This window comes from Dreissena polymorpha, chromosome 4, assembly GCF_020536995.1.
Source record: "Dreissena polymorpha isolate Duluth1 chromosome 4, UMN_Dpol_1.0, whole genome shotgun sequence".
Taxonomy (NCBI): Eukaryota; Metazoa; Mollusca; class Bivalvia; order Myida; family Dreissenidae; genus Dreissena; species Dreissena polymorpha.
The window spans coordinates 77,618,456-77,743,455 of record NC_068358.1 but is presented as its reverse complement, the minus strand read 5'-3'; the positions used below and the strand labels follow the sequence as shown (position 1 = coordinate 77,743,455).

Sequence of the window (125,000 nt, the reverse complement as noted above, 5' to 3'; positions counted from 1 at the left end):
TCAGAAATAGATAAGAGAAAATATATATTCTTTGACTCTTTTGACCAAATGCCTCATTCGTCGTTCACACATAAAACGTGTCCTGAAAAATTAACAATTACAGACAAAAGCGGGAAGCAGGTTAGCGTTCAGAAAATATTTACATTTGCAATAAAATGTCTGGTAGCGAAAGCATTTAAAACGGCGTTTGTAAACTATCGGAACTCACGAGATGACGTGCTTTGTGTAATAGCGCTTCCGTGTGATTCCTCCAATGTTTTTAAACAGTGCGTGTTTGATGCGGCTATTCAAGCAGGAATGTTAAAAGACCGAATTCGACTTGTATCAAACGAGCAAGCAATTTTAACACTGTGTCAAGAAAAAACAGAAATCGCATTCCGAGAGGTAGAACATGTAATATTTGTTGAAATTAGTCGCCGTCTAACAGCTATTTCTATATTTGAAATCGGAAATAACAGTCAACTAAAACAACAAGCTGAAGTTTGTATGGTTGGTCTTGGAGGAGATTGTGTCAATCGTGAAATTATAACTTTCATGAAGGATATTGTTGGTATAGATGTCTGGAAAACGTTTCAAACTAACAATAGTGAGGACTTCGAGAAACTCCTGTCCGATATCGAGACCATGAAAAGGAACTTTTCAAAACATTCGATGAGATTGCATATTCCAAAAAGTCTCCAGATACTCTATGAACAATTTTCAGGGCTTTCCTTTTCACAAGCATTTATCAAACTACCATTTCAACATAAAATTCGATTCTCCCTCGAGCACAATCGATTGATATTCAGTAAAGCATTTATTGAATCTTTCTTTTTACCGATAGCTTCAGAAATGTTAAACAAACTGAAAACATTCGTATTTCAGTATTTCCACCTTCAGCCAACTGTTGTTATTATCGGAGGTTTTGTAACCAACAAATTCATACAAGAATTGGTCTATGACGATATGAGAGACATACGTGTTTTAATACCTGCCTCTAGCGATACAGTAGTGGTACAAGGAAGCCTGCAGATGGGACGTTTAGGACGCGGCATAGAGGGAAGGATCACACGGTTCTCCTACGGAATTCCAGTGGCAGTACCGTTCATAAATGGTGTCCATCCGATAGAGTTGAAAAAATCATATGATGGGGAAGACTGGTGTGAAAATGCATTCGCCAAACTGATCGAACGAGGCCAAGTCGTAAGAAAGGGAGATGTCTTCACACTTCAGGTATTCACCACCGCGATTGACCCCAGTCTAGCATTGCAGCCTTTGATAACGGAACTAGTTGTGTCTAAACTTCGAAATCCAAGCTACTGTATTAAGGAGGAAGGATGTGCCGTACTGGGAAGAATTAGTCGACATCCGCCGGCGACTGGCTGGCCAAAGTTATGGAGAGGTCAGATTGAACTCGTTGTTGGAGACGAGAATTTTACTTTGAAAGTGTATAACTTTACAACTGGTGATACCTACGGTACACATGTCGACTTTGCATAATCAATTTAATCAATATTCAGCTATTCGTTCACGCGTTTGAAATAATCAGGATTTTATCTGACCCAACTAGTTCACCAGTTTGATCAATATGCTAACAGAGGAAGTTTAATGAAGTCATTGCATTTACTCTTACAATATCAAATTTGAGAGATGAATTAGATGGCTTTAACTATATGATACATCTGAAAATTAAGAGAAAACAATTGATGCTGTGCCATTGATTGAGTTTAATCGAATCTCGCAAAGCGAAGTTGAAAAACTGTTTAAAAGATCAGTTAACAATCTGTGCATTAGACATCCTGCCGACAGTACAGGTGAAAGACAATGTGTCACTTTTATGTCCAGCTATCATAGAAATCATAAAACGATCACTGCTGGCAGGTGAACTTCCAAACGAATGGAAAAGTGCGGTAATACAAAAAAATGTCGAAGAAACCGGGATAGTCCCCAGAAAAACCAAACTATCGACCGGTCTCAAATCTAACATTTTTATTAAAAAATTCTTGGAAAGGTTGCATTAAAGCAAATCACAGATCATATTGAAAGGAACAACTTAATACCATCATATCAAAGTGCTTATCGCAAAAACCACATTGTTGAGACAGCTATGCTTAAAATACATTTTGACCTTCTGAATGCGATTGATCAGCACAAAGTAACATTAGTTGTTTTGATTGATCTTAGTTCCGCCTTCGAAACAATATACATACCGATGGCAATTTCAATCCTTAAAATGATTTTGGAATTGAAGGTACTCCTCTTAATAGGATAGAATCTTATCTGACTAAAATATCGATTCGAGTTCAAGTGAATAACTCTTCTTGAAAGTCTGAACTCATTAAGTACGTTGTTCCCTAGAGCTCCTGTGCCGGTTCAGTAATATTCACCATGTACATCGCTGCACCGAACAAGGTTGTTCACAAATATCCAGCAGGCCTGTATGGTTACACTGACAATCACAAACTTACATTAAAAAAACACCTGGAAATCCTCAAAATGAAGAATCAGTATTACAATATGTCGGTAATTGTTTACAAGACGTCACTGACTGGATGACTCGGTTCAAATTAAAAAATGAGCAATTATCTCACAGTGGTTATTATTTACCGTTACAAACAGCATTGTCAAAAATAAACATCTCCTGCAAAGAAAATGTATTGATGGCTGTGATAATAAATATGTATAGATCATATTCGAAATCTTGGTGAACAAATGAACACCACTTTATGTTTTGATCAGCACATATACATACATTGTCAAATCGCTAGTTTACAACTGAAAATGTAAAAATAATTTGTAGGCACTGATCACAAAAGTCTGCAGAGGTCCTTGTGCACGGCCTTATTCATTCTCATCTAGACTTTGAAAACGGACTTTTCACTGAAATCCCAAAATATCAGGTAGACAAACTGCAGCGAATTCAAAATCGAGAAGCCAGAATTGTCGCGGTTGTCTCGCACGATCAACCATGCAAGGAGATCCTCAGGTCACTGCACTGGCTCCCAATACATGCACGTGTCATCTTCAAGATACTCGTGCTCATGTTTAGAAGTAAATGTGGAACCGCTCCAATTTTCATCAGAGAGCTGTTCACAACTGGCGAAAGATGACTGATAGATGGATAGCAGTTATTGGACCCAGGTGGTGTTGGACGGACCTACCAAAATACTTGAACTGTACTCAAAGCGAATTTCAGTTTGAAATTAAACTTAAAAATCGTTCGTTTTGCGTCTTTATGACAAATAAGCTTGTTTAGAGATAAAACTTTGTAAATCGCAATTAAATATTGTAAAATAAGTTTTGCGCTTCATAAGTGTACATTTCTTTGTATGTGTATTTATTTGCGACGGACATAAATGTGTTTTCTATGGTTAACTAGTGACTAAGACAGAATAAAAAGGCAGCGGTGTAGGGGAGCTTAAAATGGTAAGGCGAAACTGACATAAAAAGATTCGGATGATGAATACACTTTTTAAAATTTTATTTTATTCGTGTGCTTTTTAGACTTAAGCTCTTCTATTTAATCATCCATTCAGCAAATATAAAATGAGTAAGGTTCTTTATAAAAATGATTGGATGATAATACTAAGCAGAAATACAAGTTGGGAGTTGTTTGTATTGACATGAACATTGACACATGAAAAAAGGAAAAAAAAGTATGATGCATATTTTTTATGTTGACATGTGAAAATGGAAAGGCTTCCCCCCTCTGGCACTACGCGTTAGCTTAATTCGTAGGTCGATGTACACTGCTTCCAGGTCCAATAGCATGCCTTAATTCAACGATTTTCGTTTATCATTTCGTTTGTTGTCAATAGGCATTCACGAAACTATACTATTATTTTCCAAAATTATTATTACAGTCGTTATGTCAATCATAAAACTCGACACTCTATACCTAGCATGTCAACTTTCAACACTTGGAATTAAAGTTACTTCCCTCCCAATTTTTACCACAAACTATGAGCTGATTACGTGTTCAAATGTACATGTATGTTATATAAGTACACGTACATCAAAGATAACCTTGCAGAATGTGTTGACTAACGGTTTAAATCTGCTTTCTCTATACAACATTTGTAGAATCATTATCATTTCAAAATACGCAGAACACTTCATAACATTATTGAAAAATACCATTTAAAAAACTAATGCTCGTACGTACGCCCATAACTGCTGCACTACAAAGACTGATGCAATCGTTTTGTTTTACAAACCTTGATTTTGTATTTATTATTTTATTGTTATGTGTTACTTTGATTCTTGTTGTACGCAGCATTTGTCATTGTAAGCTTTCTTGTTGTATACAGTGTTTGTCATTCTGAGCTTTCTATAAACTATGGCAAGGAAACGTAACTAGCCAAGATTAAAATAGAAACATACGTCTACCTTTAAACTGTATGTTCAGTTTTAGCAGTTTGTTTCCAGGGAACGAACCTATCATATTCACATTCTTAAATGTGTATAGACGATTGATGTGTTAGTTTAATAAATAAACGATTATCTGGTAAAAGTGAATATTAAATGGTTGTTTGACACAAATCTATTATTTTTTATTTATGACAATTAAAATATTTATTTATTCACATTCAGCGGGCATAGGACAATCAATATAAGTAGTAAATGTTAATGAATGATATGTACTCTTAGGTTTAGATATACGCAAACGAACATTCCATCAGGAAACTTTAGCGTAGTCAATTTCTCATTTAAGTAGGCCCTTTAAATGAGTTAAAATACAGCTAGAGTATCGACTTAATATCGTTTTGTATTTTTAATATACTTTTTTTGAATCATTTCGTCCATGCACCACGGATAATAAATACATATTTTCAGAAATATGCATAGTTTCAATAATGTCTATATTAAAGAGGAAGTACCGTCGATATGCACCTTTAATGTAAATCGTAAATATTTACATGCGAAATACCAGTTTACAGATATTCAAACTGCCAGCAACGATATTGCAGGTTTTGCTTTCAAGATTTCCGATTTGATATATTTTAACAAATATAAAGAACATGGCAAAAAATTAATACAATTCATTTTATTGGTTGACAATTACACGACATACAAGTGTATTAGACCGTGTGTACATGGGTTAATAGCACTTATTTTACAAATTAACAAGAAATATCTTTAAAAAAGATATACGGCGTTGATAGTTCAATGAATGAGATCAAGGATAGCGAATGTCTTTTTTCTGTGCAGTTCTTAGCTGCATCACACGCAGTACGGGATGTTACGCGGAGTTTTCGCGGCTTATTTGACATTATTACATATTGCTGGTCATAAACCTATCGATACAAAACAGAAAACCAAAAGAAGAATGGAAGTGAAATTAAAACGTATGAGTCACCCGGCCACACGCGAAGTATCCGTATTTATAGGCGCGTTCTTCGAACAAACCTGTTTTATTGGTTTGTCGGGCGTTGCTATTTGATTCGATTATTAACAGTATCGAGAATCATCGCGCTCATGCTTAATACATTGGTCAATATGGTGGAATAATTATTGTTAAATTAATCAAAAATAATATTTATCATTGTATTGTTGAAAACACATTAAGAATCTACATATTTCTGGTCTAAAGAAAATTCCAGGTCACCTAGTTCACGGATAGCGTATTTATTATAACTATTATTTTACTGGCCGCGAACTCCGGTGATGACCTGTATATAAACTCTGACATTCATACACTGGCCGCGAATTGATCCGATACCTCGCGGGTTGAAATGCAATGTATTAAAGTGAGGCCTCGCTTCCACCGCTCTTTATACTTTTACATGTTAACATGTTGACAAGAATATGGAAGTAAGTACTAAATATGAGAACATAGCCTTTAAATATAAACGTGTTGCGCTGGTAATTCTCTGAAAATAAAAGGTACACGCACAAACTGTATTGATGTCGAGAATTGAGTGTAAAACTGTTTTATCTATTAAGCCTTTTCATTAGAAATAAAATTGTTTCATGCAGTAAAACAGTGTTACAAAGACGCGGATATGTTTCCAATGTTCTGGTGGAATACTCAATCAGCCAATGGAATAAATGAAGTGTATTCATTCGTACCTAGCCGCGGGAAATTTTATTTGAATTTTATTGGACACTTACAAAGGTCAGGAGAGGTGAAAGTCTGGCTTAATACAGCTTACGCCGACAAAAGAAAGTATATAAGAAATGCAAGTGATACTAGCATAAGTTTAATTCTTTATCATTCTAACAAGCGAGCTTTGTGAAACACAATGCCCCTGCACCACTTTGAAACCGCACAACTCCTATTTTTGAGAAAAAAAGTCCAAGGCCCGTTACTTCATCCCAAATCAACGGACCGGAAAGACTATCGAACTTTATCTGTCAATCACGTAGGTAGACTCACACAACAAAATTAAGGTCAGTTTCTGAAAGCTTTTTGAAACAATATCCGGAAACAAATGTAATTTTGAAGAAAATTCCTCAATCCAAGACCCTTTACTTCGTCAAAAATCAATGAACCGGAATGAAACTCGAATTTGATCCGTAAGTCTTGTAAGTTAACTCACATATCAGTTCAGTATCTACAAGCGTTATGAAATAGTCCGGAAAATGGTTTAATTCTAGAGCAAAATTGCTAAGTTAAATGGCCGTAACGTAGCCGGATCAGATCGAAACTCAAATTTGATCTGTAAGTCATGCAGCTGGACTCATACACGAACAAGGTACATATCTGCAAACATTTAGAAAAAAAATAGTCCGGAAAACGGTTATTCTAGAAAAAAATCTAAATCCAAGGCCGTAACTTCGCCAAAAAATCAAAGGATCGGAACGGAACACAAACTTGATCTGATATATATGCAGATAGACTCAAACACCAACAATCAAGTAATTATCTTAAATCGGTAAAAAGCCCAGAAAATGTTACTCTGTAGAAAGTTTTTAATTACAACGCCTGTAACTTCGCCAAAAATCAATTGACTGGAACTAAACTCAAATTTGATCTGTATGTAAAGAACGTAGACTCACGTATCTAACAGCAGGTAAATACATTAAAGCTTTTAGGGAAAAAACGCCGGAAACGGAATCCCGGACGGACAGACATACGGATTTACGGACAGACAGTGAGACTGCTAATGCCACCCTACCGGGGGCATAAAAACAACAATAAATGTGATGGTTGTAAAAGGATTTAAACACATACAATATGCGATACACGTGGAAATAAATATCAATCAAACATAAAAGCAACGATTGCTCTAAAGCGCTCTCCTGCGTTCATGGTACAACAATCGTCATATGCTCTATCCAATGAACACACTTTTGACCACTTATGCAAAATATGTAAAGATGGCCTTGACATTTTCAAAATAATGTAATCATTCTGACCATGTTTTATCGAGATTGAGTCGCACATGTTGCTTTTAAAGTGTTAATATGGTTTGTCTAAGATTTGAACTTGTGACCTGTTTTTGGATGCACGTGACCCAGATTGAGCTTATCACTAAATTTCAATATATGTGTAACTCCTGCAAAGCTTATTAAACCATCTTATTGAACATCCTTCCGCACAGGCCACAATTATGCCCCAGACAAACAACCATTGGCATTAAATGACTTTGACCTCTGATGTGAGTCATGTTCAGGACACTTCAATACGACATGAATATCAATTCTGTTAAGTTATTTTGCAATCTATACAGGCTTTACAAAGACGTACTCAATAAAAGGTTTATTTCTTGTATTTTACATTTGACACTAATCTGTTTGTACACAGGTTTATTATGCGCGACTCATTCCGTTATGAACGAGGCGTGTCAGGTCTACCTCGGAAAATCCATTGACGCTGGATAAAGTGATCGTCTACCAAAAGTATTGATGTTTTATATTTAATTATGACAAATTATTTGAAAATTATTATTGCACACACTGCAATAATATTAACATATGTTCAAAATTCAATGGTTATGTTACTGGTTTATCCTATGATTTACACTATGATGTTGATTGTACTTCACGTAATGTTATATATCTGATTACAGGTAAAAAATGCTGTAAACAATATGTGTGATAAACTAATCAAAATGTATCCCTCAGAATGAATAGCCATAGATTTGATATCAAAAACTGTTCAATAAATCCTATTTTACATATTGCTACACATTTTTGAATCTACTCATAATTATTGCACTCTATCTGATTTTTCTTTTGTACCTATTGATGTTGTTGAAAACAATATAGGCCGTTTATGCAAACAAACATGTTGGATACATAAATTAAAAACTATGATTCTTAACGGTCTAAATAATGAACTGCTTTATAACATATAATATATAAGCATAAATCACATGTACATTTGATGTTTGCCTATTACAATGTCTTTATAGAATACTATTAAGTATACTCATGGACTATGTATACTGAAATAAAATCAACATAGTAAGTATTGACCAAGTTATCGTTAAAGTCTTATCATTCGAGATTGTGATTCCTGATATTCTTGCTACGGAGTGGAGTGTACGTATTTACAAGCCGATTCAATTAGTTGCAATGGATTGTTTCCTCATTCTCCAATTGTCAAAGTCTTAACCCCTGTACACAAATCGAGTTGTCAACACCCACTTGGAACGTCTTTAATATGAATTTGTTCGGAATATGCAAGTGGGTGTCTATCCGAGCCTCCACTTTTAAACATGGCACACGTTGCTGAAATTAGAAAACATGGTACACGTTGCTGAAAAGAGAAACCATGGTACACGTTGCTGAAAAGAGAATACATGGTATGAGTTGCTGAAAAGAGAACTAATTACAGTGGCCATTGTACTTATAGTTGGCCTAAAATTTCCTGAAATCTGACATCTGATGCGCATTCAAACAAGCATCCTTGGTCAGATCGATAGCACTTACATCGTGCTGTTCTAAACTTGGTTTGACAGCCACATGATACTAACTGGACACAGGCTGCAGGGACCTTTGGTTTCCTCATCCATACCGGTTTCAATGAATTTTCAGCAAGTTTCCATGCGCCAGTATCAAGAGGATCATCAGGCTGAAAATCCTTATCTGTGACATTTAGCCATATCTTTGCCTGATAATTTGCCATTTTAATGTGAAAGTCAAGCGCATCATTTGTAGGGGGTAACACATCCAAACTCTTTCTTGCTTTCAAAAATTAGCGATACCTACATGTGTCAATGTTTGGTGGGTGGTCCGGACAGCAGCCATACAGCACACACATAAATTGAGAAACTGCTAGAGCATCACCATCTCTACCAACACCCTCCAATGTATCAGGTTGTGCGATATACTTCACCCAGGCGGTTTACTTACTTATTCCATTTAGAGCACACGTGGTGTCGCATCCTGTCAATGCGTGAAACCCCAAAATGTTCCTTCTAACATTGTCGCCTAGTTTTTCAGATATTGTATGCACAGGATAACATTTTCTTTGTTTGCCTGTACCCGATATCATATATACCTCGGCGTCAGCTCCAAGGTGGTATATTAACAAGAGCAGAACGTCAGTGTCTCTACAATATACTCCTAAACGCTTGTAGCCTCTATCAATAGCATCCCTTGTGTGCAGTATCATCCGCGTATCTGCCTCCTCATAATTTACACATAGGTTTGTCGCATCAAAAGTACTCGACTTTGAATCAATATTACCTGGAAATCCATGTCCTACAACTATAGTTGATCCTGCTTGAAGATTTTCTGATTGTTTTAGCAATTAGTTTGAGAGAAATTCAGTCAAGTCTGCTTTATTGTCATCGTTTGTGATATACTGATCCCATATTTGCGGAAGAGGAACGTTTTGACTTGTTATGAGCTTCCGTTCATCTTAACTCTCGTTGCTTCTTTGATATATTTACTTCCAAAGTATCGATCAAAAGTCAACTCGGGTAGTGTTTGCGCTGAAATGCACTTGGAGTATGTTTGATTTATGGGTTTCATGCATTTTCCCACTAGCCTTTGCAAATGATAATGGTATATCAGAAAGTTCATGTTCTAGTACAGATGCTGTTTCTACGGCTCTCCCTGAATTAGCTGCCTTGAAAAGTATCTGCATTAGCTTTCTGTCAGCCTTTACAATCTTTGTCTATATCTGCTTTTCGTTGACTGTCTCCTTATTGAGAAATGCAAATGTTTTGGACTTTTCCTTTTGAATACGAGCATACAATTCAACATTCTACTCGTTCAGACTTTTCTCTGCAAATTCCTTGAATAATGTTTTACCTCGACTTTCACAGTTTACTAAAAATATCTCTGATATCATTTAGGTGCAACGTCCTTAGATGCTATTGAGAACAGTCTGTTCTCCTCTCCATGCACTCCGAATATATCATATAAACCAAAGAGCTGCATCATTTTCTTGATGCACTCTTTCTCTTAAAAAACTCGTGGACGAGTTCCATCTGCTCTATTCTTGAATATTCCATTATCTTCGTCTTCACCATGTTGATTTAACAATTTCATGGTACTGTTGGAAACCTCAGATCTTACTGACCCCGTAATACAAAATCTCTTGCCTGGTCCTGTATTGTTATTCCAATTATACCCCCCTGTCGTTTTATACATTATGCGTATCCACTCAGTAGCTTGATCGACAGGTACTCCGTTGAATGCTTTTTCCTTCAGCCTGACTACAAAGTGACCTTCAATAAACTATTTGAACACTTCAGGTGCTGCATATTCTAAGGCTTTTATGTCTGCTAGATATAAAGGACCCCAACGGGCATAGTTTGTGTGGTCGTACAGCATTAGCCGCGATAGCATCTCGGAAAAGGCTTCAATATGCAACAGCCAATTGCCTATTCTTTGGGCATTAATGAACTTCATAAGGATGTCAACAAAATGTAGGTAGGAATTCCCGAAAGAAAAGTTCTTCACTTCACTTTTCTTTAAGTCGCATTTATTTAGTAATTCACCTATCTTTTTCTCATTGACTGCTACAAGAAGATTATCATTTGCTTCATGAATATCATCTTGGTTCAAGCGACTTTTCATTTCAAAAGCAACCTCTAACTCTCTTACTTCATGTTCAAGTTCTGGGATTTCTTCTTCCTTCAATTCTTACCACTGACAAAAGTATCTCAACTTTAACCTCCAAATCGCCTAATATGCAAGCATATGGCCCCTAACCGCACGATAATATGCCTTTCCATCCATAACCTTAGTAACAGCATTTGGTCCAAATACACCTGCTTCAAGAAATACGTTCTTCAATCCTAAACATTCCATATGTTGACCGATCGCGCGAAGAAAATTGAAGCATACACGACGTCCTCCCATCATGAAAATAACATTTTTGTAACGTTTTTTATTTGCCCATAATATTTCTTTGCCTCTGCTGTATAATGACTAGTCAGCAGTTATAACAGTGTTTTTCTGCCCAACATGCCTACTTAATTATTCCTTATACATGTACACAAATGAGTTTCAGTCTTTTTTAAGCGTACGTTGTACTTCATTATATATAATGGATCCTTATATTTTTTCCTTTTTACTTTATAAATATACTTATAGAGTTAACAAAAATTAGCAAGAACTATTCCATTGTTTAAAAAATACTTTTTGAACATAATATTTTATTCTGTTGATTTTCAATGCCAGTTGCCATGTATAATTTGGCATAAAAGTGCACTAAATGACATTTTGACCTATTAAAGTGAACACTAGAATAGATAAAATTTTAATTAGATCCAAGCAGGTTCATTTTCAGACAATATTTCTGCCTTAAACTTTTCAATTTTGGTTATAAATCACAATGAGATGTATTTCATCTCCTAAACAAATGACAACTGTACCCATTGACCTTTGACCTAATTAAAAGGATGTCAAGCACCTGAGAAGGTGACATCCCCTCTAGATTTTCAGCAGAGGGTATGTAGATACTAAAAAACTTAAAAAGAAGCCATGCCTAAAAAATGCCAACCAACTTTTTTTCCAGGGACATTTCTCAGATTGTTATGTTAACAATTAGAAATGGATAGGCCGATACAATGTTAGAATTTACGAAATTAAACATTCAGTTTTAAACTGAATATAATAGTTAACAAGAGATGTGTTTGTCAGAAAGCCATAAATTTGATCTTTGACCTTGAAGGATGACCTTGACCTTTCACCACTTAAAACGTGCAGCTCCATGAGATACACAAGCATGCCAAATATCAAGTTGCTATGTTCAATATAAAAAAAGTTATGACCAAACCTTAACGAAGGTTAAAGTTTTAGGAAAGAAAAAACAATGATAATTGACCTTTGACCTTGCAGGATGACCTTGACCTTTATTTTTCACCACTCAAAATGTGCAGCTGCATGAGATACACATGCATGCCAAATATGAAGTTGCTATCTTCAATATTGCAAAAGTTATAAAAGTTTAACCAAGGTTAAAGTTTTGTGGCACACACAATGACTGATTGACACAATGACAGACAGACAGGCCAAAAACAATATACCCCCGATCTTTCGATCCGGGGGCATACAAAAAACACGACTTACTAAGTCAAACGGAAGCCGGCTGGTCCTCATGTGCTCTGAGAGTGCCCTTTTAATGCCAGAAAAGTTGTCTGAAAAAAATTGGTTTAAGACTCAATACATGTATCATTGATGAAATTCTAGTATTGCTACAACGCAACCAAACAAATTAATATTAAATTATAAAATTAAACAAACTTACATATGGATGCGACAGCGATAGGACCTTTGGTGTCTACTTGCAAACCAAGACAGTCATCTGGATATACCTTGATGTTGTTGTTTCCTGTAAAACTTATTGCTCCACTATTATTGTACACACATCTTTCTTTTGTGACATTTGTGCAGTCGCTTACTAGATCTACAATTGTCTTAGCTCTTAAATTGTTCGAAGTAGTTGCTGTTATTTTGATTATAGAATCTTCTTCGTATGTAGGGTTATATTCATCAATACTATTTGATTCCGAACAGCTAAATTCTTTGGTAGGTATCGTAGCTGATTCAAGCCTTGCTTGTGTAGCATGGCCGCGCGAGCATTCAGCATTACTTGCAAAATCAGTCTGGCCCTTGTTGGAAAGAATAACACTTTTTATTTGATTTTCAGTTATTATATGTTCAACACAATTATTTGTCTTACATACACAAGCTTTTACCGTAAAATTGCTTTCAATTTTTGCATCTGTTTTAGCTTCAATTTCAGATTTAATCGATTTATACTTTGGAGATTGAGCATTCATTTTTTCTAAATCCATAATTGCATCAACTGTGTCTAGGGTCGAATCGCAATTGGAGGAGCGCATACATAAACATGACATCGTATTGTTTTTTGGAAGGTGTATGTCGTCCAGTTCTTGTGTTGCATGCAATAAGTTTGTTTTAACGGCGCAATTTGCGCCGACATTGGTCAGCATAGAATTAGGATTACACACACCGGTTGATCTTGGAGTGTTTGAATGAACCAATTCCGTATTATGTAAATAAGTTTCCTTATGCAATGTAGAAACATCGGTCTTTTCTGAAATGCAACATTACAATAACTTAAATAATAAGTTTGTATACAATAACATATGAATATTAGAGTTTTAAATTAAATGCCATGATATACAGATGCTGATGACTTGTTTATTGGCAAATACCATTTTTATTGAATCCTGCTACTTGTTCGCATACGTCTCTCACTGTCAGTTCTTGTTTGTCCAAACTCTCATCATAATCCATGCTACATGTACTTAAACCGCCGCTGTGGTTTTCACCAGTTGACTCCATTGATTCTAGTGTGTAGTATCCTGTTGGTAGAACAGATCCTTTTTTCTTTACAAGAATTTTGGCAAACAAAAGTATACCATTGTTTTGGTGTGTGCTTATGACGCACACAGTTTAAAGCTATATATGTCCATAAATGAATAACATGTATTTGTTTATATATAGTCTATTGGTATTTTTATTTTATAAACAAAAATGTACACAACACATTGACCAATAAACATTTGATAAAGTCAGTTGCATGCCAAATAAAAATATGAACCTTCATTTAACTATGAAGAAAACCTAAATGTATTGTTAAGTGCTTAAAGCCTCATCTTACATATACCTCGACCTTATAACACATACATTAAGCCTCAATAATGTCATTTAATGTAGGTCTTGACATAATATAAACGATAGTATACCCTGGTTGCTGCTCGATGTGATTACAAGTTCAGGTATTCTCAATTGATCATTGCATTCAGAGTGGCAATGGATATCAGTGAACCCACCAGTTTCAGCACGTTGGTCGAACGGGTCAATGAAATGCCTTTGGTTCAAATCTCGATAAGACAAATCACTGTTTACAGATTCAAGCGAGCTCATGCTGGAATAACCTTAAATAAAAATAGTAAAACGATGACGGTACGAAATGATCACTTCTTCGATACAACAACCACACCCATAGACATGTCAGCGATATAGTTAATGTAAACTTAATTAAATAACAAAATGTTTACCCTCGTCATGTAAAGTGATTCGCAACAGTATTTGGTTTTTGTCCCCGACTTGTATAAATTGATCTCCACTGTCTGGATTATTGGCTCGGATTTCATTGTTTCTGTCACGTGTGTCAGAATGAACATCGATGTAAAAGTTTTGTTCTGGATACATATCTGGACAGGCATCCGTTTCGGTGTCATCAACTGCGTAAGCTACATTTACATGGTTAAAATCTAAATATGCAAAGTTGTTAATTTCATTTACAAACATACTGGTATGCTTGGTATCGCCTGAAGCAACAACAAAATAATGCTTGAAATACCATTGGTCTTACATATTTACAATACCAATAAAATGCATTACTCATTTGTCATAGTGACCATATTCGTGCATCACAAGATTGAACACGGTACGACGAACCAACATTCGACTGTTGAAGGTGTTCAACGTTTGAAAGCTCGAATAAAAAATCAACATTTAACGCTATTACTTATGCATTTGACAGCGAATCGGTATAGACTACAAACTGTTTCAATGGTTAAACTATGCGTTACCATCAGAAGATCCGCCAATGGTCAGCACCAGCTTGTTATTGTCCCCAATTTGAGTGAACATACCACCACTAAAAGATATGTCGTTCTTTCTGTCATTCTGGCGAAACCTGTCGTTGTTGCCTCCTTCTGAATGCGTACTGGTGGTGTCTGAAGTAGAAACCAAAACAGTGTACAACACAATTGAATATAATGTGTAAGCCATACGATGAATCATGAATGCAAAAAAAGGAGATACATATTCATAGCATTTATTATAAATCATAATTGCGACCTTTAAAGGGATATTTTCACGGTTTGGTAAATTGCCAAATTGAAAAAAGTTGTTTCAGATTCGCAAATTGTCGGTTTAGTTATGATATTTGTGAGGAAACAGTATTACTGAAAATTTGCCATGGTCTAATATAGCCATTATATGCATCTTTTGACGATTTAAAAAACCTAAAAATTATAAAGCGTTGCAACGCGAAACGATTGAATAATTTGGAGAGTTCTGTTGTTGTCGTTTAAATTTGTGAAACTACGAAGATTGCTTATATAACGTATAAAATACGCATTTTATGTATGCTTGGCAGGATAGCTCAGTTGGCTTATGCGTTTTAACTTCAGGATTCCGGGGGCACTGGTTCGAGCCCTGCTACGGGCTACTTTTTTTCCTTTTTTCAATTTTATTTTTGATTTTTTACTGGAGCTTTTAAAATTTAATGTTTACGTTTATCAATATAAAGCATTTAATGACAAACTTCAAAACATGCCAAACTCTGTGAAAAGGCCCCTTTAAGAAAATTTTGATGTATGAGTAAATGGTTCTAAATAAAATGAATCGCCGTTATTTTAAAACTGTTTAACAGATAACACTATAGCAAGGTACCGTAGTAAATCTGATCAGCGGCTGATGTTTTGTAAAACGTTGGTGGTGGAGAGAAGGTAACTATCAGCGTCGGTGAGTTGCTTGATTCGTTTTCCAGGCAAACCACGTGTTGAATGCAATTATTGTCTACCGGACAGTCAGTCTCAACGCCGTCGTCCACATATTCATTCAGTATGGAACTATTGATGTTACATTCGTGCGTCTTAATGTTTACATTATCTGCAAAAACACAGTTTTGTTTATGCAAAGAGCTTTTTTTCGGGTAAATAGTATAGTCCTTCTATGTTATATCATCGGACAACTCAGTTATTAGAAAATAAACATTTTAGTTAATGCGAAATGCTTTATTTTGTGGTTAAACAATTTAGTCCTTCAATGTTATATAATCAAACAGTTGAGTGATAAACACATTTATAATAAAGCACTCATGTAGAAATAATCGTCAAAAAACGCAACTTAATCAAACTCAAGTAGTACCTTCATGTGGTTCAATAAGAAGAACTGGTTCATTCATCGGAGCAGGCCCTCCACTGAAGGGAATTGTGTTATCGCCACACCAAAAGCATTTCAGTGATCGAAATGCTGGCCAACCATTCTTTAAAATCTTAAATCGAACATTTGCTTTTATAATTATATTGATTTAATCAGATAATTTAATTATATTAAAGCATTATGTATTGGGGATACTATACAAAATAGTGCAATTATGAGACACTCAGTTTACTTGATATAAATGGTTGTTGCACAACATACTTGGATGCAATTGTTTTCTAGTTCTTGTTATGAAATCGAATACAATATAAAGACACAACATATTTGTGAAAATATTAAAGAATGTGCCAAGTATCGTTGATTTCCGCAGAAAATGTTGTATCTTACCAATAAGCATGCATCTCTTTCACAGACGTCCGCTACAATCCGATCTATGTAACAAACAATATTGTTTTTAACATGGTCTTCATCCAATGCAAAATAACTGTAGACTCTAACAACGAGACGTTATTCAGTTAAATCGCCACAATAAGAATCGTAAGTCACAATACATATAAATATGAAATAACAAAAGTTTCCAACACCTGTGGACTTAAAAATGTTAAATTACATATATTCTTGCACATTAAGGTCATTGAGCTAAACAGTAAAACTGTTTTAAATAAGTTGTCTGCACGGAAAAAATTGCTTAAAAATATTTTACGTAAAACATAAAACATAGTTTTCCTTCGCTTCTTTGCCATATTCCGATTATTATTTCTTGTTGGGTTTCGTTGATTACACGGCAGAGGATATGCCTCACCATCGATGGGAGATCGGCTTTCAAAACATCTTCCTACAATAATGCGCAGACACATAAATACGTAAATCATTACACATTGCAAAATGGTCTTGTTAGAATATTAACCAAAAAGGATTTTGTTTTTCAAAATAAAGACATTGGCACATTCTAAGAGTTTGTTTCTGGTAAAAAATGCCAGTGTTATTGATCCAACAAGATATGGCTTATCTTAATATATTATACAACGTTATATTTTATGTTCAAAACATCGTTAAATATAAACATCCACGTATCCATGTTCATAATTGTCTTTGGCTATATGGGCTAAAGATATAAGCTATTGCAAATCTTCCGTATTTCTTAGAGGATTTTGGGAGGTTTTAATTATACATATTGTCATCCTTATTAAATTAACACATTACCTATTGAGTTAAGTACATTTTTTTTTAAATTGACAAGTATTTTGTTGTAAAAAACACCCATATATATTTTTAATTGATATTGTACACAAGCGAGTGACGTGTGGGGTAGTAGAATTAGCACATGCACACTGAATTCGAAATTCTTGGTCGATACATTCTTAAGCATAGTTGAAATGTCTTTTTATTAAAGAAGACAATGTCTGACAGAATTTAAGGACTACACATTTAAAGAAAGTTACTCAAACTGCTGTGTGCTGATTAACTTACGAACAGTATATAGTTAACACGTTTTTGTAACGTCTTACTTTCTATGTGTCATTTAATCTTATAATAAATCGCACTTTGAGTTAAATAAAGTATTATATAAATGTCAGTTAACCAGTTAAATGCATGCTTTTACATATAACATAAAGTATGTATTTGTTGATTACTCCTTTACAAAATCGTCCTAAAAGCACTTATGTCTACCTATTTCAGGTTCTCTTTGTTGCACATGCGCAATGTGACGTTAAATCTGTTAAAATTCAACTGGTTAAGACCTGAATATGTTGAACGCAAAATAACATCGTAAGATTCGTACATTTTTATCGGAACCAAAATATATGCATGTATCATCTGGAAAATACTTGTCAACCCACACACGTTTAAGTTACCAAAAACAATTCAACTTAATTCACCTTTGAAAATATGTCAAGGAATAGAACTATTGCTTCCACGTTAAGGTCACATTGTACCGTTACAACGATGCTGCATTCTGGATTCCAAGGAAAAAATTCAGACGACGCCTGTTGCCTTTCCACGGTCCAAAGGGCTATCCACTTAAATGGTATTGAAATGATGTTATGAACAATATACCGAATACATAATATATACCTACATATACGGGTACAGTATTTAATTTTATGTTTAATAAGTTTTTTAAAACATATTGCAGGCATTCCTTTGCATCTTGTACATTCATTGTCCAATTTTATTTTCGTGTATTAAGTAAGCACTTTGGATTGAATGGATGCAATTAAGAAAATTAAATGTATCAAATTCGGACATTTAGTTCAAGTAAGCGCCATAATTCCGCACAGATATCGTGCAAAGGGTGTTAAAATATAAATGTACCTGTCCATTAAGTATCCATGAAAGTGTGAATGCAATACACATGGCTTTCAAATAATATGGTTAATTTAACGATGATGATAAAAATGATAATCTGGTTAAGAAATATTTTTAAACAGAAGTAAGTATTGAAGCCTCAAATGTTAAATTCGGACGACAATAAACGTATCAGTGCCTCGATTCAAGCTCTTCGCTTCATAAATAATAATGCTGTATTAAATCTTTCCAAGTTAAAATACTAGCAATTACGTCAAATATGTGTAAGCATGCTTACCTTTTTTACCAAAGCGATAAAGTTTTGGTCTTCATATGCGATTACAGACTGAAGCTTATCTGAATAGTAATACAAAATGGTAAGTGCATATTGTGGAAGTTTTAGATCAGGAGGGTGAGTAGAATAATGCACCATACGTTTTTAAGCGTTACGAATACACACAAACACGCCTTAATATACGTCTGTTGATAATCAAAGTTTAAGATCTGAAATAATGTTTAAGATAGTACCATTTAATATTTTAAGTGCAAAGATTTGTTAAGGCTTTTTCAGTACAGTCGTCATATAAATAAAGTTTTTAAACGTACCTGCGCAATTGCCACCTTGATTTTCGTCACTATAAGGGCCGTCACTTAAAGAAGTGTCATCAGCACACCGACCAGACACTGCAATCATATATGCAATCTATATCTATATCTATATATATATATATATATATATATATATATATATATATATATATATATATATATATATATATATATATATATATATCTATATCTATATATATATATATATATATATATATATCTATATATATATATATATATATATATATATATATATATACAATATATATATATATATGGATGGTTTATATAACTGATAAGATAGGACATGCTTGAAGGTTGATGTGCTCAGCAAATATACAAATACTAACATCGGGATTTATATGAAATATTTTTGATAATGAGGACAATAAGTAAAAAGGTAGTCTGTTGCAAATATATGTGTGAAGAAATTAAAGTCACAATAAGCAGGGAAACCCGTTATATCAACCCATATTACAACATGACATGCAAATCATACAAAATAAAATGCATGTAGCTTAATGTATTAATTTGTTTTTATTTAGTGTACACATAATTTGATTAAAGAAATATCATTTTTTCAAATGAAATTTAAATAATAAATGTAATATATTTACCTTCGTCGGAGTGCGTACGCGGTAAATACAAAGTATTGTCCTTAAGAATCGCGCTATTACAGCCATCTTTGAGGGAATTGCTTGCTGAACTCTCATTTTCGAAACAACAAGTAGCCGTTTTACCATGGTGTGCTCTTCTTTCTATAACAAGTGCACGGAACATGCTTTACACACATTCTATAGATTTTTATCAGTAAATAGTCCGCAAAAATAAGTTTCGAAATACTATGTTGATTGTCATTATGAATAACGTGAAACCCTTTATAAATTTATATTTCAGGTCACTGTATTGTTTACTCTTAAAAAAACGGAACCATATACGGCTCAAAAGATATATCAAACACAAAAGGAAATATCTCGCCCTGACATTACACAATCGACATAATGTGGATGTCTGCGAATACGGTGTCAAGTTTTCCTCTTTAAATGGAAATTAAGCTTTGTCACTAACCTTCTTGGTTAGCAGTTTCAATTGCATCGTTATACAAAGAACTGTCATCCAGATACGAACTATAAGCCATACTGTCATAACCTGAAGGACATTACATTAGGTCAATTTAATGCTTTTAATTTGATACGATAATGACCACAAAAACATATATTTTTAACATACTTAATATACAAGAATGACGCAAGAGGTACTATTGTATAGACTGCCCAAGTTAAAAAAAATGTTCACAAATATCAAACTTAATTTTTATAATGGTTGTAGTAACGCATAGCACTGCATTAAGAAACGCATCAGCTTCCTTTTCCATACAATATACGTATGATACTGATTCAATTATTACTTAAAAGCCGAATTACCGTCGTCTGTTTGCAAACTGCTGTCGGCTTGATGCAAACCGTCGTGTTCATATTTAGGCATAAATGCCCCTCCCGAGACATTCCGACAAAGTGCCAAAGGTCGTTCTGAAACAGTTCACATAACAAAAAAGCTGATTATGTTTATTTGTGTCAATTAACCATTTCACACTTACGCCAGTAACTGACAGCCATTGCTTATCAATATGCATACACATTTCGTTAAGTATGCTTAAACTGATTGTTTTCAGCTTAAAGTCACAAAGAAATTTGTTAATACAGGTTTAAATGCTTAACAGATATATGTGCAAGAGGATCCTATTGAATAATCTATCCAACGCAACAATGAAGTCATAAACGTTTGTATTAACCTTCAACGGCCTGTGACAGCCAATCGGTTTCAATAATGTCATCGCATGCCAGACATTCCAAGACAAGCCGATTTTGCAAGAACGCGGACTCTGTGTTAGTCTGTAAAAAGTAATACTTACATATTATGTACACTCGTGGTATAAAAATATTATTCATTTTGTAACGCAAATACATGTGTGCAAATATGATTGGTTTAATGTTAAAATGTGTAACATGTAAATCAACTAATTAAACAAGTAAATGAACGACTTACAATCACGCCGTCATAATCTGAGGCAAAAGCACATTCATCACGTGCACTACGTGAAGATTTTGACGTGCCTTGTTCGCAGCGTATTTGTTCCGAGTCCCGTGATAAGACATGGTCGTACCTTCCTGGTATTTCTTCATTGTTCGAAGCATGCCGAACTATTTCCCAGTCATTTTGTACACGTTCAGCAACAGGTACGCACTCGGTCTCGAAGTCTAATTGTGACTCAGAAACCATTTTACATGTTTCAAATTTAACAACACAATCGCGAGGTTTGTGCTCTGGTCCAGCATTGCAAAGAAGAACACGTTCAAGAATCGTATTACTTGTCTGTGAAGGATCCAGCAGATCCTCTCCAGTTGATGCACACTCTGTTGGAATGGTACAACTTCTTTGTGAATCATTTTCGTGTACACAGTGACTATCCACAGTACGCGATGCTCTACTGTCGACATGATTTGATGTTTGGATAGACTCAATGTATTTCTTTTTCCAAAGCGCTCCATAATAACCGATGAACGTACACACAGCAGCCAGGAGAATTGTAATTGCCAATAGGTTTGCGCAAATGAATATCCAAAATAGATTGCTCCAATATTCTGTGAATAAACACAAAGTAATTACAAGACTGTTTTCTATTCAAAATCAATTACACGCGCTTTTAAAAAATATGATGGATTTTAATACTTTAAGGTCTAATCATATTTGTTTAAATGCGCGGTGCGGTATTTTAAAACATGATAATGTATAATTTTATAATGCACAATTCTGAAATTTTACCATCATCATATGTTTGCATCCACAACTCATTTGGGTTTTGCATTAGAGGGCACCTATCGATGTCTTGGTATTTCACCGGCGAATGTAGAGGGTTCACAGGAATAATTCGGCACTCCATGTCATCGTATTCGCCTCAAATGTGGTTACTTTATTACCTTAAAAGTAGAACATTTATGATACATAATCTCTTTATTGGCGGATATATTAGTACAGTTCAGTTGTGCGATTCATGTATAAAGGTTTTCTTTGTATGTTATTGTAGGGTTGTTCACAATGTTCAATTTAAGTGAGCACTGCGGGGAATCACGTGATCATAATGATGACAATATTCATTTACTGCTATTATAAATAACTTTAGAATAATGACTACAAGAAAGTGCAGAAAAACCAGGCTATCGCCAAGTGTCACTTCAAACATGTATAACAACAACAAGATGGAAAGAGCTTTCTCCACATAAATGTAACCAAACCAGCTTCAGATTTATGTTTAGTCTGTCAAGATTTTTTGGCAAAGCTTAACACTTGTGGCAAAATGTCAGACGGAGACAAGGAAGATTCAGCTAAACAATACTCTGATCATTTGGAACATGCTAGGAAACAGAGCCTCTGTCAGAGGCTACTGTATAAAACACAAGTTATAGATACTACTAGTATCTATAAAGCCACTTGTGCATCTCAGGATATTGTTATAGGTGTGAGATAGAACAATAAATTGGACTATACATTTGTGTATTTTGTTACAATGAAAAGTATTATAATTGTTTTATTAGCTATAATGATTTTTAGTCCCCTACCGGTTTCAACGGAGGGGACTTATGGTTTGCACTCAGCCTGTCAGTCAGTCTGTCTGTCTGTCTGTCACGCTTTTCTGGATCCTGCGATAACTTTAAAAGTTCATAAAAAAAATTCATGAAACTTGAAACATGGATAGATGCCAATATGGACATTATGCACGTCATTTCATTTCGTTCCTGCGTAAAAAATTCTGGTTGCTATGACAACAAATAGACTAGAAATACTGCTGACATGGTGGCTTTCTGGATCCTGCGATAACTTTTAAAGTTCTTAATATTTTTTCATGAAACGTGAAACATGGATAGATGGCAATATGGACATTATGCATGTTATTTTATTTTATTCCTGGGTCAAAAATTCTGGTTGCTATGGCAACAAAAATAATAAAATAATAATCTGAAAGGTTTACTCCCGATTGTCCTACATTTTTATTTTAAGAGTAAAAAATCGATAACGGAAAAGACAGGTAAGTCGCATATCTGGGGCTCGAAAAGGGGTATTTATTTCGTGTATTTATTTGATTAAATTAACATAACATAAACACAAAAGTGTTTCTCGATAAATATTTTTATTCTCTTCCATTAGAGGGAATATAGACACACTTTATTAACATTTTATATTTAATCACCAATCGATTTAATACCTATAAAATGCAATATGAATGTATAAAAAAAAATCAGACAATCTCAGGTAATTTGTTTATTTAACAATCACCATTTATTCTTAATATTTCGATTCAAAGCATCAATCGTTCAATCCGTTATTTAATCTCCCCTCTGAATAAAGATTCTGTATACTTTAATTCGAATGGCATACTAACAATACTTCGCATGTTGTAAGATCAATGAGTATACAAGTATACATACTTAGTACAAATCTGAATCCGTCAAGCAAAATGCTCATCCCTTCGTGTTTATAAGTAAATACAGCAACGTGGAATTTTGAAAAAAGTGAAGTTAGGTTAATTTGTTAATAACGCATGGATATATATTAATGCATGTTTGAGATGTTCGACTGTTATTTAATTATATAAAATAACAGTTTTTATTTATCTTATTTTTTAAATTTATATTGTATTTATGTTACAGCAGACAAACAATAGATAATCATCGTTTTATACTTTGATCGTAGTTAATCATAATAAATCCTAGACATGATATTTTTTATACTTGTATTACCCATCTAACGCCTCTTCACACCTATTTGAACGGTGTATTGAATTTATAAATGTGGGACAATCGGGACGACACCATCTGAAAATGGTGGAATTTCTGACAATGGTGGAGCCGGTAGGGGACTTATTTTGCTTGACAATAGTCTTGTTTTCATTATTTTAAGGACATGTGGCATAGTTGATGATTTGTTTAATCTTGTACTTGTTTCATACATTTATTAACTATAACAATGACAATTTTTTGTTAAATAAGACATCTCGTTCATAGTATAAGCACTCCAGAGTTTATATGAAGTGATAATGAATCTACATTTAACAACATTAATAATGCATGTGATTATGAAAGGCTATGACATGTGTCAAATATTTAAATACTTAAAAACAAGTAAAAGAATATGAAATCAGTAACATAAACATCCAATTACTGTCTGTGATATCAGAATTACAGCAATTTAATCCTAAAAACTATACACAGCTTTTTGTTACAGGAGCCATCCATGTTCCTTTGATGGAACTCTGCATTACTCGTGGGATTTTGCACCGACTGTGCATTATTCACACCATGCAAGAAAGGCTGGCCCTATCTACTTTGCGTTGCCAAGGGAACAGGTAGCATTTTATGAAAAGCGAAGTTTGTACATGATAACACTATACAATTGTTTGAATATAAACATAAGATACAGGTTTATTTTAAGAAGAGAATGTACATATTTTTGGATGATTTGACATAATTTGTATGAAATTTACCTTAGTCTTTATAGCAAGTATTCTCTTGGAACAGGAAATCAAACGTTCTACCTGATTGATGAGACAGAGCTGCCTGGAATGGGTGCGGGCTGTGTCATAAGCTTAGTGCACCATTATTTCAAGCACTATGGTTACGGAGAGAAGAACGCACAGGTAAAGCAGTATTTAAACGTTCATTTCGAAATCATTTTTTGCTCCATATAAACAACTTACATGTAACGTTCCTTGTCAAAAATGTGTATCTGTGGATTTTTGAATACAGTAGTAAACAAATGTATTTGATATATGTAGAACATATACTGGTACATTGATACATTATTTACAGAAATTGTGGACTTGTTTATTTGTATGTCTGCCAATTTAAGAACCATGCTGTCCTGTGATATTGCATGAGGCGAGTGATTCAAGGTTATTTATTGTCAAACAATAGTTCTTTGTTGAACAGTTATTAATACAATTGCATGAACGAATAGTTAAGAACTAATTCATACTTAATGTTATGGTTAAATCATTATGACATTTGTAATCAATTTTAAATGATAAGTATTGATTTGAATGTATGCAACTTCTATTGAGTTTATAGTGTTAAAGTGAACACTTAATCATAGTATGCCTGTTAAAATAAACATTGCTTAAAATTGACATTTGTTACTCAAATATTGTTAAAATTGCATGAAATATTTTTAGAAAAGTAAATGGCAGACAATTTAGTTTAACAATTAAATAATGCAGAGGGAATAATTAGACACACATTTATTGTTTTACTTTTAAACTTGACATTTAACATTTTATTTTTTAGGCCTTCGTGAATCCATCAGCATCAACACCATGCTAGCAGGCCACACAAAGTTTGCTCCTGACTGGCATTTTGGTGTTTGGTTTGTCAAGTGAAGTGGAGGGCGAGTGATTCAGAGAAAATGCAAGACATTGCTACAACCGTACGATCATCATAACGGTCGGGTCACAACATTCCCCATCTCGTGACTGACATGAAGAGTCCGGTCAAATTATTTGAGTGGCGGTCACACCTTGAAGCCTAGTTCAGGAACATAAAAAGCATAACTGAATACCACCATTTCTTTGTTTCCAAAGATGATCCCGGTGCTTTGCATTGTAAGGAGTATGCTGACTCTACCAAGGAGTGTTTTGATCTTTTGAAGTGTGCAATAAATAAGAATGCCATGCCTCCACTTAATTAAGACCAGTCCAGTGCTCCCTTTAACAAGACAGTGGTACTTGTATGATCACGTTTCGAAATTGTTCAGGTCTGAGTCAGCAAAAAAGAAAACATGTCCCAAACCTCGTTTCCAAAGTAATTGTTTATTATATTTGTAATGTACAGTTTTGAAAAATTGCTGACAATTAAGGCATTAATAAATGTTGTATAGAGAGTTGTGTGCAGTAAAGTATTATTACGTGTATATGTGCATGTATTGTTGGTTTGCCTGCAATGAATGGTTAATTCTGTCAATGTTGCATTATGATGTCATTATTTTTGTTAATTTACATGCATCTCAAGTATAGCCCATGTTGTGTGATTTTTTTTATAAAAAAATATTTAAAAACCTGGTTCATGTTTGGAAATAATCAAATAGTGATACATTGCATTGTTTCTAATTTGTTAGATTCTTTAATAACCAGTTCATTGTTAGAGCCTTTTCTTTATTTGAATAAGTTATTCATTTGGTTCATACTTATATAACTATGTAATTTGATTACATAAATGTGTAGATAATAGTATTAATGTTATTTTAACTGAAATAAAGTAATACACATTGACTTTGCAATGATGTTTTTTCCATTTGTCATATATCAATGTAAGTACAGGGTACAATTTCAACCTTACTAATGTTGAACCAGCCTTTATTTAAAGGCAAATTTTATATTGTACAATGTTAAAGACAAATGGTTACCATGACGACCAGTTTTTTGCTTCAAATTATTAAAAGCTTTCATAGGACTGCGTGTATGGATTTTGTGTATTGACGTGTACTTTGTATGCGAAATGATTTTATATAACAGTATTTCACATTAAAGGGGCCTTTTCACAGATTTTGGCATTTTTTTTAACTTATTCATTAAATGCTTTATATTGATAAATGTAAACATTGGATCGTAAAAGCTCCAGTAAAAAATCAAGAATAAAATTTAAAAAAGGAAAAGAACATTGCCCGGAGCAGGTTTCGAACCAGTGACCCCTGGTGTCCTGCCAGAGTCCTGAAGTAAAAACGCTTTAGCCTACTGAGCTATTCCGCCGAGTACACATACTTGACGTATTTTATACCTTATATAAGCAATCTTCGTAGTTTCACAAAATTTAACGACAAAAACAGAACTCTCCAAATTATTCAATCGTTTCGCGTTGCAACGCTTTATAATTTTTAGGTTTTAAAATCGTCAAAAGATGCATATAATGGCTATATTAGACCATGGTAAATGTTCAGTATTACTGTTTCCTCACAAATATCATAACTAAAACGAAAATTTGCGAATCTGAAACAACTTTTTTCAATTTTGTCAATTTACCAAAGCGTGAAAAGATCCCTTTAAGTACTTACAGTTTACATTAATTAGTTTTGAAATGTCAATAATAAAAACAACTCATTTCATTTGTTTACTTTTATGCATTTTCACATATATTAAAAATTGTGTACACATTTCCTATAATTATTCATCAAGATTGATGTAACAAATTTTAAGTAATATATCTTTGTTTAAAACATTAACAAAATTAATTTAAGAATTCAATAGCATTTTTCTGCACTTCATCGGTGTATGAACTGTCAGGAAAATTACGCCTAATTTGCATAAACGCCGTTTATGCATAAATTAGGTGTATTTTTCCCGACAGTTCATACACCGATGAAATTCAAAAAATGCTATTCAATTCTTATAATTACAACACAAAATGATCTTAAAGCTGAAATTCTATCGTGTTAAGGGTCATAAAAGTCCTTTTTAATCTAGCGTATGAATCTATTTTCAGTTTTGGTTTCATCTCCGTCCAATGGGTATATAGTTGAAGTTCGCGCAAAAAATAAAAGGTCATTTTGCTATTGACCAATGAAAAACAACGCCATTAAGTTTCGCGCAAAATAAGATGCCAATTTGGCATTTTGTTTATGACCAGAAAGTAGTATCATGAATATTCATGTTAAGATTTGCATACGAAGTGGTTTCATCGGAAAATGAAAAACCGGTCACGTGAACAAATTATCCAATCATAATGCAGCATTCATATAAAAGTGACAGAAGTTGTAATTATTTGGGGATAAAATACCAACATTTAAATAATGGTAACCATGGAAACCATTTTAAATTTAAAAAAAGATGTTTTTAACAAACAATGTGTTTATATTTAAACATGTGTTTATATGAAAACTTGTTTAAACTAATTTACTTGTGTATACTTTTACTTGAATTATGCTTAAAATTATTAGTATGTGAGCAATAAAAACAAACTCATTTTAGACTTTTGCACTTTATTAATTTCATACACTGTGTTCACGAAAAAGGCTGTATAATGGAAAATACTAGGAATTTTTGCACAAAATTTCATATCTTGATTCCCCAAACTCTACACAACCAGAAAATGATGATATCTCAAAATGTCATTTTTTTGACCAAATGGGTAAAAATTGCTTGTGCAGCCACATATACATACAAATTGATGTTGTTTCAAAAGTAGATATACATATAAGTACAAACTTATGAATTGATGTTGTTTAACAGATGGTATATAAAACTTGCGACTTTATGGATAATTTCATCATTATTTTATCCCATTAAAGAATAAAAATCAGATATTGAACAACCCCAATGGTACCAATTAACAAGAGCTGCCAGAGGACAGCGCGCTCGACTATTCGAGTGCTTGACATTATAACGTAAGCCATCATGGGGAAATTGTTCATATTCAATAATTTATTAGACCATCATTCAAAAATAATAATTATTTTTTTTTTTTGAGGGGGGGGGGGGGTTGAGAGGGGGTATAATGTGGGGTATGGTCATTTATGAGACGATCTTTCAAAAATAAAAAAGGAGAAAATTAATTATTTTTTTTTTTGGGGGGGGGGGGGGGGGTGAGAGGGGGTATAATGTGGGGTGTGGTAATTTATTAGATGATGTTTAAAAAAAATTATTTTTTTTTGGGGGGGGGTAGGGGGTGAGAGGGGGATATAATGTGTGGTTGGGTAATTTATTAGATGATGTTTACAAAAAAAAATGGGGGGTGGGGGGAGGTTGGGGGGAGGGATTCTGGGCGGGGCGTGGGGTATTGTTTGGTTGGAATCCATTGTGGTATTCAGGTAAGTGTTGTTTTGTCAAAGTTATAATAAAATGTGATCATAAATAAAGAAGTTATGGCAATTTAAGCAAAATGTTCAATTATCTAAGTGTAAAAGGGGCCATAATTATGTCAAAATGCTTGATACAGTGGTCTGCTCTTGTTTATAGGTTGGGGTCATGTTGGTTTGTTAACAATACTTGTTAGTATGCAAAATATAAAAGCAATATGTCAAAGGATATAGGAAATATTTGGGGTAGTACGCAAACTTTAACATAGATTTATCAATAATATGCATATTCTAAGTATAAAAGGGGCAATAATTATGACACAATTCTTGATAGAGTTGTCTGCTCTTGTTTATAGATTGGGGTGATGTACGTAAACAAGTATGCAAAATATGAAAGCAATATGTCAAGGGACAATGAAAATAAATGGGGTAGTACGACAACTTTAACATTTGCTGCATATTCTAAGTGGAAAAGGGGCCATAATTATGACAAAATGCTTGATAGAATTGTCTGCTCTTGTTTATAGGTTGGGGTCATGTTGGTAAACAAGTATGCAAAATATGAAAGCAATATGTCAAGGGACAATGAAAATAATTGGGGTAGTACGAAAACTTTAACATTTGCACGCTAACGGCACGGAACGGAACGCCGACGCCGGGGTGAGTAGGATAGCTCCACTATACATATTTCATATATAACAGTCGAGCTAAAAAAATGTTACAACGTTACACATTAAAGTGCATAAAAAGACTCTACTACAATATTTACCTGAACTATTTTAATCCATGTTTTCATGCTGAAAATTCTGATTAAGGATATTGAGGTTGGGCGGGTGGTTTTAAACAAGTAGCCGGTCGATAACTTTGGTTGCATTTACAAATCTAAACGCAACTTTGGATATACGAAACTTAGAAGGAGTTCTAGCTCGAAAATGTTTAATGGGCTAGTCGGGTCAAGGTAAGTAAATGTTGTGTTGGTAGCTAATTTGAAGAGCTAATATTGGATTGCATGTGTTAGTTGTCAAATCAAAAATACTGTAACTTATATTAGACAACAGCAAACATGTAGTTAACTGTCAACAATTTTAGTTTCTATTGACCAATCTGGACTTCACTTCGATCAAAATTAAAGTAAGTATTACTAAAATAGAAAAAAAACGGTAATGTGACTTAGGATGGTGGTCTTGAATTGCAACTCTGTGCGTTGGTAGCTTACATGAAGACCTAAAATGAGATTTCATTAGGAACCAGTCGCGTCCATGACACTGTCTTTTATAGAAAATGTTTCCCGTCTAACATATATGAGTTTGTAGTTTTTTGCAAAACGAGTGTGCAAATCTAGGGTGCGAGTGCATAATTATTTAATTACATTTATATATTAATAACTAAACTGTCTAAAAGCTTGTTTCGTGGCTTTTTTATGTTTCTTGTTTATTTTTGTTAAATACATACTATAGAAAATGCACCAAATGTATATTTACACAAACGAAAATCAATTCCTATTCCAAAAAAAAATGTTTTTAAACTGTCATCCCTCACTTAAATTTAACGTAATATAGTATTTAAGAGTATGCAAAACCCACTGGACGAAACACAATTACACACAAACTTCTCCTGGAACAATCATAAGCTGGATTAGGCATATACAAACAAGGGCTGTAAAATGGGCTGTCAGTTGTAGTGGCAGCCATTGTGTGAATACGTTTTTTGTCACTGTGACCTTGTCCTTTGACCTAGTGACCTGAAAATCAATAGGGGTCATCTGCCAGTCATGATCAATGTACCTATGAAGTTTCATGATCCTAGGCCTAATTATTCTTCAGTTATCATCTAGAAACCATTTAACTGTTTTGAGTCACTGTGACCTTGACCTTTGACCTAGTGACATGAAAATTAATAGGGGTCATCTGCCAGTCATGATCAATTTACTTATGATATTTCATGATCATAGGCGTAAGATTCTTGAGTTATCATCCGGAAACCATTTTACTATTTCGTGTCACTGTGACCTTCGACCTAGTGACCTGAAAAATCAATAAGGGTCATCTGCCAGTCATTATCAATGTACCTATGAAGTTTCATGATCATAGGCGTAAGCATTCTTGAGTTATCATCCTGACACCATTTTACTGTTACGAGTCACTGTGACCCTGACCTTCAACCTAGTGACCTAAAAATCAATAGGGGTCATTTACCAGTCATGATCAATGTACCTATGAAGTTTCATGATCCTAGGCGTAAGCATAGTTGAGTTGTCATCCGGAAACCATTTTACTATTTCGAGTCACTGTGACCTTGACCTTTGACCAAGTAACCTGAAAATCAATAGGGGTCATCTGCCAGTCATGATCAATGTACCTATGAAGTTTCATGATCCTAGGCCTAAGCATTGTTGAGTTATCATCCGGAAACCATTTTACTATTTCGAGTCACTGTGACCTTGACCTTTGACCTAGTGACATGAAAATCAATAGGGATAATCTGCCAGTCATGATCAATAAACCTATGAAGTTTCATGATAATAGGCCTAAGCGTTCTTGAGGTATCATCCGGAAACCATCTGGTGGACGGACCGACCGACGGAACGACCGACATGTGCAAAACAATATATCCCCTCTTCTTCGAAGGGGGGGGGGGCATAATAAATGGCTTTTCTATAAATTACATTGTACATGTTTAATTTAAAAAGAAAAATCACCATATCAAACATAGAAACTAATATTAAAATAAATTGAGATCATGTTCTACCATTATTAACCCTTAAGGTAAACCATGGTCGTGTTTTGTTCAGAGATATGGACTTATATGGTTGAGCAGATGTGATACTTTGCACAACCATGCACAACCAGGATCTAAAACCTTGATTGACCAACGTGAAATATAAATAAGTTGTTGGCTTCGATGCCTATTTCCTCACATGGTTGACCATTATAGTCCATGGCTTACCGACCATGACAGTCTATGATTAATCGACAATGGTTGTCCATGGTTTACCGAAATTGGCTCTCCACAGTGTTCGACACTAACTATTCTGAGAAAGGAGTTCATTGGACTCCCTTCTTCTGAAATTAAGGAGTCCGATCATACTTCATGTAGTCCAAAAATTATGACACTTTTTATATACCGTATTTTTTTTTTTTGGGGGGGGGGGGGGTAATAACACATGTTAACCATAAATTGATAAATCGTCTTTCATGTTTGGTTTCAGATCGAAGTGACTTTTGTTCAATATTTGTTGTCATTTGTGATTTTAGATTGCAAAAATTATTTAACAAATGCCATTAATATTTAAGTTTATTATTGTAAGTTTAAAAATATTTTTTTTATAATGCATTTATAAATATGCTTTTTGCTGATCTGCGGGATTGGTCGTTACAGCCAATTGCTAGTGGTATGGGGTTATTTACGTACAAATGATTCACAGTCGTTCCAATCTTCAGTGCATTGCGACCGTAAAACGTGCATTGTATAAACAATTACGGGCATTGTGATGATTGTTTATAGTAAATATACACTGTTTAGCAAAAGCTATTTTTTGAGCGAAAGTATCTGAGAAAAAAACAACGACTTCTTTGCGTTCTAAGCCATTTGATTAAAACTCTTAAATGGAATTTCTTTTTTTTTGCTTACATACACTCTAAAATTAACAAAGTATTTTCATCATTATAATACAAAATGCATCTTCTGACAACACACGTGTTGACCAGACAGGGGTTTTCATAAGAAAATAGAAAAATACTTATTCAAGTGCATAGTACAAATGATGGTATTGTTTTCTTTATGCTTACGACATCACTTTGTTTTTATTGAACACTTCTCACTAACAATAGACCAGCTGTCTTTAATCTTCCTTGTTAAGAAGAACTTTTACAGCTTTCAAACAGATGTTGAAGTGTGAGGTCATGACTTGGTATTAAAAACTTCCTTCTGCGGTATGTAGAGGTTGAATATTAAATTATTACAATTGAAATGTGACAATAAACAATTGAAACTGAAAGTTTTTATAGACAGTGATCGACAATGATTATTCTGAGCAAAAATTTCTTTGTGCAGACATTCTGATCTTGCGAAACGAATAAATAAACAAAGGAATTTTTTATAATTCACGGATGATTGTGAAGGAGTCCGACGGACTTCCTTGACACAAAAACAAGGAGTCCGAGTCTCATTTCCACGAGTCTCGGACTACCGGACTCCCGTTAGTGTCGAACACTGTCTCCATAGTTTTCCAACCATGCCTGACATTTTTTTCAGAAACATTAACTACCATGGTTGGTGGTATATGGCCATACATGCAGCTTTTTTTTAGTTTCCAGAGTGCTGTTGGTTGACTTCTAAGTTCTTTGTTCTAATTAGAACTGTTATTGCCTGGTATTATAAGTGATGAGTTTTCAAAACTGAACAATTAAAAGTGGGAAGAAATTCGTGTTTTTCTCTTACATCGAAATGTTCTTCTTTTGTAGAAATTCGGTTTTATAGAAGGGGTAATGCCAATGATTTATAGAACGGGTAATACCAATGACATATCTTTCTATTTTTTTCTTCTATCAATTGAAATAAATTTTGAAACATTCTGTTAAATATATCGCTTTTGTATATAAAATGTATGCGAATCGGTTCATCATTTAATCTCGAGCAAACAGTCTTATATGATATAAATTTGATGTCGGTTAATTGTCCCAAAATTCCACAAGCAGACGTTATTCGTGCATCATAATACAAATAATACGTAATAAAAAATCAATGTAATTACTTTCTTACATAAATCATCGATGATATGTTACAACCTGCTGAAGAAATGTTTCAAAAGCTCTTTTATCATAAAATATCGCCTTATAGAGGGTAAGTTTATGATGAAAAGTGACATGCTATATCCATTTTTCGGTACTGACACAAATAATTGATTTTTATACAAATTTGATGTTCAACAAATTATTTAACAGAAAAGAAAAAGTACGGGTGTATGCATCTGATGTTCGAAGTGTCGGTATGAAATAGGTCTAAGAAAACAATAATAAGTGGATACAAGTTGACATATATATTGATTGTAGACAAATACATTTATATATTTTTGTTAGTTGTATACTGATGACATTTTTCACCATATGTCAAAGTAGACCGTATTTTGAGGAATTTCATAGTAAATAAGTTGAAATGTAACTGCAACGTTCAGTCCCCGGTTCAGTTTCACATTTACAGGCATTCAAAGCGGGTATCAATAGTTCCCAACACACACACACACATATATATATATATATATATATATATATATATATATATATATATATATATATATATATATATATATATATATATATATATATTTATATATATTATGTAAATTGGAAAAACATAGTTAGGCTATTATTGTTCGTGGGATAAAGTAACACATACCAATGTCAATGTACTTAAATAAAGCGCAAAATCATTATAATGGTCTGATTACATTTTTTGAAAACATGAAATATTTTTAGTTTGAATATCAAACTGGATAAGAAAGTAAATCAGACATATGAATATCTTTTGATTTTCAAATAATACATAAAGGACGAAAGGTATGTTTCCTTATGTCACGCAAAAAACTGTGTACGTCTTACATTTTAAGATGGTTATTTAAACATAAATTTGTAAAGGATCACCACACTTATGTGAAAATTTGAACAAATTTCAAGTAATAGGATAAACATGGCAATGAATTCCAAAGATCATCTGTGAGTAACGTTGTTGAAAATAAGTTATATTGTTTAGGCCTCATTATTCTTGAACTTATCCATGTCTGTTTACAAAACTCGAGTGCGAGAAATTAGGTCAGATGTAAAACAATATCAAAAGCCTGCATTACATTAAGAGTTTTCAAAACATGTATTGTATTTGACGACTTATTGAGAATATGTATTCAAATTTAATTAACACATTTCACAAAACGGATCATTTTACGACAAAATCAGCTAAGTACCGCTATATACTTCCTGGTTGTAGTAAAAATAGAACTAACAAAATATAGTGTTGAAAAATAAAATCCAATTTAAGTAAACAAGTAATATTTAAACATTTACTGTCAGCAGCAAAATGTACAGTTCCTGAACACAAATCCATGTATATATAATCTTAAAATATTATTTTGTAATTTATGGATTTAAAGGGGCCTTTTCACAGATTTTGGCATTTTTTAACTTATTCATTAAATGCTTTATATCGATAAATGTAAACATTGGATCGTAAAAGCTCCAGTAAAAAATCAAGAATAAAATTAAAAAAAGGAAAAGAACATTGCCCGGACCAGGTTTCGAACCAGTGACCCCTGGAGTCCTGCCAGAGTACTGAAGTAAAAACGCTCTAGCCTACTGAGCTATTCCGCCGAGTACATACATGTGAAGTATTTTATACCTTATATAAGCAATCTTCGTAGTTTCACAAAATTTAACGACAAAAACAGAACTCTCCAAATTATTCAATCGTTTCGCGTTGCAACGCTTTATAATTTTTAGGTTTTAAAATCGTCAAAAGATGCATATAATGGCTATATTAGACCATGGTAAATGTTCATTATTACTGTTTCCTCACAAATATCATAACTAAAACGAAAATTTGCGAATCTGAAACAACTTTTTTCAATTTTGTCAATTTACCAAAGCGTGAAAAGATCCCTTTAAAGGGATCTTTTCACGGTTTGGTAAATTGACAAAATTGAAAAAAGTTGTTTCAGATTCGCAAATTTTCGTTTTAGTTATGATATTTGTGAGGAAACAGTATTACTGAACATTTAACAAAGTCCAATATAGCCATTATATGTATCTTTTGACGATTTGAAAACCTAAAAATTATAAAGCGTTGCAACGCGAAACGATTGAATAATTTGGAGAGTTCTGTTGTTGTCGTTTGAATTTACGAAACTATGAAGATTGCTTATATAAGGTATAAAATACTTCAACTGTGTATTTTCGGCGGAATAGCCGAGAGGGCTAATGCGTTTTTACTTCAGACTTACTCCAGGACTCCGGGGGTCACGGGTTCGAGCCCTGGTACCGGCTACTTTTTTCCCTTTTTTTAATTTTATTCTTAATTTTTTACTGAAGCTTTTAAGATCCAATGTTTACATTTATCAATATAAAGCATTTAATGACAAACTTCAAAATATGCCAAAATCTGTGAAAAGGCCCCTACTTACAGTGAGTCTGTTATCCTGTCTCAATATGTGTAGCTCTACACCATATACTATAGGAAACCGAAAGTACGTTTAAATTAATTGAAATAAGCAAATATTGTTTTACAAGCACATACAATTTGCTCACGTTGTATTTTTAATTATCATGAATATTTCAAGAAGTTCGCCATAAAGGAAAAACCCGACTTAGTAACTTCCTTACAAACGATCGGAATACTGGGTTTTCCCAGTTTCAATAAATGAGAGTAAACGCCCTCATATTAACCCATATATGCCTAGCGTCTAGAAAAATGGCCTTGGCAAACAGCGTAGACCCAGATCAGACGCCGCATGATGCGGCGTCTCATCAGGGTCTGCGCATTTTGCTTAAAGGAATTTCTGTAAGAAATATTCTTAATATAGAACTGAACATACAAGACATCCCTTATTTTGGAAATAAATTGATCCAATTTAGAAGGATGGGAGAGTCCACTAGGCATAAATGGGTTAACAAGGGAAATCATTCTTTCTTATTTTTCTCAATGCGTTCGTCTGAAAGTATTCTGTTATTGCTTGCAATTAAAACAGCATCTAACAAGTAAAAAGGGCTAGTTCTTTAGAAGGCGGACCGCATTTCTGTTAATTCGCAAATAAACCATTTCTACCTTAACATTAACTACGGAATACCGTTAGTGCCATCGTGGTTACACATTAAAATCCAGAGGGCGACAATACGATAGTACGAAGGCTACAATGCGATAGTACGATGACGGTGCGACAATACGATTGCGACAGTGCGATAGTACGATGGCGACAATAGGATAATACGATGACGACAGTACGATAACGCTATGGCGACAATACGATGACGAAAGTGCGACAATACGATGGCGACAGTGCGATGGCAACAATGCGACAATACGATGACGACAGTGGCACAGTACGATGGCGACAATGCGATAACGCCATCGTACTATCACACTGTCGCCATCGTATTTTCGCGCTGTCGCATTTCGTCAGCGTACTATCGCGTTGTCGCATTGTCGCCATCGTACTATCGCATTGTCGCCATCGTACTATCGCATCGTCGCCATCGTACTATCGCATTGTCGCCATCGTACTATCGCAATATCGTATTGCCACCTGGATTTTTAAGTGTTATCACGATCGCCCTAACGGTATTCCGTTTAATACGTTATAACAGCATACGTTATGCAAATAAACCATTTCCACATGAACATTAACAAATCAACTTATCTCACACGCAAACCCTACACCTTAAAAATACATGAGATCTATATTCGCCTGCATAATGACTCGCAAATGATCAAGCAAAGATAACACCCTTTCATTCGGGAAAAAAGCCTCTGGAAACCTGTTCCCAGTTGTCAAATGCAACATTGCAGTTCCGGACCTCACCCATAGCAATGCTTAATGGAAATAACAATAAGCATATAAACAATAAGCATGCACATCAAACATATACATGTTTAATATTTATAAGAATTAAACAATATGCATAAAGATACATAAATTATGATGTTCATATTCTTAACGCATATCATACACTCTTGACCATTAATATTAAACAAGAAGGCCTGAAAGGCCTAAAGTCGCTCACCTGAGATTCAAAGGAACTGACCTGTTCTGTGCAGCCCAGGATGTCATAAGAACAACATGTTTTTACCAACTTTCATGACTAGTGAACACCCTGGCAGCCACATTTTCCTGCAGACCAAAACCATTTTCATACATATCCAATATATCATTTAAACAAATATTCTGACAAAGTTTCATGAAAATAAATGTGGCCTCTTGAGTGTTAACAAGGATTTACTATAGCCATATAAGGAAAAATGCCCCGCCCCTTGGCAGCCATGTTTTTAAAGCAACCGAAACCATTTTTGAACTCATCCAAGATACATTGGGACAAATCATCTGACCAAGTTTCATGAAGATCGGAAAATAAATGTGGCCCTTAGATTGTTAACAAGGATTTACTATAGCCATATAAGGAAAAATGCCCCGCCACTTGGCAGCCATGTTTTTCAAGCAAACGCAACCATTTTAAAACTCATACAAGATATTATTGCGACAAATCTTCTGACCAAATTTCATGAAGATTTAACAATAAATGTGGCCTAAAGAGTGTTAACAAGGTTTTACTAAAGCCATTTATAGCCATATAAGGAAAAAAGCCCCGCCCCCTGGTTGCCATGTTTTTAAAGCAACCGAAACCATTTTCGAACTCATCCAAGATATCATTAGGACAAATCATCTGACCGAGTTTCATGAAGATCGGAAAGTAAATGTAGAGTGTTAACAAGGATTTACTATAGCCATATAAGGAAAAATGCACCGCCCCCCCGGCGGCCATGTTTTTCTTCCAACCGGCATCATTTTAAAACTTGTCCAAGATATTATTGGGATGAATCTTCTGACAAGGTTTCATGAAGATCGGACAATAAATGTGGCCCCTATGGTATTAACAAGATTTTACTATAGCCAAATATATAGCCATATAAGGAAAAATGCCCCGCCCCTTGGCAGCCATGTTTTCAAGCAACTAAAACCATTTAGGAACTCATCCAAGATATCATTGCTACAAATCTTCTTACCAAATTTCATGAATAGTTAACAATAAATGTGGCCTAAAGAGTGTTAACAAGATTTTACTATAGCTAAATATATAGCCATATAAGGAAAAATGCCCCGCCCCTTGGCAGCCATGTTTTTCAAGCAACCGAAACCATTTTGGAACTCATCCAAGATACCATTAAGACCAATCTTCTGACCAAATTTCATGAGGATTGGACAATAAATGTGACCTCTAGTGTTAACGAGGTTTTACTATAGCCATGTAAGGAAAAATGCCCCGCCCCCTGGCGGCCATGTTTTTCAACCAACCGGCATCATTTTTATACTTGTCCAATATATAATTGGGATGAATCTTCTGACCAGGTTTCATGAAGATCGGGCAATAAATGTGGCTTCTATAGTGTTAACCAGATTTTACTACAGCCATTTATATCCATATAAGGAAAAATGCCCCGCCCCTTGGCAGCCATGTTTTTCAAGCAAACGTTACCATTTTCGAACTCATCCAAGATATTATTAAGACCAATTTTCTGACCAAATTTCATGAAGATTGGACAATCAATGTGGCCTCTATAGTGTTAGCAAGGCAAATGTTGACGCCGCACGACGCATGACGGACATAAGGCGATCACAAAAGCTTACCATGAGCACATTGTGCTCAGGTGAGCTAAAAACATAAACATCAAATTCGAATATTGGTACTAAAATAATAAACAGTTCCCGTGTTGATTTATAAATTTTTAAACCAAAATATAACAATTATTTTCTCTCTTAATGCGTTCGTCCAAAATTTGACTAATTATTATCATACTTACAATAGAATACTTACTTACTTACAAGGTCGCCGTGGTGTAATGGATATGGTGTCCGCCTATCGACCGGGAGGTCACGGGTTCGACCCCGCTGTGGGAGCGTTCTTTCGATCTCCCATATAGACACCAAGTACTGGTTCTAGGCCCAGGAAACGGACTCGAGAGCATTTCAAATAAGTAGGAATTACTTCTATGCAATCGAGCTAAAATAAATAGGTTTAAACTAAACTAATAGAATAAACACCAAACCAATCATAAAAAAACAACATAAACATAATTCTTCAATAGGCTTTTACGCATTTCTCGAACAAAAAAGTATGTACAATTTAATCATTATAACAGGAAAAAACTTATGACTAAATGTTGAACTATATAAAAAATATTTTTTTAATCTTACGTGGACGCATTGGATCATTTTATAGCTTGCAAACGGACGAACGGATAAGATACTATTTATATTCATAGATATTTTTGTACATCTATAATGCTGCCATAAGTCGCAAAGAATGTGTGTGTCATAAGTCTTTAAAACGGCTACCTTTGTTAAAGGTTGAAAATACTGATACAAAACTCGAAAATTTGAAAAGATTTTCAAATAGCGACCGATATTAGACACCGATGAGACATGGGTATAGCTCACAATCAGAGACATCAACTGTTTGTATTTAAACATGTAAACCTTATGTATAAAACGTATGTCACTCAATACTCAATTTGAACTGAACACTTTTGATATCCAAACACTTGAAAACCTTATCCAACGTTCAAACTTCAAAAACAAGCCCTTGATGTATGTACTTATATATGTATGTAATAAATATGTGTCATATAAAGGAAGACTTGAACAAAACTTGTGTTCTTATTTCAAATATCAAAGCCACAATATAATAATACAATTTAATAATAACATGCATCCAACGGTTGTTTGTAAACAAACATTTGCATGGCAACAGTCAACAAATATCTGAAAATGAAATCTTCTTGAAAAACACATGTACTGATGCTATTATTTAGCAGGAGTATCAAATAAATGTTCTTCCAAAATGTGTCATTTATTATTTCCAAATACGTTGCATTAGCTATTGTACTATTTGTTGCCCTGGCTAAGTCCGATATCTTCGGTGGATGTAGGCACTTGTTGCATGCCAATCATGCTGTTTCAGACCGGTACAATGAATTAACTGAAACAATATAAAATGGTTTGCACGTTTTAACTGTTCATCGAGCTCTACTGATACACACTATATCCATATATTCACCAAACATCTATGAATAAATCAAAGATTTTGTATTGACAACAAAAATTCCATACCTGAAAAAGGCCGTGTATACAGTATTATAGTCACCACCAACTTCCAACAGATCAATACTAATAACGGTGTACGTCCATTCGTCGGCTCGCCAAAGACTCAAACCTCGAAACAAAGGTGTAATACACACTTCGAATCCGCTTGTAGTTTATCATACAAAGGAGTAAGGGCAAGCAACAAAAATGTTGACAGGAGCAAAATCCAAGAGCGTTTTTATGAACCGATCCTTGTTTTGTATTGTGTTGTCTCATATTTTCCTCCCGATAAATCCGTACTTTAAAGCTTAGAAGTTACCATAAAGGACACGCAAAATCGATGCTCGCTATATGCAACCGCCCCACCCTTACACGAAAAATTGCTTCTATCGCCAACGACAGAAAACACAAATAAAACTCGTTGGCGGGCCACATGCAAAGCAATGTTGACCACGCGCTATTAATATGTATGACCGGTGTTACTGATAATTATAATATAAAATAACACAAACAACCACACGCGATGTAAAACGAAAAAAGCAGAAGCAAAAGTATGCATGCGCCATATAGTGGTAAATATATGTCATTTTCTGAGAAACTTGGACTTAATGCATGTGCGTAAAGTGTTGTCCCAGATTAGCCGGTGCAGTCCGCCTATGCTAATCAGGGACGACACTTTCCGCTTTTATGGTATTTTAAGTTTCAAGGAAGTCACTCCTTACCGAAAATCAAGTTTAGGCGGAAAGTGTCGTCCCTGATTAGCATGTGCGGACTGCACAGGCTACTCTGGAACGACACTTTACGCACATGCATTATGCCCAGTTTTCTCAGAACACGGCAAAATTATCAGCATCAATCAACGTGCCTAACTACCACACATAACGAGCGTCTAAATGATACATGCTGACCCTTGATAAAATGAAAGGGTTTACGCTTTATCTGCATTACATGTTTGCAATTTTAGTTATTCGGAATGTATATATAGTATGCAAACTATCCAAATAGTGTACATTAATGCAAATCCTCTTACAACAATTCGATTAAAAAACGGATCATGATTAAGTGAACCGGACACACGCATGTAGCATTTGGCGTCTTCTTTGTAAATAAGTATATGTACCGGTAAATAGGTTTTTATAACTGTTAAATGAACCAACTGTGATATATATACCACTAAGTGATCATGCATCTGAATTTCAGAAAAAATAATATTCTCATCTGTATAATTTCGTAAGCAACACCGGTTTTGACTGTGTGCTTAGTGCCTCAAAAATCTCTAGCCATGTCGACAGTTTAGTTCTGCCATATGGGGACTGTGTACCCCAAACCGATTCCCAACCAAGCTTAATTGGTTCCAAAAGTTTACTGTTCAATTTCTCTCTTCGAAATATGTTTGCAACTTGCTGTTATTCTATCAATTATTTACGAAACATTTACATGATAAATGTGTATTAATTTCTGTGAAAGCGAACCTCTAATTACAAAGCCCGCCTAATCGAAGAGCAGTTATGTGCACAACTTCCAATAGCTGCCGAAGCGTGAAGAAATAATAGCAATTAATCTCATGTTAACTCTTAAACCACTCATTTAAAATATAACAAGAGATGTGTTTGTCAGAAACATAATGCCCCCTACTGCGCCGCTTTGATACATGTTTTTGACCTTTGACCTTGTAGGATGACCTTGACCTTTCACCACTCAAAATGTGCAGCCTCATGAGATACACATGCATGCCAAATATTAAGTTGCTATGTAAAGGGACATGCATGTAGAAGTTATGAGCATTTTTCGAAACCTAAACGCGAAACCTAAACGCAAAGTATGACGGAAGGACAGACGGACAGACAGACGGACGGCCCGGTCACTATATGCCCTCCTTCGGGGGCATAAAAAGTAAACGTAAAGTAAAATAATAAATACAGACATCTTTTAAGAACTCAAAGTTCATAGACAATGAAGCGCCAATGAGCTTATATTGTTTTTTATAATCCGAAAATTAACGCGCACTATAATCATTACATTAAATCATGGTAACAAAATATATTTTTTAAATTAAATTGTCTAGTTACAAGGAATGATTGAAATGATTTTATAACATAACAATATACATTTTGTAGTAAAGACGCATCAAAAATGGGAATCATGTATAATTAATTAGTGATGTTCAAAGATCATGTGGCAAGATGAATGAAACATAAATATAGAACACTTAATGTGAAGAAGTGTAATTATACACAAGCTTTTCAACATAAATTATCAGTTGATCTCAATTAACATATTTACTAAATTGTCAAGAGAATACACTAAACTATTATTTTGCTACTTGTATTTGGTTCAATTATTCTAATGTTGATATATGTAGTTTAATTTTAATTTCTATTTTTTAATTTCTATTTGCAACAGTTGTTAAATTGTTATACATGAGAGACGCTCGGATAATGATGGTGTCAGACCTTTTCTTTATTTAATATACCAGCATTAAGTCATTGGCTAATCAAAGTGTAGCTACGGAACATCTAAAGAATTTGGATTCTCTCGAAACGGACGTATATATATTTCAGTAAAGGCTAGTGCTTAAAAAAAAGTTATAATACAATACTTCGAAACGCATCAAGGAACGCAAATAGAAATACTCATCAATTATCAAAACTAAATTGTGAGAAGAGCATAACGGATACTTTTTTATTTTGAAATCTTGATGTTTAATATTGAATAACAATCTTTTACTTCAACATTTTCGTGTCAATTAACAAATCCGACTATTGAACAAAAGGCGTTAATTTTCATGACTAAAATAGCAATTAGCAGAATTGATTTATATCACTAAAACGGCCATTTGACAGCACTATGCGGAGACATGTAAACTAAGTGACCACATTCTTTTCAATCGCCGCAAAAACAACAACAAACTCATGATAATCCAAATTATTCAACATAAAGTTCGGTTTGTACCCTGTAAAACGTCAAAGTCGCTTGAAATGTTTAAACCTCTAAACATGCTTTCTGAAAAATGATGAAATGTCACTAGATGTTTTCTCTGTCGATCGTGATTTATAACGATTTTGTGTTTGGTTTTTATGTTCATGATCAGTTTTAAGGATGGCACATTTTTCAGCATGATTCTTGCTAACGGTTATATCTCGTCTTTTCCAGTCGTTTGACATCTCACGTTGGATCTCTGGAGGCAATGCTGCAAACACGGATCTATCAACATCAGCAGGAATGTATAACAGTTCATGAGAACGTAGTTCATCTATCACGGAACCATTGGGAATGGAAGCGTTTAAATTGATGGGTTGTTTCATATATACAGATTGTTCAGATATGCCTTTCAAATTCAATTCTTTATTTGATGCACTTCGGTTATGCAACGCATGCTCCGTAATTTCATTCTGAATATCCTTTGGTAAACCAGCCAGCATTTCTTTATCTATGTCTTCATAAAGAAGTTTAACATACTTTCTACTACATGCATCAGAATAAACATCAGTTCCATCACTACTAGGAACTTTTCTTTTCTTCGCATTATTTGCAGTCTTTTCTGGGGAAGATAACCAGGTGCTCAATAAAGATTTTCTTTTTACTGGTTGCTTACCTTTATGACCAACTGAAACCAATACTTCCTTACCGTCCTTAAATTGTTCGGCACATAAATTGTTCCTCTGGTCGAGCTCAACAGTGTCTGGCATACATGTACCTACGTTTCGACTTTCAAAACCGTCAATCACTTTAAAGGATGGTTCCAGGTTTTCTTCAACACTCTGTCCCATATCTAGAAAACAAACATCTTGATCTACACAATTAGGTCCAACTAGATTCACAGCAGTTTGTTTTTCTTGACTTTCGAAGAAGCTACCTATGTCTGTCCCTGACTTGCCTTCCAGCTTTGTAAAAGCTACATTAATAAGGGTGAGGTGAAAGGATTGTGCTGGATTTAACATCTTGGTGAATAGACCTAATGCTAGAGTCTCCAATTTTGATGCTACCTGTAGTATGGTTCCTGAAAGGCAATGTATTGAAAGTAAGTATAAAACATGTAGTGCAATACAATTAAGAAATCTTCTTTAAAACCATACATTCTATACCTCTTATCATTTTAACATGGTCTTTTATTTAATATTTAATATTTATTTAATACTAACTAGGATAAGTATGTCTGTAATGTCTATGGTTTTTAAATCTTACTTATTCATATTAAGCATCCCAACTCTACCTGTGATTAATCACAAATATATCATAATAATTTAAAACGAAATCTGTATATTAAAAGTCAAAGTAGAGATTTTATTTTAAGACATTTTTAAAATTATGTTCGGATTTTTTTATTTAAACATGAACTAATCAGACAATACGTTTATTGCTCGACATACAATAATAAGATGTGCATGACAAATGCACAAATTACTTCCGGACAGAATTAAGCATGAATTAACAGCTCGGCAAATCAAAACTGAAGTGGGCTTGGACTTTAGGGCATGATATACATTAAATATTTCAATTCAGTTAAAAACGCAACTCCTGTAGAGAACTAAGACAAAATCATGTTACACTTTTTATAAAACCTATTGTAAAAATATCACTAGTGAAAAAAAATTAACAATGAACACAGCAGCATCACCTGCAGAAAATCGGTTGAAAACGCTGCCCGGTATAGGACACTGTCTGCTCTCCCTGTTGCTATAGCGATTTGTGTCAGACATGCGCCGGATAGATAGTCTCAGCGTGTGAGGGATACGCCCATCCTCCACCAACCTAAACATGATAGCGGATTACACACTGTCCGTTAATGCCATAGAGGGTGGTCTTAAAATTTTAAGGATCTCTGCAAACGTCTATATAATATCATTTAAGCATTAATGTACGCTCAAGACTAAAATGTGTCCTTATGACACGGAAGACCTCGAATAACGCCTTTGTCCGAATACCCCACTATGCTTGAAAAACTAAACCAAAGTATGAATGTAAAGTCACACGCCAATTTATATGTGTGTACAGTTGCAATCCTCTAACAGACATACTTTTCACATAAAGCAGTGTGCACGTTCACATGATGATTAATATTTTGTAATGTGTCAGGCCGTTTGATTTCGGTGCGACACAAGCGAAAAATGTAAACTGATGTTGTATAAAAAGGGCAACTGCTCGGGTTTAGAAGAATGGTGCAAATGGAAATATGGAGGGGCTTGAGTCCATATGGTGGTTGATACGTTTGCAAAGGTCAATCCATCTAGCATCAGTACTATAGTTACGGAAAAAAGGGTGGACATACAAAGGCAAATCTATATCCCTCCATATAACGGGGGCATAAACAGGAATCAAATTGGTGATGCTCTGAAAATCGTACTTTATTGTTCATGTATATTGTAACCCGAATATCACTAAACCGTCTTTGATATCATTTATTAGAGCAGAGTTCAGCTAAGCAATACGTGCGCATTGCTGAAACACAGGCGCTTATGGCACATGCAATTACTGAATAGTTCAACATTTGTTCCAAAACATCAAGTTTTTGTTCTGTAACAGACATGATAAACAAAATTCATGTAAATATAATGGAGTCATTGAGTTATCAATAACATATGGGCAGAGACTTATCAATGGTGTCACGTAACAGTGATCATTTTATTCTGCACGTTTGTTATTTCTTTTTGAATTGAACAATACTAATTGTTATTTGAATTCTTGAATTTGTTTTAATTGAATAAAGAAAGTTTAAAACCTACTATTACATTAACTATTATTTGTAAAACAAGATATGTGTTTGTCAGAAACACTATGCCCCCTTCTACGCCGCTTTGGAGCTATATATTTGACCTTTGACCTTGAAGGATGACCTTGACCTTTCACACTCAAAATGTGCAGCTACATGAGATACACATGCATACCAAATATGAAGTTGCTATCTTCAATATTGCAAAAGTTATGGCAAAATGTTTAAGTTGGAGCAAACAAACAAACAGGGCAAAAACAATATGTCCCCCACTATAGTGGTGGGGGACATAAAAACAATGATCGTTGTAATTTACCTTAAGAGAATACTGCGAAGAAGTTGTGATATCTTCACTCGAGCATCTGCCAATGATGAACACTTTTTGAAGGAATCCTCATCACTAATAGTCTGAAAATGAAACAATACTCAACAGCGAATGTTCTATGTAATTGATTGCATTATAAATTAAAGTGAAGAGCAGATTATATCAAAGTGAGGAAAAAAATAGGTACATAAATTAATATGTTGGTTTAAATAATTTAATTTAAACTGTCCATGAAAGTAGATATACACTGTTAAAAAAGTATATTTAAATAGTTTATGGAAGTAAACACAATAAATTGAATTGGTTCACACAAATAGATTTTAACTACATGTATTCATTCCAGTAATTTACTCTAGGACATGGAGTTCACACAAATAGATTTGAACTCTTCGCAAATGCAGAATTAAACTGTTTGTACAAGTTATCAACAGTGCCATTTCTTTCGTTTCTCAAAATGAGACTATTGACATTAAGAACAAATATTTTGCTTTTGTTAATTCCATTACAATTTTAAAAGTTGATCAACAGAAAGCATAACAAGAGCTGTCAGAGGACAGCGCGCTTGACTATTCGAGTGCTTGACAGTATAACGTAAGCCATCATGGGGTAATTGTTCAAATTATTCAATAAGGACAAGGTAATAGTTCAGGTATATTTTCCACAATCTATTGAACATTTGTAAAGACATAAAACAAAGTAATAAGCTTTTTTATTTCAAGATTGATAGCAATAGCTTGGGTGGGAAGTTTGGATGGTCCTTCAAAAATAAAGTAAATAAATATTTGTTGTTGTTTTTTTCAACCATGTTTCAAAGAAAAAAATATTCTTTTTGGGTTGGGTGGGGGGGGGGGGTTAATGTGGGGTGTGGTCATTTATTAGACAATCTTTCAAAATAAAAAAATAAAAAGGAAAAAAACATTTTTTTTTTGAGGGGGGGGGGGGTAGGGGGGTTGAGAGGGGGGTATAATGTGGGGTGGGGTCATTTATTAGATGACCTTTCAAAAATAAAAAAAAGGAAAAAAACAAGATGTGTTTGTGAAACACTATGACCCCGTATATGACGTTTGACCTTGAAGAATGACCTTGACCTTGACCCTTCACCACTCAAAATGTGCAGCTCCATAAGATACACATGCATGTCAAATATATAATTGCTAGCTTCAATATTGCAGAAGTGACATTACATTAGCAATTTTGACCAATATATTTGACCTTGAAGGATGACCTTGACCTTTCACCACTCAAAATGTGCAGCACCATGAGATACACATGCATGCCAAATATCAAGTTGCTATCTTCAATATTGCAAAAATTCTCATCAAATGAGTGATTTTGGTCACATATATTTGACTTCTGACCTTGAAGGATGACCTTGACCTTGACCTTTCACCACTCAAAATGTGCAGCTCCATGAGATACACATGCATGCCAAATATCAAGTTGCTATCTTGAATATTAAAATATTGCAAAAGTGTACATTAAATGAGCGATTTTGACCCATATATTTGACCTTTGACCTTGAAGGATGACCTTGACCTTGACCTTTCACCACTCAAAATGTGCAGCTCCATGAGATACATATGCATGCCAAATATCAAGTTGCTATCTTCAATATTGCAAAAGTTATTGGCGCAAACCAACAGACCAACCAACCAACAGACCAACAGACCAACAGACAGGGCAAAAACAATATGTCCCCCACTACTATAGTGGGGGACATAACAAATTTGGGGGGGGGGGGGGCAGGGATTATGGGTTGGGGTGTGGGGTATTGTTTGGGTGGAATCCATTGTGGTATTCAGGTAAGTGTTGTTTTGTCAAAGTATTAATAAAATCTTATCATAAATAAAGAAGTTATGGCAATTTAGCTAAAATTTAATCTTGACCTTGAGTCAAGGTCATTCAAAGGTCAAGGTCAAATTGAACTTGGCAGTTACAGTACCCTCTGGGCTCATGATAGTTAGAAAATATTTGAAGTTTGAAAGCAATAGCTTTGATACTTTAGATGTCAAGTGGATCAAAATACAAAATTTAACAAAATATTCATTTACTAAGACAAAAAGGGCCATAATTCTTACAAAATGATTGATACAGTTGTCTGCTATTGTTTATAGATTAGGGTCATGTTGGTAAGAAGTTTGCAAAATATGAAAGCAATATGTCAAGGGACATTGACAATATTTGAGGTAGTACGCAACATAAATCTAAGTGAAAAAAGGGCCATAATTCTTACAAAATGCTTGAAACAGTTGTCTGCTCTTGTTTATAGATTGGGGTCATATTGGTAAAGAAGTTTGCAAAATATAAAAGCAATATGTCAAGGGACATTGAAAATATTTGAGGTGGTACGCAAACTTTAACATAGATTTATCAATAATATGCATATTCTAAGTGAAAAAAGGGCCATAATTCTTACAAAATGCTTGATACAGTTGTCTGCTCTTGTTAATAGGTTGAGGTCATGTTGGTAAAGAAGTATGCAAAATATTAAAGTAATATGTCAAGGGACATAGGAAATATTTGGGGTACTACGCAAACTTTAACATTTGCACGCTAACGCTAACGGGAACGCCGACGTCGGGGTGAGTAGGATAGCTCCACTATATATTTCATATATAATAGTCAAGCTAAAAATGATGTGTCGTCTGAAATAGACATTCAGATTATTTCTGTTGTAAACAAAGTATGACACTTTTTATATGAAATGCCTTATCCTGAAAAAATGAAAGCGTGTCCATGCATGCATGCAAACTGTTGAAAAATGCAGTTGAATGATAAAAACACTGTGAATCAAAAATAAACAAGAGCACCGCCTTGCAGGTGCAGACCGCTCATCTATTTTCTTTTTAAACGTGAAGGGACTCTCATTTTTCAATCACAAAGGAGGGAGGGGTGGAGTGAATAGGGGTGTATAGTGTGGGGGTGTGGACAAAAATGCGAAAACAAATAAAAAAAATTCGGGGGGGGGGGGGGGGGGGGTGGGGTTGGGGGGGGGGTATAGTGTGAGGGTGTGGTGTTCATTTGTGAGATGATCTTAAAAAAAAAAAAAAAAAAATAAAATAAAAAATAGGGGGGGCGGAAATCCGGGAAGGGCTGGGGGGGTGGAGGGGGGGTATTCTTGGGTGCGATGGTTGGACGGTATTTCAAATATAAAATAATAAAAATAAATATTTGTGTTTTTTTAACCGTTAAAAAAAAAATGGGGTGGTGGGGTGGTGAGGTATTGTATAGTGTGAGGGTGTGGTGGTCATTTGTGAGTTGATCTTAAAAAAAAAAAAAAAACGGGGGGGGGGGGGGGGGGGAAAGGGGGGGTGGGGACGGAGGGGGTGGTGGGGGTATTCTTCGGTGCGATGGTTGGATGGTATGTCAAACATAAATTAATAAAAATAAATATGTGTGTTTTTCTAACCGTTTCAAAAAAATAAATTGGGGGGGGGGGATCTAGTATAGTGTGAGGGTGTGGTGGTCATTTGTGAGATGATCTTAAAAAAATTGGGGGGGGGGGCATTCGGGGGGGGGGGGGTATAGTATAGTGTGAGGGTGTGGTGGTCATTTGTGATCTTAAAAAAATTGGGGGGGGGGGATTCGGGGGGGGGGGGGGATTCGGGGGGGGGGGGATTCGGGGGGGGGGGGGGGTATAGTATAGTGTGAGGGTGTGGTGGTCATTTGTGAGATGATCTTAAAAAAAAATAGGGGGGGCGCATTCCGGGGGGGGGGGGGGTGTGGAGGGGGGGGTATTCTTGGGTGCGTAGGTTGGACGGTATTTCAAACATAAAATAATAAAAATAAAGATTTGTGTTTTTTTTAACGGTTCAAAAAAAAACAATTTGGGGGGTGGGGTGGGGTGGGTATAGTATAGTGTGAGGGTGTGGTGGTCATTTGTGAGATGATCTTTAAAAAAAAAAATAGGGGGGGAGATTCGGGGGGAGGAATCTGGGAGGAGGGGGGAGGGCGCGGGGGATGGTTTGGGTGGAGTCTATTGATGTATGTCAGGTAAAAGTAGTTTTGTCAAAGTATCCATCAAATCTAATCATAAATAAAGAAGTTATGGCATTTTTAGCAAAATTTAATAATTTGACCTTGAGAGTCAAGGTCATTCAAAGGTCAAGGTAAAATTCAACTTGCCAGGTACAGTAACCTCATGATAGCATGAACTTATTTGAAGTTTGAAAGCAATAGCCTTGATACTTTAGAGGTAAAGTGGATTGAAACACAAAATTTAACCATATATTCAAAGTTAAAGTAAAAAAAGGGCCATAATTCCGTAAAAATGACAACCAGAGTTATGCAACTTGTCCTTTTACTGTACCCTTATGATAGTTTGCGAGTGTTCCAAGTATGAAAGCAATATCTATGATACTTTAGGGGTAAAGTGGACCAAAACACAAAACTTAACCAAATTTTCAATTTTCTAAGTATAAAGGGCCCATAATTCCGTCCAAATGCCAGTCAGAGTTACACAACTTTGCCTGCACAGTCCCCTTATGATAGTTAATAAGTGTTGCAAGTATGAAAGCAATAGCTTTGATACTGTAGGAATAAAGTGGACCTAAACACAAAACTTAACCAAATTTTCAATTTTCTAAGTATAAAAAGGGCACATAATTCTGTCAAAATGCCAGTCAGAGTTACATTAATTTGCCTGCCCAGTACCCTCATGATAGTAAGTAAGTGTACCAAGTTTGAATGCAATAGCATTGATACTTTATGAGAAAAGTGGACCTAAATGCAAAAAAATAACCGGACGCCAACGCCGACGCCGACGCCAAGGTGATGACAATAGCTCATAAACTTTTTTCAAAAAATAGATGAGCTAAAAATCACGCAAAAAGGCTTTTTGTACGTCAAGAACAAAGAGAAATCTTTAAAAAAAGTTAGTAAAGAACATAAAACAAACCGTTTTGTCTAGACAATCACCAAAATGATTTTAATTCATTGTTTACTGTCTTATTCCACATTCACATAAGAAAGTGTTTTAATAACTTTTTGCATTATCAAAGAACACCATTTTCATCTGATTGACAGGCGGACAGACAAACAAAATTGAAATAACATATTTTCCATATGGACCTTTTCCAGGTATAAAGTTTTGTAAACCAAGCTAACATTATTTGTATAGTAACACCAGGTTGCAGAATTTAGTTGTTTTATTATTTGTTTAATCCTAACATTTGTATGCATAACAACCACACATTTAGTCTCAGGAAAAACTGACATAACCAGCATATTCCCCAGATGGCCCTCTCTACACAGAACATGCTTCTTCTACCTTGATTAGAATTTTTGAGTAATGGCAGGAATCAAAGCAGAGTTTTTGTTTTTCTAGCTATAGAACCATAATTTTCATACGATAAAACAAATAAAAAACGTGCAAATTTCCCACAAGGCTATCTATCCACATTTCAAGTTTAACTAGAGCTTTGTCACAGACATGACGAATACCCCCACATGCCGCATTGACACATAATATTTTGCATGTCATCTTCACAAAAAACAGCGGACACCATGCTCAATTTTTAAAACACACAAAGTGACCCCTTGACCTAGTTTTTGACCCAGAAAGGCCCATGTTCTAACTTGGCCTTAAGATCATCTTCATAAAACTTCTGACCAAGTTTGGTGAAGATCGGATGTAATCTACTTGAATTAGAGAGCGGACACCATGCTGAATGTTAAAAACGCACTTAGTAAGCCCGTGACCTAGTTTTAGGCCAGGAATGGCCCATGTTCAAACTTGTCCTTGAGATCATTAAGATAAAACTTGTGACCAAGTTTGGTGAGGATTGAATGAAAACTACTTGAATTAGAGAGCGGATAACATGGTGAGGTTTAAAACGCACAAAGATACCCTGTGACCTAGTTTTGATCCGGCATGACCCATATCCAAACTTGACCTTGACATCATCTAGATACAACTTCTGACCAAGTTTGGTGAAGATTGGATGAAAACTACTTGAATTAGAGAGCGGATAACATTGTGATGTTTAAAACGCACTAAGTGACCCCGTGACCTTGTTTTTGACCCGGCATGACCCATATTCAAACTTGCCCTAGACATTATCAAGATACAACTTCTAACCAATTTTGGTGAAGATTGGATAAAAACTACTTGAATTAGAGAGCGGACAACATGGTGAGGTTTAAAACACACTAAGTGACCCCATGACCTAGTTTTTGACCCGGCATGGCCCATGTTCGAACTTGACCTACATATAATCTAGTTACAACTTCTGACCAAGTGTGGTGAAGATTGGATTTAAACTACTTGAAATAGAGAGTGGACACCATGCTCAATGTGTAAAACATACTAAGTGACCCTGTGACCTAGTTTTTGATATTGCATGACCCATGTTCGAACTTGACCTTCAGATCATCTAGATAAAACTTCTGACCAAGTTTGGTGAAGATCGGATGAAAACTTATTGAAAAAGAGAGGACACCATGCTGAATGTTAAAAAACGCACTAAGTGACCCCAAGACCTAGTTTTTGACCCGGCAAGGCCCATGTTCGAACTTGGCCTTAAGATTATCTAGACAAAACTTCTGACCAAGTTTGGTGAAGATCGGATGAAAACTACTTGAATTAGAGAGCGGACAACATGCTGAATGTTTAAAACGCACTTAGTGACCCCGTGACCTAGTTTTTAACCCGGCAAGGCCTATGTTCGAACCTGGCCTAGACATCATGTAGATACAATTTCTGACCAAGTTTGGTGAAGATCGGATGAAAACTACTTGAATTAAAGAGCGGACACTTAATACGGACAGACAGACAGACCGACAGACAGACATGTTCACTCCTTTAAGTTACAATATACTAAATTATTTTTGTGTTCAATGCTATACCCTCTAAAGAATGGAACGTCATTTATTTGAAGACACAATTATCTGTATGGGCACATGCCATGACTTTATTTTTGATGATTTCTGTGTGCATGTGGTAGGGAATACATTGTTGTATACTACAAATTCAGTGTTTTGCTTACAGGTTGGAGACTACATGAGATTTTGACAGATGGCGGGAAACCCTCATCAACTTGAGACCAGCTGGTAAAAAGGTGGCCTTAAAACAGTGACCGTTGATTCGCGTCGAGTTCTTTCTTACATACTGGATGACCTATCTTTTTTATTGTGTAAATCCATTCGGCTTGGCATGCTCTTTAAGAAAAGGTATGGGTATGGGGGTGTCTACGCGCAAAAGTTTGACTTAATTTTTCGTTGTAGTTGTCGGTTTTACATTGAATTTGTTAAGGAAATCTTTTGGTATATTGTGACCTATATACCCCTCTAAACTTCTTTTGTGGGGGTATAATTAACCCAATTTAAATACTTTTTGAGATAACGCAGTAAGATTCAGACAGACAGACTGTATGCAGGAAAATAACTGATAACTGATTTTATTTTATAAACGATAACAGGTATATCTTCATAGAGTTTACATACCTGTGGTGGTCCGAATACCACTACTGGAGAGTTGTCTACTCCTTGACAGAGATTTTTCATGGTTTCTATGGCAACATTTCCAAAAGCATCTTCAATTAAACGAAAGTCTGCCTCCAGCATGTCATCAACAGTCACAATACCAAGTTCTTGAAGTTTCTTTGCAGTTGCATGACCTATTCCTACAGGCAATTAAAATATCAAAATAAATGTAACAAACGATACTTTTTTATTGCGCAATAATTTAGTTGGAGTCCTGTCAGATGCTAAATACTATTACATCTTTACATGCATAGAATGGGAACCAAAAAGTTTACTTTTGTTTCAATAAATAGTGGACTCATCACCAATCTTACTCCCATATGCATAATCTCACCTAACAGTTTTTTATATTGACAACAAAAGGGCCAAGATTTCCCCAGATCCCTACCAGAGTTTAATCATGATGTTTGATATTGTTATAGCATGTTCACAAAAGTTTCGAGTCAAGCATCGGTATCACGCTCCTAATGATGAACCAGCAATTATAAATAAAAATAGCATAATCCATTAAAAACCTCCAGCTAAATAGCTGTCATAACAGAAACAGAACTCTATTCAACAATTATGATTGATAAATAATTAAACAATAGCACCGCCTTGCGGGTGCAGACCCCTCATCTATTTTTCTTTTAAAGGTGAAGGGACCTATCTCAATACTTCAATCACAAAATAGGGAGGGGTAGGGTGGAGAGGGGTGTAATAGTGTGGGTGTGTGGTCATTTATTACATTATCTTCCAAAAATATGAAAAATAATGCAAACACAAATTATTTATTTATTTTTTTTTGGGGGGGGGGGGGGATATTCTTGGGTGGGATGGTTGGAAGGTATTTCAAAAATAAAATAAAAAAATAAATATTTTTGTTTGTTTTTTAACCATGTTTAAGAAAAATATTGGGGGGAGGGGGGGCGGTGGCGGGTATAGGCTGAGGGTGTAGTCATTTATAAGATGATCTTTAAAAAAATGAAAAAAAAATTGTGGGGGGATTCTGGAGTGGGGGGGGGGGGCGTGGGGGATGGTTTGGGTGGAGTCTAATGTGGTATGTCAGGTGAGAGCTGTTATGTCAAAGTATCAATCAAATCTAATCATAAATAAAGAAGTTATGGCAATTTTTGCAAAATTTAATAATTTGACCTTGATAGTTAAGGTCATTCAAAGGTCAATGTAAAATTCAACTTGCCAGGTCAAGTACCCTCATGATAGCATGAAAGTATTTGAAGTTTGAAAGCAATAGCCTTGATACTTTAATAAGTAAAGTGGATCTAAACACAAAATTTAACCATATATTCAAAGTTACTAAGTCAAAAAAGGGCCATAATTCCGTCAAGATGACAACCATAGTTATGCAACTTTGCCTGCACAGTCCCCTTAAGATAGTTAGTAAGTGTTGCAAGTATGAAAGCAATAGCTTTTATATTTTAGGAATAAAGTAGACCTAAACACAAAACTTAACCAAATTTTCAATTTTCTAAGTATAAAAAGGGCACATTATTCTGTCAAAATGCCAGGCAGAGTTACATAACTTTGCCTGCACAGTCCCCTTATGATAGTTAGTAAGTGTTGCAAGTTTGAAAGCAATAGCTTTGATATTTTAGGAATAAAGTGGACCTAAACACAAAACTTAACCAAATTTTCAATTTTCTAAGTATAAAAAGGGCACATAATTCTGTCAAAATGCCAGTCAGAGTTACATAACATTGCCTGCACAGTCCCCTTATGATAGTTAGTAAGTGTTGCAAGTATGAAAGCAATAGCTTTGATACTTAAGGAACAAAATGGACCTAAACACAAAACTTAACCAAATATTCAATTTACTAAGTATAAAAAGGGCACATAATTCTGTCAAAATGCACGCCAGAGTTATCTAACTTTGACTGCCCAGTCCCCTCATGATACATGTAGTTAGTAAGTGTACCAAGTTTGAATGCAATAGCGTTGATACTTTCTGAGAAAAGTGGACCTAAACGCAAAACTTAACCGGACGCCGACGCTGACGCCAAGGTGATGACAATAGCTCATAATTTTTTTCAAAAAATTGATGAGCTACAAAACTGATACAAATAATAAAAAAAACACAAGAAGTTCAAAACCTAAAGAAAAAATGAACAAAAAAACGTCGGAGACGGGTGATGCTCCCCAAAGTTTTTTTTGTCACAATTGCAAACAATATAATTGCACTTTATATTCAAACAAGGAACAAAATTGTCACAAAACCAGGTTTTTTAAATGTGAAAAAAGTCAGATTTAATCAGTTCAGTTTAAGTTGTCTCTCTTTATCTGATAATTGTTTATAATTAAGCCCATTTGTATCAAAATAAATATATTTTTAGTCGTGGTGACCTTGACCTTGGAATTATTGACGTAAATCTTTCGTGCCACACACCGTCCCATGATGGTGAACAAATGTGCCAAATGATTTTAAAATCTCACAATGAATGACATAGATATGGCCCGAACAAGCTCATTTATGGCCATTTTTTACCTTTGAACTCAATGTGTGACCTTGACCTTGGAGATATCGACGTAATTCATTTGCGCGGCACACTGTCTAATGATGGCGAATAAATGCGCCAAATGATTTTAAAATCTGACAATGAATGACAAAGTTATGGCCCGGACAAGCTCATTTATAGCCATTTTTGACCTTTGAACTCAAATTGTGACCTTGGAGATATCAACATAATTCTTTTGCGCGACACACCGTCTAATGATGATGAACAAATGTGCCAAATGATTTTAAAATCTCACAATGAACGACAAAGTTACGGCCTGGACAAGCTTGTTCCGCCCGCCAGCCCGCCCGCCCGCCCACATTCGCCAATCTAATAACCAGTTTTTTTCCATCAGAAAACCTGGTTAATAAAAGGAAATGTCTAGTAGTTGGGGGGACAAGAATTGCACTATATGTACAGTTAATGGAAATTTTCAAAGGGCCATAACTCTGTGAAAAATCATCCGACCAGAACTGGCTGATAATATGCACATCTCCTCTTGGTAGTGAAGCTTCCCATAAAGTTTAATTGAATTCCGGTCATTAATTGCTGAGAAATAGCCCAGACAAAAATTGTGCACGGACGGATGGACACATGGACGGACAAACAAAGCGGCGACTATATGCTCCCCCTCAAAAAAAATTTGGGGGAGCATCAGTGTGCACATTTCCCTTTTGAAACCACTAGCCCGTTCAGGCTACTAGATGGAATTTTTCACTAGCCCGAACCAAAGTTTACTTGCCCGAACTGTTTATCACACGTTCTTAAAAGAAGTCTTTATTTTGGACAGTTAGATAGTGGTTATTGCAGGTAGGGTGTAATTGATAAGAATTGCAAATAACAGTTTATCCCAATTTACTGGAAATGTTATTACAGAGACGTAGATAACAGAGACTGGAAAGTCACCCATTTTATATAATAAAGCGTGCCGAGTTCTCACCCGTTACGGGATTTCGCGAGACTTGAAGAAAAATATAGACGACGCCATTTTGTTTGCGAAGCGGGTAAAAGCTACAAACTAAAGAGCGAATTTAGAGCGAGTTCTTTGTTGAGATTGACTGAATATGTTATTTTTAAATTGCTGGATAATGTTTTCACCAGACCAGTTCAGTAAACAAGGGACATCATTGGAGGTTACGGTAAGAATCGTTACGAACATTACTGCATTTTTACGCTATTCTCGGTAAACACACATTTTGCTCCAATTGCAGTAAACTTGTGACACATTTAACTAAGAAATATGACCTAAATATTATTAAATTTGATTTTTGTATTAAAGTACTGATTCGGTTTAATGAATTCACACCTTTTTATAGTGATATTCTGTTAGATAATAAAATTACACCAGATTTTATTTACCCCATTTTGCCGATGCATTTGATTTTCTATTTAAACTCCTCATAGTTTTAGCGAATAAAACTTCGAATATAAACTATGGATCACATCATATATGGTTTCATTTTAAAGTGCTGATTGGGTTTTATGTCTGCCCATATTTTCAGTGTGATATTCCATTAAATAATGAAGTTGTGCAAGTTTTAATTTTACCCTATTTTTCACATACTTGCTTTCAGCCAATTTGGTTTTCCATAAAAAACATTCATATTTCCAGTGACCAAAGCTAAAAAAGGGTGCATTGCATCATATCATAACTTATATTTTTTCAAAGTGCTAATTGTAATTTATTAAGTCACATATTTTCATTGTGATATGCCTTTGAATAAGAAATTGACACCAAATTAAATTTTCCCCATTTTGTTGGTGCATGCTATAAGCCAAAAATTATTTTAATCCAAACTCTTCATAGTTTTAACGACTAAAACTGACAACGTGTTCTATGGATCATATCATCAATGGTATCATTTTAAAGTGCAGACTGAGTTTTAAGGCTGCCCTAATTTTATTCCTTTCAATAATGAAATTATCCAAGTTTTAATTTGTCCTGTTTTTCAGGTATTTGCATTCTGTCGTTTTGATTTTCCGCAAAAACCTTGCATGTTTTGCGTGACCAAAGCTAAAAAAGGGTGCATTGCATCATATCATAACTTATATTTTTTTATTTTAAAGTGCTAATTGTAATTTATTAAGTCACATATTTTCATTGTGATATGCCTTTGAATAAGAAATTGACATCAAATTAAATTTTCCCCATTTTGTTGGTGCATGCTATAAGCCAAAAATTATTTTAATCCAAACTCTTCATAGTTTTAACGACTAAAACTGACAACATGTTCTACGCATCATATCATCAATGGTATCATTTTAAAGTGCAGACTGAGTTTTAAGGCTGCCCTTATTTTCATTTTGATATTCCTTTTAATAATGAAATTATCCAAGTTTTAATTTGTCCTGTTTTTCAGGTATTTGCATTCTGTCGTTTTGATTTTCCGCAAAAACCTTGCATATTTTGAGTGACCAAAGCTAAAAAAAGGGTCCATTGCAATATATCATAACTTATATTTTTAAAGAGTGCTAATTGTAAATTTTATAGTCCCACATTTTCAGTGTGATATTCTTTTGCATAAGAAAATTACAACATATTTTATTTACCCCACTTTGCAGGTGACTTCTTTAAGCCAAAAATTGTTTCAATCCAAACATTTCATAGTTGCAGCGACTAAAACATCAAATATAAACTATGTATCGCATCAAATATGGTATCTTTTTTTGCCAATTGAGTTTTATGTCTGCCCAAATTTTCATTTTGACATTCCGTTAAATAATGAAATTCTGCAAGTGGTAATTTATTCTGCATTTCAGGTATTTGCATACAGCCGTTTCTATTTTCCGCAAAAAACTTTATATTTTGAGTGACCAAAGCTAAAATGGGGTACATTGCTTCATATAATAACTGATATTTTCTACAGTGCTGATTGAACTTTATTTAGCTCCTTAGTTTCATAGTGATATTTCTTTGCTTCAGAAAGTTACACCATATTTTATACACCCCATTTTGCAGGTGAATGTTTTAATCCATAAAAAGTTTCCATTTAACTCCTTCATAGTTGTAATCACTAAAACTTAAAACATATACTATGGCCTGTAACATAAACTTAATTATTTTACAGAGCAGATTTAGTTTTATGGCTGCCCATAATTTCATTGTGATATTCCTTTAAATAATGGAATTGTGCAATTTTTAATTGACCCAGTTTTTCAGACATTTTCATTCAGCCCTTTTGATTTTCTGCAACAAAGCTTAAAGACTGTGTTAAAATTGCTTTTTATTTTAAAATAATTATATCCCAATATGATTGAAATTATACAAAAATGAATAAAAAATAAATTTGTTACAAAGAATGTACTCATGCTGGCAATTCGAGGAGAAAGATTATGTGAAAATTTTGATTTCAAGCATTCTGATGACAGTTGACAGTATTGAATAGAATTAAAGCTCAATTTCAACATGTGGATGTTAATTTACAATAAAGAAATTTAATTATAATATGAATATGGTTAAATGCCTCATTATTATTGATTTCAAAAACAATAAAACTTAGCATATCTCTGTTATTAAATTATCTTGATTAAATTTAAGTGCACACAGTTAGGGATTCCTTTATTCCTTTCTTAGCTTTCCCAAATATCCATAAAAACCTTCCAAGGCAGATGTAAAAATTGACCCTAGTTACTAATGTTATGTAATATTCCATACAGAACTGCCAATTCAGTCATCTAGTTTATGGCTATATGGGTGAAATATGCATTATCAGTAGATAGATCTCAAATTTATTATGGCAGGACAGTATGGTGCCAGATATGGTGACAGCATGTTCTATGGAACATATTATTAGCCCTCCCAAATTTAATCAACTTTTTATAATAATCATGTATAATTAGGCGTCATACTCATTCGCAATATTACTTTGTGTGAATTCGTATAAATAATAGTTTGTTTATGTTGTGTAGTTCAAACCGTTGATGAATGTGCTTAATTAAAAAGTGCTTCTGTTTTATAAGTTGAGGAAGGTTTAAATTAATAAATCATTAAATAATAAATATATGATTTAATTTATAAATTTAGTCGTGTAATTATTAATATAAGAATTCAATATTAATCCTAATGGTTCTTGTTGATCAATTTATTATATAGTAAAGTAATTTAATAAGGTGGGTTAGCTCAGGTAATATTTAATACCACACAATACCTGGTAACAAGACAATATTTTGACTTATTACCAGGTATCGTGTGGTGTAAATGGTGGATTGGTTGTTAATTGTCTTTCTGTGTTCATTTGCTGAAATATGACAATGAATGTATTCATGAATTCATTAGGAAACATTAAAAAATGCATGTTTATATGCCTTTTTTATAAATTTTATGAGGCATTTATATTTTTCATCTAAATTTAGAATAGCATATAATAAATATCATATGATTTGGTGCTCATCTGCCATGCTCATTGGTATTCTCAGTTTGGCCAGGCCCAGGAGGGAGCGACTGAGTGATGGGGTGCAAAAGCGATCTCGATATTTACTTGATGAATCATCCCGAACAGCACTTGTCGATCGTCTCCTGCTCAATGAGGATGAATCCATAACTGAGAACTGAGGACGATACTTCTCTCAACATCGCATTGTATGAAGACAAAGCAACTAAGTGTGGTTTGTCATCGTCAACAACCGAACCAGGCTCAGCTGCCGTTGGAGTCTGCCAAGTTGAGATCAATGTACCTATCAGGGTTGAGTGTTACATACTTAAGGAAGTGATCCAAAGCCATATATTGTCCATATGCACGCAAGAGACCTGGAAATGCTCTGTTTACATTCAGATCAAAGCAATGGCAAAACATATTAAGTATGAAAGTATGTGTAAATGAAGCAGGACACACTATTGTGTATGTATGTTCATTGTTAGGAAGTTGCTCAAGACCATTTTTTGTGGGAACACATTTCTAGTGTAATCTAGGGATTATCTTTTTGCCAATTAGCTCACCTTAGCACAGTGTGCCATTGGTGAGCTTTTGTGATCACCTTTTGTCTGTCATGCGCAGTGTGTTGTCGGGCGTCAACATTTGCCTTGTTAACACTTTAGAGACCACATAAATTGTCCAATCCATGAAATTTTGTCAGAACATTTGTCCCAATGATATCTTGGACAAGTTAAAAAATGGTTCTGGTGTATGGTCTGTCATCATGAAACTTGGTCAGAAGATGTGTCCCTATGATATATTGGGCAAGTTCAAAAATGGTTCTGGTTGGTTGAAAAACATTGGCACCAGGGGGTGGGGCATTTTTCCTTATATGTCTATATATAGCTATAAAAAGCCTTTTTAACACTCTAGAGGCCACATTTATTGTCCGGTCTTCATGAAACTTGGTCAAACAATGTGTCTCAATGATTTCTCGGACAAGTTCGAAAATGGTTCCGGTTGTTTTAAAAACACGGCCAGGGGGCGAGACATTTTTCCTTATATGGCTATGGTAAAAACATGTCAACACTCTAAGTCACATTTATAGTCCAATCGCCATGATGAAAAATTATTATGTGATTATGGTTTTTCTTCAGCAATATTAATACCCTGCCTCATACGATAATGGCTCTTATGCATTATCTTACATGTTTGTTGCCTGCATAACTGCAGAATATTAGCTGTTTTCTTCCAATATGTTATTTGTTATATCAACAACTTGCTTAATATGTGTTATGTTGGATAAATTGCTTATTTTTTGTTATGGAAGGTGTATTAATATTTGTTCATGAAATATGAAGTTTTGATTAAATATTAAACTGTAAAAACTATGTTCATGCATTCTTTTATTGCACCGACTAAAATTGTTACTACAGAGGTTTATGAAGAGACTTTATCACATAAATGGTTGCATAGGCACCTCTGTAGAAGCCGGGACACACTTAATCATAATGTACATGAGAGAACATACTTTTCAAGTTTAGATGATGCTTTTTTACAACATACGGAATCCATATGTTCTTTTCATTAACTTTGCATTCTGGGCACTCATACACAACTGACTGAGTAAAGTCCTGAACAAATTAACTATCATAATATTCATCATAACTCACTATCACAATATTCATCATAATTCACTATCACAATATTCATCATAATCAGTATAACTAGAAGTAAATCCAGATTTAAATCCTCGTCATCCCATGACACAATATCCGTTTCAGACATTGTGAAAAGACACAGAAAAGTAACTTCATAACTGGATCGATATGCTTAATTATGGAGAATGGCACAGTATACGGGTCTGAAGATTTCTATACATGTACTCTAGGTGGTAATGTTATAATTGGTAAAAACGTGCATTGAATTTAACGGTCATTAAAGAGAACAATGAACACAACAGTCGATTAGAGCAGACCAAGAATAGATTCTCTCCATAAGAAGACGAATTTGTTCAGAGCTTTATTCAAATTATCGTACATGTAAATGGCAGTCGGATTTATCAAATTTAAACACTGCAATTAAAATGAAAAACAAAAATCTAATTAAAACAACCAATTATTAGTTGTTTGTCGCAAGATTATGATCGCTTCTTTATTTGAATTTATCGTATTTCAAAGGCCATCATTAAATACCGGTTATGATGGTGTGTGTTTTTTCAAACTGGAGGCGAATAAAATCGCTAAATACAACAATGCGGCATGTGATTTATTTTAATTGACACATTACAATTGTGTGATAGTACCGCATACATTCTCATATTAATAATACATAACAGTTCATTTGTTTCAAATCGCAAAAACTGAAACGCGAAAGCGTGTTTCAGGAATGTTGATAAGCGTGTTAACTACCGTGGCAACCGACAAACAGTTGCGCGCTTATCTCGCCGAAACCCGCGACGGGCGAGAGTTTACCGATATTTGGCGACCTTCTTATCTCTGTTATCTACGTCTCTGGTTATTATAATATTTCAATGACTCAATTCGATTAAAATACTTATGTATGCAGGTACTCATCAATCAATACCTAGAATATGCAGTCAAGATGCAAAGGTTTATATCCTGTCAGTAAATTATGTTTAGGTGTCAATTGTCACAAATTATAAATCTGAAAAAGTTAAGCAGAGAGTCTGAGGCCGTATGATAAAGCAAATAGAGGGAAGAGTCCAATGCCCTTAGCTTATTGTTCTTGTTTATAGTCTTTATAGGTCCAATTCTGGTGAGTACAATTCGAACAATTATCAACCAGACCATTTAAACACTGCATGTGTATTCATCATTCAATTTTTCATCAAGAACGTCAAAACAAATCAAAATCAACGGATAATACCGTATCCGAACACAACTGTCCGAAAACATATCGAGTTACTTCTTATGTATATGCATATCGTTTGACTGCCGAAAATGAAAACCAGTAAAAATGACCTACCAAATACGCAATCAATATATACTTTGGTTGATATATTCTTTTAAAATGTGATATTGCAATGCTTTAATTCGCCAATTATAGATAATAACAAATTAAAGATGACGGACATCTACATTATTCGTTGAATTGTACGGTTTTCGGAAAGTACCGCATATTGAACTACCTGGATTGTTCCGCATTTTAAACGCACGGTGTCAAACAAAAAATTGACATTCAAACTCTCGGCATGTCAACATGATTGGCAAGATGAGGAAACGCGATACGACGCTAAATAAACGGTATATGTGGTTCAAAAGATGGATGAAAATAATATTTTTTATTTTCCAAAGTTGGAAAAATCACTAGCCCGATCGGGCTAGTACCTAGGGAAATTCATTAGACCGAAACGAAATCAACTAGCACCAGGCTATCGGGCTAGTGCGAATTTCGAACACTGGGGAGAATAACAATTGTTCGTTACTTTTTAGAAATCCCTACAGAAATTTCTGATATCTTTTTAATAGGCATATGACCATTTTCAAATCAAAATAATTTGAGAAACTATAGTAGATGGCAGTATAGCGATATGATTTTTTTTTTCAAATCAAAATAGTTTGACGGATGTAAGGTCGATGGCCAAAATAGCATGTTTCTGAAATAATTGTAAAATCCAATCAGTGTTATTTGGCAAGAAAGTGTTGATTGTTCCATTTTTTTTTAAATTGAGAAGTTGTTTTAGTAAAAAGATGACAAACAGTAACTGACAAGCATAGTCAACCCTGTTAAACTTTGATCTCAAGTAAACTAAAAACTTGCAATTCAGAGCTTATCATAAAACACCCTATTTTATACCCATTTCATGTTTGTGAAGTCAATGCATACAAAGTCCTGTAAAATTCAAACTGTGCTATCTAGCAAATACAAATCTTGCCCTAAAAATGTAATTTAAAGGCTTACCTGGAATTTGCCTGACACTTTCAAGCTTAGACAACAGCTGAGGAGCATGGCATGGAAGTAAAACCGTTTGCTGATTTGGTTTGAAGCAACTGGCCACTAACTTCGCCAACAACTTATTGTGGGAGATGCCAGCACAGCAGGTAATCCCAAGCTCGCTCTGCAGTCCAGCCCTGATTTCCGCAGCAATCTGGGAACCAATGACCAGCCTTTGAGTGCAACCACAGTCGCAGGTGCCTTAAATATATGACAGCTTAGTATAAGTGCAAGCGATCAAAAACATCTGCATAAAAACTAAACCCAGAGACAGTTTTTTCTCTGATAAGTGTTATGTAGAAACCAAACTGTTGAGTGCAGCCTTTGAAAAGTTATTGTTGACTCTGAGGCTTTGATATTTGGGTAAGAACCTCCATACAATATTGCACAACAAACAGTAAGCACTAAACCCTTGTAGTTTCAGAGATTATCCCATTTATGCCTATCGTCTAGAAAAAAGGCTTAGGCAAACAGCGTAGACCCAGATGAGACGCCGCATAATGCGCCGCCTCATCAGGGTCTGCGCTGTTTGCTTAAGGGAATTTCTGTAAGAAATATTCTAAAATATAAATAAATATACTAGACATCCCTTATTTTGAAATGTATTGATCCAATTTAAAAGGATGGGAGAGTCCACTAGGCATAAATGGGTTTAAGTGGTCCTCTTTATATACTAAATAAGTCTATATGAATAATGTGAATTTGGGACGTGATTTGTTTAGAAAACACAGGAGCATGATTTGAACAAACTTAGAAGAGGAAAGCCATTTAAGGTTACAGACCAAATATTAAACTGCTGACTATTACAGTTTCATAAAAGAAGATTTTTTTAGTTATTAACAATGCAAGTCTTTATGACACATTTGACCTCTGCGGTATGGCAAGTTTTGACCATGATAAAGATGTAAACAATCTTTTAAGAGGACCACTTAATTGAGTTAAATGCCAAATAGCAAACTTCAATTTCCTGCAGTTGCAGCGCTCTCACCTATCTTAACATAAGGAAAACAAGTCACCCCTTTGGCAGGGTCAATTTTGACCCCAGGATCATGAACAAAGTGGTAGAGGACCACAAGTTACACACTTAATATTACAAGAGATGTGCTTGTCAGAAAAACAATGCCCCCTACTGCGCCGCTTTGATTTTATTTTGTTTATTTTTTTTTTTTTTACCTTTGACCTTGAAGGATGACCTTGACGTTTCACCACTCAGAATGTGCAGCTCAATGAGATACACATTCATGCCAAGTATCAAGTTGCTATCTTCAATATTGCACAAGTTATGGGCAATGTTAAAGTTTTCGGATGGACGGACGGACAGACAGACTGACAGACAGTTCAAATGCTATATGCCAGCCTACCAGGGGCATAAAAATCCTGACCTTTGTGGTTTCAGTGCAATTTTTTATTATTAATTTACTACATTTTACAGATCTTGTGACAACTGGGCATGGCCAGTTTTGACAGCAGGGGCGTGATTTGGACTAATTTTGAGAGGAACAAAAAACAATGTTACACAACAATTGTTTATGAGGAGATTTGTTAAGTTTTCATTTTTTAAATCTATTATAAGCTCAGGTGACCAAAATATGCTGTGTACTGGAATCATTAAAAAAACTTTGAAAGGGGGTCAATAAAGTATAATTCCTGTGAAGTATCTTCAATATTTATAAAGGGGTTAAGGAGAAAAAGTTGTTAAAAGAAGTAGAACAAGTCAACAATCATAAACTGACGGCCAATTGACAGCAGACATCAAGGTATCATTCAAAGCTCCCGAGAGCTCTCTGTGTTCTTGGTGCTTAAATGTTATGACCAAGATTAAGGAAGATTTCATAAAAAATTTCACTTCTAGAGTGCTACCAAGTTTTCAATATAGCTATAGTTTCAGGAAGATTGGTCTAAAGTGAGACTAAAAATGTGACATCTAAAGTGTCAACATGTTTTCCTTTTGTATTTTATGTATTGACCTTGTTTTTGAACTCAGTGACCCAATATAACAACCAAGTTTCATAAAAATTGGACAATAAATGTGGTCACATGAGATTAACTTCCCTGCCGATTTGCAGGCACGTTTTTTACCAGACATTTCAGCAAAATATTATTAGGATTGTTAAAAGCTAATAATAGTTGATCTTTGAAATGTTACATATGATATATTAGCAAATGAAACTTTATTTTCTTTTGTAGCTTTGTTTCTTTCCTTACAATTTCAAGTTTCACTAAAGGACACAGGCATTTAAACCTACAGTATTTACTGCTGTAATAAGAAATTTCACTTTAACTTTATTATTTTAGAAATTCATTAATACTAAAGAAATTTAGGGTCCTTCTGATCACCAAATACCAACCAACAACAGCCTGATCAGCAAAGATATGGCCTGACACTTCATCCAAAGATACTGCATCACTCTTGTGCATACGTTCATTAACAAGAGTTGTTATGTCGAGAAAGTTTTCATCAAAACCCAGTCGCTCAGCAAGTGGACAAAAACTTTGCAAATATCCTGAAACAAGGAAAACATTTACGTTTAAATAGCCATTTAATAAGACAAACAGATTGTTGATTGCTTTAAATAAAAGTTTGAAAAAAAAATGTAACACATGCTTTTATTAATGTAATCTATTTGTACATACATGTTTAACATAACTTACTCAACATATAAATGTTTCAATCATGTAAATAAATGCAACCTTTCAGACCATTTCCTACTTGGCCAATAATGTGTCTCTGGAATGTAACAGTGTTTATGGCAGTGTCCTGTCTAAACATATCCCTGGGGGAAACACACTGACAATGGATAAAGAAAAATGAGGAAATTGTCATAAATATTGCACTGTCTTAAAACGCTTTCCAATAATAATCTCATTTTATTTTCTCTACAGGCGATAAGAGGAGCTGTTGTTAGTGAGAATATAACACCAACAATAGAACTGTCATGACAATAGATTGGATGATAATGAATGCATCCTTTCCAAACTGTCGTGTCACATTAAGAACGCCATTTATCACTAGCCAAAACATGGCCTTAGCTCTCTTTTCATTTAATAAATAATTCACATTCAAAGTTTTAAAATAATTGTCACTGAATTTATTTAAGTGGAAAGTTAAACTAATGGGTACATTAAAATATAACAAGGGCTGTCAGAAGACAGCGCGCTCAACTTTTCGACTGCTTGACAGTATAACGCAAGTCATCATGTGGAATATAATTGTGTGTTTTTTTTACCATGTTAAAAAAAAAAATCTTTTTGTGTATGTGTGTGTGGAGGGGGGGGGGGAGGAAGGAGACGGTGATTAATGTGGGGGTGTGGTCATTTATTAGATGATATTTCAAAAATAAGAAAAAAAAAAGGATTTCTGGGGTGGGGCGTGGGGTATGGTTTGGGTGGAGTCCATTGTGGTATGCCAGGTAAGTGTTGTTTTGTCAAAGTATGAAAAAAATCTTATCTTAAATGAAGAAGTTATGGCAATTGAAGCCAAATTTATTTATTTGACCTTGAGATTCAATGTCATTACAGGGTCAATGTCAAATTCAACTTGCCAGGTTCAGTACCCTCATGATAGTAAGAAAGTATTTGAAGTTTGAAAGCAATAGCCTAGATACTTTAGAAGTAAAGTGCATATAAACACAAAATTTAACAAAATATTCAATAAACAAGATATGTGTTTGTCAGAAACACTATGTCCCTTTCTGTGCCGCTTTCAAGCTATATATTTGACCTCGAAGGCTGACCTTGACCTTTCGCAACTCAAAATGTGCAGCTCCACGAGATACACATGCATGCCAAATATGAAGTTGCTATCTTCAACATTGCAAAAGATATGGCAAAATGTTAAAGTTGGAGCAAACAAACACACAAACCAACCAACCAACAGACAGGGCAAAAACAATATGTCCCCCACTTTAGTGGTGGGGGACATAAAAAGGCCAATAATTCTGTCAAAATGACAACCAGAGTTATGCAACTTGTCCTGTACATTCTCCTTATGATAGTTAGCGAGTGTTCCAAGTCTGAAAGCAATAGCTATTATTATTATACTTGAGGAGTAAAATGGACCAAAACACAAAACTTAACCAAATTTTGAATTTTCTAAGTATAAAAGGGGCCATAATTCTGTCAAAATGCCAGTCAGAGTTACATAACATTGCCTGCACAGTCCCCTTATATTAGTTAGTAAGTGTTGCAAGTATGAAAGCAATAGACTTGATACTTTAGGAATAAAATGGACCTAAACACAAAACATAACCAAATTTTCAATTTTCTAAGTATTAAAAGGGGCATAACTCTAAAATAATGCTGACAGAGTTATGCACTTTGACCTACACAGTTGTCTTGTTGCCATAAAGAAGTATTCCGAGTTTGAGTTAATTATCTTTGATAGTGTTAAAGTTATTTGACTTTATAAAAAACTTTAACCAATGCCGACGCCAGGGCGAGTAGCATAGCTCTAATTTTTCTTCGAAAGCTCAAGCTAAAAACTAGTATTTCCATACAATTATTCTAGTTAAAACAATACCAAAACAAGGGACAAAATTGTCACAAAACCAGGTTTTCAATTTGAAAAAAAAAGTCTGATAAAGGGAGACAATTCAAAACGTGCATTGTTACCCCTCTTGTGTAAGATTCAATCTATTTTTACTCGTGCCAACCTTGATTAATTTGAAAAAAAAATCTGATAAAGGGAGACCAACTCAAAATGTGCATTGTTATTGATTGTTCAAAGTTACCCCCCTTGTTTCAAAATCAATCTATTTTTAGTCGTGGCGACTTTGATCTTGGAGATATTGACGTTATTCTTTCGGGCGACACACTGTTCAGTGATGGTGAACAAATGTGCATAATGATTTTAAAAGCTCACAATGAATGACATAGTTATGGCCCTGACAAGCTCATTTATGGCCATTTTTGACCTTTGAACTCAAAGTGTGACCTTGACCTTGGACATATTGACGTAAATCTTTCGCGTGACACACCGTCTAATGATGGTGAACAAATGTGCCAAATAATATTAATAACTCACTATGAATGACAAAGTTATGGCCCGGACAGGCTTGTTCCGCCCGCCCGCCAGCCCGCCTGCCGACATTCGCCAATCTAATAACCAGTTTTTTCCTTCGGAAAACCTGGTTAAAAATACATGTAATACCGGTACTTAAGTTTGTATACCAAAAAACAATTTATTTAAGATTATTTAAATAATTTTGCTAACAACTGTCATCAAAGGCCATCATAACATGTATTTAACTTCACCACAACATGATGAACATGCCATTTGTGAATGAAAGGGCAAGTTCTCATATGTAACAATAATCTTTAATAATATTAAAATCCTTTCATACATTAATTAGTGATAAAAAAAAGGGCTGCACCGAATATCCGAAATATCCGAGTTTCGAGGATCCAAACGAGGATTCGCGGATCTAACCGTGATTGGTAAAATCGGTTTCGAATCCGGATCTTATTTGAGTTTAACCTTTCGTTTGCGTTAATTGTTTCTTTCGCCCTAATACGTTTCGTTAAATTGTTTCTTTCTGTTTGAAAGGCTGACTGGTATGTAGTTTGTCACAATTATAGCTACTTTTTCGACAAAAACATGGTACTACACAGTCTACTTTCGTTTTCGATGGTGCAAAATGGTGCAGAAGAAAAATCGCGATGCACATAAACAATTAAAATCCTCGGTGTGGAAGCATTTTGGGTTTTATCAGCATACTAATTCTGGTTTATAAGTGGTCATTACGAAGTATTTTATTGATACTTATTGCAGATTGCGTGTGATGCGTTTTTTGCTTGTTAAAATACAGCGTTATTCATATTATATCTGACTGACATAGATGTGTTTAATATGAGACATTAATATTAATGTTTGTCGTTAAAATGCTCACACTATTTTGTGTATGTGCGATTTTGAGAAATTTGCGGAATCTGGACCCGGGTATATATTTTTTTTCCAACAACGTAAGTCAATTTTGTCATCTACTTAGTATTTGTTTTTGTTTTTGATGTCGTTATTTCTGCTTCCACTACTGCTGTTGCGGCTGCAGCTGCATCTACCAATTCTGCTAAAGTAGTATAAATATCAGTAGCTGTAAAGTTTATAATAATAATAAAAGTTAATTACTTTTCTCATAAGACATATATACGTTCTGGTGTTTCAAAACATAATTTTGGTTACAACAATATAAATTATAATTTCTTTTGCGTATTTTTACTTTCAAATTAGGATTCGAACCGATATTCGATATCCGAGCCTTTGGATTAGAATTCGGATCCGATTAAATTTTGGATTCGGTGCAGCACTAATCAAAAAGACTGAACAAAAGTTATTGGAGACTTTGAGAGCCTTTTTTGACACAAAACAACAACACACTTTATTATATGACATTTGAAAATGACCTAAATAGGAAGATGACATGCATCATGAACAATGTAATAATGGTTTACATTTCAACCAAGTAATCATAACATTATGAATGCATGGTGATCATGACTTGTCCTATATCAATAACATTATGCTTAATTTTGACTGTGAATGCCAAGGTATAATCTTTAACCAAAGATTGTTGTTGTACATCCACACCACCTCAATAAGGTTACAATTAAGCCGTCAGATTGTTGTACATGTACACCACCTCAATAAGGTTACAATTTATTCACCAGGTTGTTGTGCATCCACACCACCTCAATATGGTTACAATTTAGCCACCAGATTGTTGTACATCCACACCAATTCAATAAGGTTACAATTTATTCACCAGGTTGTTGTGCATCCACACCACCTCAATATGGTTACAATTTAGCCACCAGATTGTTGTACATCCACACCAATTCAATAAGGTTACAATTTATTCAACAGGTTGTTGTGCATGTACACCACCTCAATAAGGTTACAATTTAGCCACCAGATTGTTGTGCATGTACACCACCTCAATAAGGTTACAATCTATTCACCAGGTTGTTGTGCATCCACACCACCTCAATAAGGTTACAATTTAACCACCATGTTGTTGTGCATCCACATCAATTCAATAAGGTTACAATTTATTCACCAGGTTGTTGTGCATCCACATCACCTCAATATGGTTACAATTAAGCCACCAGATTGTTGTACATCCACACCAATTCAATAAGGCTACAATTTAGCCACCAGGTTGTTGTGCAACACACCACCTCAATATGGTTACAATTTAGCCACCAGATTGATGTGCATCCACATCAATTCAATAAGGTTACAATTTATTCACCAGGTTGTTGTGCATCCACACCACCTCAATAAAGTTACAATTTATCCATTAGGTTGTTGTGCATCCACACCACCTTAATACGGTTACATTAAAGCTATCAGGTTGTTGTGCATTCACACAACCTCAATAAGGTTACATTATAGCCCAGTTATTTGGAAATCTTTTAATGCAAAGACATGATTGTTGTCATGTCGCTAGAGAGATTGACAGACAAATCAAGACAGTGATGCCAATACGTGTTAAGATCACCTACCAAATGTTAATTATAATAGTTATTATACTAAAATTCTAGCTTTTTTTTTAAGATAGCAAACCTAAACATTTCTTTCATTCAAGTATTGTCTTTAACATGCAAGTATTTTTTTAAAACACTAATTTACATCCAGATGCAAACTCAATTATGCATGCACTATTAATCAAATTTACTAAAACTGTTGGATATTCTATTTAGCACAATAACTTAGATACGTTTGGACATTTAATTAAGTTTCGACAGACTCACTTGATATTTTATATGACATGTTTCTGTAATGTGTAAGGTCCTCTCCGCAAACCAGCACCAGTTCAGGGCACTTTGACTTCGCCTCTTTTACAGTCATCAACTTTGTGAGACCCCTAGCTCTAGCCACATAGTTGCATGTAACAATAATGTACTTTTGTTGAATACCTAACAAAAGATAAAAAAAGAACAAACAGCTATAACAAGTTTATATCATCACTGTATTCTAACCCTTTCAGTGCGGGAACCGAATTTTAAAGGCCTTTGCAAACAGTTTGGATCCAGATGAGATGCCACAGAACATGGCGTGTCATGTGGATCCAAACTGTTTGCTATTCTGATAGTATTCTTTGAAAAAAAATGCTAATTTTAGAAATTCAGCAGACGACATTTTAGCAGACGACAAATTTCACAGCATGCAAAGAGTTATATGTATGAGTGTTATAGTGCAGGGGAACATGATCTGTTCTATTCATTCATAACCAAGCAAGAGATAAACAATGGTGATTCAACTACCAAATCCTTTTTTCTTATTATTTTACACTTGCATACATTTACCCTTGACACGTGTCATCTTCATATGAACCTATCAAAAGGCAAGTGCCTTTGTGACCCTATTATTATCAAAATGTTGAAAACCAACATTAAATGTTTAGGGCATATTAAAATACATTCACAACAGATAGCAAATATGTCTGTGCTCTTGTAAAGACAATATCTTTTTAGACAAACATAAAGATATTCAATGTGTTATAAGAACATGACTGTTGGTGTTGAGTGAGATCTTGTTACCTTTTCAATTGACAATATAACAAAGACAGCTGCAAATGCTAGACAACCCATGGCATTAATAATTTAGATAACTTTTGACAAACGAATGACATTTCTTTTGTACTTGTTCTCTTAATGTCAGATACTGTAATCACAGAATCAAGAAGCACTGGTATGTGTAGAAAAACAAGAGCACCGCATAACGGGTGCCACGCTCGGCTGCGAAAGCTTGTCAGAATTTTTTTTTTTAGAGGTCACAGTGACCTTGACCTTTGACCTAGAGACCTAAAAATGGGTGTGGCGTGTAGAACTCATCAAGGTGCAGCTACATGTGAAGTTTCAAAGTTGTAGGTAGAAGCACTTTGATTTAAGAGCCAATGTTCAAAACCTTTACAAAATATTAAGGTTTTAGCACAATGCGGAAAGCGGACGTCAGACGTCAGATGGCGGACGACAAGCTGGCTATGACAATACCTCGGGTTTTCTCCGAAAACAGCCGAGCTAAAAATGTAGAAAACTATTTCTTTCAAAAGAATATTAAAATACGTAACAAGTAAATTAGTTGAATTGATATCCCAAAATGAAGTTTGTTTATGGTTGGATGCAAATCCCCTGCTATATAGTATAATTGTAAAAAAATGTTTACGTGTAAGGTAATTGGATTATTGCAATTCTTCTCATTGACATCTATTCACACATGCAGTTTCATATTGAAATCTTGTAGCGTATTTCAGATGTGGAGTTTAAAAGTTCCGCAATACAAAACCAACAAAGGGCCAATACTCTTATTTAAGAAAGTGTAGGGTTATTGTTCTTGTGTATGGCACTTCCCCTTATTTATATCAATACACCTATGAAGTTTTATTTTGAAGTCTTGTATGGTATCTGAAATATAGCCGTGAAAAATTGCATCATACAAAAAAACAAAGGGCAATAACTTTAATTTAAGAAACGGTATAGGGATGTGGTTCATGTGCAGGACACTTTTCCTCATTTATACATGTATCTATACACCAATGAAGTTTCATGTCTATAACTTATATAGTTTCTGAGATATACTGGTAACCATAAAAATTGGTGTTACAGACAGACAGACTGATGAAATGACAGATGAACAGACAGACAGACAAAGCCAATTTTATATCCCTCCACCTTTGGCAGGGGAAAATTATCAGAGAAAAGGCAAGAATCCAAAAGTGTACATTTCCCCTGCCAAAGAGCTTATCCGTCTTGTCTGTCTATCTGTCCCTCCGTCTGTCACAAAGCGTTTTAGGGCTTAATCTCAGAAACTATATAAGAAATCAAAACGAAACTTCATAGGTGTATAGATATCAATTAGTAGAAGTGCCATGCACAAGAACCAAAACCCTACACTTTCTTTAAATAGTTATTGCCCTTTGTTTGTTTTTTGTATTATGAATATTTTCAGGGCTAAATCTTGGATACCATGCAAGATTTCAACATGAAACTTCATGGGTGTATTGATATTAATGAGGAGAAGTGCCTTGCTAAAGAACCATAACTCGTCACTTTTTTAAATAAGAGTTATTTCCCTCTGTTGTTTTTGTACAATGTAACTTTTCAGGGCTATGTCTCTGATATGATACAACATTTAATCATAAAAAACTTCATGGGTGTGTAGAAATCAATGCCGTGAATGGGAAGAAAAGCCATACACAAGAAAAATATCCCTGCAATTTCTTAACCAAGAGTTATTGCCCTTTGCTGTTTCTGTATGATCTAACTTGTCAAACCTATATTTAAGATTAGCTACACGATTTCAACATTAAAATTCATGGGTGTGTAGATGTAAATGAGGAGATTACAACGCTCCACTTTATTATAACTTATGAGTTATTACCCTACCCTTAATGATTATACTGTTTATAAAGGGATTTGCATCGATTCATAAACACAGTTTATTGGGGGGGGGGGGGGGGGGAGGGGGAGATATCAATTCAACCAATTCGCATGTTCTTCTTACAATACATACATTATTTAAAAAATGGTTTTATAGTGAAAATGCTGTTCACAGACTTCATCCAATAATTAAAAATCAAAATTCTTTATTCCTGCAAACAAAGATTTTGAAATGACACTGTTTGCAAAATAAATTAAAAATACAACAAATCTTTTTGAAATCATATGAATTCTGTATACAAAACATTTAAAATATATATCATACAGAAATATTTAACATTTAACAGTTTAATATTCAGCAACAAGACGTCCGTATAAAATGTCAATCAAATGAAAGTATTATTTAAACTTTACCAAAGCAAAAGTCATGGATAATTTTAACTGATATGGGTCCAGCTGAACTGCATTTTATTTATATGAAAACATTGTTCAAAATAGCATGAAATGTTCAGAATGATTTTAAAGAAAATCAAAACCTTGGCATCTCTTTGAACAAGTTTTAGGTTACAAACAATAGATGGCAGTTTGATATAACTTGAACTCTTGTTGTTTATCTGTAGTCTAAATAATGAGACATGCAGGATTCCAATACATACCAAGAGGTTTATCCCTAAGCTCTGGATTTCTCAGCATTTCAACTTGAGCGTAGAAACAGTCAATATCAATATGAATGATCACTCTGCTATGCAAATCTGCAATTAGAAAACAAAATTTGCATAAAACATTGTAGAGGTTTTTATGCCTTTAGTAACTTAAATAATCTAGGAAATAGTTAAACATTAGACAAGAAGAAATGCTCACACATAATAGAAATGACAAACAAGAGCTGTCAGAGGACAGCGCACTCGACTATTCGAGTGCTTGACAGTATAACATAAGCCATCTTGGGGAAATTGTTCATATTCAATCATTTATTAGACGATCTTTCAAAAATAAAAAATAAAGAAAAATTATTATATTTTTTTTTTTTTGGGGGGGGGGGGTGTGTGGTCATTTATTAGACAATCTTTCAAAAATAAAAAAGGAAAACAAAAAATTTGGTATAATGTGGGGTGTGGTCATTTATTAGACAATCTTTCAAAAATAAAAAAGGAAAACAAAAAAATTTGGGGGGGGGGGTAAGAGGGGGGGGGGGGAGAGGAGGGTATAATGTGGGGTGTGGTAATTTATTAGATGATGTTTAAAAAAAAAAAGGGGGGGGGTAAGGGGGGCGTAAGGGGGGGGGGGTGAGAGGGGGGTATAATGTGGGGTGGGGTAATTTATTAGATGATTTAAAAAAAAAAATTGTGGGGGGGGGTAAGGGGGGCGTAGGGGGGGTGAGAGATGGGGTATAATGTGGGGTGGGGTAATTTATTAGATGATGTTTAAAAAAACAAACATTTTTTTGGGGAGGGGGGAGGTTGGGGGGGGGAGGGATTCTGGGTAGGGGCGTGGGGTATTGTTTGGGTGGAATCCATTGTGGTATTCAGGTAAGTGTTGTTTTGTCAAAGTAATAATAAAATGTGATCATCAATAAAGAAGTTTAAGCAAAATGTTCAATTATATAAGTGTAAAAGGGGCCATAATTATGTCAAAATGCTTTATACAGTGGTCTGCTCTTGTTTATAGGTTGGGGTCATGTTGGTTAACAAGTGTGCAACATATAAAAGCAATATGTCAAAGGATATAGGAAATATTTGGGGTAGTACGCAAACTTTAACATAGATTTATAAATAATATGCATATTCTAAGTATAAAAGGGGCAATAATTATGACAAAATGCTTGATAGAGTTGTCTGTTCTTGTTTATAGGTTGGGATGATGTTGGTAAACAAGTATGCAAAATATGAAAGCCATATGTCAAGGGACAATGAAAATAAATGGGGTAGTACGAAAACTTTAACATTTGCTGCATATTCTAAGTGGAAAAGGGGCCATAATTATAGCAAAATGCTTGATAGAGTTGTCTGCTCTTGTTTATAGGTTGGGGTCATGTTGGTAAACAAGTATGCAAAATATGAAAGCAATATTTCAAGGGACAATGAAAATAATTGGGGTAGTACGAAAACTTTAACATTTGCACGCTAACACTAACGGAAACGCCGACGCCGGGGTGAGTAGGCTAGCTCCACTATATATATTTCATATATAATAGTCGAGCTAAAAATGAATGAAAATCTAAGAAATCTTATCAAACATACTTTCATACATTATCACAATATTTATTTTGATAATGCAAAAATTATATTATCAACATTTTTAAAGCAATAGAAAAATAGTAGACTTTCTCAAAATAGTTTTGATTATTGAATAACTCCTTTTGTTTCCAATAATTTAAAACATGACATATCTTAAAATCAGAAAATGACTGAATAAATGCAAACACTTCTAACTAGTTCTCAAAACTGCTAAAAAAAGAATCCAAAAATATCACAAGAATCCATATCAGATTTCTACAGCTGAGAATTTCATTTGGCTCACAAATGGCTTTTATTACGATTTCCTGCACAATCCGGTTCTGATACAATGTTGTCATCAAGCCATTATGGAACACTAACTTTTGCTCAGTGTTAATAATTATCATGAGGTCTTAAAGTACATATGTTTTTTGTTAAAGTTCTGTGTAAATCAGTGCAACCAGTACAAAGTTACTTTTGATTTAAAATGTTGAAAACTGACAAGCACCAACAATTATAAGAATTACATTATTTCTTATGCAAATAAAAGCAAACCAGTCAATCAACATGATATCAAGCACCATTTTCCCAAGTTTTTCTTCCTCTGATATAAGAATTTTTTCAGTCTTCATATTTTCATTATTTTATAATAATATATAATATCAAGATGTTTATTAAAATACTTTCTGTTCGAAATTGATTTTAAATCTTAGTGCAATTATCAGCATTTGTTTCAAGTTGATGTTCACATTCTGCAGGGTATTGTATTTGTTTGAACGTCTGATTTAAATGTGTATTGTTCTGATAAAACTGGGCATAATGCATGTGAGTAAAGTGTCCTCCCAGATTAGCCTGTGCAGTCCTCCCAGGCTAATCAGGGATGACACTTTCCGCCTAAACTTGATTTTCTGTAAGGAGGGACTTCCTTCAAACTAAAAATACCATAAAAGCGGAAAGTGTCGTCCCTGATTAGCCTGTGCAGACTGCACGGGCTAATCTGAGATGACACTTTACGCACATGAATTAAGCCCAGTTTTCTCACAACAAGACATCTTTATACTACAGGTATGTTGTTATTTTCTCAATGCTTACACTGATAGATGCATGCAAAGACTTATCAGATTGCAGAGCAGAGGCCCTTGTAATAAGCATGCTCAAATATCAAATAGTTTACAACATGCTTGGCGTCATACCCAGTATTTTTTTTAACTATTTTGAAAATGGGAAAATGTTCAAAATTGAGAACTAAAGTGATTTCATTATTACATTCACATTTAAAATTCCACTTATAGAGCTTGACTTACCTATGGTGACTTATTTTTACTTATTTTTTTTTATAAATATTTATGGAAATCTTCAATTGGAAAATGTAAGGGTCGCATTAGGGAAATAAATATACTTTTTTAAAATGGGATGGGTCCTTCTACGGACCCAGAATTTCACCGAAAAAAACACTGCTATGCAATCTTTCCCAGTAATTTAGACTTTAACTCCCGGGTCATTGGTTCGAGCCCAGTTTAGGGTTACTTTCTTTTATTTCTGTAGTTTTATTATTGTTTCTTACTGAGGCTTTTTAGATCCTATGTTTACATTCATCAATATAAAGCATTCAATGACAAACTACAATACATGCCAAAATCTATGAAAAGGTCCCTTTATGGGCTAAGTTATATAGCATCTTTAGAAACATAAAATGTAAATAAAATGTAAATCACAGTGCGTCAATGCTCCAGAGGAGCCTTGCACTTTACAGGAAGAGAAGAAGAGTAACTTAAAAAGCAATAAAATTGAAACTGCCATTTGAATTGTCTGACTAAAATGAACAATATTGTCAATGACTCATGAAGTTACATATAAAATGGCCCAATCAATTTCAATTTCAAACAGGACAGTTAAGTGAACAGGGAATAACTCTACTATAGTCCATATTATTGTACTCCAAGAGCCTTTGATATTTTTTGCTATAGCGGCTCTCAACATCTCTTTGAGTTATAAAGCTGAGAGCTGAATAATCACAACAAAACTCTACTACATGTACTATTACTTTATACATACTGTAGTAAAAACAGTAGTATACATGTAAATTATGAGGTTGATATATTTGGAAATTATATTATTGTTTACTGCTATTTTCATAGAGCATTGTTTGGACATGAATTCATATGGCGTTTTGACAAGCTGTGCATTCATTTTAAGTGCAAATTCTTGAATTAAAATACTTTATCAATATGAATGAACATTTTTTGTTTACTAGATATAGTTAAAAAATCTACAATTAACTTACAATTAGGACCAAATCCTTATTTTTATATCAATGCACTGTGCAAATATTATAAAAATCTGCTGTATTGCACGTGGAATGTGTACACTGTGAGACCTGCACAAAGGCTGGATGATTTCTGTGCTGTTTTTATCCATACTTTGAATAAATAACATTATTATATACAGATTGCTAGTGATATATTAAAGTATGAAATTTTAACCCAAACAATTGTAAATTTATTCACAAAAATGCATCAGTATATTGGCAATAACTGTTAAAATAATGGTGTGGATTCTGTCCCATGCACAAACTAGCACAGAAGGTTATGATAACACCCAATAACTTGTACTTAATGCTACTTCATCTATCAATAATACAGTTTGTTGAACTCACATTTTGAAGAGCAACTCTTAGAGCTTGGTACTGATGAAGGGCTCACAGCAATCAAACATGTGTCTGAGCCTGATGTGTCCAGAGGCTTTTGCCAGTCTTCTTCATCACTATCCATAGTGCCTCTTCCTGCAGCAAACAATATAACTGCAGGGATCATATTTTTTTCGGTTTTGTCGGTCCTAGACCAATTGGGGTCATGAAAAACCCATTGAAAATCCCAAACAGTCCGTCCCATTCTGTTTGCTTAAATTCCCATTTTATGAAATCGATTACACAGTGCACATGCTAACAACCTAATTACATTCTTATCTCTAATAGGTGTGATAAACCATTCGCCGGTCAGGACCAGTTTATTGCACGTCAGAGTATGACCCTAAGCAGCGAAAATTCACGCGGTCGTGTATTAGTCATGCGTGAATAACCCCCTGTCAATATCAATCGATAATTTCACTGGCTTATATCTAGCACACTAATCGGTCCATAATATGTACTCGTCTAGATAAAATCGTTGAAAGTTACTTCGGAGATGAAAACATCAATGTTATCCTCATGGAAATTGTGCATTTCATGCAGGATACAGTGAACTTTCATATAAACAAAGAAGAAAATCAGATATTCTGCAATAATTGTGGGCGGACCTTATACACTGAAAGCACGCGCTGTAACTAAACAAAACATGCCGATGCATTTTCCACCAGCGTAATAATCAGGCAATAAATGAATGAAAGATGCGGATCTGATCGACAGAACAGCCGAAAGTTATTATTGTGGGCGGAACTTCACATAAAATAGTTCACAAGAAAAATAATATACATTGTATAAATCTTAAGTAAAAATCGCGTTTGAATCGAAATAATTCGTGTACTTTATTGTTTGTTGTTGAATAACCCACAACCGGAAGTTTAGATGCGTGGTTTCAAATCACTCGTGCTTCGCACTTGTGATTTAATCCCTACGCATCTTAAATATCGGCCATGGGTTATTCGACAACAAACTATAACTTAATTATTAATTATTTCTTAACTTTTGTCAGTAACCAACATACACACAGACATTTGTTTGGTTCAGTGCATGTTTGTAAGCTATAATTGAGTAGAAAACGATTTAAAACATCAGTATAGACTTACACAGATTAATAATATTGACAACGATGAAAAAAGTCAGATAATACAGCACACGAAACAACAATGAAATAGCAAATGATAAAAGCAATTGAGAAAACACGTATGTAATAAATACTGTATTAACTTTAATACCTGTACTTGTGTATTATTGTATTCATGACTTTCCTATAGTCATTTGTGGCCATTATTTGCAAAAAACACTTAAGGTAAATGTGTGTCCATGACTGACAATTAAGAAACATATGTTTTTTTTGTTTAAACCACAGGAGGGAAGCCCATAGTAGTAGTAGTAGTATTTTTTATTATATTATGTAAATTTTTCCAGATAAATTATTTTATTTGCTTTCAAAAACAACTGGCGTGTAGTTGATTCGTTAAAAAATGTTCAAGTTACATGTTTTACAGTAAAGATGGTGTCGTTTTACGGGAAATGAAGTTGCACTCTTTGTTTCTATTAAAGGATACATAAGAAAAAAAATAATACTCTGGGCTTCCCTTCTGTGGTTTAAACTCATAAGTTAAAAATATCTTCGCGCTGGCAGATTTGATTTATGCACGGAATTTAACAAGTATTCACCACATCCGGATCAAATTCATAACCGAAACACTACACAGGTTGAAAACATGCATTCTTAAACAAATTATTGGAAAGGGATTATTTCTAATTATTTAAATGAAAATAATTCTAAAACAAATGTAATACGTGCAAACCTTTGTTTGACGTTACTGTAGCAAAACAGTATGCGAAAATTATTTCTGCTTACAAAATATCGCTTACGCGCTGTGTAACGAGCTGGCAACTATTATAACAAGGGGGGTAACTGCAAAGTATGTTCGAAAAGCACTAAAAACGTACGTCATGGACAGTTTTATACTCATTTAAAATCAGCAAATTCTTTGTTTGTGTTATGTTCTATACATCAACAAAATCAACAAAGAAGCGCAGCATTAAAATCTTATAAAGCGTCTATAGATTAACAATTCTAACTTGATTAAAGGGACCTTTCACGGTTATTGGAGTTGATTTTGTTCTATTCGGACCTAAGCAACAAAAACAACGTTATTGTTTAAGGTTCATAGGGGGGGGGGGGGGATAAAATTCATTAAAACTTTGCTTTGGTTTTTCTTCATTGAATGTGGTACAATATGGTCAAACTATATATCATTTAAAAGCTAAAGACGGATGGAATAACATAAACACATTTTTGACATTCAATATGTGTGTGCTTTATTCATATTTTGGTTTAAAACCAATACATTTTTACACTAATTTACACAATCTCAATCTAAAGTTAGGAAGGATATGCACTACCTAAAGTTGAATAAATACAAAGCTATATACATATACAAGGTCAAGTTAGCAACATTTCACAGAAAATTATTGTAATAAAACAACAAATTAGTTTTTATTCAACTGCCTTTTTTGGATAAATATCTTAAACAAACTTCTAAAAATAACTAAAACGTAACTACTTTTTAAAAATCCAGGTATGGTGGATAATAAGAGTCACAATTTTATTTCAAAGGCTTAACAATTTTGTTATTTAGCTCTCAACCAAATTGCAAATTTAAACCATCTCAAATTGAAATAGATTGCAGACGACATATAAAATTGTAAAGGAATATAAAGAAATTGGCAAAACGATTGATTTTATATTTCGATTCCATCTACCCATTTTGAAAGCGTGGCCATCGCTGTGATCCGTAGAAAAACGTGCAAAACAAATCGGTCGAAACCACGTGCAGTGGTGAGAAAACCGGGTATGTGTATACACATACCTGACAAAACACATACTTATTTTGACATTTGGGTGGCAACTAGTAAAACAACTATTAACATTAATCAGCAAGAGATCGCACTAAATAACAGAAATGACCACGTAGCGATATCATCACTTACCCTATTTCAAATATTTTCCAGCTGAAAATTGTCCCCCACACGCCTTTTTTAGTTTATTTGTATTGCTTTTCTGGAGCCGAAGTGCATCTCATAGAATACCCATCAAACTTCCGTTGTTTTCACTTTCGTTATTTAAAACTCCGTTTAAAAGAATTATTTCTACTTTTAGATTGTTAAAGCGGTGTATTATTATATATTATTAATAGAATAGTATAACGTGATGAATTGAACGGTGTTTAACTGTTACGTATCGATCTTTCTGTCAGTCTGTAAGCGTACTATTTTATGCGCAATAATATAATACATGTGATTCGACAACGATTGTAAACATTGGTGAAATGCTTCTTACATAGTTATTCTTTTGGAGTTTATGAGGTCTGATCGTGCAATTTGCAAACATCAACGGAAAGATTACAATCCAATGCATTTGTCATCGTCAACCGTTTGGAATGTCAATTAGGCGATGAGTGAGTTTTTAGCATGTTTCTTTCTATTTTATTAATTTAAAAATGGCTGCCCCCATGGTGATGAAATGACATGTGTTCGAGTTTTGATATTTCTAGATATGTAAACTTTTTTTACTATTTAAGCGTAACTTGCCCTCGTAAATGTCGATATAATTGACTAATTATATAATTTTCCGCCGAAATACGTGGAATAAACATGATTCAGATTTTTGAAAATAATGTATATTTTAGTGTTAAAATCGCTTTGTATTTTGATTGATTTTGTGGATGTTATGATACGTTGATGTACTAAATTGGTAGCAGTTTGAAGGTAAAACATCCTTAAAAGCATATATGTATACATTTTCAATGTATCACTCTTCCTTTAGTCAAATTTGAGTTCAATGCTAGGGGTCCCACATTTTCAAAATGAAGCCTCTACATGAACCTTAAAGGAGCCTATTCACAGATTTTGGCGTGTTTTGAAGTTCGTCATTAAATGTTTTATATTGATAAAAGTAAACATTGGATACAAAAAAGCTCAAAAATAAAAAATAAAATTAAAAAAAGAAAAAAACGTAACCCTCAGCAGGGCTCGAACCACCGCCCTCCGGAGTCCTGGAGTAAAATGCACACCACTAAAATCACTCGGCCATTCTTCCGACTACAATTTCAGACGTATTTTATACTTTATATAAGCAATCCTCGTATTTTCACAAAATATAACGGCAAGAACCGAACTCTCCAAATTATTCAATCGTTTCGCGTTGCAACGCTTTATAATTTTCGGGTTTTTAAATCGTCAAAAGATGAATATAATTGCTATTTTAGAGCATGGTAAATGTTCAGTATTACTGTTCGCTCATAAATATCATAACTAAACCGAAAATTTGCGAATCTGAAACAACTTTTTTTCAATTTTGTCAATTTACCCAAACGTGAAAAGGCCCCTCATCATTTATCATTTCAAAAGGCAATTATTGGTTATTGTTTTTTAGTATTGATCCTTACATTTGTTTAAATTCACAACACTAAATTCTTTTCGCAATGATCACTCAATTATTAAAATATTTACCGGTAGGCCCTAATCATTTTTGTGTTGGTGATCCCTTAAATGTTAATATATGTCTATGATATGATGTGTGTGTGTGGGGGGGGGGGTATCATATCACACAAGCGCAATTTTAAAGACGCGCTTTTTGTCCGTGATAAAACAGATACATTGAGTTATATGCAAGCGCCTTTTTGTTATTAAACGTTCTTTAAATCTTTTTAACTCAAAATGAAAGTCACGATGAACTCTTTACATAAAATAATTTCATGTCGTTCGAAAATCGGTTCGTTTCCCCACGCATGGCATCAGATTAAGACCGACGAATTGCAACAGTTTCAGAGCTCTTCATATGAATTATGCGTATGTGGAATACTAAGGGATATTTAAAGACATGACATCAATGATTCAACAACGATCTCCCGAACATTATTGAGTTGGAATAAACACAATTAGCAACAATTATCTTGTAGAACAAGCTTAACACGCTTTTCTACGAATTAACAACCACATCAACGAGAAACAAACTTGAAAACAAAGTACATATAAGCCAATGTTAATGTTTTGTTTTGAACTCAATTAGATTCGGTTTTGAAAACCAATTATATAATATAATTAACCAATAATCTTAACTTTTTAACTAGGGGTGGATTTAGGCACAATCACAATCATTTATTAAAACTGTTAAAGTCTCGAGTATGGCTTATAATGTTCAAATATAACGATTCCAGACAGCGAAATGAATCCAAAACTTGCAGCATATTGACACGAACCTTAAATGATTTACGTGAATGTTGGGACCGATTGCTTCACAACTTGAACATCGTTCAAATACCCTCAAAATGTGACGGATTAATATATTTTGCCGATAAGATGCTGATCTGGATACCGTTCATGCAAGGATCCAAACACAGATGCTTTTTGTGATGTAAGACACGTACTTAAACTATTATTGCGTGTTATATGGTAGCGTTGATTAATGGGGTTACCTAACACAGATGTCTGGAGTCTTTGAAGCGGAATGGGCGATTCGAAGATTTACAGTACTCTTAAAGTCGAATCTAACATCTTGCAATTAATGGCACAACATTTGCATGACCCGATGGATGAGTTCGTTGCGTTACTTAACTGTGTAAATTACAGTGATAGTGGCATATCGGAAAGAACTCATCCAAAAGTCTAATAAATTGATGCGAACCATGAATCGGTAAAAATCCTCTCAGAACACTTAAATTCTTAGACCATCTAAAAGCTTTATGAAACTCACGCAATAGCTAACGAAAATTTTACGATTAAAGGCATCCAATTCGAAACAAGCGCATTTTACTTTTTTTATGATAAAATAATGTGAAGCATAAACAAAGAAGGTTTTGCCCTCAATCGTCGATGTTGTAACAATACATTGTCCAATGGTGTCATATTTCCTAATGCAATCGCTGATTCACGTTTTATTTAAGTTTCGATGTTTGCTTAATGTTGGATGAATACATGTCCCATTAACCAAGAAACCATCTCAACTTTGATGTTTTGCCCGTTATGACGGAACTTCTTTGCTCGTGGGCTTTGAATTTCCTGTTTCCATCGAGAGCTAGCGGACCTTGTTGAAAGGCTCTCTTTGTTTCTCGCTTTTTGCGAAGTGTCAGCTTTGGAACTGCCGACCGAAATATCTAACTTCAGGTGTCCGGTTTGGGACCGCGCTGTGAGTTCCTGCCGGACATTGATTTAGTTGACGTCATAACATTTATCGCATAGTCCGTTGAATAAGTGTCTATAGACGGTGAAGAAAGAAGGTGACGCAGCTACGATTTTGGTTCCGAGTACGATTATCATTAAAAAAAATATAAATATGAAATCCGATTATTGTTGAAGTGCGCACAAATTGTGTCTCCCAGATGCATATACTATTTGATAAAACTAATAAGCCGCGATGCTCATTTAATTGGACGTGTTCACAGGTCGAAATAACAGTTTGCCAACTTTTTATGACAGATCCAAACTAAAACTAACACTGTTCATCAGGGACTGAAATAAATCTGATGAAGTTTACACGTACTGAAAATGAATAATGCAGTATGATTAATAATCAGTTAAAATTTATAAAATAATTAAAGCGTTACTATATCTATGCACTACCTACATTTATGACAAGGGCTGAAGCTGGAGAATAATTGCCAGTTGGTGGATCATGTGATCGGAGCCTACACTGGAGGCCAGACCGGGCAAAAAAGAGCCAACAAGTGATCTGTTATTGCGTTGTTAGCCTGCTTTATTCGAGAAAGCATGATCAATGTTCAAATAATATTTCATTTAAACGAATGAGGTCGCATTATACATTGCAGCATGCGTTTCAGCAATATATTATTTCAAGCGAGAATAAAATAAATATACAACGATTAAAAATGTTATTTGGTTTCCCAACAAATATTTTGTTGCCAAATGTGTACGCTTTATTAAAATATACGGCGCCCATTTATCATGATTTTAAATCGTTGAAGGACTTCTTGCCGCGCTGAAGTGAAAGGGCAATCTAATTTGCATTCAGATATAGACCATAAATTCTCTGAATATGAATATAAATTGTCAATTCAATTTTAGGAATGCAATTTTATACACGTGCATTGAAGAAATAGAAGATGTGTCCATCATTTAAACCTTTAAAAAATTATAATTTCCCAGAAACCCTGTTTTTGTAAAATTTCAAAACCGTAATAAAATATTCTATTGATTAAATCACATAAAGGAAGTACCACACAACTACATGCTGATAGTATATAGCTTATACTAAAGAGAGGCATGTGGCTTTGCATTAACCGTTTCAAGGCGTTTATCTATTGTCCATTTATCATGTCTATGACATGTGTCATAGGTCATAATGAATGGCAATGGATTTTTGAAATAACAAAGACCGATTGCTATAGTGAGGTTTCTCTCTTTCTATTGCAGGTCAAGTTCATTTGTCATTTGTTATGTGTACAAGGCTTTAAAATACATGAATGTTTTTTAGGATTGTCACAAAAATAGATTTGGAGTCGAACAATGGTCAAAAGTAATCTCCTCTTGGGTTTAGGGAGTTACATAAATGAAAATCTTTCTTTAAAGCTCATAATAAATATATATTTGAGTATGACAATAACTTTTACAATCGTATTATTTTTTATAATTGATTTAAGATACGGCGGGCCTTCCGAATTCTTGGGCCGCAGTACGTTTCTGAACTTCATATGCTGATAGGTTTTACATAGTCTCCTCAAACTCTTAATTCAAAATGCAAATCCTACGAGCATAATTCTAAATTTTCCAAGCCTTGAAACAATAGGGCTGCGAGGTTTCTTATTCGAATACTAGTATGTTATTTAAATCATATACACAGGCTTTTCAAATTCATCGGATACTAATGTTACTGTTAGGTAATTGAGGTCAAGCAGGATTACTTACATTTTTAGTTTCGTTAATGGTACAACTCTGAAATGATAAGTTTTAAACTGCTTAACTTTTCTATAACTTAATTTTATTCCCAATAAACGTCAAAGGCACTGTTTAAATTAAACAAATACTCGTCGAGGTCTTCATCAATATAGAAAAAAAGAGATAAATTCGTGTTTACCTCCGTCAATCTTTTATTTACGACGAGTGCCTCCCATTAAAATTTTATGAAGCACGTAATTTGTCACATATCAAACTAATATGGAACAATTGGCTTAATAGAATATAAGTGTTTGATACATAGGCTGGAAAAATACTTAAAAAAACACTAAATGATTAGTGCACCACTAAGTCGAAATCGATAACAATTTGTTCAGGAAAAAAATAACATACATACGCGATATATATTTAATTTAAGTGTGTACCTGATCTTCCTAAATGGTTAATCAAATTAAATACAAAGTATACTTGAACATTTTAAACGTATTTATGTTACGTCTAATTTCATTAACATAAATTTGCAGTTCGTTTGTTTGTAAATATTATTATTTGACATCTTCCACGCTGTTTTTAATAGAACAGAACAGAATAGTTTATTTTTTACTTCAGCATGTGAAGCTCATCGTCGCAAACATACATACATTTTGTTTTGTAATATTTTTAATACTGTAAAGTTAGTGACAATTACTAAAAATTATAAACCGGTAAATGCTGAGACAAGTGATATATCTTGTGTGCTGACCCACACACGGAACGCATTTACTATGTACACTATGATAGCTGTATCATTACGTTATACAACTAAGTATTTGGTTGTTATCTTTTATGAAGCGTTGGTATGTTTTGTGTAAGCAAGTGATTGCGTTTAATTTAAAATCTCGTTATATGGTACATTGGTGCATAATGAACTCTCTTATCGTTTTCATGCATTTTTCCCCACCAGTAGAGTTTTGAATATTGACTCTGTAACAAGAGAATGATGCCTATACACGTTGATTGTATGACTTGTCTTTAATTCCAGGCTATTGGTGGAAGAAACGCCTTGCAAAATTGTGGTAAGCAGAACATCTAAAACGTGTATCGGGGAGAACATATTTATTTTGAACTTTAACGAACAACCACTCTTACAATTTTCGGTGAAAGTTTCAACAAAAATCCTCTTTTCTCGTACAATTTTCGGGAATCTTTCAACAAATGCCCTTTTTTCTCGTTGGTTGGAGGTCTACTTTAATCGAATACCACTGTATACATTCACCGTGCCCTGTGTGACCCTATACGAAAAATGGTTGATCAAGATAAAAGTGCGCCTTACAAAATGTACATTTTACATTCAAACCTTATAAAAAGAGATTTTTGTAATCACTGACTACACCTTCATCCGATTGCAGCAACTTATGATAAACGTGTGTCACGAGATCATGGATGCTGTCATTTACATAAATGTCGGATACACGCTGTTTCTCCCCCCCCCCCCCCCCCCCCTTATAATTTCGTCCCTTAGATCCAACGTGAAATAATATGCTACACTAATTTATTTTGAATAGAATTTTAGTCGTTTAGATAATTTCATCACATAATGTATAAGAGCACTAAATTAAATATATATTTTTTGTTTGAAAGATCTTTTCTGCCATTCTTTGCATAGATGGTGACGTCACTACGTTTATTGTCAGTAAGACCGGTGTGTACACAATGCTTTTCTGCAGTTAGACATGTATTTCCACTCTTCAGTCATAGTGAACAACACCAGTCGAAACGGCTGACATGGATTCTTTGAAAAGAACGGTCTGAAAGTATTTATCAAATACAAATGTCGAAACTAACTTGATGCATACATCACCATGTTATTTTGAATATCAATATATACTCTATTGAAAAACAACGACAATTACATTTCTATAAGAAAAATAATCTGGAGATGTTTTGTAAACACGGGCGAAGTATTGGATATTTTACATATAAATTTTAAGACAATAATGTATATCTAATTCATAGTACTGGCAAAACAAAACATTTGCATTTCATAGATCGTTGCGTTAAAAATGGAAATGCCTGAGTTCTTGTGGTGCAACCGGTGTCTGTCAAAGTTGAAGAGTTGGTAAATACTTATTAAATTTTGATATTCAACTGGGAAAGAGACAACATTTACGCGGTAAGTGAGGTTAAACATAATAACCGCTCAAGAAAATCAATTCACCACATGTTATGATCAAAGTATAAAATAATGTCGAATCTCCAAAAAGCAATATATATGATAACGCACTCTAGGGAAAGATGTACAATTAAATAGCTTGTTGCTGCGGCCTACTTTTAGGCGTCCATCCAATCCCTGTAGGTTATTATATTAATTAGGCGTTTTATACGAATTTATTGACCTAAATTGATATTACCAATAATAGAAGAAGCTTTATATCAACAAAGAGCCTGAATTGTTTCGAAGCTTCCAGGTTGGTCAACGCAGACAATTAAGAAATCTTGTTTACACTTTTTATATTTGTTTTACCAATATTAAGTGGCTAGTAGAAGGATTTATGTTCTGAAACCTTACTTACATGTATTGGATAAAGAAATCTAATATATTAATTAAATTATTACAAAATAATCATTTGACTGCATCAATTTTGTATCCTGCCCTTTTTGAGCAGCATTCTTTACTGTACCTTTTGAAAATGTGTTATCCTCGATATTAAATTAAGGAAACTCAATAATGTTATAAAAACGACAACTATCTGAATTGAAAATAAAATTCTAGCAAATCTGAGCTTATTAGCACCGTGGTTAATTGATGTAAAAAGCATGAAAAATTATTTTTGGATTAGGGTACTTTGTTTTATGCTGATGATGTAGTCTAGTCCAGTCCCCATGTAAACCACTGTCGACATCCTGTAACTACTCACATTTTAAGGTGATTATTATTTTGATAGTCTTGATCGATACAGTGTAGTAAATTAACAACACTGAAGTTAAGTATTTATTAATTACTGACTTTTTTGGGATTTTTCAATAATTTGTATTTTGAAATTAAATTATTGTATGTTGATATGTTTTCTGATTCCGCAAAGGTGCATGTGTATTTTCCTCCATAATTAATCTTTTTCAATAACACGAATTTACTTTCTGACGCATACAATATAGCATCTACACTTTATGTATATCTAATAAATAAAACCAATTATTTAAAACCAAACAAGCAAATTCCTTCTGAGTACATAATGACATGTGGTAAATATTTCAGTGAAAAAATATTAAAATATTTAAAGCTGTTTTAAAAATATTATTTAACTCCGCCAAGGACGGTCCCAAGCTCGTCTACAAAAGGAGGAGGGTGGGGCGTGGGGCTAGCAACCCCACTCCATAAAAAAGCGACGCTACAGAAACTGCAACGACAACGACTACACCTCAGCAGCTGCCTGGACGGGAAGACTCCTCTTCAGTGGGGTCCATGATGCGTGTTGGTGAAAGCCTTCAGGAAGCCAGCCCGCTGACAATATAAAGAAGTGAAACTCCAGCTGCTGGAGCAGTATTGAATTTTCATTAAAATCAATTAGTTGGTCCTTTATTTAAGGCAAGTGACCGATTGCCAAAACAGTACAAAACAGAACAATACAAGTCTTCTTACGACCAAGGCCAAGACCAGGATAGGGACTTGGTACATCAGAACCCTATATGAGAGTGGCAAATCAGCACAAGTGGCCAGAGAGATGGTAAGATACAACATCAAAGTTCTGGGATTATGCGAGACCCGATGGAATGGGAGCGGGAACACGACCACACCCAAGGAGTAAGACTAATGCTGGCGCCAGAGGCTATGAGAGCGTTGATAGCATGGGAACCTGTCTCACCCAGACTTATGGCAGCGAGGTTCAACTCAAAGGGAAGGAAGACCACCATTATCCAGTGCTACGCATCCACAAACACAGCCCAGGAAGAGAAGAAGGAAGACTTCTACAGCTCTTTGCAGTCCCTTCTAGACCGTACTCCGCGCAGAGACATAAACATTGTCATGGGCGACTTGAACGCTAAGGTGGGCGAAGACAACACAGGCAATGAACTCCTCATGGGCAGACATGGCGTAGGTACCTGCAACGAGAATGGAGAGCTGTTTGCAGACTTCTGCTCTTTAAATGACCTAGTAATAGGTGGCACAATCTACCCCCAAAGAAGGATCCACAAGATCACTTGGACTTCACCTGATGGGAAGACGGAAAACCAGATTGACAATTTCAACATTGGCCGAAAGTGGAGACGAAGTATCCTGGACGTCAGAGTAAGATGCGGCGCTGACGCAGCCTCCGATTATCAGTTGCTAGTGGCAACACTGAGGACCAAGCTGAGATCCGTCTGTGGCTCTTCAGGAAGAGCATACCACAAATACAACATACAGTTTTTAAAGGACAAAACGAAAGCGGAAGAGTTCAACTGTGCAGTCAAGAACAGGTTCGAGGTGCTGGTAGAGTTCGGCGAAGAGACAGTAGAGTTCCACTGGACAGAGATACAGAAGACCTGGAAGGCTATATGCACCATAGTTCTGGGGAAGAAAGTGAGGGAGCAGAAGAACTGGATGACGACGGGAACATGGGAGAAGATAGAGAAGAGGAGGGAGCTGAAACAGAAAGTAAACAGATGCGGTGACCAACAACAGAAAACTGACCTCAGAGCACAGTATTGGGAGGCGAACCAGGAAGTGAAGAAAAGCGCAAGACATGACAAAAGGCAATTTGTACACGACTTGACAGAAGAGGCAGAAACAGCAGCTAAGCAGAACAACATGAAGAGAGTCTACGAGATTACCCGGGCCTTGTCAGGGAAGAGTTTCAATCCGAGTAAGCCAGTCAAAGACAGGAATGGGAGAACCATCACACGTGATGAGGGGCAAAGAAAAAAGATGGACGGAACATTTTGAAGAAATTCTCAACAGACCACCGCCGCAAACAGTTCCTGACATACCACCAGCAGAAGAACCCCTATGCATCAACACAAACCCACCAACCAAGGCAGAAATCATCAAAGCCATCAGGTCCCTGAAGAACGGCAAGGCACCAGGCCCTGACGGCATCCCCCCGGAAGCCCTAAAGACAGATGCGACAGCAGCAGCGATATGTTGCACCCCTTCCTGGCGAAGATATGGGAGCAGGAGAAAGTGCCAACTGACTAGAAGCTTGGGTCCTTGGTAAAGCTTCCAAAGAAAGGTGGCCTTTCTCAGTGCGAAAACTGGCGAGGAATCATGCTGCTGTCCATCCCCAGCAAGGTGCTGACCAGAATCATCCTAGAGAGACTGAAGGAGGCTTTAGACAAGAGGTTGAGAACAGAACAAGCAGAGTTTAGACAAGACCGATCATATACAGACCATATCGCCACTCTGCGTATCATCATAGAGCAATTCATTGAATTGCAGTCTTTTTTGTACACGACCTTCGTTGACTTCGAAAAAGCGTTTGACAGCGTCGACAGGGATACCATCTGGAAATTGATGCATCACTACGGAATCCCGCAAAAGATCATAAAAATCATCCAGCAGCTTTATGAGGACTCATCTTGTCAGGACATCCACAATTGGAAGCTGACAGACCCCTTCACAGTAAAGACAGGAGTGAGGCAAAGTTGTATGCTCTCGCCGACAATTTTCCTGATCGTCATAGACTGGATCATGAGAAGAACTACTGAGGGCAGCAACACTGGCATCCAGTGGATCTTTACCAAACACCTTGAGGACCTGGACTTTGCGGATGACAGCGGCCTCCTTTATACAAGCAACAGCATGCACAGTCTAAGCTAACGCGGCTAGCGGAAGAGGCAGAGAAGACTGGCCTGAGAATCAACACCAAGAAAACAGAGCTGATGAGGGTGAACAATCGACATCATCAGCCACTGCAACTACGGGGAGAAGATCTGGTAGAGACCGACCGCTTTATATACCTAGGAAGTGTGGTCACCATTGATGGCGGCACAGATATAGACGTTAAGAACCGGATTAACAAAGCAAGGGTAGCTTTCAACATAATGCGTCCCATCTGGAACTCCAAGGCCTTATCCCAGCGCAGCAAAGTCCGCATCTTTAACACCAACGTGAAAGCAGTCCTCCTCCTTTGATCCGAAACATGGCGGGTTACCAACACCATCACCAACACGATACAGACATTTGTCAACAAGTGCTTGCGTCACATCCCAACATCAGGTGGTCTGAGAATATTTCTAACACATACCTATGGAACAGAACCAACCAGAATCCCGTCGGTCAGGAAATCAAGAAAAGAAAAAAGGGATGGATAGGTCACATACTTAGAAAACCAGTCGACAATATCACAAGGCAAGCACTAGACTGAAACCCACAGGGAAAAGGGAAAGTGGGACGGCCCAAACAGTCGTGGAGAAGGTCAGTCGAGGGCGAAGCGAAGGACGCCGGAGTGACATGGACCCAGCTTAATTGAGCAGCCCAAAACAGAGTGCGTTGGCGTGGTGTTGTTGCAGCCCTATGCTCCAATAGGAGTCTCATGGAATAAGTAAGTAAAAATATGAATTAAGATTGAAAATATTGTATTTTGATATGTTTTGTGATCCCATTTGTTGGTAAGTGTTTATATGTCCAACTTTCCTAAAACAGGTGAACGCTGGCAATCATTTATCAAAATCGGCAGTTAAAATATGTCTACTTAATGTATACTTAATGTATACTTAATGTAAAAAATAAATCTAATAATGTAATGAGTAGTTATTTTCCTTTTTATAACGGAACTATTAAAAAATATATACTTAATGTATACTTAATGTAAAAAATAAATCTAATACATGTAATTAGTAGTTATTTTCCTTTTTATAACGGAACTATTAATAAATGTAAATCACAACCAACAGTTCCACGATCACAATGGAAAATGTATACTTCATGTCAATATCAAAATGATATGTCAACATCAAGCATCTATTTATGATTAGTTATTCTAACTACACATCACAGATATAGAGAATACTAGGTTAGCGTTGAATACAGAGAAGTTTATGTTGCGAGGCTTAGAACGCCGGAAGCGCGAGCCTTGGCGAGCGTTTTCGGTGTTCGAGCCGAGCAACACAAACTTCTCTGTATTCAACGCTAATCCTAGTATTCTATTTATCTCATTTGATTTTTTCAACGTGACATTTAACATAAATAGATCTAATAACCTTAAGAATAATTTTAATTTAGTCATAAAAGCGCTTAAAAACTAAGAAATGTAACCATGCGTAGTGATATACATGTATTTGTTCTGGTACGCAAAATTGTCTTTAAAAAATTCACACACAAACTGTAAAACGAGTAAAAATATCACCATATGCCTACATTCAATCTACGCAGTATGCGAATTTTAACACATTACGACCGCGAAAGGAAGATTTTACTTTACTATAATTCATTTTATTTTCGAAAGAAAATGATCAAAATCCAATATGGCGGCGATTGCTCCTGACAAAATGCTGCCGATGTCAACATACATGTACACCATCGACGACCTAGTTCTAGCAACCATAACTTTAAATGTCGCTTTTTGATTTTTGACTGGCGCGACTTTGTACGGGTCTGTCAATACTAAATAAACTGTACGCTGAAGTTTCTTTAGCTATCGAAGACCTTGACAATTTTGACGAGTAAACAGACAATTGCAGCGACTGACACTTTATTTGACAAAATATACAGGGCAATACGTTTTCCGACTTCGGACGACGAATTTAAGGACGCGCAGAACGTGTTTTTATATAATGTTATGGGTATGCCGTGTGTGATCCGATGCATCAATGGCGCTCATGTTAAAATCATTTCCCCGAGAACAGGGAACGACAAAAGTACAAACAAAAATCAAAACACGTAAGAACTAGTATCTTACCTTTAATTATCCTTTAAATACCTTTAAAAATCCATTTAACTCAATAATTGACAATTTTGCATCTAGGGTCTTTAATAATTATTTTAGCATAGTTAAATAAAGACCCTTATGCCATTCTATCACTTTTTCAAATGAGTTTATGAACGCGATAACCTTTCTTCTTCGTCACACGCTACGTCATGTACTCTACATTACTGCTGTTCAAATGAACCGGAGCAGTTTATCTAATAATAGCCGTTGGTAAACTCGGTTGCATTTGCAGATTTCTGCATACAAACATAATTATGTTTAAACTTGCACAATGTTTTATTTATCTATGGTAAATGCCCTTATTGTACGAGAAAATAATTTAATATATAAATACACAAAGAATGGAAAACATTCCAGTACACAACAGATACATGTGTAGAAAATACCCGTGTACAAAATGGGACGTTCCCAATTCCAGTGTGGTGCTATTTTTACCATCTTATACTTTACACAGCTCTATGCCTAACGTGAATTAAATAGGAAAGCAAACATAGCAGATTATTCATGAACTGTGCGATATGTGTATGGCTTGTTATACATTCTTAATATTTAAGTTAAATGTCAAAAGTATATGCTTTGGTTATAAACAATGCACATTACACGAAATAAGAAAAATGTGATCAATTGACAAATCAAATATGTCGACATACAGTACATGTAGAAAACATGTGAAATAAGTCGCGTTTATAATAAATCGTCAAAAAAATGGGGAAAATGACGCAATAAGTATGTCATTTTATGACGCGAACAATCAGCTGATTCATTATACGGATGGCGAAAAATTATGTCATATGACTAGATTTAAAGATTGATGGTCGTATAATTTCGAAGCTTAAGTTTTGTCGACTTTGTTATAAATAAAAAATAACAAAACAAAAATCGTGTAATTTCATATTTTATTTCAACATTTCATTTGGTGAATATGTCATATATATGTTTTTCTGCAAAATATGCACATTTTCTTCTAATGGGTGACCTTAAAATTCGATCAATGAACCAAACAATATCGACCTAATTTTAGCGCATATCGCATGACGTCATTTAAAAAGTAGTCCGTGCACGCGACAGGTATATTCCACAGTGTTGAATACAAGCAAGTTATACCGTCAATGTCGCGGTGAAAATGGGATAAAACAAAATCTATGCAGAATAATATGCACAGACTGAAACTGTACATTGTTGCCATATGGTCCCATCTCGCGTTCCCTGCCATAATTGCTACGAGTGTGTTCAATCAAAGAAGTGCTTACTTGTTTAATTGTCGAGATACTGTTTTATAATTCAAGAACATAAATTGACAACATTACATAAATGACTTGTATAAAGAAGGATATTGCAATATGCATATCAAATATGAAAATTTTCATTTTGTTTGCGAATCCAAAAAACAAACAAACGGTATCTTGAAATGTTAATGCTCCTCAGATCCGATTTCTTGTTTCATTAAATTGTTTTTGAATACGTGAATTGAAAACATACTTCGTTTCATACCAGCGTTTATTTGGAATTCGCTATATAAGCTTAAATGATATAATAAAAATTTAATATGATTGTATATATCTGCAAACACTGACACTGGATTAGAAAAATCTACGTCGATTTTGAATGCTTACTTTTAATGACTGTATATCTGTATGACTGTATATCGTGTCTCGATTGTGAACACATGTCTAATGGTCGTAGGCGGGAGGATCAGATACCGATAACATCTCCGGAGAGAGGCTGAGGGGGGTGTACTCGCAGTCTACTAGTAGTACTAGGAGTACCAGACGTACAGAAAGCCCAAAAGCCCAGCCAAAGCAACAGAGGAGCTGACAAGGAGTAACATTAACGAATATGACGAAATAGCTTTGATGGAATTCTTCACCCACAACTGACTGAAAATGTATTATCGTACACGTATTGGACAGACAGATGCCCTTTGGTATGAGTGAGGTCGGCGGGAACCAAGTTATTAAGAGGTAAAATAGAACGTAAAATAATTGAAACAAACCGAAGGAAACGACGCGTTTCATATTCTTTGTTAGGTATGATTATAAACAAATACTTGAAAAGATGTTGTAATATTTTCATTTGCGTATTTTTGAAACAGAACTAGTTTTAAACTTTTTGTGACGGTGCTTTTATACAGGGAGTAACATGCAATATACTTTTTCGAACATTCGAAAGAGGACATATTCCTCTTTAAATTTAAAATAGGCTTGTCCGTATCTAAATTATAGAAAATGACAAAAAATTGCATTGAACGATTACCGTTTTATAATGGTATTGTATTAGAAATGGATTTACATGTGTCGTCATTCTATACATAGATTGTGACGTCACTACGTTATTGTCAGTAAAGACCGATGTGACACAATGCATGTGTCGTTGATTATGATGTTAAATTTAGTTATGTGTAACCTTTGTTTTGTTTATAACTAATGGAACCATTTATATGGGATTTGAAGTCAACAGTGAAGCATATTAGTCGCGAATCTATTTAAACACCAAAAATGTTGCCACCATTTAAATTAGTTTACATGTTTAAAATATCATTCTCTGCGTAATAATTGATAGTATTATATTGAAGTAGCTGTACACCCCCGTAAGTTTATTGTAGTGGTTTGTCTCGGGTAAGTCGATGTTATTATCTTGTTTCATGTGTATGTATATAACTCCAGCGTTGTTGTGCATCTTAAGCAGTTTATTCTGTATTGAAAACGTTAAGTATTTGACACAGTTTGTAATAGTTAATGGATACGAGCGTGAGTTACAAACAGTTTACATTATACTTACATGAACGGATTAACATAATACTTGAGTATGTTTTAGTAGAATTTGAGAAGTACAGTTTTTTATTATATTTATATTTTGTTACACGTTGACAAAAGGACTGAAAATAAAGTTCCGTATTGATATGCAAGATTTTCCAATTACTTCGTGTAGTTAGTAGATGCACGCTTAATCTGTGTAATCTGATCGACTTTCTTATCAGTGAGCACGTACACAGGTAAGCTTGTTTACGATAGCACTTTTTCTTGTTCATTTCTTCACAAATCTATTGTATGTGTTGCACACGTTATTGCGCTAACATATCCTATGATAAATGTATGTATCTAATCAACTGTGAGGGGAAAGGTCGTAAAACTCAGTTGTTCGAGCGTTGGTAACATATCCCCGGGCCCGTCAACTCAACCTGTGTGGGAATTGGTCATGCATTTGTTTCCACGGCCATAGTTCCACATCCTCAGTAATTCTGGCTACCATAACTTTAAATGTCGCTTTTTATGATTTTTGACTGGCGCGACTTTATAGGTACAGGTCTGTCAATACTATATAAACTGTACGCTGAAGTTTCTTTAGCTACATCCTCAGAAGCAAATCGAGCAGGTGTTACTTTTCAGAAGTGTGTGCAAACATAACTGGTTAACAATCTATCCCAAGAAAAGTGAGAGTAGGTTGACTGAATGCCTTTTAAATACATGTATTCTTGAAATCTATGAAAACATTGTTATAGAATTTTAACACATGGTGTTGTTTATCTATAGGTTCAATTTATAAGCAGCTCATAATCGGTATTGTCTTCGCGTATTCCTGACTGAAATGGATGACAAAGAATTTGCCGGTTACCTTGGCAACATTTTCCAGAATGGTTTGGTTATGGTGTCAGTTGGTCTTGGATACGAGCTAGGGTTCTTCAAAATTCTCACGGCGGCTACTGAACCATTCAGCGCGGAGGAGCTTGCTTCAAAACTGAATTTTAAAGAAAGGTAGGCACCACGTTGGGAGCTGTATTTCATGATACAAACGCATCCTACTTCCCGATTGTTATTATCATTATTATTGCGATATGAAGCAAACATAAATACGATCTCTTAATTTTGGATTTATTTGTGTGTAATAAGTATATTATTGTATGTTATTGGACATTGTTAACGTTTGAACGAAAAAGGCATATTGACGGCGACAAAAATGAGAAGTACTGCAAGCAATTAATTTCGCGCATGCGCTAAAAAATGAACATGCAGCTCCTGCGACAGCTGTCCATGTTCGAATGATGTTAACCAGAAAGGCACAATCACAGGCAATCGGCACCTGTGTCGGAAGCAATACTTAAGAATCATTAAGTAAGTAAATCGATAGAAACAGAGAACCTACACTTGCGCACCCATTGAGCAATTCTTATAATATCAGTCATCGTCGTGATTTCCGCAAAAGTTTTAACAGCCGTTAGACATTTATGATCGATTTTCTTATTTAGCGAATGGCAACAATTTTTTGATCGACTAGTTTGCAGCCAAAATATAAAGCACTTACCGCGTGTCAAGGTAAAACTTTCAACAGGTCGTCACATAAACTTGCAGAAGATGTGAAAAGGCACCATATAACAAGAGTTATGATTGGCTAATGCCATAATCTAAAAAGAAATGCTGGTCGAGCAGGATTTTTCTGCTCGAGCAGAAAAATGTTGGTCGAGCAGCAAATTTGCTGGTCGAGCAGCATTTTGCTGGTCGAGCAGCATTTAAATGCTGGTCGAGCAGCATTTTTTTCTGCATCGACCCCTTTGGTATCCCATACGAATGTATGTACCTGCGCAGCATGTTAACATAAGTTGTTAATTTTTGTCTTCACGCAAGCTGTTACCCAATGAGATATTTAACTGATCAATAACACTGTGACTGAGCTCGCTGCAGTATAAAATGCAGTCTGTTACATAACTTTAACTGCTAATTTGGGTATAAAGCAACACTAGTCTACCATGAAACATATAGTTTTCATTTCATATAAACCTACCTTTCAATATGACATGATACCGGTTTTACAAAAAAGAATATTCGAGTTAACATAGATTAAAACTTATAATTCTAAATTATTTAAATGAATAGTCAGACTTAAATTGGACAAGCACTTAAACCAACCTTTAATTCAACGACATAATTAAACTCATAATTTAAAGGTGTGAACGCATTATATTTAAGCTGTATTTATAATAATTATGTACTTCATTTTGTTTCACCTGTCTACCCAGGTACACTCGAGAATGGTTGTCGTGTATGGTGGCAGCCAAGATAATCCACCAGAACAAAGAGACGAGACTGTACACTGTCCCAGAGGAACACAAACCCGCGTTACGTATGAGTACCGGGTTTGCGCCAATTATATTCAACTTTGGTGTTAGGGCAGAGCGCCTGAAACAATGCTTTCAAAAAGATGGCCCCTTCGGTATGTTTGCTTGTACACGTATGGCTAGTATTATGTCTGAAGAAAAACTGTTTTCTAATTATATTGTATTCTCAGTCACTTTAGCAACCCCTTTTTTACAATGCCTTAATTATTCACATCTTTTTTTGATAAATTCAGTACGATTCATATTACAAGTACCAGTATTAAGTACAATTATATGTGAATATTCCATTCATTATGTAATTGTTCAGCGTTTTTATGTTCGTATTTTTGAATGTTAAATGTTTTAATGTTCAACCTGTTTACTATAACCGCCATTATATTTTTATTGTATTCCACATTGCTGGTATATTTTCATAAGTCGGCAAAGTACACAGTTTAATATTACAATTTAATTACTTGCAGGATTTGACTTTGATACTGAATGGTTCGGGTGGTTTAATAATTACCGAGAGGGCATGGCTGAAAACAATGTGACGTCAGAGATTCTTCCGTTGTGGGAGAAACAGTCGGGTCTAATAGAGAAACTAGGTAAAAAGAAAACACTTGTTTCTTTCTTTGGTATTTGCAATATATTTTCATTTAAATTGCAATATGCCGCCTGAATCATTTAAATGAATTTTGTTGATTTGTTTTTTAGCTCCACTGGCCAGAGGCCAGCGGGGCTTATGTCATGGTCCTGTGTCCGTCGTGCGTGCGTGCGTCCGTGCGTTAACTTTTTCTTTAAACATCTTCTCCTAAACTACTGGTCCAATTCTGATGAAATTTCTCAGGAATGTTCCTGGGGTGGACCTCTTTCAAATTTGTTCAAATTATGCCCCTGGGGTCAAATTTGACCCTGCCCCCGGGGGGGGGGAGGATAAAAAATTGAAAATTTGGTTATATAAGGCCTATTTTGTGAAAACTTTAATAATCTTCTTGTCCATAATCATTGGGACTAGGGCTACCAAATTTGGTATGTAGTGACATCTTATAGTCCTCTACCAAGTTTCTTCAAATTATGCCCCTGGGGTCAAATTTGACCCTTCCCTGGGGGGTCAGAAAATTGAAAATTTGCTTATATAAGGCCTATTTTGTGAAAACTGTAAAAATCTTCTCGTCCATAACCATTGGGTCTAGGGCTACAACATTTGGTATGTAGTGACATCTTATAGTACTTTACCAAGTTTCTTCAAATTATGCCCCTGGGGTCAAATTTGACCCTGCCCCGGGGGGTCAAAAAATTGAAAATTTGCATATATAAGGCCTATTTTGTGAAAACTTTAAAAATCTTCTCGTCCATAACCATTGGGTCTAGGGCTACAACATTTGGTATGTAGTGAAATCTTATAGTTCTTCACCAAGTTTCTTCAAATTATGCCCCTGGTGTCAAATTTGACCCTTCCCCGGGGGGTCAAAAAATTTGCTTATATAAGGCCTATTTTGTGAAAACTTTAAAAATCTTCTCATCCATAACCATTGGGCCTAGGGCTACCAAATGTGGTATGTAGTGACATCTTATAGTCTTCTACCAAGTTTATTTCAAATTATGCCCCTGGGGTCAAATTTGACCCTGCCCCAGGGGGTCAAAAAATTGAAAATTTGCTTATATAAGGCCTATTTTGTGCAAACTTTAAAAATCTTCTTGTCCATAACCGTATGGCATAGGGCTTTTAAATTTAGTATGTAATGGCATCTAATAGTCCTTTACCAAGTTTGTTCAATTAAGCCCCTCGGATCAGATCTGATCGTGCATCAGGGGTCAAACAAATTGAACATATGCTTATATTGGGCCCATTTTGTGCAAACTTTAAAAATCTATTTGTCCATAACCATTGGGCCTATTTCTACCAAATTCGGTATTAAGTGACATCTATTAGTTTTCTACCTAGTTTTTTTCAAATTATGCCCCCGAGGACAAATTTGACCCTGCCCTGGGGGTCACAAAAATGAACATATGCTTAAATAAGGCCTATTTTGTGCAAACTTTTAAAATGTTTTTCATAATTATAGAGCATAGGGCTACTAAATTTGGTGTGTAGTGATATCTTATAGTCCTCTACCAAATTTGTTCAAATTATTCCCCTGGGCTAAAATATGACCCTGCCCCGAGGGTCACAAAACTGAACATATGACGTTTACCAGGGGAGATTACAGGGGCCGTGTGTCTGTGACCAACAACAACAACAACATCTTGTAAACATGAGATAAAACCCTGTCATTCAGTGCCATTTTAGATCAGCTGGTGACTGCTTACAAAGGAATTGAAGTAAGAAAAAGTGTAATGAATGTTTTTCTTATAAACCGAAAAAAGTCGGGTTTTATTTAAATATGTCGAAAGTGAACATATATCCAGATAACAATATTTCGGATGACATGATAATTTCATGTCTTTTTTGTAGTGTTTAAGCCAGTTTAATAATATCTTATTGATTTTTAAAACACAACTTTCGTGAACATAATTATTTAAAGAAAAGTCAATATATGATATTGCATGGTAAACTCAAACTTTGTATCCAAGAGAAGGTGTTGGAATTAATAAAGTGCAATGTTCTTAACTATCGTATATGCTGCTTTTTAATAACTAATGATTCATTGTTTAATTTTTGAATCGTGACTCATGAATTTTGGATATGATTGTCAATTGCTCAACGATCAATAGATCTATATATTTCTGACCATTTTATAATTTTCTTAAAATAAGTTATGAATTGATCTTAAAAGTCAAATGTATTACTTAATTATATACATTTATAAATATAAAGAAATAATCTTTAGATTATCATAATATTCTCAGGCCTGTTGGTCTTAGGGATGTGTGGGTTGTTAATTATATTTTGAGATGATTCTTTACAAAGAAAGATGCTACTATTGTATCTGTTATGAATGTGTGAAAGGCTCTAAGAAGGAACCAGAGATTATTAACCCTTTACCAAACACTAACAGGATTTTACGGGTTTCTAGCTGACAACTTAATAAATAATTGTGATAAAAGGAGAAATTGCTCAAGATGAGCAATTTCTACTTTTATCACAATTATTTCTACCCTACCTGATCATTTCGTTCATATTCCATTACAATTTAATTGTCGTCTGCAACCTCTTACAAATTGGGAAAGTCCAAAATGTGTCGTTTGGTAAAGGGATTGAGGCATTTTGATTCCTATGGGTTTTGTGAATCTGTTTCAAATCAAATGCGTAGATTTGATCTTCAGCATCTAAAAATATGTGAAAAAGAAAGAACGACAGTATCTTTTGGCGAGATAAATGTACCTGCATTATAAGCAAAGGACCTGTGCAACAATTCCCGGGCTTTTTAGTCTGTTTAGTTAACACGGTAGTAACTTTTTCCATGTATAAAAAAGGTCACCCTTCCAACTTTTAAGCGCCCAGTGGGACGAGGGATAGAAAGAGAAAGTCACATGCATGAGTACATTTCAACCCATGCGCATTGCACGTTTTTTTTCGCATAAAAACAGTGGAGCGATACAGGGCCATTATGGCCCTCTTGTTTTACATGCACAGTTAGGCAGGAAATAAAGTGAGTTTATGATTGACCAATATGGAGTTTGACTTGGTTTCTTACAGAGTTGTCTTGAATAATTATCAAATTTAAGGATGCTATACAATTTAATCCGTGCGATATAAAGAAGGAGCATTAAAAGCAAACTTACACTATTTCGTTTTGAATGTACTCTTTTCGATATATAGTCATGGAACTACGTATTTACTTTTGTATTCGAAAAAAAATCTTGTTAGATTGCATCATTAAATGTATAAAATCTAGTATGTTAGGTATTCATATACCTATTGCAGAAAAGGGTATCAGAGTTCTGGATGTTGGTTGCGGAACTGGGAATTTCATCAAAATCTTGGCCAAGAAGTTCCCAAACTCATCCTTCACCGGTTTGGATTACTGTGCTGGCGCCATAGACATGGCCAACAAGTACAAGGCCGAGATGGGATTACAGAACCTTACCCTCGTACAGGGCGATGCGCACAATCTTCCCAAAGAGTTTAATGACACGTTCGACATGGTGTTCATGTACGACACACTTCATGATTTGCCAAGACCGCATCAAGCACTCCAAGAAGTTTACAACGTCCTCAAGAATGATGGGTTCTTAAGCCTCATAGAGGTACGTGCCCGTAGCGATCCGGTGGATAACGCTGGGGACATGGTCGTTGCTATGTACTATGCAGCCAGCATGTTCATTTGCCTGGCAAACAGTATGACAGCGGAGCCTCATATTGGCTATGGGGCATGTTGGGGTGTTGAAGAGATTCAGAAAGCAGTTGAGGAAAGTAAGTTCAAAATTGTCGCCACGATTCCATCTGGACCAAAAGTATTTTTTGTCTGCACCAAGTAAAACATTATCGTATTGACTGTTTTCGGTCCTATGATGCGATTGTTTCAAAGTTTTGCGAAAGTTGCGAAGTAACATTTATATTTGCGTCTATATGGCTACATTCGGCACATGTCCGGTTCACTTCGTTTTCCAGCAAAATGATGTTTTGAATTGAACATAGTCAGATTATATGTGTATTTAGTGCTGTATTAATCGATAACTGCTAAACAATTGGAATAATTGTAGTGGAACCTAAAATATGAGGAAATAAAGCATTATCATTAAAATATATCGGAAATAAATCGTTATCAATAATAACATTTGTTCTGCGTAACATTCTGTTGTAAATATAAAACTGTACAAAATATAATTAACGTAATAGTTGTAGTAACCGCTTGAAAACGCTTCATCACATAACACTTTTTAATACCTTATTAATGTGTATTTTCGCGAGCAATATTTGCATTGTTATTTTTAGTGTAGTGTGTGTGTGTGAATGTATGTTTTCATTGTTATGGTTTATGGAGAATTGATGATTCCACTCATAGAAAACATAAACTTTACGTTAAAGCGGAATGATGGCAAAGTAATCAGTCGATCGTCAGAGTGTTGATAGTGTTGACTTATATACGTCCTTGTGATAAGTTACACATCATACTACGCTTAAGAACAATACCTGGTAGGCTGATTTTTATTCTTTTTTACTTTCGCATTGATCGATAAATCATTGTTCATATTTTAGAATATGTACGTTTTTTATATTCATAAACTAGTATTACATAAAGAAAATTAAAGCAACCATGGGCTTTATAATTTCAACGCGTAAAACGGTAATTTTGTATTAAAATATAGTGTTGGTATCGTTCTCAATCGTATTATTTATATTAATTATATTTTACTCATATGATATATATGTAAACATGTTTGATGTTGACATACCTCTTTATTGTTTACAACCTAGCTTATTGTTGAACTTATATATAAAATCAGCAATTTTTTTAACAATACCAACCACAAATTGTAAGGTTAATCAAGTGCAAAATGTGCATACCTCCATAAAAGTTCATACTTCTGTGAAATTGTATACATTTATTTTCAAACTGTATGAGCAATTTTATATATTCTCTTTTATATGTTTAACATTAAACACACACACAATAATTCATTGTTTTAAACTGCACGCGAATAATTTTATTATCAGGATTGATTTTTGCACAGCCAGTATAAAAAAATATTGCTTGCGAGAATGCACTGTTTATAGTTGTTGCTGTAAAAAGCATATTTTCGTATTTTCATACGCGACATGGATTTGTGAGTTATTGTTCTTCATGTGATTCCGCATTGTTTATTGAGAAAATATATTCGAAAAATTAAGAGAGTTGCACTACTTTTAACAATCCATGTGTCAAAACAATATATTTAAACAAGAGATTGCCAAGCAATATGGTCCCCTACCGGTGAGTCTCCACCATTGTCAGTATTTAAAATATATATTTGTTGCCATTGCAACCAGAATTTTTTACGTAGGAACAAAATGAAATGACGTACATAATCTCCATATTGCCCTCTATCTATGTTTCAAGTTTCATGAAAAAATATTAAGAACTTTTAAAGTTATCGCAGGATCCATAAAAGTGTGACGGACTGACTGACAGACAGACTGACAGACTGACAGACAGACGGACGGAGTGCAAACCATAAGTCCCCTCCGGTTTCACCGGTAGGGGACAATAATACATCGGAATCAGAGATACATACAATTAATTAACGTTTTTATTTGACATTAAACGATTACAATATTTCGTATGACCGGTCATGAAACGTTGCAGATTACGAAACGTTTTACATAATTCAGGTTTGTAACACTTATTTTAACGGGTACACTACGTGAATAGAAATACCGATTTAATCTTTTGGACCGGTATCACAGGTCCTTGTTCAAGTTATTTGACTTGACATTAAACATTCGCATGTCTTCTTGGTTGGACTATTTTAAAGCTGCTAACGTCAAAAGTACAATTGCTTGAATGGTTTAATACACATTGTTTGAGTCAGCATTAAACTGTACGGCTAATTATGAACACATCGCTAATGGTGTTTACAATTAAATATCTTAAAGCGACTTTAACTACTTATGTCCGACAATTTAAAACCTGATATAGCATTAAGTGAGAACATTACTTACTTAACAACCTGCTGTGAATACTACCTGATTTAAATCTTATCATGATCATGCGACAACTAGCCAGAACACTTAAGCATTTCCTTTTCTTCCATCCATTATATAACCAAAGTGTTCTTTGGACAGTTTATATTAATTATAACTACATTCATTCTATCGAATATCAACGAACGCACGAGACTATTTGTTTTGCTACCATTATAATCATATACAACAACTTATATCTATTGCTATACTATACCAAATGAAAATTATGAGTAATACATTCACTTTCAAACAAATGCTTGACCTAAATGTCGACATATTTTGTGACTGACAGTAATAAAAATCAAATGTCAATTTGAGTCAAAATGAGCATTACTTGAAATAAAATATTTTAGCGTATTTATTTAAAATTTGTTTCATAGCAAAGACTATGCTGTTAGCATCGCTATTAACCAATAATAAATGACTATCAATTTCCTAAATGGCGGTCGATTTTTATGAACTTACTCGTTTTACCAGAACACCAACTATGTAATATATACCGATCAAAACCGGAATCATCGCATCGGAGTGATTATTGAAATGTATTAGCCGGTTAGAAGACTAGCGGCGTCTCACACTCATCCCAGAATTAATCGCAAAGATTACCATCTACAAACATAGAAGATCAAAACAGGGATCATCGCAAATGGACGGTCAATGAAGGCTGTAGGTCACAATATACCAAAAAATTTCCTTAACAAATTCAATGTAAATTCAACAACTTCAACGAAAAATAAAGTCAAACTTTTGCGCGTAGACACCCCCACACCCATACCTTTTCTTAAAGAGCATGCCAAGCCCAATTGATTTAAACAATAAAAAAGATAGGTAATGCAGTATGTAAGAAAGATCTCGACGCGAATCAACGGTCACTGTTTTAAGGCCGCCTTTTTACCGACTGACCTCCAGTTGATGAGGGTTTCCCGCCATCTGTTAAAATCTCATGTAGTCTCCAACCTATAAGCAAAACACTGAACTTGTAGTATACAACAATGTTTTCCCTAACACATGCACACAGAAATATTAAAAAATAAAGTCATAGCAAGTGCCCATACAGAGAATTGTGTCTTCAAATCAATAACGTTCCATTTTTTAGAGGGTATAGCATTGAACACCAAAATGATATAGTATATTGTAACCTGTACTGTTGTTCTCATTATAAGGGGGGGGGGGGGCATGCGTATACGGGAGCTTACCGCGTTTAAGTGAGAAAGTTGGAACAAAACTTCCAAGATGGCGTCGTTTTGGTGTTTTTCGTGAAGGAGTAGCGGATATTTTCACCCGGTAAGCCAGTTTATATTTATATTTCTTTTAAATGAATAAGACCTTTCGGCTCTACGGTGTTTGTGCTCCCCTCGGTTTTTTGTTTCAATACCGTAGACGTCGGAATAAAAAAGTTATTGAAGCAAAACCGTCGACAAATGTGTTGTTTAATTTCTTGACCTTCGAGATGTTGGCTGTTCGAATATCATTTCCTCTCACAATAAACAGTATTTGTACATGTTAACAGTAAAATATAACATAAATCACGATTTTTTTATTATCTCGACGCGTGTTTATGTCTATTAATTCATTTCATGCCGAATTATAACGGTTTAACCCCTCTTTTTGGAACTAAACTTCCTTATAAGCACATTTTGGGACCTGACTTCCAAATGATAAACATCTCTATCCTATGTTAGATCTAGAAGGTTTTATGCGAAATAACTTTCGTGAATGAATTCCGCATTGGTGCGAATGTTTTGGAAAACATTTTCACTTGAGGAAATCAAGAGTAATCTTTATTAATTTTAATATTATTTATTTTAATTATTATATGTTTTATCGCGTACTTAACGCTAATATTTAGTGTTTGTAATATAAGACATTCGACGGTATTATTAACACAGTTTAATTCTTACCTGTTTATTTTAACACATATGGACATACTAATGTTTGAATATGCATCAAACGGAATACTATTTCTACTAAACGGAATACTATGCTTACTATTTCCAGATATCAAGACGTCAGTTATACATGTCGAGGATGCCAAGATTAAAAAAGACGGCGTAACGAAGTGTGCACCGCTCTAGAAAGCGAAAGGTACATGAAAAACCACCAATCAAACAAAAAAGATTACGTCGAAGTACCCCGCCAAACAATCACATGTACGTGCAATATATGTGAAATGAAAAACAGAAGAGTTAAGCCGTTTCGATACTAGTATAAGGTTGCTGTAACCAAATACTGCCATTGTTGCGATTCGAAATACATGAAGCAATTTGGAATACCTGACACCTGCTTAGAAGATGCGTATCGGTGGATGTTTTTTTTATATGAAAACTAAAGTATTAATTGTTTATTTAATACAATGACATTTGACACGCTTTACCATAACGATACTGATACATTTATGCAGCTTTGATGTGACACTTTTTGGACGACCTTCTTTTAAACCAGTTCTGCGTTGGTCACTATATTATAATCGCAAAAAGTGAATTTGTAGTGGATAGAAAGATTTGTGCAAATGCAATACACGATATGATTTCAGTAGAAGTGATCAATATAAACATATATGTTTGTCTCTTTATACATATGTGAATACATATTATTTAAAGCTGTTGTATTGAGGGAATAAAGTATTGGTTCACTTAGAAAGATTATTTCGTTTGTTCCTAACATTGCCTTCTAATCGTAAGTAATGTTAATATGTCAAATGCATAACGAATTCATTCCGACCCAAATCGTTTTTTTTATCATGTATGTAAGTGCTAAATATAATTGAAAATGTATGCAGAAAAATCGTTGGAAGAAAGGACGTAACTCAGATAATGGTTTATTTTCATAAAAAAGTGAGACTCTAGCATCATGATATATACGGATCAAAACGTGTAATTAAGTAGCACTCATAGCAATTATATGTCAGACTTGTCTATGTAGAAATAATAAAATAAAACAAACAAAAAAACACATAATACATTAGCTGTACATTTTTGTGTTTGGTTCGATTGTTTTATTTGCTGTTTTAGTCCAGCTCTGTTGAATGACTCTCTCTTGCATATTCTACATTTAAACTCATGTGGTCCATGAATAGGGGATTGGTATCCCAGTCCTCCGCTAATTTTAAATTCCTAATTACATAAACTGCAACGAAAGCTGCACCACTCTTTAACCTTTATCATCCGAAAAGACATTAAAAGAATGGTTACAGAAAATTTCATATCAGAATAAGGTCGACACCTCATAAAATAAATGTAATTACTTAAAATATTACCGAAAGGGCTGATAAACATTCTATTATCTCGTACATCAGCCACCCCACAATTTATCTTTAAAGTCGGTGAATTGATTCAGTTGGTCGGCAGGTTTTTTGTACAGCATTTTTATAATTCTACAGAAAATGATTAAGAAAACACTTATATTGCACCAAATAAAATGCTATAAAACTATAATATTAGTACACATATATACTTTATAATAGATAGGTAGGTATTTCGTGTCAATCTCTTTCACATATAAAAGAGCTGTTGGCCATTTGGAAGTCATGTTATGCTGCTTAAAGTACATATAGATGCATAACTTAATTTAGATTAAGCAAAATAAAACACTAGGTATTTGACAAGATTCATAAGAGTCAAATATATACAAGAAGTAAGAGCGTCATCGTGCGCAGCGAGACTTGCTCATATAGAATTGAACCTCGTATTGCTTTCTTTCGATATAATTTCATGTCTCCGAACTAATATGCAGTACGCCCGGTGTTTTTAATATGCGAATTAATGCTCCGTTTTAGATCCATAATTAATGAACGCCTCCCGACATTTTTTTCATACAGATTTGATATAAATATTTAAGAGCTGAACAAAAAAAATACATTAAGCCCTGTTTTCCCGGCACACGCGCTTGGCACACACCTTTAAAAAACGCTATACCAATACCAGTACATGTGCACTTAATTGATTGTAAACAATGACGGCTGAAATCCGTGCGTGGGAATTTTTCTTGTAACCAAGAGCGACGTCAACGGTCATTAAGCCTTTCATTCATAAAGGTATATATGCGTCGGGTGTCAAAGCCAGCATCACCGGATGTAAAATCTATTTTTAACCTGGCATATCCGCTGCTGTGTGCACCCGCCAATTAGTTTAAAATGGATTGCGAACCGGTAAGTCGATTACATAACATCAGAACATAATACCCCTTCCAAAAAGGGCGCTATTCTGCTTAAAAGTACATGTACTGCATATTGCAATAAAAGTATAGCTCCCCACATATAATGTAGCACGTTATAACAACACAAATTATGTTGCATCTTTTGTAATGCAACTTGAGATTTCGTATCTTTGAAAAGTATGAAAAAGGTATACATTTAACAGAGGAAACGTTCTTTAAAACATTCCTACCAATGGTAAATTCATTTACGACAGAAAGTTCGTGTATTACCTTCTTACATGGGTATGAGCTGTGTTGGTCATTTGGAAGTCATGTCCCAAAATGTGCTTAAAGGAAGTGAAGGTCCAAAAAGAGGGGTTAAACCAATAGTTTTTGGCAATAAATTAGTTATCAGAGAAAAAACGGCGTCAGGAAAATGAAATAATCATGATTTTAGTTATATTTTACCGTACACGTGCGTCAATACTGTGTATTATAAGAGAAAATGATATTTGTACATCCAATTTCTCGAACGTTACGTAAGGAGACAACAGATTAGTGGACGGTTTTCCTTCAATAACTTTTTTATCCCGACGTCTACTATCTTGAAACAAAAAACCGAGAGAAGCACAAACACCGGAGAGCCGAAAGGGCGTATTCATTTAAAATAATATTAAATACAAAGGGGCTTACCGGGTGAAAATATCCTCCCTTTCTTTAAGAAAACCCAACAAACGACTCCATCTTTGAAGTTTTGCTCCCACTTTCTCACTTAAAAGCGGTAAGCTCCCGTATACGCATGCCCCCCCCCCCCCCCGATTATGTGCTTCTTTTTTGTTAAACAAATTGTCATGCCCTTCAAATGATCCCTGACGATGTTGAATTGAACGTCCGTTGTGCTATGTTTAAAAGACATTCCAAAATTAGCAATAATATAATTTCGCCTTCAAATTGAAATCAGGTAATGAATGGATACTCCTACTTTCAGTTTCATAACGCTACGTGGTTTTGGAATTGACATAGCTAATTGTATCTTTTACAAAAATACTTATTTGAATTTGTGCAGAAATATTACATGTAAAGTTAGGTATGCACAATACCTGAGTGGAATTTGTGTAAGTAAAATGAATGCTTGTTTGTTCTGTGGTTTATTAGAAGCAATTGCCTTACAAATGATAACTTTGTTGCTTGGAGATTGATAGCTCTATCACAGATGTGACAATATAATCAAATCATCATCACAGCAAATGCATGAGCGTCTTTATTAAATTATGGTTAATTCAGTTGGCATCTGGATATCAATATGTGACTTAAAGATAAATGATATGCCATTTGCATCAAACTAATTTTCTTAAAACCTCGTTTTCCAATTATCCTTTGATCTATTTGATACACGAATAAATTGAGTCAATGTCCAAGATGAATTCCAGCACATTCATCCAAACTGTAATTTATCGTATCGTTAATACCGAATTATTTTATTGTCATTATTTCAAACACATATCTTGATGAAACACTGGTAAAAAATATGCATCACCGTGCGTATCTGCTTTGCCTATTAAAATATTGTCTCCTTTTTACACAAATATAAGCACTGTCAAAATTAGTTTTTTTTGTGAACAATGTAAATCTAAAATGATCTTTTATTGTACTAATTAAAGAAAAAAAAGTAAAATTAGATGTTACTTCAAACTATACAGTATAGTATAATGCAAAATAACGTTTCTTTTATATTGTAACTTCTTTTAAACATATTTGGTATTAGCTTTATGTTAACGAACGCTACAGTCAAGAACATAGTTATGATGCTTCAAAGAGTAAGAGACTTAAGTATAATAAATACATTCGAAGTAATGAACATATTAGACATTGCAATTTGACTTCATGATTCCATGTATTAAACTGTATTTCTATACAATGTGTTAACTTTTTAAAGCCTGGTATGGTTACATATATTGCTCAAACTGCCCCTGCTACTAAGGTTTCCAAGACACGTAGAATAATATTGCGCATAGCTCCATTAGTCCTTGCTTTCAGATTCGTACTTTGAGACTTATAGATGTTTGAGTTTTTACAATTTCTCTCTATATATATTTTAAACTAATAACATGTATCGATACCTTTCATCCATCAACATATCTTTACATTTGGCATTTGACTCGTCTTTTGATGAACATAATAACTCATCATACTACAAATGGCTTTAAACGAACGCTTTTTTCCAATAATTCCTTATTTTCATTGCTTTACCTAATAAAATTATTGCAATAATGGACAATTATGGACAGTGAAGAACGATTGAATTAATTAAAATGGTCAAAAATAATTATGTTTCCGATAATAAAAATAACACAACATCCTCGGTGTCGTAGACCTGTCGAGCTCCAACTCTGTAAGCATCTATTTTTGGATTATAAACCTGGATTATCGCATGTCAACCTGTTTTCTAGATATCATGCGAAACGTATGTTAAACGCATTTCTAGTCGTGACCTTTAACATGCTGACCACAACATTAATATACTTCTTCCTTTCCTGCTAGGTTACAAGCATTCTAATTTAATCAAAGATCTTTAAAGCCCATTCTACAATTTATCAAAATTCCTGATCGAACTCACTCTATCTTGCATCGTCCATAAAACCACCGTATAAGATACATATTGTAAATTGAAGTACATGGCGATACACTTACACATGTCAAAGGTTCGTATCGGCGGAACCATATTGCTTTACGCACGACACTGGTTTCTTTTACGAGGACTATTTCAATCCAACATTTCAAAATAATTCATGGCAAACACGTCTTTGGAACATGGATAAATGACTGCTTTGCGTTTTCTTACCAGGTCAATCGTATTTCCGTTGTCACTGTGTCCTAAATGATATTAAGAGAAGCCCCATTTTGTCTTTTAAAGTATGCTTGGAGATGGTTTAAGCTGTTTGCCTTCTTGGCTTGCTAAATACAAGCTCTTATTAAACTTGTCGGACATCAACATCCGCTTTATTCCGTAGACGCTTATAGCATATTCGCCTATTTTAATGCATATGTAATTTTGGAAAACTGTTATGTTTTTCATCTTAGAGGCAATCGGTCAATTGCATGCAATGAAAGTCTAGCGGAAAAGAAATTCTCCAATGACCATAAAATATATCTCTCTTTACTTTATATGCATGAACATTTATGACAAATCTTCCTTAATATGACAATTGAACTGTGCCTATTAAGTAACGTTAAGCTATTTTATATACTCCTTTTCATGGACATTCCGTGTTCTTGCATTTTCTCATGCCTTTCCAATTATATTTCTTTCTTTTTAGTCTTAACAATTAATAAAACTTATTTCTCTGCATTTTAATTCGTTCGCGTTTTTTCAACAGTTATAGTTCAGCAGTACCTGATAGTGCTTTAGGGACTTAGTTTCTTCGTTTTATTACTGCACCGCCTCGACAGACGTAACGGTGGCTTCAGTGTTTTCAGCTCCATTTGTTGTGATTGTCTATAGAAATACATATCAATGTCGTTTTTCATTGATAAACAATTATGCATAATTGACATGTCTGAAAACTTCCCTTAGTTGGTGTTTACAGATATGCTTGTAAATGCCAGGTTTCATTGATATTGAGTTCGCACAGTTGATATATCTAAACACTTCCGTTTACAAGACATGTCAATCAATGGCATGTGCCCTTGATATACAATAGTAACGTTTGACATGCCTAGGCGTCATATATCGAGACAGGAAATGACAAGTCAGTCTCGTTTTTGATGAACAAAATGTTGAATGTTTTTCCTGATTAGTCTGACAAGGCAATTAAAAAACTAAAGCGGAATACATTATGAAAACTGTGTTAACTGATTAGATACAAGTGTTTTTTAAATATATTTTTTTCATCGGTCGCAAAGCTTAATTGCTTACATTTTTGTCATAATACAACGTTATCAGCGTTATTGCAAAGAATCACATGTCACCACACGACATACTTTGATTATTGTTTATCGAGAGGTCGTTAATATTTTCTGCATATCGCACGTACTATATTTAATGCATTAAATTACGATTACCATGAAAACCAACACACTGCAAACACAAAGTTTGTTTATCTGTGAAGTTATTCTCTGATAGAAAGAGACATTGATGCATCACAAAAGCGGCTTCATGCAAGCAGTTACCTGAGTGTTTCTATCGACAGTTATTATGAAAGCAGACAAGCAGAATTTCCTAGAGAATCCCATCAACAAATTTCTTTTCATTGAATATAACATAATCATTATATATTTTTCAGACTTTAAAATGATATTTTAATTTATTAATTATAATGTTCATTAATTTGTACGCAACAGTTTTGTATACTTAAGAACTAAAAATCATTTTTTTTCTAAATCATCGGTGTATGAACTGCCGGAAAAATTACGTATAACTTGCACAAAAGCCAACAAACTTTTCATGCGTTAATAGAATACACAATGCTCTCATGTAATATGAAATAAAGTACGTACGCATGTATATGTTTAAACATTGCGATTGTTTACAACCACTGTCATGTATTATGTTATACGTGATGTACACTAATTATTATTGTACACCCACTTTCTTTTTCACGTGACCTTTTGGAATGTATAATATAACATGGCTAAGACAGACGATGTACTATGTACACGTCGAAATAAAGTTTTGTTCTGTTCTGTTCATGTATTTTGAAGCTATATTATTGTCTATTGCACACGTGGACTTGCTGTTTCGTCCATTATGCATTAGGATAAAAAAACTTGAATTTATGAGGATAAGTTCTTAAGTCTTGTCATCCCGAAGTTCTTTAGATGATGTTAACAGGAATGTGTATATTAAACCATAGTAGTTTATTTGCAATTAAATCAAATTTACATTACTCTTATTGCGTTTTTATTATGCCCCCCTTCGAAGAAGAGGGGGTATATTGCTTTGCCCATGTCGGTCTGTCGGTCGGTCTGTCGGTCTGTCGGTCCGTCCACCAGGTGGTTGTCAGACGATAACTCAAGAACGCTTTGGCCTAGGATCATGAAACTTCATAGGTACGTTGATCATGACTCGCAGATGACCCCTATTGATTTTGAGGTCACTAGGTCAAAGGTCAAGGTCACGGTGACCAGAAATAGTAAAATGGTTTTTGAATGATAACTCAAGAACGCATACGCCTAGGATCATGAAACTTCATGGGTAGATTCATCATGACTCGTAGATGACCCCTATTGATTTTGAGGTCACAAGGTCAAAGGTCAAGGTCACTGTGACCCGAAATAGTAAAATGATTTTCGGATGATAACTCAAGAACGCTTTTGCCTAGGATCATGACACTGCATAGGTACATTGATCGTGACCCGCAGTTGACCCCTATTGATTTTCAGGTCACTAGGTCAAAGGTTAAGGTCACAGTGACACAAATCGTATTCACACAATGGCTGCCACTACAACGGACAGCCCATATGGGGGGCATGCATGTTTTACAAACAGCCCTTGTTTTAATTGTAATGGTATTAGTTTATTTATTTGCACGTATGCGACTAGCGTTGAAGTCTTGATTTAATTTAGAATGAGGTTTAGTTTGCCTTTCACCCTGTTAAGCCCCAAATACCTTGGTACCTGTTTTTATTTTAAGGAGACTCGTGACAAAGACCACAGCAAGAACGTGAAGATTCTAATCTCGCGGCACTACCTGTTCAGGGCGAAGTAATTAGGAACATTTTCTCTGATTGGTATATTGTATTGAGCAGTTCCAGAAATTCCGATGTTTCCTCTCGCATTGATCAACGCTTCCAGAAAAGCACTGCAGACTATTTCAACCGTGCGAACGCTCAACCACCGAGACAAAAACTAGAACATATTTTGATGATTGCACTGAATATGAAATTGATTGTAATCATGTTTGCATTGTTAGAGGATTTGATACTGACATGGTTGCATGACAAATATTTGCAAACATAATTGCATCGGCCCCATTGACTTGTTTTCACCAAATCATTTCAGAAAAATGGTTTATGTGATTGTTAACATGACTGTGTTTACAAAAATGATGTATCTAAATTAACCGTAAATGACATTTTTACCCATTATATATTTGATTATTAAAAATGTTTGATAACGCTTTGAGCGAACGCACATTTGCAGCATACAAGCAATTTGATTGATTTCACGGCGGTCAAAATACCAACTCACACTTTTCCTCAGTTTAGTGGTTCACCAGTATTAAGTGCACGTGTTTATGTCAGTTGCTTACATCTATCTCGCTTGCATTAGAGATGGGGGATAAATGTATGTAGAATAGTTCATGACCAATCATGACACTAGTATTTCGTTTGGGCAGGGAATCGAACAGCCGGTCCTTGGTTTTAAAGTAAAGCGCTTTACTGACTGAGTTAGCTGTACCTTACAGGAAACGCACTAAGCATACATGGCGAGTTACGCAGGATGCATCACCACCTAATTCTTTTATTGAAATAGCATGGTTAAATGCAACTAAATCGTGTCTGTGTGTACCAATCGCAACGACCTTAAATTGTATTTTAGAATATCCATTTTAAAATGTTTTTGCAAAAATTCGTGTTGTTGAAAAACAACAACTGACTATGTCTTAAAACAAAAAAATTCACTGACAACAAATGTTCAAATTACTGCCTTATTTACGTTTTTGATTAATCAGAAAAAAGGGCGCATGTGTCCGAACTGGACTCGGACGTGTTTTAATTACTAACACATACGGAGTTGATTTAATATTTCGCATTTTTTTCGTTAGGAAATAAAATTAGTGGATAATAAATACTTTATATAACCAACCAATACAGTTTCTATTTCAATACATTGTTAAGGGGTTAAGCGACGTTTTATGAGGTATATTTTTGTTCGAAAAAATATTATCGTTTAAAATGTATGCAATCATTGGTGTCACGAATATGACGTTTTGATAAATTTTCTATATGATATGTATCTGTATCATACACATAGAAACTTAGAGAGCGCTCAAAAACGGTGTTGGTAGAAAAATCGTTTTGAATGACATGTAAATGCAGCATCGTTACACATATCGCACTATCGTATAAAGATATTTAGTATTCGTTGAATAAAGTCAGAGAGCATAACTTATTGAGCTATCACTTTTAATAATATATACACTCACTATGCGGTCTGAACATTTAAATGCTCGTCATATATATAATACGAAGTTATGGTTGTTGATTAATTTATGTATGAATACAAACGGAACAAATATTATAATTTATCGAGTGCAGAAAATGTTAATTGTTATTAAAACTACGCTTCAAGCCAACAATAATGGTTTGTATTAACAGAAAATAACATGTCTGTATACATTTGTTTTTCAAATTCAAATGCATGTGCAATTATTTGCTTATCTCCATAACAGAAATGGTCTTGCAATTTATGTAAACTTAAAGTAACGTAAATACTGAAAATCATCGAATATTTCGCAAAATATTTCGTAAAATAAAGTCGACCCATAAATGCTAGATGCCGTATGGTAACAAATTTAACGAGGTAAAACATGATTGTTTATTTTTTTTATGTGGAACAATGTATTAAATTTTTATTTTCCGGAATGATATCTATTCATACAACACACTTACATGATTACATGATCATGTGTTGAAGAACAGAACTGAACAGTACTTTATTCGTTTTCACAGGTTACAAAAAAGTGACATTTTGTAATAACATGTGAGCTTATTTATCAGAGAATTACACACATATCAAACAAACAATAGTATATACGATAAATCATTACACAAATATCAAACAAACAGTAGTATATACGATAAATCATAGAAGATCATGCGGAAAGTGGTTGTTATGCAAGAGTCTCAAGTAGAGGGTCAGTAACGAAATGGTTATTTAAAAAATATATTGTCTATAAAGACAAAAAAAAAATAGTTTTGGAACCAGTAGGTGTTAAATAAATAACAGATACTTCTGTGAATACGCTCCAAATACAAAAAAGGGGATTAATGACTAACAACAACAACATTGATTATAATAATACTTCAAGTTATAGTAACAACAACAACAACAATTAATACTTGACGATTAATTACTAGTTAAATACTTGTATGTGGAAACGCTCCATTAACAAAAGTAGGATGTATGATTAACAACGTCAGCATTACTTTGAAAATTACTTCTAATAACGGTAACAACAACAACATCAACACTAATGCTAATGATAATACTAATGATAATACTAATAATACTAATCATGATGATTATAATTGTCATGGCGATGATCGAGAAGATGACGACGATGATGATGATGATTGTGATGATTATACAGCTTAAAAGAGCAAATATAACAAGCAAATTCGTTGAATTGATATCCCCCGCCAATATGCTTCTGGACACAAGTGTTATTTTTTGACACTAAAAAAGCATTTTTTCAAGATACAAAGGGCCTTAACTCTGTTATTATCAGATGGTGTACAATGCCATTTGGCATGCATCATCCTATTATTTATGTAAATACTCATACAACGTTTCAATGAAATCTGCCAAAGCACTTTCAACATATGGCTCTGGACGGAAGGACGGAAAGACGGACGGACGGAAGGACGGACGGATAACGCTAAAACAATATCCTCCGCCTATGGCGGGGGATAATAATTAAACTTAACATAAGGCGTGGAACATTCGTTCTTCAAATTCAGAATAAATGAATATATTGTTCCACAAAAAAGAGGTCGTTTTGTATCTTGTTACATCCATGTTACCAGATCACATCTAGGGTTGACGTTTTGGCAATTGCTATAAAGAGCATTGTTTTTTTACGTGTTAACTTTATTTTTTAGAATTATTGTACGAAATATTCGTTGATGTTGAGTGTTTATGGGTTTTGAACACCTTTTACCTAACTGTTGATTTGTTTTTACAACTGAAATAAGAATTCCGTATCGTGTTGACGTATTATATATAAATTAGGGATGCAAGAGGTTAACCGGTTAACCGGTTAACTACCGAAACGACCAGTTAACCGGTTACATTTTCGGAAAAAGGTTAACCTGGAAAAAATATTTGATTTTTTTTTTTCATGGAATAATTCGTACGATTTTACTTTTTCGCGGGACATACTGCCAACTTGCGCTGGCGACTAGTTAGAACAACATGCAGCACGATCGACGGTAATAAATAACGTGTCAACAATCAAAGTAATAAAACAATTAATCAATACCTTTGTGATAACAAATAGGCGGTACGTTTTGGTAACTGACACTATTGTTGTTTTTTTTTTAACTTCGGTGAGTGGGAACTATTAGCGAAGACGTAATTGACACGTTTATTGAACTCGCGATAAAAAACAGTTGAGACATTAGACGGCTTATTTTGATGTTTTGTTTACAAATACCCAACACTGATTGGTCGCAAAATTACCGTGTCTATAAGTAACATTTTTATCAAGAATTGCATCCGTAGTTGAAATCTTGACGAGTTAACGTCCTTTTGTTTATCAAAAAATAATATAATTATGATAATATGACGTCTAATGATTCCACTATTACCGTCCGATGAAAGTGTTATTAAAGAAAGCAAATTATTAACTTATTAAATAATTAAACATAAATTAAAAATAGATACAAAATAAAACCGTTGAATTTAGTATTTGTGTAATTGCTTAAAATTTTCGCGCTATGGTACGTTAACAAACATACGTAACTATCAGTATTTGAGATCATTATACATGTACTTAGTTACTTCGCTTTTAAATAAATGAATTGATTATATTAAACATTCAACTTACATATCGTGCAAAATGAATTTAATCTGCATTCGTGTTCTTTATTTTACCCACATTTTTTAATTGTATAATGAAAATCAAACGATACTACTTCGGCTTCAAACGCTAAAATGCAAACAACAAAATATGTAAGTATCGAATAAAAAGAGATGCGAATTCGTTGGACACACATGACCCACTTTACGTCAAATAGAAAGGTAAAAAAAAACGTTTCTATATTAAGCCAATTTGAGTTTCAAAAATTAAAACAGAATGAACACACCATTTTTGTGAGCGATACGACGCGAACGTAAAATAAGCGGCCCAACCAAAAATACGTTATTAACACGTGAAAATGAACATTGTGTAGTTTTTTTTTTACCCCTGTGCATGTACGCAGGAAAACTATATACAATAGTAAAATATATAGCATACATTTACAAAATTATTAAAATAAATTGTACAATACATTTTATTACAAAACTGGCATGTTATCAACGCAAGCGATTTCAAATTTGAAATAACTTTTTTTTCTACAGAGCTGTTCGAGCGGTATGAATTTTTTTACGTACTCTAAATCATTTTCACTACTTAAGGCGTTTCGGTTAACCGGTTAATAACCGGTTACGGGAAAAGGTTAACCGGTTAATGATTTTTGTAACCTCTTGCATCCCTAATATAAATGTATGTGTTTATACTATGTACTATGTACAAGTCTTGAATAAAATGTATGTCGGTTTGTATGTCAGTCTGTATGTCTGTCTGTATGTATGTCTGTCTGACTATCGAACACCGAATGTTAGTGTAGTAAACATGTATTCAGGAAGGCAATTTTTCAAGGCGCAATTTGGAATCTAATAAGAGGCTTGTATCGTACATAGAGAATACTATGTTAGTGTGAGTGTGTACTTAAATTTATCCCACGAGTGAAGAAAGGTTTACATGGCGAGGCTTGTCAAGCCTTGTAAGCCTTTCTGACACGAGTGGGATAAATTTATGTACACAATCACACTAACATAGTATTCTATTTATCCTACAATATTGTTTTATTGAATTTATTCCTAAAATAAAAGCAAAAACACATGAAATTAATTGAATCTTACATTGCGTAGTAATATTTAATGTGATCTTTCCTGTTTACGGAAATCGAAATTGTTCTTAAGAATTCCACGCAAAAGAAAAGTAACGAGACAAAATATCGCTATACGCCTCGATTCAAATTTAATCAGCGTTCCAAATGTAACACACTCAAGTAGAACACAGACGGTTGTTCTCAAACTACAATTCTTGTTTCACCACTGTAAAAAACCAAAAAACAAACATGGCTCCCGCCATTTCAAAATTGACAAAATGTGTAGACACATACCGTGACTACGTGAAGCATGATTCAGCATTTATTCCCGCCGATATTGTTAATTTTAGTCTTTAAACAACTCTTCTTTTTACGCACTTTATACTTACTTACATAAAATTATTGTTCTACTCACCGAAGTTGTATAATAACCACGTCCATGTTTATTTTCGTAATTTTTAATTTGCTTCCATGACGAGTTAAAATTCTAGACACATTTCTTCATCGCCATCCATCTTTTCCATTTTAAAGCACTGGATGTAAGCAGGCAATTCTTTGTGGATAGACATTCTTTGATCGACTGACAAAGGAACGACTAAACCATCAAAGAAATTACCATTTTAATTCGACATCGATTTCCTTCGAAAGTTAAAGAACAATTCACTGACACTTTTTTTAAATTTAATCCATCAATTGTTCAACAAAACATCGCGTTATTCGAGTACATTCGACATTTTAACTAAATCGAAAATGCAGTCTCACCAGTTTCATTCCAGTTTTATATCCAAACACTGTGTTTTTGACATTCATAATATTATAGTTATCCATCGTAAACACACACACTCGTAAACTCGTTAAACGACTGCGTACCCAATGACCTAAATGACGCAATCAGGGGTGAAAGGCCAAAAAAAACAACTAGTCCCTACGTAATGTTCTAAAAATAAGTGTGGATGAAACCTGATCTAAAAAAAACTGTGGAGAAAACCTTATCTTTTCTTTATGAGTCGTATTTGTTCTATAAAATCACTAGCTGTAGGATAAAAATCAATATGTAGTACTTCTTTCCGCCAAAAGTGGATTTTTGCTAAGAAGAGACTTCATTTAAACAAAAAATGTCATAAAAGCGGAAAGTGACGTCCCTGATTAGCCTGTGAGGTTACACAGGCTAATCTTGGACATACACTGTACGCACATGCATTATGCCCAGTTTGCTCAGAACGCAACTAAATTACTTTATGGAAACAACACATACAATCAAGAGGCCAACCAAATGTTAAATGTTAGTTATTACATGTGAAAAATACAACTAGTTTTGCTTAACTGTTGCCAAATACACACAATCCGCATTCTGGAATATGCATCGCATTAGCTACAGAAACGGGCTTACCTATGACTAGCTTACGTGTCAAATGGTCTACATACCTGTTATATCTTAAGCTATGTATGCTTCATCATGTTATTTGCATACAGAGAAAGCATACATATGCTATAAAAATCTTCTTTGTTTTGAATAGTATGCATTGTTAAAAATATATGATAATCCATCTCTATAAGTAGATGAATAACATAGTATGAACATGAAACGCTGGTGTGTGGAATAAAGATCCTATACATGTTAGCACCGCATCTTTCAACAACTAAGTTGTCACCGAAGTAGTCCTGTTTACGCATATACAGAAAAACAATAAAACGTTATTTCGGATACACAATAAAGCATTGCAATTGACATACTGCTTATTTTTATGTTTGTTCTAAAATGCCTAATTATCAGTGATGTGTCTCAGTTTTACTGCAAACAAGTTGCTGATAAGAGGATGGTCTCATAATAATTGTTGTTCCCGGGAGCTTAAACGGCAAGTCACCATGATGCATCGGGGTATTAATTCTGAAGGGAAAACACACAATGTAAATAAATCATTGCTGATGGCGGTGCAAGTTAGAATCAGCTTCTGTCTATATGTTAGGTTTACTTTGTCTGCTAATGGCGTGGAAGATCGCGTAAATACGACATAGGTGACGAGATCATTTATTTTGTATTTATTTTACATCTGAAAG

General features: G+C 34.7%; 4 protein-coding genes across 20 annotated transcripts; 2 read left to right on the top strand and 2 right to left on the bottom strand.

Annotated features, from left to right (window-relative positions):
* Positions 1-7,129: 7,129 nt before the first annotated feature.
* Positions 7,130-36,625, bottom strand: LOC127879745 (uncharacterized). Of its 3 annotated transcripts, XM_052426768.1 has the most exons (22): positions 36,480-36,622; positions 36,218-36,264; positions 22,036-22,190; positions 21,259-21,854; positions 21,005-21,104; positions 20,637-20,741; positions 20,281-20,361; positions 19,830-19,970; positions 19,210-19,287; positions 18,902-18,960; positions 18,195-18,335; positions 17,043-17,149; positions 16,702-16,747; positions 16,300-16,426; positions 15,823-16,041; positions 14,955-15,101; positions 14,418-14,612; positions 14,103-14,294; positions 13,569-13,718; positions 12,635-13,447; positions 12,457-12,524; positions 7,130-8,658 (listed from the first exon to the last, which is right to left on the bottom strand). In XM_052426768.1, the coding sequence occupies exons 3-22, from the start codon at positions 22,151-22,153 to the stop codon at positions 8,530-8,532; spliced, it is 3,612 nt and encodes a 1,203-aa protein (XP_052282728.1). In that variant the 5' UTR covers positions 22,154-22,190; positions 36,218-36,264; positions 36,480-36,622; the 3' UTR covers positions 7,130-8,529. The 3 variants fall into 3 exon arrangements, with proteins under 3 accessions (XP_052282728.1, XP_052282727.1, XP_052282729.1); XM_052426767.1 differs by having other exon boundaries at positions 36,218-36,625; XM_052426769.1 differs by lacking the exon at positions 18,195-18,335 and having other exon boundaries at positions 36,218-36,625.
* Positions 36,626-43,556: 6,931 nt separating this feature from the next.
* LOC127879748 (DNA polymerase iota-like) lies at positions 43,557-96,398 on the bottom strand. 3 transcript variants are annotated; one of them, XM_052426776.1, is made up of 10 exons: positions 96,256-96,398; positions 80,456-80,581; positions 76,240-76,335; positions 72,956-73,120; positions 67,555-67,710; positions 65,174-65,407; positions 54,367-54,545; positions 46,915-47,006; positions 45,507-45,640; positions 43,557-44,888 (listed from the first exon to the last, which is right to left on the bottom strand). In XM_052426776.1, the coding sequence occupies exons 2-10, from the start codon at positions 80,568-80,570 to the stop codon at positions 43,879-43,881; spliced, it is 2,181 nt and encodes a 726-aa protein (XP_052282736.1). In that variant the 5' UTR covers positions 80,571-80,581; positions 96,256-96,398; the 3' UTR covers positions 43,557-43,878. The 3 variants fall into 3 exon arrangements, with proteins under 3 accessions (XP_052282736.1, XP_052282738.1, XP_052282737.1); XM_052426778.1 differs by lacking the exon at positions 96,256-96,398 and adding an exon at positions 82,344-82,407; XM_052426777.1 differs by lacking the exon at positions 96,256-96,398 and adding an exon at positions 82,291-82,395.
* On the top strand, positions 92,145-93,302 carry LOC127878524 (uncharacterized). Its single transcript, XM_052425056.1, has one exon. It carries the CDS (start codon positions 92,145-92,147, stop codon positions 93,300-93,302), a length of 1,158 nt encoding a protein of 385 aa, XP_052281016.1.
* A 2,322-nt stretch (positions 96,399-98,720) lies between the features above and the next one.
* On the top strand, positions 98,721-107,152 carry LOC127879749 (S-adenosylmethionine-dependent methyltransferase Rv2258c-like). Of its 13 annotated transcripts, none has more exons than XM_052426785.1 (5): positions 98,721-98,900; positions 99,816-100,037; positions 101,297-101,490; positions 101,857-101,982; positions 105,246-107,152. In XM_052426785.1, exons 2-5 carry the CDS (start codon positions 99,871-99,873, stop codon positions 105,797-105,799), a joined length of 1,041 nt encoding a protein of 346 aa, XP_052282745.1. In that variant the 5' UTR covers positions 98,721-98,900; positions 99,816-99,870; the 3' UTR covers positions 105,800-107,152. The 13 variants fall into 13 exon arrangements, with proteins under 13 accessions (XP_052282745.1, XP_052282747.1, XP_052282741.1 ...); XM_052426787.1 differs by having other exon boundaries at positions 98,896-98,989; positions 99,833-100,037; XM_052426781.1 differs by lacking the exon at positions 98,721-98,900 and adding an exon at positions 98,913-99,032.
* Positions 107,153-125,000: the final 17,848 nt, after the last annotated feature.

Coding starts and splice junctions, on each gene's coding strand:
- LOC127879748 (XM_052426776.1), bottom strand. CDS start 80,570: ATGGATAGTGATGAAGAAGACTGGCAAAAGCCTCTGGACACATCAGGC. Junction 73,121..76,239: donor GCTTAGGGATAAACCTCTTG/GTATGTATTGGA, acceptor ATCTTTTGTTAG/GTATTCAACAAAAGTACATT. Junction 67,711..72,955: donor CATGTCATATAAAATATCAA/GTGAGTCTGTCG, acceptor TCCTTGTTTCAG/GATATTTGCAAAGTTTTTGT.
- LOC127878524 (XM_052425056.1), top strand. CDS start 92,145: ATGGAATGGGAGCGGGAACACGACCACACCCAAGGAGTAAGACTAATG.
- LOC127879745 (XM_052426767.1), bottom strand. CDS start 22,153: ATGGAGTGCCGAATTATTCCTGTGAACCCTCTACATTCGCCGGTGAAA. Junction 21,855..22,035: donor GATGCAAACATATGATGATG/GTAAAATTTCAG, acceptor GTTTATTCACAG/AATATTGGAGCAATCTATTT. Junction 8,659..12,456: donor GCCGGCTTCCGTTTGACTTA/GTAAGTCGTGTT, acceptor TTCTAATTTCAG/CAACGTGTGCCATGTTTAAA.
- LOC127879749 (XM_052426785.1), top strand. CDS start 99,871: ATGGATGACAAAGAATTTGCCGGTTACCTTGGCAACATTTTCCAGAAT. Junction 101,491..101,856: donor TCAAAAAGATGGCCCCTTCG/GTATGTTTGCTT, acceptor AATTACTTGCAG/GATTTGACTTTGATACTGAA. Junction 101,983..105,245: donor GGGTCTAATAGAGAAACTAG/GTAAAAAGAAAA, acceptor TACCTATTGCAG/AAAAGGGTATCAGAGTTCTG.